This window comes from Dermacentor andersoni, chromosome 8 (genome assembly GCF_023375885.2).
Source record: "Dermacentor andersoni chromosome 8, qqDerAnde1_hic_scaffold, whole genome shotgun sequence".
Taxonomy (NCBI): domain Eukaryota; kingdom Metazoa; phylum Arthropoda; class Arachnida; order Ixodida; family Ixodidae; genus Dermacentor; species Dermacentor andersoni.
In genome coordinates this window covers 52,827,056-52,971,234 of record NC_092821.1, presented here as the reverse complement: position 1 = coordinate 52,971,234, position 144,179 = coordinate 52,827,056, and the positions used below count along the sequence as shown (strand labels likewise).

At 47.7% G+C, this 144,179-nt stretch overlaps 1 protein-coding gene, 1 long non-coding RNA gene and 1 pseudogene across 2 annotated transcripts; 1 reads left to right on the top strand and 2 right to left on the bottom strand.

Annotated features, from left to right (window-relative positions):
- Nucleotides 1-58,058: 58,058 nt before the first annotated feature.
- Nucleotides 58,059-73,494, bottom strand: LOC126526265 (nose resistant to fluoxetine protein 6-like). The gene is made up of 4 exons (XM_072284003.1): nt 73,320-73,494; nt 72,197-72,386; nt 63,985-64,127; nt 58,059-58,558 (listed from the first exon to the last, which is right to left on the bottom strand). Exons 1-4 carry the CDS (start codon nt 73,365-73,367, stop codon nt 58,343-58,345), a joined length of 597 nt encoding a protein of 198 aa, XP_072140104.1. The 5' UTR covers nt 73,368-73,494; the 3' UTR covers nt 58,059-58,342.
- A 6,934-nt stretch (nt 73,495-80,428) lies between these two features.
- Nucleotides 80,429-102,875, bottom strand: LOC140212860 (uncharacterized). The gene is made up of 3 exons (XR_011889821.1): nt 102,592-102,875; nt 88,350-88,432; nt 80,429-80,545 (listed from the first exon to the last, which is right to left on the bottom strand). It is a non-coding gene; the product is annotated as an uncharacterized lncRNA (long non-coding RNA).
- LOC126526527 (U2 spliceosomal RNA) lies at nt 100,268-100,407 on the top strand (annotated as a pseudogene).
- Nucleotides 102,876-144,179: the final 41,304 nt, after the last annotated feature.

Sequence of the window (144,179 nt, the reverse complement as noted above, 5' to 3'; positions counted from 1 at the left end):
TGTTCAGCGCTGAATGTGTGTTTGGTGTGCTGTGCTTGAAGCGAGTGGTGAAGCCGTGCAGCGGGGGTGGTGGAGAAGCAGTGTGGCTTAGGTGCTCCATTTGCGCGTTCACAGATATGTGCTCCCGTTTTGCTCTCACTTGCATCTGACGCGCGATTATGGTGAGCTCCTTGCCTAGTATGAAGTTTACGATACTAACACACAGCTTGTTCATGTTTTTCCATGCTAGATGCCATTTGCATGACGACCGAGTTGAAAACGAGGCATATGTCTGTGTTCTTTGCGTTTGTGTGTTGCACATTACTTTCTATTCTGCAACTTCTGGCATTCTTATTACGCAAGGAGTACGAACATTAATATATAATCATATTTCTGTGTGTCTGAAACTTTGAATTACACATCACTTACGACTGATAAGTGAGCTAGACGGCCTGTGTGAATCGGTTACCTTTTGTTGCAACGCTCTTCCGTGTGGTTGACTGATGCATGGTGCGCGTAATTTCTGTACTGTTGTAAAAACGATTAATGTTTATTCAATAAATACAAAGGTACTGCTTCTTCGCAACAGTACATTTTAGTTACGCGGTGAAGCCTGCAAGTGAATTGCGGTGAAGCATACCAAAAGTGGGAGGGGGCCGCTACCACTTAGCACATTATGTCCACTTAGGCGACTTGGTGCGCGGATTGTAACAGAAGGCGGTGGGTGCGGGAGTGCATAATAAATCTTATGTCCAGTGACAGTTGCCCCTTTTCACTTTTAGTACACTTCACCGCAGTACATGCTTAGGCTTCACCGCGAAACAATGATGTATTGCGAGAAAGCTTTTTAGAAAGCCCAGTTATGCAATGTTTCTCTTGTAGCTTGCTACACCACAGTACAGAGGTGGAAGTAAGCATCATTAAGTAAAGCATGCTAAGAGTGGAAAGGGCATATACGTTTACACTGCTAATTATTTTCAATTGTAATATAATTTCCAAGTGAATCTGTGCTTATGGTAAGCTTAAATGACAAATCTTTGTAGTAATATGTTTCACCACATTACAAATTCGTATTGCAGGGAAGCTTACTAAAGTACATTCGCCATTATGGAACGCGTTGTTCACCTTCAATGCACAAGCACGATGCTGATTCATGCCCACGCTTTTGCCTGAACTGCACATGTTCTTTGAGAATCGATTCGTTGTTCATAAGTGCACTGGTACTTTATGCTACAATGGAGGGCTGAACATGACATGGAAGTAAAATTTTTATTAAGGGGACAAGATGGTGCCAAGATGGTGGCAGTACATCTTCGTTTTCTTTCTTCCAGGCAAGGTTTATACTAGAAGCTTCCATTGCAGTGTTTCGAGCCTTTTTGAGCCAGCACGTAGTGTATATGAAAATCAGACACTGATTGGAAACATCACCTGTGCTCTCTGCAGTAAGCTGTGCACAGGAGAAGTTCATGCCTATCTATAGTAAAAAGATACAGCACCACCACACAAAATAAAAGGAGGGGTTGGGCTGCAATAATATTAAGTGTAAACTGGTGCTTTATCCTTTCCTTTGAGGTTTCAGTTTTTGTGCTTTTTATTATAGATCCTCCACAGTAACCACACGAGTGCCGAACGTGAGCTTGTTTGTTTCAGGTCTCATGGTTATTACTAACAAAACAGTGTGATAAACGAACAAGGGCTTGGAGGCATCCAGTCACCTTGCTTGCCTCATGGTGTCGCTCCTTGAGCACCGCGAGCCTCCAGGCCAACAAGGCCGGGACGTTTGTCGCAATCGCTTCTGAACTGCATTGCCACAAAACAAACAGTGCTTTCAATGAAAACTTATGGGCAGTAGAAGACTTGCACCCAGCAAAATCTAAGAAATATGCATTCAGGATGTGCAAAGTGGGCCTTTTGAAGCTGGCATCATTGCTAAAAGGGCTTTGCCTGTCTGCCCTCTTGATGGATACATAAAGATAATTTCTTTTTGAGAGGAATTATTTCAGAAGTCGTTACATGGCAACAGTGTTGCATGTTTAGCCGCAGAGCAGCTTTTGTTTGCCCACAGTCAATAATCTGTTCCTTCTCCAGTGCCCCTATGAAGTGCCTACTTTTTGGACGCAATGTGCTGTCGATGCATGCACACACCGTTAGGTTGTAAATACGTTTGTTACCGCTTGCCTCAAGCTGGTCCTTGCTGATGTCTCCCAAGAAGGCATTGATTGGGGAGTATGGCGATGCACACTTTGAAAACAGTGTTGTTACCAGTGCCACCAGATTAATGAAGCTGCTGTTTTTTTGTCCACTCCATCTTCGTCAGTTACAATGAGCAGTTATTTGTCCGAACAGAAGGCATATGTAGTTGGTCGTGCATAGCCTGCACACTAAGACTTGTTGGTGTGTTATGACAGAGACCTGCCTGACAACCTTAGCACAGTGTCTATATGCAAAAACCTTCTGATGTGCTGATGACTTCCTTCTCTTTATCACACTTTGCCTGACAAAGCTAGCAATTGGGTCAACCAGGTGTTCAGCAGGCTTCCCATTAGTTTTCCCAGCGTCTCGGTTACCAGGGTGCTGCTCATAGATGTATGTTTTCTTGAGCTTGTGCTGCATTTCAACCATGGCCACACCTGCTGAACCTATTGAATGCAATCAAAAAAGTGATATACATTATGTTACTGCAAACTCACGACATGTGCTACAAGCCCTTGAGGAACACACTCATTTATTTATGCCCTCATGATATTGTATGCGCATGATTAGTGCGATGATTAACATCTGCTGCTTTTTCAGTGTTATTCCTGTCCAGCTTGCTAAAGCTATCCTGAGTGTTTCAACAGTAAAAGACTGCTGCTGGACAAGAAGCGCATAAAGCAAGGGTCGCTATAACCACATATGTCACACAAAATGAAAAAGGCCACTGAGTGTGCAGGCGGTTTACTTCAATTTCAACAAGCTTGGTTCTCCCTTTGCAAGTGAGTAAAAACTCAACTTGCCGCGAAGACACGGCCTGTGGCAAACTATGTGCCAGATGCTGTGTACCCTGCAAAACTGAAGATGTGTACGAGATCCTGACACCCCACAGCGGCTTCTGCACTGGGCAAACAGGCTACTATAGAAACGAATGCCTTTACTAACATGCTAATAACGTCAGAACGGGCAGGAATTCGGCTATTCATTGGACTCAGCAGAAGTTGCAAGCCACTATTCCTCTAGATGTGCGTTATTCACAGGAATTGGAGCTGTAAAAATGCAGATAAAAACAATGACATTTGAAAGTGGTAGAGGTTAGCTATATTCAGCACAAGCGGTGCTACCTGCAGCGCTGGTACGTTATAACCACAATTCATAGCTGCACCTCCATGCAAAAGCACTATTCTTGAGTTATGAACTTCTATGTATTATATTTATAGTGGCCATATATTCCAAGCACATATCATCCACATTGTGTGCAATATGGTTAAAGGATGTCAACTATGATAGCCATTCCTAAAATGAAATGCAACAAAAAGACCAAATATAGGCAACGAACTGTGATTCAAAAAAAAAATAAAAACAACCAGTGCACAGAATAAGTGACAGACTTCCATTTATTGAAAAAAAAAGTCACATGTGTCACATGCCACCATCAGTGGGCAGCAAACTTTAAAGCTAGGGTGACAGAGGCAAGACACAGCAAAATGCTACAATCATACTCAGATGCAAAAAACGTCTTGGACACATATAAAAACATCACATTGTGCAGGATGCAAGGCCAATATTCCATCAAAGAACACTCTATGGCACCACATACTTGACATGGTGTAAAAGATGTTAAAATGCCCTCCCCATAAAAGGAACGAAAGTAAAAACACGGAAAACGCCTTAAAACGGAATGTGCAGTGTCTAAAACCAAGAAAAAACAACCCAAGAAAGGTTTCGCTAAGTCTTTCAATGATTAAAATTGTCAAACTGTCTCGTCACCTAATGAACCTGCAGAGCTGAAAAGGAAGGAAAGCCCAATAACAGGGCTGCTGAATATGTCACCAAATAAATTTACTTTGCTTGCCATGGATACCTCTGTATTAGTTGTCTGACTTTGCACAATAATTGTGTGTATGCTTTTCTTGTTTAGAATGGTTTAGCAGATAGGAAAGAAATGGCCATGAGAGCCACATGTGTATGCATAGTCGATGCGCAGACAGCCACTGCTTTCTTTTATTTTTTCTCTACTACTATTCACGAATATTTAGGCGCCTTAACAGAAGGATCTACATTTGGGCGAGTTGGTACTAGTTGAACATCTTGAAGTGGCAGCGCAAGATGACGAAGACAGAAGGCAGGAACACACAGGACAGCGCTGTACTGTGTGTTCCTGCCTTCGGTCTTGGTCATCTTGCGCTGCCCCTTCAAAAGACCTTAATAGCACTGCTAACACCCTACTGCAAAACATAAAGTTGGGTAAGCTGTCTCATAAAGAAAATTGCAGTTTGACTCATAATTCGAAACAGTGATGCAATAGCTGGGGAAATATACACAGTAAGCTTGCTTCATGCGGTGTTTGTTGAAGTGAACACTTGCCAATGCAAGTCAGTAATCTCCTTTAAAGAATTAAAATAAGTACGACTAATATTAATTTGTGGGAGCTGTGCCTCCCAGTGTCGAAGTGGAAAGACTCGACTTTTCTTCCTCCTCTTTCATATCCGGACTTGGCCACTGGTCTCCACCAAAACTACCCTTTAACTCCTTACTCTTGAATTCCTTTTGGTCTTCTCAAATCTATATTTGCGCTACCCATTGCTAGATCTAACGCTGTGCTTGAGGAAAACAAGACGCCAAAAGCCCCATCCAGTAAATCTGAGAAGCCAAGCACTAGAAGAAGATTAATGAAACAGATGTACCCAATCACCGTCATTACATGTAAGAAGAAAATTTATCATAGGACTGCCTTCACAAGTAGGAAGGTGATGTGTCAGAACTTGAAGGCGTGGACAACAGGTCTACATACAGTACGAAGACATTGAGCAGGTGTTAGCCAATCATGGCACCTGTTGGCTAGATCGCGCTTTCCATGATCAGTATTCACCATGACTGTACCTGCTGAAATGTAGAATTGTGGACTGCCAATCTTTTAAGTGTAAGTTCGAGCCCTCGAAGCACAATGAGAACTTTATGTGCAATATTCTAGCAAGAAAATCGGAAATTCCAGTGACAACACCAGTGAACATCAGAACAACCATGAGAGTCAGCCCATAGCAACTATTGCTGTAAAAAAGAAGGCTGACACAAGCACAAGAGTTCAGACAGGCACACTAAATGCCTTTATTTAACGAGTGCTCCACTACTCTGGTGCTGTAATTATGATCTGAACGGAGTTCAAGGAGCACTAATTTAGCCCAGAAAAAATATTACACTTAACAATTGTATCTAGTTGTATAAGTTTGCCTATGCAGCTTTATGTAACCCTGTACACACTTGCCTAAAGCACATGAGTAGCATCCTGAAAAAAAAAGAGCTTTTGATATTGGTTTGGAGAAAATTCATTTGCGGAAATGGTCCCAGCCTGGAACCCTCATTTTGTGAATGTGGTATATTTTCACCCCTACATCAAGTGCTATATCGGATAATGGTCGCTGGCTCTTGGGGCAGTTGCACTGACATTGTGGATGAAGGCTGGAGTTGCCCGTGCTAGGCAAATGTACTGCCCTTCTGGTTTAAATGGAGGTTGTGGTAGTCGGGATAGTTGGCGTCATTTGTTATTTTGACGTATGTGGTGTCTGCTTCGTCAAAGTGGCATCCTCTTGGCTGTACGTCTTTTCATGCCCAATATGGATGATGTGCATTGAGCTCACCTCGACTGAGTATTCTCTGCTGGGGAAAGCGACTTTGGAGATGTCAAAGCCAATTGAAGTTGCCGCGGCTGCAGTGCCTGGTTTTGAGACAGAGGCACAGCAATGTCAAAGTGGCTTCCTTTTAGTGCCGTGGCCTGCAGCACACCACCACAACATTCTGATGAAGAGGTGCGGTGCGGTATAGATGGCGAACAAAGATGGCTGTTTTATTTTGCCCAATTGGTGTCTTTCCTCACCATGCTCGATGCTCTATAGCCACTTGGAGTCAGCCTTTGTTTCCTTGTATGTCTGGTCTTGTGCATCTGTTTTCCTGGAGCAGCAGGACGATGGGCTGGCCCTTTCACCAAAACAGCTGACCTAATTCGGTCGCACTAACACTCAAGCTACTGCTTCTGCTGCATACAGCCTGGAGTACCGGCCACGAAGAATGATTGAGGGAGGCTATACTAATGGGGGTTGAGGCGGGAGAAGTGTTGGGGTTGTGGATTTCGCAGTCTTTCAGAATGACAGGAAGAGATTCTTGTGCGAAGATGACTATGATTATTGAATGAGGATTTGGAGGCTTGCCATGCTGGTTCATGTACACTGCCATCATCTGTTATTGCTGCTGGTATTGCTATTGAATGTGAATTATGTGCTGTTGACAAAAGCTTTAACTAATTCTCTGAAGTCTAATAGATTGGCAAAATTCATGCAATATTCCATGCACAGATCACACGTAAGCCGTTGTTCTCCACTCAGCTCTAGGCATCGTCCACTGCATTGCAAGTGTGCAAAATACATGGAAACCAAGATAGTATACACAATTGGCCTTGGATTAGAGTTACTGTATTATTACACTCCTGGCAGTAGGACACTTCCACTGAGGTCTACCATATATTGTATTAAAACCACAACTATGAATGGAAAGGGTACGTTCGATTCGCCCGCACCACATACTTGAGCCAGTTCATGAGGTGCTGCGCCTTGCCATTCGTTTCAGCGGTGCAGCAATGGCACCCGCAGAACCCCGACGCTTGTTTCGAAAGGCGCAGTAAGGGTGCAGGGCTGGGTCATGATTTTGCGGCACCCATTTCAATGTCGGTGCTGACTAGGTGCAGGCATACAGGTGCGAAGCAGTGGCGCAGCAGACGACGCAGCACATGAGCTCGAGCACTGTTTAAACCCCGCTTACGCACTTCTAATGTGTCTAAGCAAGTCTGGTGCGTATTTAGGCCCCAGAAGTCGATCATCCCTGCACTTCAGGACCTCTCAAACTTACACACTCCGTGCACATTAGTCTGACATACCATAACGTATGCACCGCGTCTGCACCTTTGCATTCGTTTCGAATGTTTCGCTGGGCATGCACCTCAGGAATCGAGCTGCACAATTTCTGAACTTCCCGTGAACCACCGTGAGCTGGTTCACAGTTGTGCAGGCGAATCGAACAGACCATTATCATGATCCATGCTCGCAAGAGCTAGAACCAGTGCAACATCAGCAACAGGTGCATGTTCAACCCACTTTATCTGGGACACTTGAGGCTTACCTGGGGGTGCAGCGATGGCGTAGAGGTAGAGCATCCGGATCGCTTACAAGAGGAGCGTGGTTCGAATCCTGGTGTCGCACATTTTCCACCGCATATAAAAACCGCGTGTTGATAAAAATTGGATAAACAGGCCTGAAGTTCGGCCTGATCCCGGTGACCAGAACCGGTAACGCACTCCCTCACCAGAGCAGGATTGGCCACCCTGGTGTAGTATTGGCCACAAACTCCTATATGAATACAACAATCGAACCCCGGCCCTCAGTCCCCAGAAGTTGCGAAGCAACTGACCATGGCGGCAGTTAGACCTGTGACGCAGCAGAGGGTGCTAAGAATCTCTGGATCCGGACAAGCCACATTGGAATCTGAGCCTGGCAACGTTTAACGCTAGAACGTTATCTAGTGAGGCGAGTCTAGCAGTGCCAATGGAGGAGTTAGCGGGCATTAAATGATATATAATAGGGCTCAGTGAGGTTAGGAGGAGAAATGAAGAATATACAGTGCTACCGGGGCTTATCGGAGAGACGAGAAGTAGGAGTCGAATTCCTGATTAATAAGGATATAAGTGGTAACATATAGGAATTCTATAGCATTAATCGTTGTGAAACTTAATAAGAGGTACAAATTGAAGGTCGTACAGGTCTGCGCCCCTATATCCAGTCATGATGACCAGGAAGTCGAAAGCTTCTATGAAGACGTGGAATCGGCGATGGGTAAACTAAAAAAAAAAATACACTGTACTAATGAGCGACTCCAATGCCAGGGTAGGCAAGAAGCAGGCTCGAGACGACGAGCAGGCGAGGCACAGTTCGTAATTTTTACGGCACATCTGGCATCTGCTCGGTGCCCTGTTGAGGTAAATTCATTTTGGCACTTCTTTCTACTTGAAGAGAATGAAAATCGACTTTGAATCTTTGCCCAGTCTGCTGACGGCTGTAATCGCGTGGCGATAATTGCGACCTAGGCGGTACAGAATTTCTTCGATAGAATATCCTAGCGGAACCCCGTGTATGACTCCCTTGCCGCAGTGCTCAGGAGTGACCACGTAGGCGAAAGTATCCACTTGTTCACTGTCGAACATGAGGTGTTTCACGCTGGCGTACTTCAGCTTCCTCTCTGCACTCGTAGTGATGACGACAATGGAGTGCTGCTTCATATTTCGAGTTATATCATCTTTCTCTTCGCGTAGGTTGATCCCCGCCGACATTTTGATGATGAAAGTTAGATATGCTGTTCCATATATGGTAAGCTTAAGTATATATAGGCCGCCACGTGGTCGGAGAACAATTTTCTCGGCGCCGTCTGCTGACGCTCGATCGAGTTGGCCACCATTTTTCTGCCTGCTTGCGTCTCCTGGGCTCGCTGTTTCGCAGTTTCCTGTCCGCTCTTCTCTAGAGGCACGTATCTTCCTCCTTCGCTCGCGTACCATTGTCCTGAAACCGAAAATTTCTGGGGTTCAGTTTCCCCAATAACCAGCTTCCACAATAACCTTGATTCACAGGCGACTCTCTACCTTTCTCCCTCCTTCTATCTCCTTCACTCCCATAACCGTGCCCCTGCTGGCGCTGAGCCATGCTCCCGCAAGGGTTGCAGAAGATAGTGCCCGCCTTTCCTCCTTTCCCTACAAGAACCACTTCTCTCACAGCTTTCGCGCGACTAGAAGCGGCAAACGATTCTCTGGTGGGGACGCCGCGGGCCCTGTCGGCCGCGGTAGGCTCAGCGCATTAGCTACGGGCTGCGTCGAACACACGAAGTCCAAAAATGGAGACAATAAAGTCCCACTTGCAGAGAAAACGGTATCCTCGTGGTCCTCTCGGGTTCTGTCGTCGATTGAGCACAAAGACTAGAAAAGCAAGATTGAAAGACTGCCGAAAAAGGTCAAAAGAAGGCCGAGAAGCCCATCAGAAGCGCGTCCGCTCGCTTGGGACTTTCTCTTACGCTGAGCGCTCTGTCGCCGCGGCAGATGCTTACAGGCCCGCAATGAGGGGCTTAACTTTGTTCCCGCAACTTCTCGCTCTCGCGCTTGATGCACAGCTACCCGGTTAGCCCTAGCGCAGCGGGCGAGCTTACTCGATCGGCCTTCCGGTGAGTGTTTGCTCCTGGGCACCGTGACTGTCGCGCTTTTCTGCATCTTGGTTGAATGAACCCATGCTTGTCGGCGATCTGACTGTGGGCCGCCGTTTCGGAGAGTCGACGAACCTGCCGTAGCGCCTTTGTGCATTGCGGAGTGAAGGAGCGTCGTGATCTTTCCTGAAAGTCGCTCGTCGCGTGTGCCCTGTGAGAAAAAAATCGAAAAGAAACGATGGAGTCGCTCTTCACAGCTCACTAGCTCCCTCTCTAATGCAACAATAAGTTTGACGCGCTTTTCTGGTGCATATTCGCATCATTGACTGTCGTAACCTACTATTCGGATTAACGCCGTTACTGTTGCAACTTTGTCAGCAGATTGCTGTCAGCAGGTGTTGCAGCAATGTTGTCAGGAGCGGTTTCAAATTTGTTAGCAGCTACGCATTCCATGTAACTATGTTCTTCAACTTTCGTGATGGCAATGGGCAATATTAGCCATAGTGGAAACTTTTCTCGGCTTTAAACGCGTTTATTTTATATTGTATTCCCGTGTAATAAAATACTCGTCTTGCCAGGTCACGATCTGTTTCTCATCACGGAGTTTCAATGCTGTAAACGTTTGGGAAGTAGCGTTAAAATTCACGCATGAGAGGGTATAGCAATGCGCCTTAGAATGCATCGCCGAAAACATATTCCTTAAACTCAAATAACATAAAGGTGCGAAGGCAAACAATGCTGCATCTCGGTGCTCTGCAGGCACATGTAGGCCTTCGTAAGAAAATATACGTGCATTAAAATGAGGTCATTGGAAAACTCTTGACTTTACGCAACGTGCATGCATTACTCACAAGTTGAATTGAAACGCATAGTCCCATGTCGAACGCTTACTCAGGTTTGAAATGGGAATCGATGCCACGGACTGGGGCTTATATGGTAGAGGGCGCTTAAATATTGCTTTCGACGTGTGTGAAACCAATGTCAGATGACAGTAGAATAGTCTCCAGAGCTTCGAAAAACAGCTTCAAAACATAACATGTTTTGTGATCATGACCCTAGCTAATATTCCAGCATAAGCGAGCGCGGTTGTTAAAAGTCCTAGCCCCCATTATTGGTCTCTTAAATGAACAATCTACTGGTTTGGTCATTATTTTTAACTGGCAATTCACCATTTGCATGATATTTCTCATTCCCCTTTTCCCTCATTCCACCCGTATTCACAGGCCCGAAAGAAGATGGCGCCCCCGACAAGCCCTGAAAATTCTGTTCTCCAAGAACCCCTATTCACGCACAGACCCCACGACGTACGCATTACTCGGGGCGTTGTGCAAAGTGGGATGTTCTGTGCTGGAACTAACAGAAAAAAAATTGAACAAGCTGTCGCTTCCAGTGAAACAATAATCTCTCGTTTTTGCAGAAAACCTAGCTTCGCCTCACATGACTTTGCTTTCACTTACGTGACTGTCACATGTCAGCGCTCGCGTGACTGTGCTCGACATCGGGATGCACGCGGGAGGTGATAAACTGAGCCCGATTCGAAGGTTGCGCACTGTAAATCGGAGCGAGTTAGCTGGGGCAGAGCGAGTAGATCTGGCCATAGAATGGGTCTCACTGAAAAAATAAAAAAAGCAGTATAGAAAGGAAGAAGATCCATAAATAAAGCGTCTCTAACCAGTTATGCTATATGCATTATTAGAGAACAAAATATCGGCAGTGAAAATCGTCCAATTTGAGCGCACATTGCAGTTACCAAAATTAAGGGGTTTTACGTGCCAAAACCATGATCTCTCAATGTGAGGCACGCTGTAGTGAGGGGACTCCGTCCTAATTTTCACCACGTCAGTATCTTTAACGTGTACCTATACAAGGTGTTGCATTTCGCCTGCATCGAAATGTGGACTCCTCGTCCGGTATCGTACCCACGACCTAGGGCTGAGCAGCGCAATGTAATAGCCACTAAGCTAGCGTGTCGGGAGGCGCACATTATTGGAAAATCTGCGCCGAAATGGGTGCCGAAAGGGCAATGATGAGCGTTCCACGAAGTCAGCTTCTGGACACATTTCCGATCAGTCGCCAATCCGATAGCCTCCGAGAAAAAAAATGCTTGTTAAATAAAGTCCGGGTTTCGCCCCAAAGCTAAGCATCCACTGCGATAGGAAATTAGTGGACGGCTACACAAAGTTAAGACAGTAGTTTTATCTGCCGTATAAACTCGGAAATTTTCTCGTTTACTTACTGAAATAACAAACGTGGTGTCAGCGCGCACAAGCGAACATGAACAGACACGATGAGCGCAGACACGTTCTCAAAACGCTGGTGCGAGCAACCGCGGCAGCAGCGGCGAGCGAAGTGACCTTCGTGCGGTCTATCGCTTCATTGCAAAAGCGGCGAGAACGCGGTGCGCGCAAAGGCACGAGCCGTCTGCGGATCACTTTCAATATACGGCGCGCGCGACCGCAGGCGGCCGTGCAAAGTACGCACTTGTCGCACCTGGCGGATTCCAAGGCGCCCCGCCCCCATTCGCTGCCGCGCTGACTCCACGCTTTCCTTACTTTCATGGCGGCCGAAATATGGCGAATAGTTGAATTTCTTTGTCTATGATATAGCCGCGATCGTCAGTTCCCCTTGCGCGCGGTCGCGAAATGCGCAGTTGCTGTGGGTAAGGCCCCTTAAGCTTCGTAAAGTAGTGCCACGCTTTGAAGAATGCCGTCTCCTCCTCGCGCGCTCTGGCCGAGGCCGACGCTGCGTCGCTATTGGCCTAATAGCATCACGTGGGCCCTCCCGCCGTGCACCAGCGCCATTTTTGCTCGAGAAGCGTCTACAGAGTGGCCAGGAGCGCATGTTGGCTACGTTGCTGCGCTCGAGCAGTGTTGGTGGCGCCACTGTCCAGGAGGGAGCGTAAAAGAGAGGAGAAACGAGGAGGAGTGAAGGGAGAGTGTCACTACTTTACGAAGTTTAAGGGGTTTTAGCTGTGGGAGCACAATGCCACGCCTCTCTCTCTCTCTCCCTCCCACTCAACCCCCCGCGGCATTTGGCGCGACCGATGACGGTGCGCTTGGTCTCCGCTTTGTTCCTTCGCGCGCGCCAGATTGAGCCACAACTGTCGGCTTCACTCGCGTGCTTTTCCTCGCACATAGACCACACGACGCGCGGCGGCGGTGCTGTCGCCCTTGGGTTGTATACAGCACACCACGGCGACGCCGAGGGAAAGCGCTGTTACAGCAGGTCTGTGGTCGTCCTTTGCGGCAGATGAGCAAAAGTTATATGTGTATATATGCCTTCTCATGTGCGTCGTATTGACGCCGCATGCAAAGGTTTGTTATTCAGCGTGCGTGTAGCGTGGCAACAGACCAGCGCATCCGGGTACTTTCGTAAGTATGCAAAAAGTGCCTGGAAGGTCGATTGGCCGCTGCGAACTTTATGTGCATATGAAACAAGCCGCACGCGCATGTCACCTTCATATGGAACGTTGATGTGGTGTTTTTACTTTCGGGTAGTTGCAACTGCTCAGCCTGCGCACCTAGTAAATTTTGCATGCGCTGTAGAGCGGTGCTTGGAGGCGCTAGGCGGCGAGCCTCTGCATGCTATTATGCGATGCGCACCCTGACTTGCATACATATTTTGCTCTGTCTTCTGGCAGTCGAAGTCTTGCTCCGTCGGGTACAAAAAACGGCCAAGCACCCGGTGGACATTGGTGGCGTGAGCGGAGTAGCTAGCTTGAAGGGCGTCGCTTCCTAAACAACAGAAATTTAGCGAATTGCATGAACTGTAACAGGTGGGTAATTAATGAAACCGGATGGAGCATAACATCGGATGGCAAGTGAATAATGTGAAGGAAGGAAATACCTTTTCCCTGCTATGTAAAGCGAGCATTATAAACCATATTGAAGGAATCTAGCTGTTTGACGAGATTGCTGGGTCGGCGTATTCCGAGTACGAGATAACAACGTTTGCTTCAGCTGGAGTAGCGACGCCAGCAACCGAATATAAAGCGCAGAAGAGAATCGACTGTGACGGATTGAAAGACACTCTGCGCACAAGTGTGATTAGACGATGAACCTAATGAGTTTTTGTAGGAAGCTCTTCTGCAACGTTCTCTTCATGCTCCTGTTTCCTATTGTGTCGCAAGCCGTTGCTCAGGTTCACTCAAATGTGATGAGCGTAATGGCGGCGTCAAAGGTAACGGGGGCGCGCACGGTCTTGATGCTCTCCAAGTCCGACACAGAACGCTTTTATCCTCGAGTGAATGAGTTGCCGACTGCTGTAAAATTTGTGCCGCTGACGCACCGCGCCATAGAATGCGAGTTTTATGCCCTCGACGAAGAACAAAATTGTGGTATGTCTGAGAAACAGATGTACGAGTTTTTGGCTTTTCCCAGGATAGCATATCTGCCCTTCTTCTCGAATATCCCTCCGTTGCACAAAAGAGTTGTCATAGATATATGGAAGTACCGACGCCTTGAGATCATTATTTCTTCCGAGGGGCACAATCGAACTCTGCGACATTTTTCTCCACAAGCGCTCTGCCGCGTGGTGAGTGTCACTTCTCGAGGCATCAACGCCCCTGCTGACCGTTACCGGAGATGTGGACAGCGTGTCGATGTCACAGCCTCCAGCCTTTTCGCTGGCGACGCAGCATCGCGTCATAAGTTTCCCAAAGGCCGGAAGTACAGAGCGGCCGTGCAACTTCGTGGTAGGGTAAAAGGAGACATTAATGCAAATCCCGAAGTCCTGGCGATGATGGATGCGTTAAGACTGCTGAACAACACCATCAACGTGACCCAAGTCACAGGCTTAGCGTCCCTTGAGGCCAAATCGATAGACTTTGTATTACTTCCGGAAAGTACACATTCTTTGAAGGAAGATATGCTCTTTACGGACGCCTACTATTCACCCCTAGGTTGTTGTTTTTACACCAGAAGACGAATCGACATTCGCATGGCTTTTCCCGTTTCGTCGAAGTCGTTTCTGGAATTTCTGATAGCTCTCGCTTTAATCGGCACATTGGTCGCACTGTGTGTGCGTATCCGTAGCGGCGTTCTGTTCCGTGGGCGAATGTTGTTAACGCTGCCGGGCTTTCTCTTGTTTATGGTTGGTACGTTCTTCGGTCGATGTCATACAATACCTGACGCACAGGCGCCCTCTTACCGTAGTCTGGCAGTAGTGTCGTGGATGTTCGGCATGATTTTTCTAGGCAATTACGTGCAGACCAGCATCACGGCAATCCGTGTGCTACACCGTTTCTCGGCTCCTATTAGGACGCTCGAGAAACTGCAGCCGCACATAAAGACTTGCGCAATGGCTCCGTGTTTCACTGATGTTTGCGCAGACATCTTCCTTTCAGTCTCAATACCCAGTCTTGAGCCATTCTTCCCATTTCTAAGAAAATCGATGTTGGAGTGCAAGGAAGTCATTTACACCCCTGGAGACATTTCGCCCTGTTACGGAAAAGCGCAGGCAGGTAGCCACGTGGTGTTGTCGACGTGCAGCGACCAAGAGGTATCTGCGGCATCACATTGGGGCCTGGTTCCCAGCGACGACGTCTTCCCATATCCTCAACTGTTCGCCATACATTGGCTACATCCCGCTAGGTGAGTGTACGTTTGCTCACTTTTGATCCTACTAGACCAATAATGTTGTCTCTCTCTCTCTGCCTATACAAATCTTGATAACCATCGTGCGGATGAAGTTGCACAGACGAGACTTCCATGATATGCGATAGCGCATTTAATAACATGCAGCATCTCTCGTATGTAACAACAAGCGGATTATCATTCGAGATCGTTGGACAATTAAAAAAAAACTTTGGGGATATCATGTGGCAAAACCAAGATGTGATCATGAGGCGCGCCTTATAGTGGATGACTGAATTAATTTGGACCATCTGGATTTCTTTAACGTTCAGCCAATGCATGGTAGACGCGCGGTACTGCATTTCGCCCCCGTCTAAATGCGGTCACCGCCGCCGAGATTTGTTTCCGCGATATCGTGCTTTTGCAGCGCAGCACCAAAGCCATTAAGCAACCGCAGCGGATGAATCATTTGACAATAGTGTGTCAGCAATGGGTATTAGGAACATCATCTGCATGTTTCATTTGTGACATCTGCGTGTTTGTTCGACATAATTTTTAACCTTACGTGTGAAGAGATCAGATATGTGTGAGCTGGGTGTAAAAGTGTTCTAGCGTACGTGGGAGAAGCGTGTCCTGAATTTCAGTGCGATATTGCCATTACGTCTATGTCGGTGTACAGCTCACTTTATATTGAGCCACACCCTTCACATTACACGTGCGATGCTGTACCATTAGGTCTACCTTGGAGCAAAGAGCTCCACAGAAGAAACCGCTAAAAGTGAGAGAAGTAACGCCCATGTGAATTCGCGTATAGTGACTTCTATATCGGCGCACGAATATCGCTTCAGTTGAACTACGTAATACGAAAAACGGATTTGGCATACGTTTAATTTCTTTTTATTCCGAGATTTCGCTTTTAATCCCCACCTCTGCGGCCTACTTCTGAGGGGCGCATTGTGCGAAATGGGAAAATGTTTATTTTTTACTGTCAAAGTTTGGTGCATGTTAAATAACACCAGGTCTTCACACACACACACACACACAAAAAATCCAGAGTGCCCCCTACAACATGTCTCATCATGAGATCGTGGTATTGGCGCGTAAACTCCAGCAATTTTTTAATGCAATGCGGCGCAACCAGTTCGCGCGCGCTATATGGATGAATGCATTGCGGACTACACCCACAAGAAATAGCAAATCACGCGGCTCTCTAGCGGATACAATTCATCCACTGTGCACGCATTCACAATATTGGTCTTAACTTTCATGATGCTGCTGACACTGTCGAGCAACGATACAGCGGAGAATTGATCAAAAGAAGAAACAAATGAAAACAGAAAAACACGAAGTAAGGTAACGTATTGTCGTGGAGACAAGCATATGTTGAAGTATTGATATAGGGTCGTCAATAACATCTACAACAAATACGAAGCTGAACGTAATCATACGTTCTAATTTGTGTGTGTGTAGTGACTTTTGAAGGAGAGTAAGAGAGAAGTGCAGTGCCGTAACTGTCTCTCAGAGGAGGACACCTCAACAGCACTGCACAGGGAAAGGGGAGTGGGGAGAAAAAGATCACGGAGAGAAGGAAAAGAAGACGGAAAAAAAATAACAAGACGGGAGAAGAAGCAATGCGGGGCTTACAGCCGCGCTCTCAGCTGCGTTCTAATTTGTCCCAAGCCTTCCTTGCTATCTGTAAGAGTTAGCATTGTACCATATAGAGACCGTGTGGTGACCAGATGGAATCAGATGCCGGTAAGCGGCGGGAGGTGAAGCGTAGGATCTTTTCACAGTTTCGAGAACGTTTTGCAATGTTTTACCTCCGCAATGCACGTCGCATGTAATGAATGATGTACGGGTGAGGTCTGCAAGTAAGTGCAGAAAGAGGCCTGATGGGTGTAAGACCAACTTGCCATGCCGGAAAAATCGTCGCAGCTGTTTGGAGGCTTAAGTTCATAAAGCAGCGTGTAATGAAACCATACGGGATTACTTTCTGTTTTTTTTCTCAACTGAAGTGGCGCATGATCCGCTGTCAAGTCGCGTAGCACTTCCGCGTACTGCGTCACTTGCTGTTTTCGAAGGCGTTCGTAATTGTGTTCCACCCACACGCGCAGATATCAGCATCGTCGTATACTCTTCGCCATAGCGGAACATGGCCTGGCTGTCCCTCACCGAAGACGCGTCTCCCCGGAGGTGATCGACCCGGACCCTGGAGCGGAGTCATTTCATCTGTACTTCGGTATCTACCTCGCTGGCTGCGTGATTTCATGCGCTGCTTTGGCAGTAGAGCTGCTCTGCGGGTTAAAACACCGACCGAGAGTGGGTGACATTACGCCACCCTGATTGCTAGCGGCAGTCTCGGGCCGATGTTGCTTGCAAAAGTAAGAAAACAGAAAGAAAGAAAAGAAAAGAAGACAGATAGGCAAAGAGACAAGAACGCACCGAAGGTGATTTACACGATATGGTCGAAGCTTGAGGCGCGAAAGCAGTGAATATCCATGAAGGGTGGGAAGCGGTGCATATGCGCTGGTAAAGAGAAAATGCAAACAATACGAGCTGTATTTCACAGCGAAGCTGTTAGCCCCTAGTTGGTTGAGATTTTTATGTCCGCGTGCGCGGTGCTCACAAAACAATGTGGGCCGATCGCGGACACACTAAAAGGAATCGCATAACGCACGATGGGCTGCTTCTTCCAAAGGCATCACATGACTGCATTAGGTGACATCATCACTTGACGAAGACGTCACCGCACGACATCGCGTTTGACGTGATGACGTCATCAGATTACTTCATCGGGCCATATCATCACGTGACGATGTCGTTATACTCGTATATTCGAATTCCAGTCCGAACCTATGAATTCTACGGCTCGTGTGTAAGTCGCACTTACGCACTTGAGCTTGAAGGAGGGCCTAGAAGAATGATTATGTATGGTACACATAGGCACACGTGCGTGCGCCCGTGATGTATGTAGCTTGCGGTGGCGGTGCTTGTCGTCTAACGTCAATCGTGCTTTTCTAAGGTGGGAAACAGCTTCGCTGTGCATCGACAATCACAGGGTGGAATAGCGGCAGATCATTTGTGGTTGGCCGCACACCTTTGTTTTTCCTAGGTCTTATATACGCTGCTTTACTACACAATGCAAAAAAAAGTAATTCAATAGGACGGCGGTAATAAACTGAGGAACGTTCCAGCGGAACCGGTACTTCGCACGTTGTTAAAGTGGAAGGACTGTAAAAAGCAGAAGTGGATTAGACATTAGGCAGAAATGGTTCAATGAGCGTCCATGTGCAGTGACCCCTAGCTGATAAGCGCACTAGACAGGCACTGATCCACATGTTACCTTAAATACAAACACCACGTTTGCAGATGCGTGTCCAGCACCATAACATTTTTAATAGTCAAGACTGACATCGTTCGTTTACTTATATCGCATGCGCGCACACGCCGGCTTGCCCATCAAAAGCCTGCAAGCGTTTTTGCCATGCGTGGCGGGCGATGCCCAATGTCTCCCCAGGCACCTAGAAATGTTTCCTTGCATGCAGGGTGTCGAGCGAATGCTGAATCTCTTCACGTTTTCTACGCTCAGTTGTTAGTGTAGGCGCATGGGGTCACTGGGAAACGTTTGCGTTGCGCAGAACCTGCTCAAATAAGGACTTTAACCATGTGCAGTTTTGTGTGTGGTATCACAGTGTATATTCAACACCGTCTCCCCGTTGCCGTAGAAGTTCTCCCGGTATTGATGTATCAACATTAAGTAATGAAACCATAAAGCTGAGTTCAGAGAGTGCAGATGGTGATTGGGATACCCCCGATGTTGCTCCATAGAAAATGTAGCTTTAACCCCAAAACCGTGTGTCACCTCACCGTAAACCATCGACCCGTGACAGTATACTTTACTTTGAGACCAGGCGTTTCCTGGTCAAAAGACATACGATATTAACCCGATTCCTAGAAGATGTCAGCGCGCTAGCGGGAAAGGCTTGCAGAACCAAGAGTCTTCACCGTAATATCGTTTTCGCACGACAGACTTGCGACCCCATTGAGATGGGCAACGGCCGAACGCGGACCAAATGTGGCTGTACGGATAAGGCAATCTGGTGACGAGTTCACGGGCTCTGTCTCTTTATGCGGATTGTCACCTGGTCCCACTATGACTTATTCCTAGTTGACTGCTTGTCTGCTTGAAATCAATGCCAATAGGGTCGCAGTTGAATTTTATCAAAGACAATTTTGGCAGAGTCACGCGAGATTCCTGATTTTATGGGCTTGCTAAACCCTTTCCGCCAGAAAACAGATGAAGATCCAGTAAATCACATCCTTTTGCGGGTTCTTGATCTCTTTAGTATTTCAGATTCTCACCAGTCTTCAGGAGCGGCGAAACGTATTTGGTGTCATTGTTGACCTCCAAGGCATGCTATCGCTCTTTACAATTTGGGGAAGGTACAAAGCTACGAGTGGGGGACCAATGGTACTGCGATTTTTGTGGTAGAGCAGAATGACAGATGAGTGAGAAATGGTCATTGCGGACGAGTACTTTGGCGTAGGTTCCTGTGTAATCTTTTGTGGATGTTTCTTCAGTTGTAGCGCGCACACACGCACACGCACGCACATGCACACACACAAACACACACACATAATGGAATTGCTTATGCATTGCCGACCCTATGCGCGGCGAGGCGTATGAAGTCACAATGAGTTTCCCGCTCCTTCGCCGTTGACATGTTTGTATAGCTGTACGCACATTTGAGCACATCCCCCTGTAAGGCCCCATACTAGGCTAACATCACTTTCTCAATTTAAAGCTTTCTGGTTTGTTTCCACATACGGAACAACTTCACCTGGTCACAGGGGCGATATAAAATCAGCATAAGGCTATGCCGGAGGTCCACAGAAAACTGGCAGCTTTGTGTTATGATGATAATTTGCATAAAGCAATTCAATGAAAGCGGGACTGCAATGGGTGGCTTCGGTGGAAAAAAGACTTCATCACTTTTGTACTTAGGATGATTGCATCTTTAGCTGTTGTACTTGCAATCTAATAACGCAAAAAAATAAAAATTGACAACACGTTTCAAGCGGCGACAACGGTACGTTACGGAGCGTCACTGAGGAACTTGTTATAACGCGCGCTGAAAGGCTTTCAACGCAATCACATCTCTAGTTGAGCTCCCCACGGAACGCAGCTTTGTCGCTAGCAGCTAAGGAAGGATTCAAGAAAGAAAAAAAAATTAAATTATGGGGTTTAACGTGCCAAAACCACTTTATGATTATGAGGCACGCCGTAGTGGAGGACTTTCCGGAAATTTCGACCACCTGGCGTTCTTTAACGTGCACCTAAATCTAAGTACACTGGTGTTTTCGAATATCGCCCCCATCGAAATGCGGCCGCCATGGCCGGGATTGGATTAAAGAAAGACAGTACGCTTCAAAAACCTCGAAGAAGACAGTAGCTGAGTGCAGGCAGAGAGCCCGGTGCTGTACATGGTGCGTTTTAGTGCTGAGACAGTCGCGCACTAGTGCAAGTAGGCATCACAGGATAGAAGAGTCGGCCATTCTTTCTAAATGCGTGGTATGTGTAGAGCTGGAATAGCTTATTTACTGAGAACAACTCTCATCATGTCATACATGTCGCATTTGTTGCGCTTCAAGCATGCTGTATTCGAAACGATGTCGATCGCACGTTTTTTCTTGATGTATATTTCGCATTGTCACTTTGACGAATGAAACACTTACCGTGTCTGGAGTGACGCCTCTAGTGGCAAGATTGAACAAGATTGTCGTTTCATTTACATTATCATGATGATTTATTGGGGTTTATAGCGCAAGGTCTGAATAAGTAAAGATGTGAAAGAATTTTGATCATATTCTCATGATTTTGTTGATAGGCTCTAAACACCAATCAGAATTCACCACTTCAGTATAGCGACTGTATTTTCGGGGCGTGATATGGTCGCCTGATTTAACAATTATCACCAGAATTTTGCACCTGTTCTTCTAGTTTGCTGTCATGTTTAACAAAATATATAATTCTAGTGCGCTGGTGTTGTCAACTTTCTGCACCTACACAAGTACACAACAGCACTTGCCATCACTCGTAGCACTGCTGTACAACGTCTGCCTCTACCGCCAAGCATTTCTATGAAATTTCTTTAGCGGGTTGTTTTACTACACTGCTAAATAACAACCAGCATTTCAGATAAGCGATTTCTTATTTGCAGCATTTTCATGAAGAATTTCCCTTGCTCGATATTCAAGCACTACCTTTAAGACGTTGCCCGTACTTGAGTGAAACATTTGGGTACCAACGTTTAAGGCTTTCAGCACTTACTCAAGAAATTCTTCTTGAATCCCGCACTTCTACCAAACACACTTATTTTTCTCATACTAACTGGGCATACACGGTAAGTGAAGCACATTTACATTGCTCTTTAGCACTTGCATGAGTAATTTATTTAAAAAAGACAATAATTATCCCACACTCTTTTTAACTGTGCCTACACATTCGTCATACAGTGTCCGAAGTTTTCTCAAAATATCAAGGTAAGTCATTAGGTTTACGAGGACAGAACGGGTGTCTCGAGTGATGCCTGTATATAGGGACAGAACAAGGGTCCCTGTAACGTAAAGCTATTCCACTATGTCTTTATTCCAATCTTCCGACGTCAAATTTGCGTTACCGACGGCGCAAGAATCGGGCGGTGACCCGCAGCGTTGCCTGAACAGCCCAATCAACCACTCTCCTAGTTTATAGCAGGTGACTTTTGTTTGCTTTCAAAATGAATAATATTGCCTAAATTGTGCGCTTTCTCGTTTGTAATTGGCTGCCAGGAGGCGAGAAGCACGCTCAAGTGCAGAGGGTTGCGATGGGGTGGAGCCAGCGCACTGAATATAGATAGCAGGATAAAGAGGATGGTGTCGGCGTCTGCGATTGGTCCGCTCTACCTTACTTGGCTTGAGGTGGCTGGCCGAAAATCGCGGCGGTGTGCAACGGAAAGTTAAGAATGCCGCTAAAACGGATCCTCAGACGTTGCACGATGGTGATACAAATATTGAGATATGCCAAAATATCTTCTATAGATAGACTAATCAGGAGACCACCCTAAGAGCTATCGGAATTACAAAAAAGAATAAAATATCAGTAAGAAAAATTTTCTTAATTTTCAAGCTTTTGGAGCTTTCATTTTGCAGCGGGTTTTCTCTCACGATTTTTTTTTTTGAGATCCAGATTGATGTCATTTAGGTGCAACATAAACCACGCGTAGCACAACTGCTGCGGGAGGTCTATGTGGTACTTATTAGAACAAAATATTTCTTATAGTATAGTGCTGTTTAGCTTATCTTTCAGCATAGTGGACACACCGCACAACTGCGCGACCACACCAATGTGCTCCGGAAAACACTTTTTCATGTCCTTCCCTTCGTCTTGCGATAATGGAGAGTTGGTAGACCTCTGGGCTCAACATGATGCATTAACTTATCGAGTGCTTCCCGCGTGGTAATCTTTCGTCAGCTTTGTAACTTCGCTGACTTGCGACACCTTTGTGATCATCTCTCAGTCGGTTGATGAGGCTTGTAGTCTCTGATGAGCATATATTCTGCTTTTGACCTCACTGCGGCAGTGTAGAACCTGTGAAGGTAGATGCATCAACAGGGCATCTTGTCAGGCTAGTTGGCAAATGTTTGCTAAGTTGCACCGTTGAGTCAAGGAACACTACACACAGGCACACAGGAGAAGCGCAGCGCCCTGTCTATGCTTGCGTGTCGTGTTCGACTGTAAAGCGAATTCCATTGGAAACAAAGGCCTGCCATATGACATCACGTTTATGGAAACATGACATGAAAAGCCCGTTCATTGTCAAACTTCTAGTGCACGTGAAAAAAACGGAACTGTTTTCCTAAAGTAGTACTTATAACACACACAGGTTAGTTCTGATTATACTTGGTTGCGGGATTCCAAATAAATATACGCCCCCAAAATGTAATGACCAAAGTTCCAAGTTTTAGTGTTGCTATATATTTTGTATGTGACATGTTAAGGAATACTAGTAATCCGTTTTTAGAGCTAGTTTTGCTGGTCGATGAAAGATTTGATTCATCTTGTTAAGGATTTGGTAATTGAGCGCTTAAGTTACCTTGGCTTGATTTTTCTGCAAAATACCCTTAAGATCAAAACTATCTTCCTATAGGTTAAAGCTGCTGGGCAATTGAGCATAGGAATTTACGCTATAAAGCGGCGAATCACGCTTCTGGAGAAGACGGCAGCACGCGGCAAGAACTGGCTTTGCCGTGTCGTGCATGCTGTAGCGCCAAGCAAGGCGCGACGTTTTACGAACGTGAATTCGCTCATTGTGAGCGAAAACTGTTTAGCCTATAATCGGGACCCTCGCGCACGGCAGACGACCAAGCGATAACGAGAAACTGACAAAGCACCCGGTTTCGCCGCGCACGCGGTGCAATTTTCGCTGTGTCACGTCGCTAGGAACCCGGCGCCGTAGCATGCGACAAGGAAAAGATAGCGTTGGCCGTCCTCATGATAGTTGCGTCGTCCCCTATCAAGCGGTTCTTGTAAGAAAATAATGAACTACAGAAGCACAAATTGATTGACCACCACTAATAGCTTGTTTTCCTTATCTTCAAAGATCGGGGACCGCTCTTCCACCCCTACAGTCGACCACGACAGTGTCGGGGTAGTCCATTCCTCTGAAGTGGGCCGAGCAGAGGCCGTAGCCCTTATACATCTGCTCCCATATCAGCCCCTCCAGGACTCCCCATAAAGCATAACTTCACCATATGTCACACCTGAAAAATGAAAAAAAAATACCCCGTGGTCATGATTAAAGAACACTTAAAAGCGAAATCAAAGTATGAGTACGAAGGAGCAACTAAAAAATTCTGCTCTTCTAAGCACAGGTTCAAGAGTGAAGCGAACTTACGTCGTCACACAGGTAACTCAAACTTCTTGTAATTCAAAACGCAAACGGTGACTGCTACGTAATGAATTTCTTTTTTTTTTTTACTTGTGCCATGTTCATGATCGACGCTTCAAAGTGGTAATGTAATAACAACAAACCTGTCACCGGAATGCACTCCAGCGTAACCAGTTTGTGCAGCAAGCGCTCAAATGCCTTCGGCAGATATCAATTCCAAGTTTTCTACCCATGGGAAAAATTAAGAACAACCGCTAACATATACCGAAGCGACATTTCCCTCTGCGTGTCAGCTAGCATCAATCGGCCAAGTAGCTTCAGTTTCTTAGAACACCGCAGAAAAATGCGCCGCGCCAAATAAAAGAAAGATACTCACTGGAAAACAAACGCGGAAGATCTCTCGTTTCGTTCTATAGCTGCTTCGATACGCACAGGGCTTGTTGCTTCATAACAACTGTAGAAAAAGTGTGCTTACCTATCGTCGGCTGGGAAACGGAAAACTTTCGCCCTCGTGTTAATCCTCGCGTTAATCCCCGAGTTTCCACATCACACAGCCGCGCCGCAAGCCTTGTATCCTCTCCTCAGTTTTTCCGAAATTGCCGGAGCATTCGCAGGCGCAGAAAGAAAGTTTTAAACTGCAGAACATATGAAAAAACGTGCACGTGCAGAGAAAGCGGCAGGAGCAGACGAGGAGATTGGCAGCCGAAGCGATAAGAGCGAAAGCGCTGCCCGTTGGCGCAACAAATGAAGCGACCAAATAAAGAAATAAATACGCCGAAAAAGAAAACAGTGAGAAGCACGCTTTATTTCTACGCATAACTGCGTCACTTCACTTTATTGTTCTGTAGGTTGAAAAGGTAGAGCCACATATGGAAAAGTTATTGAATTTTCCTTTGGCTACCAGTGTCATGGCGACGTTTTATTGCGAGTACCGAAACTAGCCTCACTGTCCACCCACTGCTGAAACCTTTGAAGCAAGAGCCGCGCCGGTTTCTTTCCCGGCGGTTTGCGGCAAGTCATTGTTCGAGCTTTGATAAACGATTTTATATAGGATTCATGGGCGCCGCCACCGTGGGCTGTTACACAGACAATTTCTATGTTTTATCAGACGCAAAGTGCCGCAACATGGTCGTGAAACGTTGAACGCATTTATACAACTATTTTCATGCTTGCGAGTCGACTGTGGTAGCGCGCACTTCGTCGTTAAAGACAAAAGACAGCAGCGTTAACAGCCCAAGATGGCACAACGTAACCCTTCAGTAAAATAGTCTACAGATCGCCTGACAAGTGTTAGCGAATCCCAGCGCGTCAGCCAATTGTAGTTCTTCAGGCTCGTGTTCTTTCTGGCGCAGCGTCAGCGCAATATTGTGCGCAGTCAATCTTCAACTGTTTCAAGGACTATCGGCTTGATGAGTGCGCAACCGATAAGAATGCAGCATCTATACGGAAGGTGGCGCGCCCTGGTCTTAAATGGGGGTGACAGAACAATTTTGTGGTCGTCTCGCCAATCCTGCTTTTCAGGTCTTACTGCTAGCTTCCCTTAAACTGTTTCACTTTGGTACTGGTTTATAGATAAACTACAGAACATGGTCTCAGTCTATCATAAGCTAAAGGCGCCAGCACGCTCTTTAGGGGTTTAATTACTGTCAGGGTCATTCTACGCCTACTATGCCAACCGTGACGCTCGAGCAATATCTCTTTCCCTCAAAAAATGACAGAAGAATTGTACACGTATATAACCATTACTTGCTCAGTATGTTCCTAAAACATTTTCAGCGGTAAATTTTCATTGCGCCCGTGAGGGCCACTTGAATTTTACGAAACGGTGGAGAACCAGGTGCGAAAAAAAAATTGCCAGGCATCGACCACTTCGCGCATATTCTCAAACTGCGTTTTTGCGTTGTCTGTGCATTGTGCTTTCATTATAAAACGGTTTCACAAAACCTCTTGTTTTTAAATCCTTAGCATCGAGGTTAAAAGGGGTCACGGAAGGAAACTTGGAATTACTTTTTTAAAACTGTCCCTAAAACTTACTATCTTCCAAAATGTTATTTTCGCCTCTGCGCTGAGCACGGGATCTAAAATAAAAGCCTGTGTTTGGCACAAATGCTACTTTGGCCTATGTTAGACGTCGGTAACATACTAAGGTGTTTCATGGAAAAATACGCAGCGAAGCGGATATAATCGAGAAGCATGGCAACTTACCTATGGGCGTCTTATCGACGTAATTTGCGTTCTCACCGAGAAAAATTGTTTTTGAATTCGATTCCCACCGTTGCGATATTTTGCTTTGCGCTTCGACTGCACCCCATACCGTGTTGGTGGTACAGGACGGCATATTGAACTCGGTTCTTTTATTTTCCGTACCGTATTCGTTGTATGTTGTACGGCGTGATCATTTTTACGTTTTACGTAATTTCTAAAAATCACGTGTGGCACATAGCATAATACTTGTTTTTGAGCTGTATTATTTAAAGAGGCGGACACTACTAGCACGAGAAATCGAAACAGATATTCAAGTGATTAAAAAAAAAATCACTGATTAACTTCTTAATTAGTTACTTTACAGCACGTGTTTCAATTTACAAGTCGTAGCCCGAGAGCCTGCAAGACGTATCCATTTGAAATTAATTGCCAGGATAACATCAGTTTCGCGATATTATTTCTCAAATGTGGGACGAAACACGTTCCAGTTACTTTTGTGCGTCAATGTATAAAGGATCGTTTTTTAAAAAAAGTAAGTGGAACAACAGTGCATTATTGCGGTGAGTTTGAGGGCACATATCTCAAGACTAGTGTCATTTTGTAAATTCATTCCGAGTGGATACGCCTTGCAAGCTCACCGGCTACAATTCGTAGATTGCAATTTGTGCTGCAGAGTACCTAATTAAGAAAGCTAATCAGTAAAACTTTGTTAATTACGTGAATATATGTTTCGATTTTTCGTGCACGTCCGCCTCTGCGTTTAATCCCACTCAATGAGTATAATTATGCTATCTGCAACAGCCTATCTTTCTTTAAGGATTCCGTAAAACTTAAAGAATTATCACCCCCCATATAAACGCGATAACAGGCACAGGTAAAGATATAATAATATAATTTGCTTGAGTACCACAATGTCTCCAATAATAAACACCTGTACTTGTTGGTCTCTTCAGGCTTGACATCATAAAAGTCTTGTGCTGCGTGTCCCAACCAGAAATTTGTCGACTACCGTCTACCTGGTCTCAAGTAGCTGATATAATAGAAGAGTGAAATAGGCTCAATGAAGCGGCTTATTAACAATATTCACCAAATGTATTCGCCCTTCTTTTCGCTGGTTTAACAGGGACTGAAGGTGTGTCCCGCTGGTGCTCTCCCAGCTAACGTTCATGAAAGCGATGACCACTTCACGCGTAGGTGGCCGCATATGTATGGTTCCAATAGCACGGAAGTGCGCAATGTCGGTCTGCCTTAAGTAGGCATACCTTCGATATTTAAATTCTTACCAACTTCTGGGTGATCACGGATTTTTATTCGTCTTCGCGCACACCGCCATCTGCACCAACCTCATTTGTATTTCCCGGTAATGTGCTATGAGGTGAAATTGAAGCGCAAACCAAAATATTGCAATGAATGATGAGACTCAAATTCAGTTGTTTTCTTCTCGGTAAAAACACAAATTACTTCGATTAGGATTTCCGTAGCTGAAGTAGTTATGCTTCTCAATTATATCCGCTTTTCTGCGTATTTTTTCGTGGACCACGTTAGCGCGTTACCGCCATCTAAACATGGGCCAAAATAGCATTTGTACCAAACCCGGGCCCTTATTTTAGATCCTGTGCGCAGCACAGAGGCAAAAGTAAAATTTTAGAAGGTTGTACGTTTTAGGTACAGTTTCCTGAAAAGGATTTGAGGCTTTCTTCGTTGATCGTTTTTTTGTGAAAAAATTCACGGAAACGCTATAATCTCTGCATTTTTACAATCAGCTGGAATCAGTTTTTTTCATGAAAAAAGGGGGATAATTGCAGGATAAGTATATACAGAAGGAGATCCCGTAGTTACCATTATTATTTTGGAGTTATTACCTCGGTGATAAGAGTTAACGAAGATAAAGGTATTTTCAGAAGCTGTTCTCTAATGAAAGAAAAATGTTCAGACAACGCAAAAGCGCAAGCGTATCCAGCTTTTATGAACACGTGGGTATAGTTCGCGTGAGTGCCATCACGGTGGCGTACTGACCTTGAACTTTCCAAACTTCCCGTGGTGATGTGTGATGACGTAAAAAAAATTAATAATTAAAAGCTATCCCTGCGCATTGAACTTCGCCACAATGCTTGTCCCACCGGCGTTATCAGTGTTCTTGATAAAGCGTAGCCGCTCGTCGCCTGGAAATGACTTATAATCCTTAAAGCGTTTAATCGCGACGAGCGATGATTGATTCTGGCCTTTGGATACGTTTCTTTCTTCTTTTTCCTTTTCTCTTTCTGATGCTACGGAGTAAACAAGCTAGGGTAACCGTCAGGTGCACTCCGTGGCAGCCTTTATTCAGTCGGCACACATTCTTAACGTCCGAACATCGCACGGCGTCTGCGAGAGACGCCGTCGTGGACGGCGTTAGATTTTGACTTATCGAATTCGTTAAGGTGCTCCCAATTATTTGTCTAGCGACTTTGCCATCCGCAATCATGGGCTACCGCAGCAGCTGCAAATCAAGATGTGCTTAGGTATTGTGAGATATACATGGATATGTTGGTTTTGCACCTTGAGTCAAAAGTCAGGACAGAAGAATTGAGCAAACTGTCTCTGTGTCGTCGTCCGTTAGCACGCCATGGCCGAAGCTGCTCGCAATATTACGTCAATTTTACTGTCCACCAGGCCAGGCACACCCTTGGGTATGACATATACAGTATTTGAATTTAGTTCCCAATGTAGTCTCCTGCCATGGTTATCCACGTGCGTGAAGGAAAACCGCTATTTAAAATTATTGTGCAGTAATATATGCGGGATTTGTCTGTTCTCCATCTTGTCTACCATGTTGCCGTTCCGCTTTTATAATATAGCCGCAATGTGTTCACATATTCTAGTGAATGGTGTGGGATGGACAACAGATATGCAAACGCGCGGAAGTGATCATTTTCCCATCCTTATAAATCACCCTAGCATGCACTATGATATCAGGTGTTACAGCAGACTACCAATTGGCAAGCTTTTCGGTACCACCTAACGGATAAAATTAATCAACATGGAACAGTGGAAAGATTTACAGAATTTTTTCAGGATAATATGAACATATGCACGGAGAAGGTCTCAATTACAAAGGATTATCCTGCAATTGACGGAGAGTATGAACACCTAAAAGCCATCAGACGCCGATCCGAAAGAGCGTACCGACGGAGCGGAAGTTTAGAAGCATACAGAAACGCCCAGAAAATACACATTGTAATGCGCAGTCGCATGAAAAATTTAGGCATACGGCGCTGGCGTGATTTGTGCCGCACGCTGTCCCCTCACACGTCTGTCCCACGAATTTTTCTAGTAATTCCTTCTTTAAGCGGACCTATAACAGAGAGCTTTCCATTTCGTGCTCTCGCTGTAGCTCGGGACACGTGTGTTGCAGATAAATAGTTGCAGATGCTTATTTCCAGACCTGCGTTTTCATCGTAGTGTGCAGAATTTGATCATTCAGTAGTGTTAGCTCAGCAAAAAATTACAGATTGCTGCTGGGCCCAACATCCTCAATTAGATCACACTTTCACATTAAGCGAGCTTCAATGTGCAATCGCATCATGTCGCCAAACGTCCGCTGCTGGGCCGGACGGCATTACGTACAATATGCTAAGAAACCTCGAACCGACAGGTACAAATGCTCTCTTAGACAACTGTACCTGACTGTTGGAAAGTCGCTCGAATCATACCAATTTGAAAGCAGGGTAAGACGCCCTTGTGCCTTGAATCCTTCCGCCCAGTTAGTTTGACAAGTTGCTTATGCAAGGTAATAGAAAAAATGATTGACGCGCGACTTCAATGGTGGTGTAACGAAACGGATGTGTTGTCCAACTACTTAGTAGGTTTTAGAAAACATAGATGCACAATGGATGCAATATTAGATATAGTAACCTGTGTGGAACACGAGCGTGCACGTGGAAGTATGCTGGAACATGGTCTCTCTGGCAGGTCCTTGCGATGGATTTCTGAATTTTTATCAAGTCGCAAAATCTTTGTTCACTCAAGTGAAGGAAAGAGTGCTGAACATGTTGTCAAACAGGAAGTACCACAGGGAAGCGTACTGAGCACCTTTCTTTTTAACTGCGTCATGGCTGATTGAACAAGAAGACTGCCATCACAGTTAAAGTTTTCACTATATGCAGATGATCTGTGTATTTGGACATCTGGGTCCAATGCGCAACTACTTCAGATGGCATTACAAGACGGCATAAATATCATTAACCAATTTTTGAGAGAGAGAGGAATGGTTGTATCACACGCAAAGAAAGCTGTATTTAATCACTCGGAAGCAGTTAAAAAATGCCCTCTTAATCTGGAAGGACACCCTCTAATGATTGTCACACAGCATCGATTTCTTGGCGTAGTACTTGATAGGCAGCTATCCTGGGCACCTCACATAAAAAAAAACTAGAAAACGAGGTCAATGCCATATTGACTGTACTTCGCAGACTTGCAGGCACATCATGGGGCGGATCAGTATCGTCCATGCTGACTGTTTACAATGCATTAATACGACAAAAAATTGCGTATTCCGCGCCCATCTTACACGGACGTTCCCACAGGTCAGAAGAGCGACTTCATAGACTTTTAGCTAGAGGACTACGCACATGTCTAGGAGTTCCACGAGCGACTTCTAGCTCTTTTGTAATAGCTGAGGCTCACCAATCACCATTTCAAGTTATGCGAACTACAGCAACATGCCGACATTATTTCCATATTCAAACGCAGCATAAAAGCCACCCATTGGCTCTAGACATAATGAAACGAGATAGAAGTTATGCTCATATAGAAATTCGAGAAAATCTTCACATATTGCCAAGAAGTGAATTTTGGAACTCAGATGTCGAATATCCTCCATGGCTGCTTACACTTCCAAAAATTGAATTGTCAGTAGACGGGATATTCAGAAAAATAGACATGTTCATTCAAGCTGCTCGACAACTAGCAGTTTACCAGATATATATGCGGTACTCAGGATACACACACATCTATACAGATGGCTCCAGTACAGCAACTTCTTCAACGTCATCATTCAATATACCCCACCTCAACAAACAAGAATCATTTAAATTATCTCGCGCGACTTCGTCCACAACGGCTGAAGTGTTCGCAATCCTATGCACGATAAAATATTTATTGTCAGTAAGCGATGCGCAGAAATGCGTAAATTTCAGCGATTCACAGGCGGCTCTGCAGCACAAAAGAGAAAAAATGCAGTGACAGTATGATATACGAAACACTTAAACACCTCCTAAAGGCAAGCGAAGCGAAACATGCAATAGCATTCCAGTGAGTACCAAGGCATTGCACCATTACTGCCAACACAGCGGCCGATGAACCAGCACGACAAGCACACCTTAAAGATGATGCAGTTCCGCTCCCAATTTCAAATAATGAATTACGCTGCATTATGAGGACAACGTCTTTCAAAATGTGTAGACACACTTGGTTTAAACAGAATTCTAAGAGTTCGGACTTATACCATATTGATCCGTTTATTGAATTCAAATTTTCATTGTCATTATACAGAACTATGAAAACCCTTATTCATCGAGTAAGGCTGGGCACTGCCTACACAAAGCATTTATTACACAGAATTGGCCGTGCGCAAACCCCCGAATGTGATTGTGGATTTGTAGACGAAAATATATATCACCTCCTTCTTGATTGTCCACATCACGACAGACCAAGATGCCGACTTAAATGAACCCTAATTAAATTAGATCACAGACCTTTCAGTTTAAGAAAACTTTTGGGCCCTTGGCGAACAACGTCCTTGCAGAAGAGCGCTTTAAAAGCACTAAAGACTTTTCTTGAGGACAGCGGCATTGTTGGACATTACTAACGCTTTTATTGCTCCTTTCATTTTAAATTCGCTGTATATATGCATGTGTTTGTGAATTATGCTATGTTTACTGTTCTGTTGTGACTATATGTGATAATGCATTTACAAGATCTATGTACCTCCTGCTGACTAGAGACTGTTTTATTAGGTGAAAGGAGTCGTTTGTATTTTTGGTACTTTTATCTACATTACTGTGGATACATTTACCTTGTATACTATATGTACCACGTGTTTCTTACGTAATAGTCTTCCTGTGAAAATGTTGCGTGACATGTCTTGGCGCTTGTGTGAAAAGATTATTTGATATGTAATCTTGAACCCTGCATGTTGTATGATGGAACCATTCAAGTGATAAGGAGCCGGCGCCTTAAATTGTGCGTCAACATCTCCTTATATCATATCAGTAAGAAAGCCACAATGTAGACTTGCAGGTATCGAACTCCATAAATGCTGCCCACATACTCAAAGACCTCGCGCCATACTCCTGACACTTGTATTCAAGAGTTGTACGACTGCCAAGGACATCCTTAACGAATATTACATAATACATTATGGGGTTTTACGCGCCAAAACCACAATGTCTTCATGAAGCACGCCGTAGTGGGGGATTCCGGAATAATTTGGACCACTTGGAGTTCTTTAACGTGCGCCTAACCCCAAGTACACGGGTGCTTTCGCATTTCACACCCGTCAAAATACGGCTGCCGCGGCGAAATACGGCTGACGCTTACAAACAGTCCTTCAGGCTGTGATAATAATCGGCTCTTGCTTCTTGAAGGTCAATCGCGCAAGGATGTCTGCCGAGCGCATTTGTAACGTTCACCATAAGCAAGGCCTACAGCAGGAACGGCCAGTGTTAGAGGGCCCCTAGCGAGTAGCCTTTCCGATAACCGCAACGATAGCTCTAAGACAGATGCGTACAATATATACACACCTAAGGGCAGACAATTAACAGCAAACAGTGTGCCAGAGCGAGAAGAATATGCCACGTATACGCGCGTAAGAATAAAAATAGATTGCTCTTCCCTTTGAGGAACGTGATCGATGCGGAGAGGAGGAGGCTTAAAAAAATTATGCTTGCTATGCATTGGCATTTCTACAGTGTATCCCAGGTAACGCTAGTCAAGCTGACAAAAAAAATTCTGTGGCTTAGCTAAGGTTAAGCCCAGGATGCGAAGCATACTAGAGTAGAAGTACTCCCAGATACACTCGCAACTTCATCCTTTACCTCGGACTCTGTGGAGGAACGCTGCTGTTTAGCCGCGTACTGTGCACGTCGCTTGGCAAGCCGAACTTCTCGTTCTTCGGCCGTTTCCGTGGCTCTTTGTAACTTGCGCTTTGCGGTCTGACGAGTGGCCCTTTCCTTTCCCGCCATCGCGCTATACAACTGGCCTTGACGAGAGCGCGCCGCTCTTTTATACAGCTGTTATGACGCCAGTGCCCTAGCGGGAGGAACGGGAGTTAGGCCGCAGCACCGGCTGTGCGACCGCAGGCGAGCGCAAGAGTTGAGCCCGGCTTGCAGCTGTTGTGACGTCAGTGCCCTAGCGGGAGGAGCGGGAGTTAGGCCGCAGTACCATCTGTGCGACCGCAGGCGAGCGCACGAGCTGAGACCCGGCTATGTAGCTACGCGGCCGCAAGCGAGCGCACGAGTCGAGCCTCCGCTTTTGCAGCTGTTAAGACGTCATATGGTAGCTACGCGGCCGCGCGCGGCGCAGCAAGGAAGAGCGTGGTTGTGCGGCTAGTATGCTTCGCATAAAAAGAAAAGAAAGATTCATGTAATGTACGCCTGCGGGATGACGGAACCTACAGTGTTCGGCTATGATTCATCGTACGCCATTTGGAGAAGGCTTGTGTGCTAACTACATGGCTAATTAGACAAGCTGATATTGCGCCCCGTAAGATGCCGTCCACTCAGTCATTTTCTGCCCCCACTATGGTCTGCGTACTTATTCTTCCCACGCTTTACTCGCAGCGGGCCAAGTAACAAATGTGCCGCGTGATGACGCGGCAGCGGCAGCCCAGAATGATTTGAAGGAAGCCATTTTGCTCATTGCCTCCTGACTCGGCGACCGCATAGCCATTGCGTAAGCGGCGATTCTCAAGCTTGAACACCCAGCTTGTGATCAGCGGAAGTCAGCACCAACACCTTGCAGGGCGGTTACCGTGACAGAATTTAAAAAGGGCCATTATGAGCAAATACACAGGGACACGTACGTAAGAAAACGGCGTTAGGCACGGACGGACGCTGGACGCTCAAGGTTGCCCCAACAGGCCCAGGCGCCTGCGCTAATGTACCGAGGCAGGCAATGCATGGAGCCTGGGCCTTGAAACTACTTTTGGGGTCACTGGTGCCGCGTTGCGGGAGCGCGTAATCACAAGGCATTTGGTTTTATTTCGAGCGCTGAGATTAAAGCGCGGGTCTAATGACCCTTTATCGATGGCACATATAAATATCCGAACAAATGTGCAAAACACATCGACAATAAGCATAATGAACCAGAAACAATATTGCGTAAACTTTTTCAGCAATAGAGGGGGAAACATCAGGTAGAAAACAGCATGTGGGCGTCACCCCAAGCCACCTATGGCTTTATTTGGAAATTGCACAGACAACTCTCGTCATGTGTGAAACATCAGTGTAGATTTCATTTGCCCTACACACCGTGTGTGACATAACTGCAGCGGGAGATATTGCGTCGGTCTGTCTTCCCTGACTAAAAGGAGGGGGTCCCGGCTAACTTTAGCCAGAGTTTGAAAAATATTCATATACTCAGTAGCTGGACAGAAAGAAAGGTAATGTTGTTTGCCGTCGCTTGGAAATACCTTTTCATTCCGCCTAGTTAGGTAATTCATCATCAGCCTATTTTATGTCCACTGCAGGAGAAAGGCCTCTCCCTGCGATCTCCAATTACCCCTGTCCTGCGCCAACCGATTCCAGCTAGCGCCTGCGAATTTCTTAGTTTCATCACCCCACTGTTACGTTTCGCCTACGACGCGCGGTATAGCCGGCGCGGATGCAACGGACGCCGGGGCTTCGTTCAAAGCGGCGGTCATTTTGGCCCGTTCAGCGCTGCCGCAACGCCTCCTGCCATGCGCGTCCAGGCATGTTTCAATGCTACGTGTCTTCGTGTGTGCGTGTGTGTGTGTGTGTGCATGTTGGTGCCCACGCTTGTCAAAGCGCGGCAGCCGGGGAGAGGAGCTCCCCAACTGTGAAGCGAGGAGGTCTGACCGGCGCCGGCCCGGCGGATGCGTCACCTTCTAGTCTCAACGTGTCCGCGCGGTGGTCACGTGCGCCTCATCCCGATCCGTTCCTTCTTGCCCTCGACTCCGAGAGTATAAAAGCAGCAGCCCACGGACGCCGAGAGAGGCTCCGATTTCTTCCGTCGAGTAACATGCTCTCCCGTCTCTCCACTTCGGTCGACCTGACCGGCCGCTCTTTTGCGATGCTATAATAAACAAGTTGTTCTGTTAGCAGTCGACTCATCCTTTGCCTGGACCTTCGGATGCTTCCAGTTGTGCCCCAGGCCGCCAGGCCAACGCTACCCTTGGGGCTTGCGACCCAGATGCAACAACTGGCTGCCAGCGGTCAGATCGCGACAACGGAGCCCAGCAGTGAAGATATGCGGTTGACTGTATGCTGAGCAGCAGAACGACCATCCGGGAGCAGTGCAACGAGCCCTGTGTGATGACTGGTTGCCTGCAGCGGAACGACTGCGCTGAATTCTTGGCTGCGAGGTTTGGTAAGTGCGGGACTTTCTTCTTCTGAGTTTTGCCAGGCTTTTGTTAGTGTCAGAAACAGAGCTGGTAATTGTGGTTGTCGTTGCGGCCGGGTTAGTTTGCGGCAAGACAATAGTACGCAGTAGAGATAGCAGCATTCAGAGCAGCCATGGATTGGAAGTCGTTGCGCAAACCGAAATTGCTGGAGCTTGCAAGAGAGTTGGGTCTGGATGTCTCAGACAAACTCAGAAAACCAGAACTGCTAAGGGCTATTCTTGAGTTAGAGGTTGAGGATGACGAGCTGTCGGAATGCCTTGAGACCATTGAGGAGAGGGAGACGGCAAAAAGACAGGAGCGCGAACGTAAACAGCAAAAAGAGATAGACGAGCGCGAACGCAAAGAAGAGCGCGACCGTCAACACGCTTTTGAAATGAAGCTTCTCGAGATAGAGATGGAACGCGCTCGTAATGGAAGTCAGGCACACGGTGCAGGAGAACGAGTATTGTTGAAAATGACTGACCTGATGCGGCCGTTTAAGCTTGGAGAGGACATGGGTTTGTTCCTGGTTAACTTTGAGCGAACGTGCGAGAAGCAGGGGTTCTCTCGGGAAACGTGGCCACAGCACTTGCTCGCTTTGTTACCCGGCGAGGCGGCCCACGTAGTCGCTCGCTTGAAGAGAGAGGAGGCAGAGGATTTCGACAAAGTGAAATCGAGTCTGCTAAAAAAGTACAGGCTGTCAGCGGAGGCGTTCCGTCGGAAGTTTCGGGAAAATGAGAAAGGCAGAAGTGAGTCATATACAGAGTTTGCCTACAGGCTTATGTCAAACATGCAGGAGTGGCTCAAAGAAGAGAAAGCGTTTGGTGACCACGAGAAAGTTCTGCAGTGTTTCGGGCTGGAACAGTTTTATAGTCGGTTACCTGAGAATGTGTGGTACTGGGTCTTGGATAGGCCAGACGTTAGTACGGTGGCTAAAGCCGCCGAGCTAGCCGAGGAGTTTGTGACGCGTCGGGCTCGCGGAGCTAAGGACGGTCAAAAGGGTGAATTTGGCTCCAAGTTTGAGTGGCCGAAGTTCACGCCCATGAGAGCAAAGGGGGACACACGTAGTGCGGATGCGAGTGAAAGCAGTCCGACCGAACGTAAGGAGACGGCGGTGGCCGAAGCCGAACGCAGAAAGCGGTTCGAGACGAGGCAAGCGCGCGTTTGTTATACGTGCCAGAAGCCGGGTCACTTTTCGGCGCAGTGTCCGGAAACAAAAACAAAAGTCGTCTTTTTGTCATTATGCAGCACTGACGAGAACATGAAGCTTCTCGAGCCTTACATGCGAGACCTCCTCGTGAACGGGAAAGAGTGCCGAGTGCTTCGTGATTCCGCAGCTACAATGGATGTAGTTCACCCCTCTTACGTAGAACCCGATATGTTCACGGGCGAGTGCGCATGGATCAAGCAAGCCGTGGAAGCTCATAGCGTGTGTCTGCCCGTAGCAAAAGTGCTTATTGAAGGACCTTTCGGAGCGCTTGAGACAGAGGCCGCAGTGTTATCTATGTTGGCCCCCCACTACCCGTACCTATTTTCGAACAGGTCCGATCACCTCCTGCGCGAGAAGGGGCTTTTGTTTGGTGAGGCTAGCGTTCAGGCCTTAACCAGATCGAAAGTTCGGCAGCTCGCTGCAAAGGCGGTAGTTGCGGGGCCGACGTTGTCGAACAATGAGAAAGGGTCAGAGGCGCAGCAAGCTGATATTCAGAGCACGTCCGAACTGAATAAAATTGAGCCTGTAGCGTTGAAGGCATCAGATACTGGAGAGGACATGCCCGACACGGGAAAGTTAGAAGAGCTATCTACAGATTTGCTCATCGCGCCTACGTCAGATGGACTTAATAGGTTGCTAAAAGTCAGCCGGTCGGCTTTGATAGCCGAGCAAAAGAAGGATGGCAGCCTAGAAAACATGCGCTACAATGTCAAGGAAGGTATCGCCAAGAAAAATGCTCGTTTTGTGGAAAGAAGAGGGGTCCTGTACCGGAAGTATCTAGACTGCAGGGGAGTGGAGTTCGATCAGCTGATCGTGCCTCAGTGCTACCGTCTGGATCTGTTGCGCTTGTCGCATGGAGGTTCGTGGTCCGGACACCTAGAAGTTAAGAAGACTAAGGATCGTCTCTTGCAAGAGTACTATTGGCCAGGGTGTTTTGGTGACGCAGACCACTTTGTGAGGACGTGTGACACCTGTCAGCGGGTGGGCACACCAGGGGACAGATCGAGGGTGCCGTTGAAGTTGGTACCTATCATTACGGAGCCTTTTAGACGGCTCGTTATTGATACGGTGGGACCTCTGGCGGTAACAGCCACGGGGTACAGACACATTTTGACTGTGATCTGCCCAGCGACAAAGTTCCCTGAAGCAGTGCCGCTTAAAGAACTCAGCTCAGTTGACATAGTCAATGCACTACTGTCCATATTTGCGCGAGTAGGCTTTCCTGCGGAAATCCAGTCAGATCAGGGCATAGTGTTTACTAGCGCTTTGACGACAGCCTTTCTCGAAAGGTGCGGGGTAAAGCTGTTACACAGCTCAGGGTACCACCCACACTCGAATTCCGTTGAGAAGCTCCACTCCGTCATGAAGCGCGTGTTGAGAGCATTGTGGTTTGAACAACAAACTGACTGGGAGCTGTGTCTGCCTGGGGTGATGTTTGCATTGAGGACCGCGCCACATGCGGCTACGGGGTTTTCGCCAGCTGAGCTAGTGTACGGTCGCTCGCTGCGGTCTCCGCTTCGCATGCTTCGAGACTCGTGGGAAGGCAGGGGCGACGACCCAGTCGAGGTAGAGTACGTGCTTAGGCTCCTCGAACGCTTAAGAAGGGCACAGGAGTTGTCAGGTGAAGCAATGGCAAAGGCCCAGCAGAGGGCCAAGGTTTATTATGATCGGACAGCCAGGGCCCGTCGTTTGAGGTGGGCGATGAGGTAATGATATTGCGCACATCGCTAAAAAACAAACTCCACGTGCAGTGGGAGGGCCCAGCACGGGTTGTTCAATAACTGTCGGACATTAACTACGTGGTGAGTCTGCCAGGAAAGCGGAAAGCACAGCAAGTTTACCACTGTAATCTGCTGAAACCCTATAGACAACGGGAAGCAGTGGTGTGCATGATGGTAAACGTTCCCGAAGAGCTTCCGGTCGAGCTTCTGGGACTAGGCTCAGTGACGAACAGGAAAGACACCGATCAAGTCATTAGTGACTTAATCAGTAAAGCACCGCTGTCGCCTGAGCAGAAAACCGAACTACACCAGCTCTTACAAGAGTTTCAAGGTCAGTTCTCTGAGAGGCCTGGTAGGACTTCTGTCCTTACTGATGAAATAGAACTTACCTCCCCAGAGCCAGTACGATCCAAGGCGTACCGGGTGCCACCCCGCCAGCGCGATATTATGGAGGCTGAGGTAAAGAAAATGCTACAGCTCGGTGTTATTGAGGCGGGTGAGAGTGATTATACCTCCCCTTTGATTTTAGTTGAGGTACCGGGCAAGGAACCTCGTCCTTGCGTCGACTACCGCAGGCTTAATTCCATCACTAAGGATCAAATTTATCCGATCCCAACATCGAGGAGCGCCTTGAGAAAATTAGTAGCGCTCAGTTTATTTCCACCCTACATCTTGTCAGGGGTTATTGGCAGGTTCCACTTACAGAAGAGGCTAGTAGGTGTGCGGCGTTCATTTCACCAATGGGAACATTCCGCCCTAAAGTGTTGAGTTTTGGTTTGAAGAACGCGCCATACTGCTTTTCAAGCCTCATGGACAAAGTGTTGCGGGGACAGGAAGAATTCGCTTTACCGTATTTAGACGACGTAGCGATATTCTCCGCATGCTGGTCTGAGCATATGGCACACTTGCGGGCAGTGCTAACCCGCCTGCGCGAAGCGGGCTTGACAGTCAAGGCTCCCAAGTGCCAGTTAGCACAGGCCGAGGTTGTCTACCTCGGTCACGTGATTGGTCGGGGTCGTCGCCGCCCCTCTGAAATAAAGGTGGCCGCTGTGCGAGACTTCCCGCAACCGCGCACGAAGACCGATATTCGGTCGTTCTTAGGTGTCGCCGGCTCCTATCAGAGGTACATCCCCAGGTACTCTGATACCGCGGCTCCCCTGACGGATGCTCTAAGAAAGACAGAGCCCCAAGCAGTCGTCTGGGACGAGACAAAGGAAAGAGCTTTTAGCGCCCTAAAGAGCGCCCTAACAAGCCAGCCTGTGCTACGATCGCCAGACTACACAAAAGGGTTCGTTGTTCAGTGCGATGCCAGTGATCGAGGCATGGGCGTTGTACTGTGCCAAAGGGAAAATGGAGAAGTGGAACACCCCGTCCTGTATGCTAGTCGTAAGCTGACCAGTCGTGAGCAGGCGTACAGCGCCACCGAGAAAGAGTGTGCGTGTCTCGTATGGGCCGTTTAGAAATTGTCATGCTACCTAGCCGGCTCGAGGTTTATCATTGAGACGGATCACTGCCGTCTCCAATGGCTGCAGACCATCTCTTCCAAAAATGGCCGCCTCCTGCGCTAGAGCCTCGCTTTGCAACTATATTCCTTTGAGGTGCGTTACAAAAAGGGGAGTCTCAACGGTAACGCCGATGGCTTAAGTCGAGTCCCCTAACGTAGGAATCAGCCTCAAAGTTATTTGTTACTGATGTTTTTCTTCCTGAGGCAGGATTTTTAACATATTGTTTTTGTTTAGTGTTTCAAAGTCATGACGTGCTTTCTAGTGCAATGTTCCAATTTGTGGACGCGTTCTGAGTGCTGCTAGACTACTGTAAGGAACTAGGCAGTAGTATAAAAGGGAAAAGAGCCTGGCATGGCTTAGTGAGGGTTGTGTCGTGCTTGCTGACTGAGCGGTTGAGTTTCGGCGTAGTTCTAACGCTTGCTGGGAACGAGAACGAAAAGGCAACTCTCCCGAAGTCACTTTGCAGTGTCCTGTGTGAACCTGAACGTGAGAACGAGGCCTTCTCTGTGCGCTGCGCTCTAGAAACGCCGAGGGACGACCGACTTCGGTTATGAGCATCATCGAGCGACATCCCTCCGGACAGCGGATGCAGTCCCCTGACCATCGGGATCTCCTTCTCCCGGCGGGGCGGTCTGTTACGTTTCGCCTACGACGCGCGGTATAGCCGGCGCGGATGCAACGGACGCCGGGGCTTCGTTCAAAGCGGCGGACATTTTGGCCCGTTCAGCGCTGCCGCAACGCCTCCTGCCATGCGCGTCCAGGCATGTTTCAATGCCACGTGTCCGTGTGTGCATGTTGGTGCCCACGCTTGTCAAAGCGCGGCAGCCGGGGAGAGGAGCTCCCCAACTGTGAAGCGAGGAGGTCTGACCGGCGCCGGCCCGGTGGATGCGTCACCTTCTAGTCTCAACGTGTCCGTGCGGCGCCGTCACGTGCGCCTCAACCCGATCCGTTCCTTCTTGCCCTCGACTCCGAGAGTATAAAAGCAGCAGCCCACGGACGCCGAGAGAGGCTCCGATTTCTTCCGTCGAGTAACGTGCTCTCCCGTCTCTCCACTTCGGTGGACCTGACCGGCCGCTCTTTTGCGATGCTATAATAAACAAGTTGTTCTGTTAGCAGTCGACTCATCCTCTGCCTGGACCTTCGGATGCTTCCAGTTGTGCCCCAGGCAGCCAGGCCAACGCTACCCTTGGGGCTTGCGACCCAGATGCAACACCACCTAGTCTTCTGCCGTCCTCGACTGCGCTTCCCTTCTCTTAGCACCCATTCTCTAACAATAATGGTCCACCGGTTATCTAACCCACGCATTACATGACCCGCCCAGCTCCATTTCTCATTGTCAATTAGAATATCGGCTATTCCTGCTTGCTCTCCGATCCACACACCTCTCTTCCTGTCCCTTAACGTCACGCCTAACATTCTTCGTTCCATCGTTCTTTGGGTGGTCCTGAACTTGTTTTCGAGCTTATTTGTCAGTCTCCAAGTTTCTGTGCAATGTGTCAGCACCTTTAGAATGCATTGATTCTACACCTAGTCTTAATTAATTAATCGAATTCTCAATTATTACAATTAGATGAAAAGTGTCAATGAGAAAATAGTAGGGCGACATGAAAAGCTCCCGAGACAGCTTACTGTTGCGCAATACGCACTACATAAAAAATTGGAGGATGCTTAAGCTTCGCCTTCAAGAGTGGAACGCGACAGCGTTCCCGTCGACCAGCCAAGGGGTGTAAGAAAATGCACTACGGCGCAGCGGTCACTTACGAGGCACCCCGCATCGGACTTTGCACCCACCAATCACGCGGTGAGCGTCGAGCAACGCAGCGTTCGGCGCGGCAACGAAACGTGCGCCTGAGCAAGCGGAACGAACCAAAGAACTCGGTGTCTCGGAGGGGGAAACGATGTACACCAGCCAAACGTCGTGATCGGCACGGGCAGAGAGATAGACAGATAGTGATCTAAAGAAAGGAAGGACGCTTGATTTTGCAACCCGTGAGGGAGCACGGCGAAGCGTCGTCAGGGGAGAGAGAGTCCGGGCCGCGACGCGCCTCGCACCGGTCCCCGTAGAGCCCCAATGCTAGGGTGCCTCGATGTCCTCCTCGCCCGCGGCGGGCGAGGAGGACATCAAGGCACCCTACCCAATGCGCGCGTGGCGCGCCACCTGTAGGGGCAGCGCCGTATATTGAGAGGAGGGGGTCTTCTGTGTTTGCCGCAAGATGCCTCTGCGTGTGCGGAAAGCACAGAAGAAATGTAGGGGAAACGCACTTCGCTACTCGCGACTTCTGTAAGTTACATGTTCATAATTACCGATATACACCGCAGTATAACTTTCTACGGCTCGTTTGTAAGGCAACACCGCATTCACTAGAGGCGCTTTTCTACCGCTTTGAAGCATCGAATTTTTCTGTGCACAGAGTGATCCTCCTGATTGGCTAAGTGCTTTGGACAAAGTGACTAGCCTACATCGTTCTTATCACACCACACTGATCCGGCATTGACTAGTTGTTTTTTATGGCCATGTAATATTCACATTGTACTTTCTTTTGCCAAGCCGGTAATAATAATAAAAAAAAACTTGTAGCTGCGTCTCTGTCTCACACTCCGGAGACCCTGGTTCGATTCCCACCCATCCCATCTTGCAAGTTGTTTTTCATTCATGAAGTGCCTCCCGGAATTTATCGCTCACTGCCAACGCCGCCGACACCGGCTTTTCTGCGACACGAGCTCCTTAACGCTTTCGCGTTAAAAGTGTTTTCCCGAGCTTGAAAGAAGCCAGCGAATACATGCAAAGTGCCTCGAGCGGCCAGTCTCGCGGCAATTTTGCATGAATTTGCGAGATCCTTTCACGCTTGGAAAAATACTTTCATATAGCACGTATTGAGCAACAGAAAGCTGTATCGGTAACTTTTCATGTCGCTCTACAATTTTCTCATTGACACTTTTCATTATGTTATGAGAAGGTGACAAATAATTATCGAGTTAGGGGGAATGAAAAAATAGTTTGAGTATCTACAAGTGATGACAAACAACATCACATTTTGTTCTGTCCAGCTACGTGACATTTGCATATTTTCAAACTGTGGCTAAAGTTAGCTGGAACACCCTGTATATGCTTTCAGAAGGGAGAGAAAACATAGCAGAGCCCTGGGCTTCTTGATATTATATATAGAGGCAATTGGTTGGCTGTTTAAACTATGACTCATGCTTGTCGTTTTATCAAGACTGTGCTTTTATTTCTTTTGCGTCTACCGTCTACCTTCATCGCATCGGACACTTACTATACTGCTGATAACATCACATGACGTGTATTTTTTTCTTTTCTTTCTGTCCACCTTCTTCTACGGCCTTTCTTCTCCTTCGTGCCGTTCCGTGCAGAGTAGCATGTAGGTGAAAATACGCTGGCTAAACAGTCTACATTTTCAATAAAAAACTTTCTCGCTCTCCAGTCACGTCCCCAACTTATTTTACATCGTTCTGTATTGTTGCTCTAAACAAACAAATGGTGTTTGCAGCCTGTCATTCAGTTTTCGCCGAAGACATTTAGCCAAAAACTTTCTACCCGGTGCCATAACTGATAAAAAAATTATATTTTTCTAGTATGTTGCCAGTAGGCAACATTCGTGAATAAGAGGATAATTACGCAGGACAAAGCGCGCTGAAAATAACTAAGTCGGACGTTTTAGGGCGCAATAACAACTTTCCCCCAGGAAGACATGCCCCTCATTAAACAGTTTAAAACTTGATTGAGTAATTTTCTCTAATCTGCCATATAATTAGTGTAAAAAATTATCCTGGTGGTGCGAGAGAACTCATAACCGAACACCTTGGGCCTACAGCCATATCAGTTTTTTTACGAGCGTGGCCAGCATAAGCTGTACAGGTACTGTAACATCCTGGGACCGCATTTTGAAGCGATCACTTTCGGCGATACTATCGCCTTGGCCAGTCCTTCGCCATCAGCGCTGGCTGATTGGCTGTTTTAGGAAAATCGGATGAACTGGTTAGCTGATTGTGCCCTAAGTCATGCGATTTTGGTCAACCAGCCAATCAGCGCGTGTCTGACGGCGATACTATTGCCGAGGCGATCGTATCGCTGAAGTGGATCGTTTCAGAATATGTCCCCTGTATAGGGACTACGCTGTTTTGGTATTTCAATGGAAAGCTATTCAAGCGTACGCCTCACATATTAACTCGTACTATCGTGTTTATATCGCACTCTTACGCACCCCCTAGGCGCCTGAATCACAGTACAGAGGCCATCATTGCTGGAGGTCCTGCAAAGCCCGTATGGTCCTAAGCTGGCCTGGGCAGGCCTGCGCGGCAGGAGCAGTGCACAGGCAAAATTTTCTAGTGTCTTGTTTATTTACGCACCTAGTGAAAATCGCTAAACCCTAGTTTTCGGCCTTTTTATGGACGTGGTATGCAACACTTATAGTTTTCTCACTGCCTTGGGTGACCCACTGCCGGTATTAGGAGTGAATGGCGGTCATACGTGTTATGTAGAATTTGTGTAAGTTAGTGAATATTTTCGACATCGGGAAAGGGCCTCTAGTGGTTGTCGCCTAAAACACAACTATGGGTCAGCTGGCGCCGCTCGACGGGTCCGACCGCGAGTGTCCTTTTACTCACGTTCAGCGTGTGAGCACGTGCGCTGTTACGATTCGTGTATCTGAGTTACGTGTTCTTGTGACCTGCTTCTTCAAAACGTGCACAAGTGCGCATTGGCTGAGCCCTGTTTAGAAAATGGCCGCTGCATGAACTTGGGTACTCGACTCAGTGAACGCGTCATGGAATCTCACTTTGGCTACAAGAATTGGGAATAGCGCAATCATTACATTTTTTGTAGGAAGCTATATTCAATTCTGTGAAACGCACCGCCCACCGGCACTCGCCCGGTTGCGAGACCGATCTTGCAAGAAGCCCATGCATGTGATTTCGTGAATTCCAGACGTTCTATGGAACTTGTGCCTACAAATTCTGACACCGCGAACATGCTGGATTTGGCAGTAAGCCTGATGGTGGCGGTCTTTCACAGCTGCATGTACCCGGGGAACGTACAGTGCTCAGCCATTGAAATGCGATACTGAGAGTGCCTGGCTGCTGCCTCTTATTTGCGCCACCGGTTGCGGTACACAGAGTTGATGCATTGTTGTATCACGTGAAAGCGAGAGCCTTTCTAATTCATCGTGACTGCATTTCGCTCTTCCAGGGTATCGCGTTTCAATCAAAGAACGCTTTAATTTGTTTTCTTTTTTTCGCTCTCAGAGCAGTACAATATCGTCAAGGGTTTACCTATGTTGGAACATTGACAGCGTCTATAGCTAGGTTGGCAGGTGAACGCGACGACTGGGTTGCAAAAGATATGTCGTTTGAGCGTGTTTATTCTGTCTGCAGGTATGTTAGCCGACGCCTTTGTTATTTAGCACCACGTATCTTCGGTGGTTACTGAGCTGGGCACAATAAGCGCAAGCATAAAGAGAGCTTCGGAACAGTTAGGTCAGCTTCATATTCTAAAAAGTATGTTTACAGCAAAAGCATATTAGCTCGGGAAAGAGAAATAACGCAGGACTAATCACCTATCTTTTGGTATCATTAGACTTTGCTCAGGCATATCAATTGAATTACGAAATATTATCACGCAACCACCGGATTCGCCTGCCGCATGACGCACACAAATCTTATAAAGTGGTTAATAAACCTGAACCAGTTTGCCCGCTTGCTCTTCACTTTCCATTTTTGTTTCTTGAACCGCCAGAACACCTGTGCCATTTTCAATAATAAGGAGACTTAATTAGGCTTGTCGCCAGTAACTTCCGTACGTTAAACGTGCCTATAAGAAGTGATACCCTATGATTATTTGCCATGGAAAGAAAAGAGCAAGCAAAAAACCCAGTACCTTTATGAAGTCCATGACAGTGAAACTTCCAGCCACTCACCGTACTGGCACTAGTTCTGTCGCATACGGCAAAGACATGGCATCACCCTCAGCGGTACTTATAATTGATCCAGAAGGCTCCACAAAGGAACCTCGTTCAAATTTAAACGTTCTACCGGACAGTGGTCCCACTACCACCATGGAACTGTCCTCGTCGTCCGCTTGTATGGCGGAACGTTCGGATTGGCCTCAAGCGTAGACCGCCGGACAGAGCTAGCTTGGTGTGAGCACACCTTCGCTGCAACCGTAGCCTTCACGTGCACCTTCTGTGTCAGGAGTTTCCCGCGGCCTCGTAGAAATCGCGATGGCTTCGTCGTTTTTCTCGCACGCCTCTTTGAATACGGCCACGCAGGATTGCTCTTCCGTGGAAGGCCCTCGGTAGCCGCCACGCGAACCGCACTTTCACAGGCTTTTCAATTGGCTGGTTCACAGTGCATTTCATTGTTGTCCTCATTCTCGCTACTGCTTTCGTTAGTCAGACAGTTGTCGTTAGCGTTCACTGCTGACTTCATTTGTGCGCCGGGCGAGTCTCCCACCCCGCCGGCAGTCTCTACCGCGTCAGCCTGGTCCGTCAGGCTGACGCGAATGTTGTCGCTGAACCCAATCAGGGTAGCGTAGATGCGCGCGCGCTGGGTTTCGTATTAGCTAAAATGATCGCAGCGGCCACAACGTGGCAAACTGCACTAACTCCATGCATGACCGGTGCCGTGACACCGCGAAGCAGAACGGAGGTCTACACGAGCGCATAACCTGCTGCTACTCGTAGCTGATGGGGGCCTTCCGAAGTCATAGGTCACGATATCAGCTGCATGCAAGAAGTTTGGTACTGCTCCCTCTGTGTATTTCATAGGGCCCAATGGCGCCAGGAAAGTTCCCACGTCCTCTTCGGGAGTCGTGTGAAGCGGCCCGCAGAGCTTCATTCTAAAGTCCTGGTTGCAGGGGTAAGCTGCAACGCAGCGGTGCTCTTTCACGCTGAAGGGATTCATTGACATCTCTTTGCTAACCTCGTACTTGAAGATAATAGACAGCACGAGGGGTTAAGGCCCACACATTGCAAGGTACTTCGCGAGTAATTGTTTCACGTCGTAAGCATGGAATTTAGAGCCGGTGAGTACACATTCACAGGACTTCTGAAATTCGCATGACATTTGCAGCAACATGATCCTTCGCGGAGCGATCAAAGCAAACTTCACAGATTACTCTAAAGCAACTCATAAGTTTTGCCACGACAAACTTTTGTTAAACTCGCTGCACTATTTTACTCTAAAGCATCTCATATGGTTTGCCACAACAAACTTTTGTTAAAACTCGCTGTACTATTAAACGACACACAATATTTGAATGAAAACTGCCTCTTAGTTTTGGCTTAGAATTCCGTTTATTACCGTCAATCGGTTTTTAGTTTTCATCAGCGCATGCTAGGTGGAAAGTTTTCATTTTTCCAGGGAGTGTCGGGAAGACCAACTTTCCGGACCCCACCCATGTACACCTGTATATGCGGGCTTCTTTCGCGCTCGGAAAAACACCTTTATGTAGCACTTATTGTGCAACAGAAAGCTGTATCGGGAGTTTTTCGTGTTGTTCTACAGTTTTCTCATTGCCACATTTCATCTAAATATAATGTTTCAGAAGCTACTTAATTAAGCCTAATTATGTACTTAATGAACTATGTCATGCTGCCTTGAACTGTAGGGGCACAGAGGCTCTGTCAGGCATTTTGCCTTTACCTCTGCCCCCACACGGAGAGAATCCGTGAAACAATAAACAATAATTAGGTGGAACGGAAAAAAAAAGAACTGAGTATCTCCAAGCGACGGCAAACAGCGTTACCTTGGCTCTGTCCAGCTACGTGGCATTTGCGTATTTTAACTCTTGGTGCTTGATAGTTGGGACAACCTGTATATTTACAGATAGCGTGTGTGTGCATAGTGTTCACATTGGACATTTTTTTTAAATTTTTAAGTGAGAGAATATGAATGAGGTATCCGCCGTTTGTACTTTAATGCACTTGTCCTCCTATAGTCAGAATTCACAGAACTACAGCGAAAACATGAGTTAACAGTCGCGCGCGTCCATGCCAACAGTGACGCAGAAAGCTTTTAGCCGCAGTAAAATGTTTTAGTGAAAAGCTAGAGGCAACTCAAAAGAAACCTGAAGTGAGGTGAGTAAAAGAGCACTCTGGTAATGACAACTTAAAAGATAGGGGGGTAGAGCTCGGCATTGCTGGGTGGGGCACAGTGCACCTCCCCCGGAAATCTACGGAAGGGGCTCGGGCCCCGGAGCTTCCCGCCCGTATCATCATCACCATCATCATCATGGCTGCGCTCACTGCAGGGCAAAGGCCTCTCCCCTACTTCTGAAACTACCCCGTTCATGTGCTAATTGTGGCCACGTTGTCCCTGCAAACTTCTTAATCTCATCCGCCCGCCTAACTTTCTGCCGCCCCCTGCTACGCTTCCCTTCTCTTGGAATCTAGTCCGCAACCCTTAATGACCATCGCTTATCTTCCCTCCTCATTACATGTCCTGCCCATGCCCCCCCTTCCTGTTTCTTGATTTAAACTAAGATGCCATTAACTCGCTTTTGTTCCCTCATCCAATCTGCTCTTTTCTTATCCCTTAACGTTACACCCACCATTATTCTTTCCATAGCTCATTGCGTCTTCCTCAATTTAAGTAGAACCCTTTTCGTAAGCCTCCAGGTTTCTGTCCCGTAGGTGAGTATCCGTAAGACACAGCTGTTATACACTTTTCTTTTGAGGGATAATGGCAAGCTGCTGTTCATGATCTGGGAATGCCTGTCAAACGCACCCAAGCCCATTCTTATTCTTCTGATTATTTCAGTCTCGTGATCCGGATCTGTGGCCACTACCTGCCAGCCCGTATAGTCGCCACCTATGGGTGCATGTGAATTGTGGTATTCCTCAAGGGTTGGTACTTGGGCCTCTCTTAGTCATTAGTTATATTGTGACACGCTGACGAAGAAGATGTTTTCATCTTTGTGAGAAGCAGACGACGCTCTGGATTTCGCGCGCTGTCTACCATCTTGTCAGCCGCTACAATTATTGTAAATATCCTGTAAATATACGTCTGATTGTTTTTAACCCCGTAACATTTTTGGTAGAGGTTGCGGGATCATTATCAAGACGGATCTACGCAGCGGGCGCTCCTTGGCTGCATCTACAATGCCAGCTCAAGGCGAGGATGCTTCGGGCCCGTCGGCACCCACGCCCACCGTCATTTTAGCACAACCCCCCGACCCAGGAAACTTTTCTGGCACCGACAACACTGATGTTGAAGACTGGCTTCAACTATACGAGCGGCTGAGCGCCAGCAACCACTGGGACCAGACAATTATGCTCAATAATTTGATATTTTACCTCGCGGGCACGGCACGCGTCTGGTTTCAGACCCACGAGGAGGAACTTATCAGCTGGGACATTTGTAAACAGAAGCTCAAAGATTTGTTTGGCAAGCCTGTTGGACGTCAGCGCGCCGCCCAAAAAGACCTTGCTTCGTGTGTCCAGACGTGCACTGAATCCTACCTCACGTACATCCAGGACGTGCTCGCTCTGTGTCGCAAAGTTGATCTGAAGATGTCCGAACCTGATAAAGTTGCACATGTCATTAAGGGCGTAGCAGATGATGCCTTCCATCTCCTTGTGTTAAAGAATGCTTCCACTGTGCAAGCCATTATTCCCGAATGCCGGCGGTTTGAAGAGGCCAAGAGTCGCCGCATTGCCCAGCCATATCCCCGCCTTCCCAACACGGCTGCTACGTCCACCTGCGAAGACCTCCGCAGTTCGCCCACGCCAAATCGCTCTGATGACATCCTACATGTCATCCGACGTGAAATAGAAGCCGCATCCCCTGTCACGACCCCAACCCATGGCCCCGACAATTACCAGGCGACCGTCTCGTTGATCCAGTCCGTCGCACGCCAAGAATTGGCCAACGTTGGCTTGTCCAACGTCTGCTGGCTACACTCCATTCAGCACTGTCATACGCACCCACAGCCTGAATGCCCCAACGCTGTATCGCAACCCGGCCGAATGGCGTACTCCCGACGACAGGCCTATATGCTTCACTTGTGGCCATGTCGGCCATATTTCACATCCCTGCTGGTCTGCGTGGATTTCGACCCCCTGGTCCTACCTCCCATCCCACCGCCCTCGTGCTGCTCCTCGGGATCCCCCCGCCGCAAACGCAGCCAGTAAATTCTGGTATGTTTGCAGGGGCAACATGGCAACAATTAGTACATGACCGGGGTAGTTGGAGAAGTATGGGAGAGGCCTTTGCCCTGCAGTGGGCATAACCAGGCTGATGATGATGATGATGATGATGATGATGATGAAATTCTGGCGACGCTTCTCTTCCTACCCGCTCTAGCCGCTCTCCTTCGCCACGTCGCCGCTTCTCCCGATCGCCCCCATCTCGTCGATCACCGTCTCCTAGCTCCTTCCGGCGCACCCTTCTGGAAAACTAACGGGTGCAGCACCTGGAGGTAATGCTGCCAAACCGACCCGACGCAAAAATCCTCTTCTGAGCTTGCCCACACACCGGAACCTCATTAAAGTGAACGTGGATGGTGTACCTGTTACGGCTCTGATTGACACTGGCGCGCACGTATCTGTGAAGAATGCTCAGTTGCGGAATCTTCTCAAGAAAGTCCTCACTCCTGCCCCGTAGCCTGTGGTCCAAGTCGCCGACGGCGGAACACTAGCCGTTATTGGCATGTGTCCGGCTCGCGTGAGTGTCGCCGGACATCATACTTCTGTTTTATTTTATGTGCTAGAGCACTGGCCCTCACGACCTCATCCTGGGCCTTCAGTTTCTGTCTACACATTCCGCTTTGATAGACTGCTCTGCTGGTGTTGTGCAACTCGCTCTACCTGCTGCTATTGACCCTCCCAATAGTGCTCCGATACGGCTATGTTCCACAGAGCATATTCGCCTCCCTCACCGTGCCGTGACCTACATATGCGTCTCCCCCGTTACACCTGTACCAGACGGTGACTACATCGTGTCCCCTAATCCGGATGTCTTGCTCTCGCATAACGTCGCTTTTCCTCACATTATGATTACCATTTCGGACAACACGTCCTGCCTTCCGCTTGCGAACTTTGGACTTAGTACACAAGTACTCCCGCGCGGAATATCCTTGGCGCAAATACCGCCAGCCAGAGACTACCACATTTCGGCTTTAACTTGTGGCAGCTCCTCATGTTCAACTCTTGCTTCGCCCCCTGTCCCTTGAGACTTGAATGCCCTAACAAAAATGATTGCTTCTGACCTTCCGCCCCAGCGTGCTCAAGAACTGCGTTGCCTCCTTGCCTCATACTGAGACATATTCGACCTGGAAGAGCGCCCTCTAGGACAAACATATGTCGTAAAACATCGAATAAACACCGGTGATGCGAGCCCGATCGATCGGCGACCCTACAGCGTCTCGCCTACTGAGCGAGATATCATCCAACGTGAAGTTGACAAGATGGTTTCTCGAGACACCATCAATCCTTCTTGCAGCCCATGGGCATCCCCTGTTGTACTAGTTAAAAAGAAGGACAACAGTTGGTGATTTGGCGTCGATTATCGACACCTCAACAAGGTAACAAAGAAAGACGTCTATCCGCTACCACGCATTGACGATGCCCTGGACTGCCTGCATGGAGCACAATATTTTTCGTCCATCGACCTTCGCTGCGGCTACTGGCAAATTGCCGTCGATGACATGGACCGCGAGAAGACAGCTTTTATTACTCCCGATGGCTTGTATCAGTTCAAAGTGATGCCTTTCGGTTTATGTAATGCCCCGGCCACATTTGAACGAATGATGGACGCCCTCCTACACGGTTTCAAGTGGTTCATCTGCCTGTGTTACCTGGACGACGTGATCGTTTTTTCTCCGACTTTTGCGAGACACCTCGAGCGCCTGTCGACGATCCTATCTGTTTTCCGTCAGGCGGGGCTACAACTAAATTCGTCCAAGTGTCACTTCGGTCGTCATGAAATTTCTGTGCTCGGGCATCTCGTCGATTGTTCTGGTGTACGCCCTGATGCCGATAAAATACGGGCAGTCAAAGACTTTCCCGTGCCAACATGTGCCAAGCATGTTCGCAGTTTCTTGGGCCTTTGCTCCTACTTCCATCGGTTTGTCCGAAATTTTGCGCACGTTGCGCGCCCTCTCAATCAGCTCCTCAAGAAAGACGCTGCATTCATTTGGGGCCCTGAGCAAGCTGGTGCTTTCACCGAGCTGATTGGGCTGCTTACGTGCCCGCCCATTCTCGCTCACTTTGATGCGTCAGCTCCAACAGAAGTCCGTACCGATGCCAGTGGCCACGGTATTGGAGCTATCTTGGCAAGGGCGAGAACGTGTTATTGCCTACGCCAGCCGCCTTCTTTCCTCTGCTGAGCGCAATTCTATCACCGAACGCGAGTGTCTGGCTCTCGTTTGGCCAGTGGGTAAATTCCGCCCCTGTTTGTACGACCGCCAGTTCACAGTCATCACTGATGACTGATCACCACGCTCTGTGGTGGCTTTCGTTCCTCAAAGATCCTTCAGGCCACCTTGGCCGCTGGGCTCTGCTCCTTCAAGAATACAACTATTCAGTTGTATACAAGACAGGCCGGTTACATCAAGATGCGGTCTGTTTGTCGCGCCATACTGTCGACCCTCCTGACGTTTCTGCGGCCGGCATACCGGTCACCATTCTCTCTCTGGCTGCTTTTCGCGATATTGGAGCCGCACGACGTCGGGACACCTCATTACAAGACCTTATTCAACGGCTCACTTCAACGACGCCCGATCTTTCCCTTCGCATGTTTGAACTCCAAGATGGCATATTGTACCGCTTTAACATGCGCCCGGACGGCCCTGCCCGACTCTTCGTTGTGCCTGAGCATCTGCGTCAGACTGTTCTCGCCCAGCTTCATGATGTACCGACTCCCGGTCACCTTGGCGTGTCATGGACTTTTGACCGCGTTCGTCTGCGCTTCTTTTGGCCTGGTCTATACCGTGACGTCTGCCGTTATGTCGCTGCGTGTGATTTGTGTCTCCTTCAACCACCTGGTCTCCTTCAACCACTTGACGTACCATCAGAACCATTCTTCCGTGTAGGTGTCGATCTTTTAGCTCCTTTTTCTGCGTCTGCTTCGGGAAAGAAGTGGATTGCTGTAGCAACAGACTACGCGACCTGATATGCAATCACACGGGCTCTTCCGACAAGCTGTGCAACCGATGTCGCCGACTACCTCCTAGAAAACGTCATCCTTCACCACAGTGCCCCTCGACAGCTCCTCACCGACCGATCGAGGCCGCTACTTCCTTTCTAAAGTTGTCAACGACATTCTACACTCGTGCGCACTAAACAAAAACTTGCTGCTGTTTACCATCCACAAACGAACGGTCTAACCGAGCACCTTAACCGCACCCTCAGTGACATGCTGTCCATGTATGTCTCCGCTGACTATCGCGACTGGGACATTGCGCGGCCATTCGTTACTTTCGCCTATAATTCGTCTCGCCATGATACCGTAGGCTTCTCTCCATCCTTCCTCTTGTTTGGGCGCGACCCTACGCTCCCTTCCGACGCAGTTCTGCCTGCTAGTCTGAATTCCACATCCGACTACGCCCGTGAAGCCATACTCAAAGCACAAGAAACACGCCATATTGCCCGACGTCGACCTGTGGAATCGCAGGACAATCAGCGGCGCTTATACGACACCCGCCATCGTGACGTACATTACATACCGGGCGCCCTGGCTCTCCTTTTGTCGCCGTCGCTACGCGTTGGCCCCTCGGAGAAGTTACTTTCACGCTACTCTGGCCCTTATTAGAGACTTTTAGCTCAGCGGGTTTACGTTTCGCTCCGCTCGCGGTCGCCACCGTTGCGCCAGCGGAGCGGCCCGCGAGAAAAGAGTTTTAGCCCGGCGAATCACTCACCCGCTCGAGCGGGGTAAAGAGCGGGGCGCTCTGCTGCCCCACCTAGTGGTCCGAATAGGAGTTACTGAGAAATGATTTTGAATTACGCTTGCTTTTATTATGCAAGAAATGTTGAATAAAGGTATATTACATGTTCTCAGTACATTATTTGTTAATAATGTACTGAGTACTAATGTACGGGTCAGCGCCGCAGTCGCCGTCGTCGATGCAGAACTGCCGGCGTCAGGCCGGCGTTCATGTTCGCGGCTGCCATCTTGCATTTCCCATACACGCCCGCGCGCGTTTACGCACGCTCGCGCGCTGCGTATACCCTCCGCTGGGGAGTGCTTTCCAGCGGGCGTAAACGCTGCTACGTAAAACCGCTGGCCGCCTCAGCGTGGTGCGCATGCGCAGTCGCGTCTCCGCTCGCCCGCTCCGCTCCGCTGGCCGTAAACCCGCTGGGCTAAAACTCTCTATTGTGTCTTGCGTCAAGTAACTGACGTCACGTACGAAATCGCCCCCCTTGAGCCAACCGTGGCTCAGCATCGCTCCGACGTGGTCCACGACGCGCGTCTTAAGTTGTATCACTCGCCCGCGTCCTAACCAGCACCGAGCCGGTGCTTCAGCCGCCGGGGATCACGTGACACGCTGGCGAAGAAGTTTTCATCTTGGTGAGAAGAAGGCGACGCTCTGGACTTCGCGCGCTGTCTACCATCTGGTCAGCTGCTACAATTATTGTTTATATCCTGTAAATATACATTTCTTGTTGTCTTGAAGGCGTTTTTCTATTATAAGAAAACGACTTCTCGAAATCTCGCTTCGCACTATTGGCCTAAATTTATCAGTGCCTGTGATCCTATCTTTTGGAGCTTCCATTATTGGGTTCAGTCACAGAAATGTTTGCTTGGCAATCCAAAATTATGTCATTGAAACCAATCGATTTCCATGTTAGACTGATTGTTCTCCCTCCCCACCATAGCTTTATTTTAGATCTTGTCTATTAATATTATTATTATTATTATTATTATGGCCGGTTCTCTCGTGATTATTTTTTCTCTCCAAACACAAAACGCCTACTTTTAAACTCTAATGTTCAAATTGTTAACTCCCTTATTATTATTTTTTGCACCTGATTTAACCACCCGATTCATGGCCAATCCAACACTGTGGGTATGTGCCACGGCCACACATGACAACAACAACAATACGTCTGACTGTTTTTAACCCCGTAGCAATAATAATAAAGTTGTAGAGACAATAGTAACACATCTGTTAAATTACTTATGCATGCTGGTGATTACGTCCTTTCCACCTGCGTCGCTATGCTGACGGCTAGTAGATACTAAATACGGTATCTTTCTTGCTTTCTGTTCTTGGAGCGAGACATGTCTGGTGGAACTGAATTTCAATAAAGCAGCAGTCATTAAGTTTGCTAACAAACACAAGCCTTCGCAATTCAGCTACGCGAACCAGATAAACGTCATGTCTCTGATTTGAAGCATCCCGGAGTCATGTTAATGTCTCATTTCAAATAGCGTAGACCTGTGGACACAAATTTCGCAATAGCACTAGTCGCCTTGGGTACCTAATACGCACTCTAAAGGATTCCGCCAGGAAATGTAAACTGCATAAATATAAAGGGGGATCATTTTTAACTTTTTCGGAATTTTTAGAGGTCGCCTGCTTCAGATAACATAATTACAGTCCTTAAGCTGGATTGTTCCGAGAGGTGGAGATTACTTTCTCGAGAAATGGAAACAAATACTCATTTAATAACTAAAAGTCACAAATGCTATTTAATTAATTACTTTACGGCCCATATTGCAATTTACGAATTATAGCCGGTGAGCTTGCAAGACATGTCCACTTGAAATTAATTTCCATAATAACGCCAGTTTGAAGATCTGGGGGAGTATTCTGTAAGAGTCCACCTAGTGGACTGTCCATTTCGGCCACTGCTGATTGGCTAGGGCCGCTCATCTCATCATCTCTCGCACAGCTGCATCGAATCAGCAGCGGCCGAAATGGACAGTCCACTAGGTGGACTCTTACAGAATACCTCCCCAGCTCCATGAAACTTGCCGTACAAATGCACTGTTGTTCCACTTACTTTTCAAGAAAGCGTTCTTTTACGCATTGAAGCAAAAAAGTAACTGGAACGACCATGTATTTCATCCGACACTTTGGGTGATAATATCTCGAAATTGGTGTCCTGGAAATTCAAGTGTATAGGTTTTCGATGCTCTCCACCTACAACTCATGAATTACAATATGTACCCTACAGTGATTAATGAAGAAATTAATTAGTGCATTCGTGTTAATTAGTTGAATATGTGTTCCCATTTTACCTGCTAGTAATGCCCGCCTCTCCGAATAATTCAGCTTGAAAACAAGATTTATGTTATCTGCAAAAGGCGATTTTTAAATATTCCGTAGAACTTAAAAATTATAATTTTGTATTTTGTCAGACCCATTCCTGGATGTGCCTCCATTGCAAGGATACCTCACTGCGAATGCGATGCCTAAAAAAGATACGCAGTTCCCGCGCATATGTTGCACGTATCTTCAACGCTTTCTTTGATGGTGAATAAAATGAGTTCACTTATTCTTTACTTTTATGCAGCTCAACGCTCCTCACTCAATGTGCATTCCTCTCCCATTTGGTTCAATTACTCTTTTCTTCACATTCGGTTGCAATTTGTTGCCGACTCTTTCACTTCTCTGCGGCCTACTTCTTCAATTTTATTTTGCTCGCTTCATCCCTTCATGCCTTTGTTCCACTTGTCAATTCGGGCGGCTATACAGTTGCACACGCCCACTTTGAGAGATTAGCCAATCTATTGACGTAATAGTTCTGTGGAAACCCGCAAGGTGGTGATAAGTAATTAATAAAGGCAGAATGAGACATCCACCTAATCGTAGTAATTGATGTAATTGATACAAAGGAAGCCCATACTGGTTGATCGAAAGAAAAGCCTCGCAGTTGAAAAAAAAATTCGTCCTGGTCCGGGACTCGAACCCCGGCCCACGTCCTTTCCGGAGCAGCCGATCTACCATCTGTGCTAACTAGGCAGCTACCAGAAAGGTAACCCGTGTGGGTTTCTTTTCTAGAAATCTCTACGATTGGCTGGATGTCTCATTTTCCCTTTATTAATTACCTTTCTCCACCTTGCGGGTGTCCACAAAACTATTACATCAAAGTCTTGCCTTAGCTTCGAGTTGTTGATAAGTTCGACTTCGCCCTACCATCTCTACCGGCCTCTGGTTCGCTGAAGCGGTATAGGGCGGCATCCCTGGAAATTCGGTAGCCCCGGGTTCGAGTCCCCGACAACGATGACTTTTTCTTCAACCGCGACGGTTTTGTTTCGAGGAACACGTATGGGTTTCCTTTGTAACAATTGCTACGATTGGGTGGATGTCTCATATTTTTCTTTATTAATTGGCGAAGAATATTTAGAGACCCAGTGGCATATTCCTAGTTACAAATACCCAGTGTTCAAAGTTGTCTATTCGGCAATTCTGTTCTCAGAGCCTTGCGCGACAACGAACATTAAATTTTGCCTTTGTGTTACTCGAAACACTTTAAGCTCTCGTTGTTAGTTTTCTTTTGCGCTTTTTTACTGGAGAATACCTTGATAACACACTGCGCAACCTTAAATTAGAAATGTTTTGCACTCAAGCGATCTTTTTCTTGGCTACTATGCCTTTGTTATAGTTTTCTTCCTTTTTGATTGCATACTTTCTATTTACACCCTGTTTTATGGTGGTTTCGTATGTTATGCATTTTAAGTAAGATTTCGTCTACTCACCCCTACTATGTCTTGCATAGAAGAGAACGATGCTCGACAATAACAATAAAAATACTGTGAACTTGTCTGTTGAACATACGTGTAACAACAGAGGTTTAATACTGGCGTAGGTATTCTTAAATGTGACTTGTTCCTTATTTCATCTTTACTATACGACCTCAGTACTTACTTTTTTCTCGAAGTCACACTGTGCAGTTTGCATCTAGATTAAAAAAACAACAACATGAAAATGAACCACAATGTTGAAGTGTTAGCTTCTTTGGGAGCGTTTATTGAAATTTTTACACGGAAATGAAATATCGACGGAACATTGTGCCCCGTCTTAGGTATCACCGATGTGATGTCGGTGTACGATGTATGTCAGCGGCTTGCTCATAAAGTGTAGCCAGCAGCAAAACATGTTAAGGTAATAGAGCAGCAAAAAGCGCTCCCATATATATGGGAGCGGGTTTCGCTGCTCTATTACCTTAACATGTAGTGCTCATACATATATATATATATATATATATATATATATATATATCTTGGATTAGATTAAAGCCGCGCCGAGAAGGGACGAGCTAAAGCGTCTTCCAGTTTTAGTACCGTATCGACACTGTCAGGCCGAGGTTCTTGCTTCGCGGAATTTCCTCGCTCTCTAAGTCCTTGAAAGGCCAGCTTGTCCAGCGCTGCTGTTGGCGCCTCGCATGCGAGGAATGCCATGTACGCCAGCAGGTAGCTCCAGATTAGCACCCCGAAGAAAAGGGTCACCTGATATATATAAATCGGAGAAATGCATTCGTTCCGCTGTTATCATATTGAAATAAAACTGTAATGTTAGCGGGTTCCACGTGAAGTGAACCCTGAGGTCTGTCGCAAGTGATAAGGAGAGATAACAATCAGGGAAATACAAACGGAGTATCTGGCTTGCTACGAAACCATGACGGAGGAGGAAAATGCTTCGTCCGTAGGTTTTCGAGTTTTATTAACAGCGCAAGGACACCAGAGGGGACAGAAGAGATAACAGAGCGATTACTCAGCGCTCTGTTCTGTGTTCAGTCCCATCTGGTGTCATTGAATTGTTATTCAAACTTTGAAGCACATCTTACCAACAAGTCTAATCATACACTCCCCTTAATTCGTCCGTACGGCATTCGAATTATGTCCCAATCTCCGTGCACCGTCTCAAAAAAAAAAAAAAAGAATAGGCCAGCCGCCGGACATCTAGTTTCGGATAACCTACCACGGACGTCTCAAAATATATTTCACATGGTCCGGTGTCGGGTATCCTGAAATATGCGCATCACGGATTTTCGGAATGTCCTAAGGACATTCGAGATGGACCTTTACTCTCATTTAAGTGAATATTTGTCCTTCGAGAGGTTTTTGTCTTTGACTTTCCTCGTAGCATGCAGAATTATGTTTTCTCGCATGTTCGAATTGCAATTCGAAGCTATCAAGTCTGCAGCTCGTGTGTGCATCGTACTTTGCCAATTTTCTGACGCAATTTCCTTCGAAAAGTGCAGTTAGTTCAACGAAGCACTTGCACGTGGCGGAAGGTCCAGAAGAACATAGAGTATACCGCACTTCCGCTCGCGTGCGTGCGCGCGAGCATAACGTGCGCCCATGACGTGTGTGTTCTTAATGCGTGGGGTCTCTGCCCGTGGCATATGTCACACAGCGTGTGCTGCGAAAGCAATATACATTATGGCAAAGACTGCGCAAAATTCCCTGGCATATGTCGGTAAACTGTACGCAGCATTTCCATGCCCTGGCACTGGATGTGTATAGGATACCCATAGGACGCCACTGTTGTCAGTGCAAGCGCAATTGTGAATTATGAATAGGCTACTTTGCGTAACGAGAGCATGAATCATCACGTAGGCAGCGCAAACGGCGCCCTTTGCCTATCTACATTCGAAATCAGAGGGGCTAAAGGGTAAATTTTTTCGATGAATATATCGTCAATGGATGGCTCTCATCACTGGATACATGGCCTGAAAGCTAGCTATTAAGAAACAAAAAAAAACATTAATGTTTAGACAGCGGCAGCTACTGCCTCATGTAATTATTGCCTAACTGAAAGAGTGAATAGTGAAAGATCCCGCTAAGTAAAAGCCCCCCTCCCTCCCCTGCCGGCCTATAAAAGGTTGTGTCCCCGCCCCCACACACGCACCGTCGTTATCATCATCATCAGCAGCAGCAGCAGCCTATTCTATGTCTACTGCATGACGAAGACCTCTCCCTGCGATCGCCAGTTACACCTGTCCTACGCCAGCCGATTCCAACTAGCACCCGCAAATTTCTTAATTTCATCATCCCACGTAGTCTTCTGCCGTCCTCGACTGCGCTTCCCTTCTCTTGGTACACATTCTGTCACCCTAATTGTCCACCGGTTATCTAACCTGCGCGTTACACGACTTGCCCAGCTCCAGTTTTTTCTCCTAATGTCAATTATAATATCCACTATACACCTTTGCTCTCTGATCCAAACCACTCTCTTTCGGTATCTTAATGTTGCGCCTAACATTCTTCGTTCCAGCATTCTTTGTTCCGTCATTAAGTTGTGTTCGAGAATTTCGGTCAGTCTCCAAGTTTCTACCCCGTATGTGAGCACCGGTAGAATGCACTGATTTTACACCTTCCTTTTTAATGATATTGGTAAGCTTCCAGTCAGGATCTGACAAAGTCTGCCGTATGCGCTCCACCCCCTTTTTTATTCTTCTGTAAATTTCCTTCTCATGATCACGGTCCTTTGTGAGTAATTGACCGAGGTAATTGTACTCCTTCACAGACTCTAGAGGCTGACTGGCGATGCAGAAATCTTGTTCCCTTGCCCGGCTATCGATCACTATATTTATCTTCTGCATGCTAATCTTCAATCCCTCTCTCACATTCTCTCTGTTAAGGTCCTCAATAATTTGTTGTAACTCGTCCCCAGTGTTGCTGAACAGGACAATGTCATCTGCACATTGTCATCTGCACTCCTAAGGCTTCCCGGATTGATAGCTCGAATACTTGTTTCAAGCACGCAGTGAATAGAATCGGAGAGATTGTGCCTCCTTGTCTGACCCCTTTCTTTATAGGCACCTTCATACTTTTCTCGTGAAAATTTAAGGTAGCTGTGGAATCTCTGTAGATATTTTCCAAGATATTTACGTAAGCGTCCTGTTCTTCTTGATTAAGTAATGCCTCTACGACTGCTGGTATCTGTACCGAATCAAATGCCTTTTTGTAATTCATGAAAGCCATATAGAGAGGCTGATTGTACTCTGCGGATTTCTCGATTACCTGATTGATCGCATGGTTGTGATCTATTGTAGAGTATCCCTTCCTCAAACCAGTCTCTTCCCTTAGTTGAGTGAAGTTCAGTGTTGCCCTTATTCTATTAGAAATCGTCTTGGTGAATATTTTATAAAACACTGGAAGTACGCTAATGGGCCTATAATTTTTCAAATCTTAAACTTTTCCCTTTTTGTGGATTAGTATATGTCGGCATTCTTCCAGTTCTCTGGGACCCTTAACTGAAGTCGTGAGACAGTTCGTATAAAGGACCGCCAGTTTTTCCAGCATTATATCTCATCCACCTTCCTTTGATTAAATCGACTGTTATTCTATCTTCTATGGCCGCTTTTCCCCGTTTCATGTCTTACAAGGCCCTTCTAACTTCATCGCTAGTTAGAGAAGGAGCCTCTGTAACCTGTTCATTACTGCTTTGAATGGAGGTATTGTGGCTGCTCTGGGTGCTGTACAGGTCAGTATAGAATTCTTCCGCTGCTTTTACTATACCTTCGAGGTTGCTGATGACACCACCCTGCTTACCTTTCAGTGCATACATCGTGCTTTGTCCTATGCCAAGTTAGCTTCTCACTGCTTTCACGCTGCGTCCATTTTTACTGCTTCATCTGTATTTATCATGTTATAATTTCGAATGTACCGTGCTTCCTCCTTATTGATCAGTTTCTACAGTTCCACGAATTTTATCCGAGCTCTTGAGTTGGACACTTCCATTCTTTATCGTTTCTTTATTAGGTCCTTTGTTACTTGGGAGAGCTTGCCTACTGTTTGCCTGGGTGCCTTGCCTCCCACTTCAACTGCTGCCCCTGAAGCCATCCTAGTTAAGGTTTAATTCATTACCTCTATGTCATCTTGATCTCTCTGTTCTAAGGCTGCATATTTGTTTGCAAGTACCAGCCTGAATTCGCCTGCTTTCACCCTTACTGCGTCTAGGTTGGCCTGTTTCTTCTTGACCAATTTTACACGTTCTGCAACAGGATAGACAGTTGGGCGAGCTGGTACGGTAACATGGTCTTGGCTTGTAGCGCGAAGTGAACACGGACACAGAAAGGAGCAGACAGGACGAGCGCTAACTCTCAACTAAATTTTTATTGCAATAACCTATATATATGTTCTTCGTTTTAATAAAAATTTTGTTGAGAGTTAGCGCTCGTCCTGTCTGCTCCTTTCTGTGTCCATGTTCACTTCGCGCTACAAGCCAAGACCATTGTACACTTTCTCTCTTAAAATTGAGGTGACTCCTTGACCTCACTAACCTATGATCACTGCCTAACAGTTCTACATCCCCTACCTAACAGTTCTACATCTTGCACTAAGCTGGGAACGGAAGAAACTATGAAATATATTTCATTTCCACGACTTACTACATACAATAGTCAGCAATGTGCATTCGCTCGCGTTGTCTTAGAATGCATCGGCATATTTTTGAACTCTGGCTAAAGTTACCTAGGACGGCTTTATGTATGTATGTATGTATGTATGTATGTGTGTGTGTGTGTGTGTGTGTGTGTGTATGTATGTATGTATGTATGTATGTATGTATGTATGTATGTATGTATGTATGTATGTATGTATTGTGACGAAGAAGAGTAGACTGCCTGCGCCCCAGCATCATCGCTACCGGTATGAGCTCATGGTTGCTGTCCTTGGCCGAACGCTTGTGACTACTACCCATTCGCCTGCGTATGTTGCTAATAAATCTCTTAGCAAGTGGTCGACGTGCTGGGTTTCGACCACCCTGGAACTTCGGAGTCGCACTCTACCCCCCATCATGCCCGACGACGCATGCACTCCTCCAACTCCTCCAACGGCGCCGGCCACCTTTGTCTGTGCCGGTGCCTTGCGTCAGCGAGATCCCCCTAACTTCTCCGGCACAGATGACAAAGACGTTGAAGATTGGATCTCCTCTCGTGAGCGAGTGAGTGCCCATAACCAGTGGGACGATGTTACCAAGTTGAGAAGCGTCGCAGTCTATATTACGGACGTTGCGAAACTATGTTTTCTAAACCATGAAGTCAACCTCACTTCGTGGTTGGTCTTCAAGACCAGCTTTACCCAAGTGTTCGGTCAGCCAGCAGTACGAAAGCTTCGTGTAGAACAACGTTTGCGCACACGATCCCAAGAGGCCGGACAGAACTTCACGAGCTACATTGAGGACATTGTCGACCTTTGCAAACGGGTGACTGCGTCGACGTCAGAGGAGGAGAATATCAAACATATAATGAAGGGTATTGAGGACGACGCGTTTCAAATGTTATTATCGAAGAGTCCTCACACTATCGCGGAAGTGATAGAATTGTGTCAGAGTTACGACAAGTTGTGCAGGCAACGGCTTCACACCCGACGTCCCACTCCTTCCGCCGACTCTTTGTCAAGCCTTGGAGCCGACGACAACCATGCTGCTCTGTTTATAAAAATTCAGGAATTCGTTCGCGCAGAGGTCGCCCGCCAACTATCTTTCATAACTTCTGTCCCGGAACCACCACCCGCTTTGCCTCCTACGATCCGCGACTTCATTCAAGAGCAAGTATCTCAAGCGGTTCCTCCAGACGCTGAGCAGACGCCAGTCACTGCACCTCTCACTTACACTGAAGCAGTTTCCCGACCTCGTCCACAAACGCTCTTGCCGCCCTCTATGTATCGACCGCCGACATTTTGCTGAAATCTATGCCGCTTCACGACCGACACCATTTGCCGCCTATGCCGCTGCCCGACCGACATATTATCCAACTCCTCAACCCCACGACTCATGCCTTAGCCCCACCAGTGGCGCAGGCAGGCTAGTCTTCTTCGTTAGAACATATATATATATATATATATATATATAGTGATCACACGCTTACTATACATAGCGATCACACTCTTATCTTAAAAACTTCTTACACGGTGGTAGGCCTTACCTGATTAAAGTGAGAAAAGTGTATACGCTCCCTAGACGCATGTAGCATTGCCATGATGAAGGGGTAGTGTATTAGGTACACGTTAAACGACAGCTTGCTTAGTGGCGCGAAGACCCTCGAAGACAGAAATCGACCGACGAATCCTGCGAGAAGAATGGGGAAAACATACCTTTCAAAAATAATACAGAAGCATAACATGGTTGCGAGCACGTTCTTTTAATTAAATGATGCATGATCAGGCCAGTTAGCCAAAATGTTCTTTTTATGCAACAGGAATAAAGGGAACCGAGGGGTGGATCTTTAGTTATAGTTTCAACCACGTGAAGAAACAGATAATGAAGCCAGAGAAAGGATGTGGAAGTTATTGTTATGTCTTTATTTGAAATGTAGGAACATTAAGGTAAACGGAAATTAAACTAGACGAAAAGACAACCTGCCGCAGGTGGGAACCAAAAGCACGTCTTCCGCATTACGCGTGGTGCGCTTTACGTGTAAGTTAACGCGGCGCTTGCTTTTGTTCGTTTGTTTTGGTATTTGTGCATTTGTACAGAATTGTCTCTGGGTATGTTAGGCAACCGCTACTCGAGCCCATGCAGCCTTTAAACCGCAGCCTTTATTCATCCTTTAAACTGCAGTCGTCCTTCAATACGTGACATGTCCAAGCAGCACTGGTATGCAATCTCATGGGTTCAGGTTGGCCAAGGTCGACACGCTCGTTAATCAATGAACGAGAATTAAGAATAAGAGGAACTTGCGCATAATTTCGCGTACTATGCACGGGAGGACTGCCGCAATTGGGGATGGCTCCTGCCTGCGGCAAGTTGTCTTCTAGCGCACTTCCATTTGCGTTTTCTGCGTTATTTCCACACTTCCATGAATTACAATAGCTAATTTCCCGTACGCTTTCTCTGGATTTTGTTTGCTTTATATGGCTGAAATTAATCAAAAATTGAGCCCATCCGTTCCCCTGCTTTTCTCGCTGATACGTCGACACGAGCTGCCTTGATGCCATGAGGTAGCGGTTAATTGGCCAGTTAGAAATTAAACAAACTTCTTGGGTTTAACATGCCAAAATCACGATCTGATTATGCGGCCCGCCATAGTGGAGGACTCTGGGTTTATCTTGCGCAACCGGGGTTCTTTAAAGTGCTTCTAATGCAGGGTACACAGGCGTTATTGCATTTTGATCGAAATGTGGCCGCCACAACTCGGATTTCATCCCGCGACACCGAGCTATAGCAGCGCAACACCGTAGCCACTAAGCAACCGCTGCGAGCAGCGGACAGTTGGCTGCTCCCAGGTTCACGCATCACTGGATGTCTGTGGCTTAAAGGACGCTCAATATCCGCCGCCATGGGCCTAAGTAACGCTGGGTAACCCTCCCAGGGCTAACATTGCACAATTACCCAATACCCATTAAAGTGGATAGAGAGACGGCAGCCGGAACAGCTCAATGGTAAAGCAGCGCACTGGTATAATACTTAACACCTGGGTTGAGTTCGCACCTGCAAGCGGCAAGTTGCCTTTTGCATATTAAGGCTCCCACCTGTGGCAAGTTGTCTTTTCGCGCACTCATATGCACTTTCCGTGTTGTTTCTACACTTGCATAAATTACAATAGCTAATTTCCCGTATCTTTTCTCTGGCCTTTGTTTGCTTCATATGGCTCGTGTGTCGAAAAATTTGATGTCCGGCGTTACAGCGCCAACACATTCATGGCACCAAATTTTATAGGGAGTCGAACCCACGACCTTTGGTATTAATTAGGTCAAATTAGGCCATCGATTTCTGTATAAGAAAACGCGAAGCCGAAGCGAAGAATAAACGCCAGCATGACCTGTGATGTTGAGGCAAAGTTAATTAAGGCACAGTTAATTAGGATATAGTTAATTAAGGCACTTGAACGCACGGGCTTTGGTGGGAGTCGGACCCACCTGGAGATATGGGCGGACCGGCCATATCTCCACGTTGGATTCCAACATAAATCGTGAAGGTCGAGAGTTGAACCCACTACATTCGGTGTTAATTAAGGCGAAGCAAATTAAGACACATTTAACTTAAATATATACAATTAAGACACTGGGACCCACGACCTTTGGTGGGAGTCGAACCCACAACCTTTGGTTTTAATTAAGGCACTCGAGGCCAAAACACAACATGGAGATACGGGCAAACCGGCCATATCTCCAAGTTGGATGCCAAGTGACATTGTGAAGGTCGAGAGTTCAACTCACTACATTGGGTGTTAATTAAAGCACAGTTAATTCAAATGAAGTTCATTACGGCACTCGAACCCGCGACCTTTGGTGGAAGAAAACAAGTAATAGGAAGTAACAACGCATCCGAATACAAATGTCCAGTAATGAATGTCTCGTTAGCGTGCAGGCTTTCGCCGTCATTCTCTTTAGCCTATGCTAAAGTTACTGTCAACCTATTTATACGTTGCAATCAAGCATAACAGCAAATTTTCCGTATATATTTTTTTTCATTGTCTCTTCGCTTCATATAGTTGTTTTGTTATATGCTACTCGTCACTTTGAAGTATTCATGCTGTATATGAGATACCTTGCCCACTTTGCCGAAGCAAAGGGCATAGTTAGGTACGCATTGCAAATGATGAGCTATGTCGTATAGGTACATACAAACAAAGAAAAAAAAACGATAGAGCTAGGAATGTGACAAGGAACTACATTAAACGTTACTTTCAGAATACGCTGCACTTCTGACCGCATGGCGACAATTCGAACAAGCACATATGCTTCGACCATACGCTCACGTGCGTAATAGTTGACCCGTTCTTCGAAGCCGACGCGCCGATGCCGAAGTGCCACTGCAGAGCACAAACTGAGGCTGGCGCGAACCGAGCCACTCGGCTGTCAGCCTCATCTGGCGCACTGCAACGGCTGCCGTTCTTCGAGCCTGGAAATCCCCCAATGAGATTTTGTCTCAGACCTCCTTCAAACAACCACGATTACATAAGCGTTGCTGTAATTCCTCCAGGCAACAGGACAGCGCGACCACCTTTGACACAGCGTTGAGAATTGCGCTACGTCGGCGACTGCAGACTACGTCGGCTACAGACTACGACTACGTCGGCGACTGATCCATTTCCCCGCGTGAACTCCCTCCCTTTAATTTATCCTTTGCTTTCTCTCTTTCTCTCCCCATTAAGGCTTTCCTTGCAGCGTCTAACTGTCTTGCTTCATTGTCTGAAAGAATACAATCGCCATAAGTACAGAAGAGATTGCATTCACCTACTTTGTCGTGAAAAGTTTCAATACTGCGAAAAATTCTGAGGTTTAAAGTTTAATAGGGACGTTATGGTAGATAGCTCTGAAATAATTTTGGCCACTGCGGTTCTTTTACGTCCCCCAAATGCACAGTACACGTGTGTTTTTTTTTGCATACTGTCCCCATAGGAATACGCGGCTGCTGTTGCTGGGATCAAACCCGCGACCTCGTGTTCTGCAGCGCAACAACGTAGCCACTCGGCTACGGTGGCGGGTTCGACACTGTAACCATCGTTATGTAAAATTCTTGAGGAGATGCCAGTACTTAGTGTTACGCTGGAGTCACAAATACTATACATTTTCATCGCTGGATTTGTCAGTAGTGCGGCTGAGTGGTGAAGACACTCGTTTTCAAAGTACTGGCGCAGTTGAGTTGGTTCGCGTCACGCGGGTGGGTACGAACTACTTCATCGTTTATTCGCCAAGTTTTCACATATTCCCCAAAAATTTCAAGTTTCAACTGAATTTCTTAAGGATGGCTACACCTGATGGATTGTCCTCGGAAAGAACATAGAAGGGGCAAGAAAATACAAATTTGTTGCATACACCTTAGATCGCACATTTCTTAACGCATATAATTAACAATTGTCTTTCATATGCGGTATTTCCTCGTAAAATGCAATCCGCAAAAGTTACAGCATACTACAAAAAAGGTGATAGGAATGGTCTTACAAACTACCGTCCAATCTCTACTCTACCTGTCTTTTCAAAAGGTCTTAAAAATAATTTTAACGCGTTTAATTTCATTTACTGATCGCTAAAACATGCTAACTGTCCCGCAGTACAGCTTCGGGAAAGATAAATCTGCAGAGCTGGCATTGCTCATGCAATAATAAATAATACTTTAAATGTTTGAAAGTGAGAGCTTGGTCCTTGGTATCTTTCTGGATTTCACAAAAGCATTCGATGATATTAATCAGAATATACTTGTGAAAAAAATTGGAGCACTATGGCATTCGAGGGAAAGCTCTGTCACTCATTCCATCGTACCTACAGAATCGGTCGCAGTTTGTCACGATTAATGATCACTCTTCTTTATTCAAACCAGTTAATTTAGGTGTTGCATAGGGAAGCATCTTGGATCCTTTTCTTTTTGTTCTTTACATGAACGATATTGTTAACATTGATCATACCGCCAAGCACATATTATACGATAACGATACTAGCCTATCTTTTATCGGCTTGGATGCCGCATGGCTATCTGTTCGCGCAAATGAAACACTTCATCGCATTCACTTGTGGGCTACAACTAATGAATTAAAGCTAAACATTAGTAAAACCAAAGCAGTTTTTTTTCATCCACTAAACAAGTTCTGCGAAATCCCACGACTGCTGCTAAACGATTTCGAAATAGAAGTAGTAGAAAGTTTTAAACGCTTGGCGTGATTTTCTCCAATAATTTGTCCTGGGATGCTCACATCAATTACCTAGCGAAATAACTGTCCAACGTAATTGGTCTCATGCGTCGACATTGCTTTACGTTCCCTCTTTCTATTAACAATATCTTGTACAATGCTCTATTTTCTTCTACGCTAAACTATATTGCGCTAGTTTGGGTAACAACAACTAAAGAAAATATGAAGAAACTTCTTCACTTAAGAAGCGTGCAATACGCCTTGTTTTTAAAGCTCCTTACCTGAGGCACACACAGGACATGTTTAACAAGCTTAAGATTGTAAACGTACAGTCTATGTCCAATTTCAGACTACTACGACAACATGAACTGGAAACAAACAAGAAAATTTACTTTCTGAAATAACTGGCGCGGTTGCAAAAAAGTTCCCCGCTATCCCGAAACATGGAAAGTTGATAGATGCCGCATGACCTACGGTAAGCAAATGTTAAAGTACACATTACCGACCTTGTTAAATGAGTTGGCCAAAAATGGCACGCATATAGAATGGATCTCTTTGAATCAGCTACGCAACATATATGTATAACTCTCCATTGTTATATATTTTGTTGAAACAGTACTTATGCTTTATGCTTTCTGTACTTTTTTTTCTAGTTTCTGATCCAGTGAATTTCCCACGATGTTTTTGTATATTCATGGATTTTTCTTTATCCACATGTTTGCCTGTTGTTTGCATTGTTTCTGTATTTTCTGTAGTTTTTACATTTTCTGCAAATTGATTTTCCCGTTTACTTTTTGTATGGAATTTATGCATGGATTTGTATGGATTGATGGCATTTACACCGCCAGAGATTGATCGGGGGGTGTATCGAGCGTCTTCACGGCCGTGCTAGTCCATCGCAACGCCACGGCGATTCAGCATACCATAGATAGCAGCAGAGAGGACTCCGTCCTGCTAGAGGTTCTGCCCAAAAGAAAGGACGATAAGAGTCTCTTTGTTCTTAATGTATATTGTTCTCCGAAAGATAAAGGGGTGGGCTTGCCAGACCTCTTGATAAAGACGCAACGGCTAGCGGCTAGGGCTCAACTCATCGTGGTTGGAGATTTCAACGCGCCTCATCCGGAGTGGGGCTACATCCGAGCCACTCCAAAGGGAAATAGGCTTTGGCGGGTAGCTCAGGACCTGCAATGGGCAATCTTGAACGACCCGCTAGATCATACGAGGATAGGCAACAGCGTTAGCATAGACACCTCTCCGGACCTCACATTTGTTATAGGTATTAGGGATGCAAAGTGGGTAAACACGGGACAGCCACTGGGCAGTGATCACTATATCCTTTCCACGGTATTAATGCTGCTAAGCACAAAGACAGGGTAAAAGGAACTAGAGTGACGGATTGCAACAGATTTCGGAAAATCAGCAAAGACACAGTGAGCGGGGAAATCGAGGACTTAGGAGCCTGGGTTGAGGCGCTCAAGCAGGACGTGAAGGGTACCACAGAAGAGGTTCCGACGGTGGAGGAGGGTTTTACGGTGGACTCTAGACTGTTACACATGTGGGAAGCGCATGCGAGTCTCCTTCGGAGGTGGAAGAAACAAAAGCATAATGGGGTCCTCCGTAGGAAGGTGGCCAAGCTAGAACGAGAAATCGAAACCTACACGTTGGACTTGCAGTGCAAACAACGGGGGCAGATTTGTGACAGGATGAATGGGCAATTCGGATGCAAAAAAAAACATGGCAGTTGTTGAGGCACCTTTTAGATCCGCCGGCAACCAAATCGGCGCAGAAGGGTCAAATGGCTAGGTTAGTTCATCAGTATCAAGGCACGGCTGGGGAGTTCATTCAAGAACTCCGAAGTCGTTACATAAACGGCGAGTCGGGCGGTTGCTTGCCGGATTACTCGGGAGAGGAAAACCTCGAATTAGATGCGGGCTTTACGGTGGCGGAGGTGGAGTTTGCAATGGGGCAGCTTCGTACTACGTCGGCAGCGGGTCCGGACGGGGTTACTAATAAAATGCTGAGGAACCTGGATTTCAAGTCAGTGGTGGCGCTCACGGACTTGATGAACAAATATTGGGCGGCCGGGGAGATCCCGGCAGAGTGGAAGCATGCTAGAATTACATTTATTCCTAAACCAGGGAAGAAGATCTGTATTGAGAATCTTCGACCCATCTCGCTGACGTCCTGCTTGGCCAAATTGATGGAGCATGTGGTCCTCAACAGGCTTCAGGGTTATGTGGAGGACAAGGAGTTCATACCTAAAACGATGATTGGCTTCAGGGCTAATTTATCAACGCAGGACGTCATGATACAGCTCAAAAAGGACGTGGTTGATCCTGGGTACGGCACGGGCACCAAGGCTATCTTGGGGCTCGACCTCACAAAGGCCTTTGACAATGTCACCCATGAGGCAATATTAAGGAACCTATCGGACATAGGACCGGGGGGTAGAACCTTCCGATACATCAGATCATTTCTGGAGGATAGGACTGCGGAGATTGTAGTCGGAGAATTGAAATCGGATCATTTCCTGTTGGGGGCCAGGGGGACACCACAAGGGTCGGTTTTATCGCCGTTCTTGTTTAATCTCGCCTTGATCAAGATACCGCCCAGGCTGGCAAGGATATCGGGACTTAAACATACATTTCATGCGGATGACATTACTCTATGGGTAACAAGGGGAAGCGACGCACAATTGGAGGAAACTTTACAACAGGCAGTGGATATTGTGGAGGAGCTAGCGGGGGAGGCAGGACTCTCGTGCTCTCAGCCCAAGTCCGAGCTTTTTGTGCTTAGGCATAAACCAAGAGGGATACATGCGAGGCACTATGTGCCGCCACCACCGCTGAAGGTGAAAGAGGGGGGTGCACCGGTCGCTGAGGTCCAAACGATCAGGATCCTGGGTCTGTATCTGCAGACTAACAGGAAGAATAGGGAGGCCTTGGAAATGCTCAAAAATACGGTCAATGCTACCGTGAGACTTATCAGGAGAATCGCCAGTCGTAAGCAAGGCGTCAAGGAAAAGGACTTGTGTAAGCTGGTACAGGCGTTTGTGCTCAGTAGAATAGTGTATGCGACGCCTTATATGAAGATGGACGCGACGGAGAAAGGCAAGGTGGAGGCTATGATTAGACAGGCGTATAAGGCTGTCTATATATGTATAAGGCGTATATATATTATGCGTGATCCTTCTCTCGAGCAGTGGGAGGCCGTGTTGGCCAGCTCAGACCCGGTCGTCCAGACCAGGGCCGTGGAGTGGGCCACCCAGGTCGCCGTCAGCCATGAGCTGATGGTCATCTAGCACGGAATCGTCCGCACATGCGTTCTGACGAAAATAAAGTTTTTCCATCCATCCATGCCACTGTATGCCATGCTATGGAGCACAGACCCAGTCAAGCCTTTTCAGGCTTTTTTTCCATGCTGCAAACATCTGGCAGGTGTCGAATAAAGCTGAATTGAATTGAATATATGGTACGCAAACCCATGGGGACAGGGAAAATGACGTTTCATAAATCTAGTAGTGGGTGTAAAATGCTTATGGAGTTAGAACAGCTAGAAAAGCACTCACCGCCTCGTCCCGTTGCGCAAGCTAACGTGAACCAGGTGAGGAACAGCGACCAAAGGACTCGCTCAAAGAAAGCTGCCACCAGCTTTGCGGCTCCCGAGGGGGGATCACGACGCCTGTACCAGGGAACCTTCATGAAGATGGCGCAGAGCGCGCTGGTGACGGCCACGCACCAGCATGCGAGCTGCATCGTCTGGTCGAGTAAAAGTAACGTTTTTATTAATACAACAAACATTTATCCCTATCTTAAGGGGCAAGCACAAAATTAAATATTAAGATACAAAAATTCACCGACGATTACGATGCTCCCTAATGCGCAATTTGAGCGCAGCTCTATACGTGCTTTCATTTCGCGATACATTAGCTGGCCCGGACAATCTATCTCGTGCGGGACATTGCAAACGGAGCGAAGTGTGGCGCGACTGCCTCGCAGACCGCGAGAGGCAGCGCGTGGGCGCGATTCACAGCAGCCGCCGCGGACAGACTTTCACTCATGCCGCGCTTTGGTATCCTGGGCGCTCGCTCGCATGCCATCAGGGAACAGACAACGGCGAACTACTCTGGCCATCTCGTAGCAACCATAGAGTAGCGGCCGCCACCGCACAGCCCAGCCCGTCTTGAGCGGCACTACGCTTCTCGCGCCTTTCGCCAAACCCTCCTCCTCTTTCCGCGTCACGCTCTCTTTGATATCGGCGTCTTTCATCCCCGCTGCTCTCCACGTTCGCTCTTTCGTCCTTCGCTGTGCTCGTTCGCCCGTTTACACCCAGGGCCGACTCCGACGCGAAACACAGAAACGGGCGCTTCGTTAGGTTAACGAATGGGCACCTCGTTACAGACATCACGCATGGTTAAATAAGTGCTGCAGCTGTGAAATACCGCTCATTGAGCCTGCTGCGCAACGTGCGCGCGTGAATGTCGAAAGGCTGCTGTCACTACACGATAACGTTCGCAGCGGATGTGTCTACGTGAGGAAAACTCGTTAAGTATCAATGTTGCGATTTAAAAAAAAAGAAGAATACAGTTGTGCTTCACTGAGCCATAGCATCCAACTTCCTTTTCTTTCCAACTTTTCCAACTTTTCTTTCAATTTTCGGAAAGCAGGTCCTAGTTATAAACGCTGACTTACCTTAGAAATTTTACGGTTGCTGAAGTCATCCAAGACAAGTAACGTCATGCAACCGCTGAAGAAGCATACGGCATGGTAGAAAGGTCGCACGTAGTGTAAGTTCGTCGTTGTCAGTTGTATACTGTAAAAAAAGCTTTTGACGTATTAAAAATATATGCTTAAATCAATCCTCTTAGAAAATGGCACGAGGGTAAGTCACCTTAGGACCACCTGGTGTTTTATCTGAAGATCTTTTTGATGTCGGACCACATATAAATTAAATTGTTGCGGCTTATCATGCAATACATGCATTTTTGTGTAAACACTTCATGACGACGGAACAGCGCTATATACCATAATTGGTTTGGTTGCGACTTTTAGGTTTTAAAGAAACACGTTACTACAAGAGCAATGAAGCAGGAAAAGAAAGGAACGAAGGAAATAGAGACATTTTCTTCGTCTTCGTTCTTCTAATAGCACGTCTAACCCAGCATGTATTGCCAACTAGAAACAACATTGGCTCTTCGCCGACTAACCATTGCTTTGTAAATAAAAATGAGACGAAGCATAGCGCTACTGTGAGAAATAACCCGTTTGATGCAATAGTGTGTGTTTTTGTGTGCATTTTATGAGTATATGTGCACAATGTTCCAGTTGAGAAAATGATTTACTGAGAATATAAATTTTGAAGTGTATTTGCGCTGCCATTTTGGCAGCGTGACTCGGATGTGCACAGGGCTCAAGAAAGCACATGTTGCACGAGTAAAAAAAAACCTACGTAATCGATTCCACTAAATATACGCGTGTATTAGGAATGTGTCGCCGAACAACGCAATAAATGACTGCACTTAAGTTAGACCTCTTAGTTTTGCATGGCTTGCAGGAATCCCACATGGTGGAATTGAACAATATGCTTAAAGTTGACACATGCGCGTACGTTGCCGCAATGAAGTGTTTAAAAGCAAAACCTGGTATGCGCTTAACATAATATAGAAACACGATGCAGGTTTCTGCTTAACCGACTAGTTCGTGTTCAGGCTCTATAAGGTTCCATTTCCTCCTAACTCTCCCATTCATGAGAATGCCTCGAAATTGCGGGTTTACGCTGAACTTGCGTTTATAACCAAAGTTCCAGCGTATCAAGATGGGGATTGATACGCTTCCACGATGCCAAAAAAAAGAGAAAAATAAACCGTTGCTGCGAGCGACTAGCCTCCCTATTAGCCAAGTTAGTAGAACAACTGCCTTGCAACGGCGGGTTCGCGGAATCGGACTCTGCCTACGCGGCAGCTGCGTTCCGCGCAACGCCTGCTGTCGACGCCACCCGATTTCGCCGCCTACCTCGATACAGCTCACACGTCGACATGGGATATCAAGTCGCAGACACCTCATATCAAGTCGCAGACACCTCCATCAGCCCTGCCGAGCTTGAAGCTGACTCACACTGGGTCCGTGCCATGAAAGCACACCGTGCAGCCGCGGCCCTCGAGCCCATCGGCTCGCCACCGCCTGCCTCGCCACCACCCAAGACTCCCTGCACTAACACTCTCCGTCGTCACGCTCCCCTACCTCGCCTCCCAGCGGAGGACTTCAAGATCGTCTTAAGACAGGGAGGAGGGCTTGACCTCCGCACAACCACTAACGGAGCCCTGCTCCAAATCCTTTGCACTCATGCCACCATCGACTACGCCACCGCACGCACCACCAACCGTGTACGGATAAATCCGTCCAACAACTCCCTTACTGTCAGCACCCCATCTGAGCCGCGCGCTCGCCTCTACCTCTGGGTCTCGGAACTCCGTCTGTCTGGGTGCCATGTCTTACCCCCTGCGTGCCTACATGGCCGCACCCGACAACGCCCTCCGCGGCATCATACACAACGCAGTGGACTCCCAAACCCAGGACGAGATCTCAAAGACCTCCAATCAGCGAACGTGAACACCCCCTACGCCATCGCTGACGCACGCCAGATGGGGCGCTACCAATGCATCCTCATCACCTACGTCGGCGCTTGTACCCTACCCTCCACCATTGTCTTCAACTGTGGGGTCTACCGCTGCCACCCGTTCCGCCCGAGAGCCGAGGCCTGCACGAACTGCTGGGCTCCTGGCCACCGAGCGGATGTCTGCACCAAGCCCAAGTCCGCCCTCTGTCAACGCTGCGGCCAGGCCCACAAGCCACTCGAGCCCCCCACCTGCGTCCCCTGCTGCATCCTGTGCAAGAGAGGCCACGTCACGGACTCGCACCCGTGCGGGCTCCGGTTCGACCGGAACGGCCCGTCATCGCCCCCGGCCACCTCCAAGCACCAGCCTCCCCCACCAGCGCCACCCACCGTGCCCATCCTGAAGACCTCCCGGCCTTCCCGCCCCCACCGCCACTCTGTCTCCCGTTGTGCCCAATCTACCAGCCGCCACCGCTCCGTCTCCTTCCCGCCTCTGCCTAGGTCCGAGGCGTCCACCGCCCCGGCCACCACCACCACATCACCGGTAAGCTGGAAACCGCAGCCTCACACGTCGGACCCCCAAACCGCGGCCCTCGAGGCCACTATCGCTGCCCAGCAGCTCCAAATTCAGGCGCCGTCGCGCCAGCTGCAGGCCGCGCTAGTGCGTCTGTCCTCCCCCGCTCCTCCTCCTACTTCCCCAGTTCCCGCACCTCCACAGCCGCCGGCGCTAGCTGTGGAGCCGATGAATACGGCATCCTCGGCTGCATCATCACGCGCCTCCTCTCCCAACCGCAGCCCGCCGCTCAAACGCCGATCACCTACCTCCGACCCCGTCGCACCCGAGCGTGACGTGATTCGCCAAACAACCTCCTTCTTTGAGGCGTTTGAGCAGCGCGTCATGGCCCGCTTTGCTCGACTTGAGGAGCGCGTCGCCAGTATCGACACCCGTGTGGCCGCCATTGAGTCACACCTTACCGCCCTAGACACCAGGGTCGCGGCCTTAGAGACACGCCACAGCGCGACTGAGGCCACCGTCGCACACCTGTCGCTCCCTGCCCCACTCACCCCGGCACCTACCCCAACTCTGTCGGGGGACTCCGCCATCCATCATGGCCAGACACCCCACGCGCCTTAATTTCTGGCAGTGGAACTGTCAGGGGTTCCGCAGGAAGCGGAACACCCTGCAGCTCCACCTTCAGAACATCCCTCCCGACACTCTCCCCTCCGTCCTAGCACTCCAGGAACCCCTAACTCCCGTGAAACTGCGCGACTACACCTCCTTCCACCCTTCTTCTGGGGTCCACCAAAACGTTACCACACTGGTGCAGCGCAAGCTTGCTGCCGTGCAGCACCAGTTGGACGTTTCGGACTGTGCCCATCTCCTCCCTGAAATCCTTGCTCGCCGTCGCACTGAGACAAGCCTCTTTGTTCTCAATGTGTACAGTCCTCCCAAAGCCCCTTCAGCTCCTCTCCTCCTCGTCCTCCGCAGAGCGCTCTCCTGCGCTGGCCGCAACGCCCTGGTCGTTCATGGCGACTTCAATGCCCCACATACCACCTGGGGATACCCCCAGAACACTCGTAAAGACCACTCACTCTGGACTTTCATCCACAACGAGTGCCTTTCGGTCCTTAATGACTTCGCTTGGCCCACCAGGATAGGATCTAGTGTTCAATGAGACACAAATCCGCACCTTACCCTCGCCAAAAATGTCGCCAATCTTGCCTGGACTAATATAGGGGTCTTCCTCGGTAGCGATCACTGCGTCCTCTGCACAACTTTCCCACTCCGCTCCTTTGCTCGCGCCTCTACTCGTCTGACCCAGATAGTCGAGTGGGACCGCTTTCGCTCCACTCGTATCTCTACTTCCTCCTCTGCTCCTATCACCGATCTCTCTGCCTGGACCGAGACCCTTTTGGCGGACGTCTACGCTGCCACATCCACACTCTCTACAGCACCACACTCCACTACGGCAGACAGCCGTCTGCTGCACCTTTGGGAGGCCTATCACGCTGTCCACCGCCGGTGGCAGTCTCAGAAATATAATCGCCGCCTGCGCCTTCGTTTGGCCCCACTCGCGTTGGACATGGAGAAGCATTGCGCCTCTCTCCTTAGACAACAGTGGGGCCAGACCTGCGACCGCATGGCAGGCAACCTGGGCCTCCGCGACACGTGGTCGCTTCTCAGGGTGCTGCTAGACCGTACACACAGTAAAGCTTCCCAGCGCAAGGATATCTCCCATCTCCTTCATTCCTCCCCACTCACCGATACTGACTTCCTGGCGGCACTCCGGGACCACTACCTCTGCACCGACCTACGTACTCCGCTTCCCACCTACTCCGGCTCCCCAAACCCTGATCTTGAGGCGGACGTCTCCGTGGGCGAGGATCGTGCGGCGCTACTCACACTCCGCACCACCTCGGCCCCGGGGGCGGACCGCATCACTAACAAGGCACTCCGCAACCTAGATACCCCCTCGCTGGAAGCCCTTACTGATCTCCTCAATACACATTGGCAGGCTGGCACTCTTCAATCCTCCTGGTCCCATGAACGTGTCTCATTCATCCCCAAACCCGGCAAACCTATTGCCCTCGAACACCTCCGCCTCATCTGTCTCACTTTCTGTCTCGGCAAGCTGTTCGAGCATGTCATTCTGGCCCGCCTCCAGACCTATCTGGATGATCATGACTTATATCCGGACTCCATGTTAGGTTTTCGTCCCCAGCTGTCCACACAGGATGTCATGCTCCAACTTTCCGAGGATGTCCTACAACCCCTCCCACCACAAACGCACTCGAGCTATCCTGGCGTTGGACCTTACTAAAGCATTCGACAATGTACACCACACCACCATCCTGGAGGCTCTCTCCTCCCTCTATGTCGGACCCCGTGTCCATGTTTACGTCACCGCGTTCCTCGCCCACCGCACAGCCGAAATCTCATACGGCCCATTTTCTTCTCCTTCCTTCTCCCTTGGCAACAAGGGTACCCCCCAAGGCTTTGTCTTATCCCCTCTTCTGTTCAACATCACCCTCTTCCCGCTGGCACGTGCTCCACGCGCTATCCCAGCTCTGTCTCATGCTTTCGACGCCGATGACATCACCCTCTGGGTGACCATCGGCAATCTTGGCGACATGGAGACCACTCTACAGGCAGGTGTGGACGCGGTAGCAATTCACGCCCGGGCCATTGGGTTGAGCTGCTCCCCGACCAAATCGGAGCTTTTGCTCCTTCGGCCTGGGCGGATGGCCCACCTGTCGCCTTCCCCACTAACCATCTACCTTGACGGCACAACCATTCCTCTCGCCTCTGTCCTCCGCATCCTCGGGCTCTTTTTTCAGTCCAATGGCAAGCACACCACCCTCATCACTCGACTCACAAACACTCTACACCACACTGTCCGCCTCATACGCCGCATTGCAAACCTCCACCACGGCATGCGCGAACACGACCTCGGCCGCCTGGTCCAGGCCTTTGTTCTCAGCCGCTTCATTTATTTTCTTCCGTATCTCTACCCTTCACGTACCGAGGAAGACAAAGTCAACAGCCTCATTCGCCAGGCCCTTTCGCCAGGAAAGGGAAGTCAGCCCTTTCCCTTCCCACATCTACGTCGACGGCTCGGTTACTGTCGATGGGCGTCCACAACGCCCTTACGGAGCTCCTCCGTCTCACCCGCACCCGCCCGGGTGGCGCACTTCTCTCTACCCTTAATCTCTCCCCTCTTATTCCTCTTCCCACACCACTGCCCATCCCTTCCCATGTCTCCCCCCTGCTAACCGTTAATCCCCTCCCTAAATATATGCATCCAGAGCACCACGCCTCCCGTAGAGCAGCGCAATGTCCACGCTCTGGCGTCAGTACGAAGGGAAGGCCACCGTGGCTTACGTAGATGCTGCCCCGTACCGCCGCCACCCAGAACATGCCTTTGCCGTCACTGACAATTCTCTCCGACCCATTCTTACTGCCTCACTCTACACTTCTACCTCTGGCGAGGCCGAGGAGGCATCTATTGCCCTTGCCACCACGCAAACCTCCACGAAGTACATCTTCAGCGACTTCAAACCTGCGGTCTACAACTACGCGGTTGGACGGGTGGCACACCCGGCCATCGGAATCTTAGGTTCCGATACCGTTCCCTCTCGTCCCATCCAAATCATCTGGGTGCCCGCTCCCGCGGCCCATCCTGGTAACGAGGCGGCCAATTCAATCGCTCGAGATTCGACTGACCCAGCAAGCCCGCCCCCGCTGGAAATGGATACGCGCGACGCGCTCCTCACGTACCGCGATATCAGGCTGCACTATCGCCTCTCTCGTCTCACCTTCCCCCCTCCGCACCAATCCCTTTCCCAGCCCCACCAACACTTATGGCGCCACCTTCAGGCCCATACCTATCTCACTACCGCACGTCTTGGCCTCGTCCACCCCGGGACGCACTCGCCGGCTTGCCGCTTATGTGACGGCTCCCGCGCCGATTACGCCCACGTCCTATTCTCCTGCCCGGCACACTTGCCCCCCGCGTCTTGGCGCCTAACCAATCCCTAGCAGTGGGAGGCTGCTTTGTCCAGCACCGAGCCGGATATCCAACTCCGGCTGGTGAACTGGGCGGAGCACGTCGCGACTAGGCATGGCCTGGACGCCACAACCGGCAGCCTGAAGGTCGCCCACAACGCTGCTTTTTAATTGGTTTTTACTTTCTGCCTTCTCACCAATAAATGTTTTTCACCACCACCACGGCGGGTTCGCTGTCGGCTAAAAATTAGTTGTTATTGAACTGTGAAAATTTCTTCTCTGGAAAACGTAAGCGCTTTTGCTGTAGATTCGGGCCATCTTCCAGTTAATGCCAACTTTTGTTTTATGAATTTGAATACACTCAACGGGTTTATGTTTCAATAAAATATGTAGGAGTGTCCCGTTATACAAAATTAATTCACTTAACCGGCGTTTCCATTCCTAGTTTGGCCGTATACAACGCTTAAGTCCGATTCGCTAGACTGAGGGATTAAATCACATATGCACCACTCACTTATCAGACAATACTCAGAATTTAGCTGATATTCTATACACCAGGTCATATATAGCAGATACAAATCCTATATAGTAGATGTTTGTATATTCTCTACCTTGTTGTAATTATGCCTGAAACTGAGTAAACGTACCGATCCTGAGATCTGATTTGAGGCTCACCTTCTTGTGTAAGCAGGATAAGTCATGAAGGGTAGAACATTTGGATTAGTTGCTGTCCACGTTGCGATGGCGCAACCCAAAAGAGAAAGCACGGTGAACGTTGCAAGCGCCAACGTTTTCCGCCTGTGGAGTAATGACGAGCAAGTCGTTGGAAAGACCGCACGCTTCTGATTACCGCGTGACATGGCAATGCATCTTCTCAATTGAGTGTTAAAGGGGATAAGCTTAACTACAAGCGAATCGTGTCCATGTTTATTTCGGCAGGTTAAACATTGCACTGCAGCCTTGCTGCTCCTTGATTTCGAACACTAGCGACTCGAGTGCCGGAATTTATTGTAAACCAAACGCTTTTTTCACACACGCTTTTGAGCAGCTCTTTTGCAGAGTTCCAAAGACTTATGCCTAGTCATCAAAGCTAAATGAGGCAGAAAAAAGCGCCAATCAGTGGCAATGAGTGGCGGTTAGCCAATCCGTGCATGACTACACCATCTGAAGCTATTAGGTATTCCTTCTGGCATTCAAATATGCACACGCTTGGTCACGCTACATATGGTGGGGATAAGCATTCAGAGAACCGATACATGACCTGCCCGCGCAATTTCAAAGGCAACGGGAGAGCATACCATGACACTGCTCTTGTATAAGTGCATTAAATAGGGCACATTAATCGCAGATGAAGCACGCTTCCATATAAAAACAGGCGAAGCGGTGATATCCGTACAATCTTGTTCGGTAGCGTACATGAAAATGAGAAAGCATTAACGCGAAATTGCGTGACACCGCAGAAAATTATTTTCAGCATGCAGAATATCATACAGCTGACTTAAAGTGCTCACAAGCAACACATGCCCCATTCTTCTGACAAATAAGCATACATGCATGACGCAGTCAATGCAGAACAGACAATTCTCAATTTTAATTGAAATCGATACCTTTCAAATTTTACTGTGCATTAACAGACAAGAGCGTAATACCAATGCAGTTTCTCATAAACATTTAGTGCGCGGTGCTTTGTGAAGCGAAAAACATTGTGAAAAAAATTTGTCGCTTTCTGGTTGGTCGACACCTGAACAATTCATACCAGCGTCAACTGGGACTATAAAATGCACAAAGAAAAGGACGCGCACTGCGCTTTGTATTCTCTGCATTATTTGTCGAAGCCAAGCCTATGGGTACAACATAACACGTGTACACATGTGACGAGCATACCCGCCAAATTAAAAAGAAAATCCGCTTGCTACAAGTGATAAAAGTACGCCATAATTCAGCTCATGCCTCATGAATTTAGAAGGAATGCTTCAAATAGTTCTGGTGCCATCGCATCTTTGCTTCGGCCTAGTACAATAATTTGACTACTCCGAAAAAAATGCCGCTTTTTCAAAACAATACATAGCACGAAAGCAGCGTATAATTAACACCACGGAAAAACTACGTGAAAGAAAAATTCAAACTACTTTCACGCACTGAAGTTAACCCGCTAAATAGCTAGAAGACGACAGCAAGTGAAAACAGCCTATTAATATCAGCATTTCCTCGCACAAAATATATATGATTGTAGTAAAGGAAATGACTTATGAAATTGGAATCACAACTGACAGTTATCAGAGCTTTATCATGACGAACCTCTCATCGCTTTTATTTACTCTCGCAAGGTTAAAGGAAACAGGCGTTTTTCAGTATAGGTTCATGTTCACCACCTGCGTTAAAGGTCTACGGGCGACGGGATGCCGTTAAGCTTTAACACCGTGAAGCAATGCTGTCACTAAGGTTTGGGATGGCTGTGAAGTAGAGAAAGACAAGTGTTAGTTCGAAGAAATTGTGAGTGTCATGAGTGCTAATACTCATCCATCGCAACGTACAAAGACAATTCCAGTTAGTTTCGCTGCAGTTGGAATTAATTTCAGGGTCAAAAGTTTGAACGTTACTTAGCTCGTGACTCCTGCGCTTCCGTGCCTGTGCGGCCAGGGTTGTCTACCACTGCCGGTTATCGGACACTATAACAACGGAGAAGGAAATTCTACTTTATATGTGTTTCCATCACGATCGGTCTTCCAGAGTACCGTCACAAAAGAATTGATGTCGCTTGCAGAGCACCCTTTACACTTCCTGCACAGATTTACGGCGGCAATGGCTCGGCATGGGCTAGCATCGACTTTTGCTTTGCCATACCAATATCCCGCTGCGGGCGATGTAGGCACCATATCTCCTCTTCATTGGCAGATTTCACGAGCCGCGGTGACGAAGATTCACGTGTTTCCTGGGTAGACTACTCAGGCAACACTACATTGTCAGTACATTTGGATGATATGAAAGACAAAACCGTGCGTGATAGTGCGCCATAAATAATAGTGCTCTCATGCCGTGGACCTGCCGCTTTAGTAGTCACGAGATATGCACCTGTTCATCTACTCAGTTCAACGAAATTCCTTCTATGCATTACAAGAAATAAATATTGATACGTGCCAAAACTTGTGCTGTTTGCCCTATCTTGTTTCAAAACGAAGCGGAGAGCAGGTTCTGACTCATCGTCCTCATGTACAAGACTGTCATCTATACAAGTGCAAGCCACGTCCACTGATGTCAGCACAGATTCAACATGGCACTGACTTTGTAGTGACAGATGGCCATGTAGTGGACAGTACTCTGAGATCCCCTTGGTGGAAGAACAAGAGACTGGACTAGCGCCATGAGGCATATAGGCTCGACGATGGTAGCCACGACATCAACGCAGTCACCTCATAAATAAATGGCAATTCTTTGTGAGCCTTCTGTTCCTACAGGTTGGTGACCTCGGACGTGATACCACATCACAACTGTATACGTCTACCAAGTTTCTTTTAGACGCCATGGAACCGGCCGCCGAACTACGACGTCTCGAACGAAACGGAACGTCTTCCGTCGCCACACTCAAACTTCCCGATTTCTGGCCCTCAGACTGTGAACTCTGGTTCGTCCACATCGAGGCGCAGTTTCGACGTCACCGAGTTACATCTCAGGCGGTCAAGTACGACAACATTGTGAGTGTGCTTAACCCGACCACTGCAACTTTGGTCCGCGACATTTTGCTAGCCCCTACGCCCAATGATCAGTACGATATCCTAAAGCGGGAATTATTACGACGCACCACCGACTCTGAGTCGGGACGGATTCAACAGCTCCTCTCATCGGAGCCACTTGTTGACAGAAAACAGACTGAGCTGCTTCGCCGCATGACACAACTCTTGGGAACCAGTCCATCGTCAGCAGACTCGAAAGTCCTTAGGGAGCTCTTCTTCCAGCGACTGCCGAATTAGCTACGGATGATTTTATGTGCTTCAGCTACTACACCTGTCCAGTCCTTAGCCATGATGGCAGACCAGATTATGGATTCTTTCCATCCTGTGATATCCGCTGTTGACCGTTGTAATGCACCCGTGGCGACACGACCCCAGTTACAGCAGCACTTTGACAAACCAGACAGTTCAGGCACGCACCATGCTGTGCAAGTAGAACAACTTACTAACCACTTGGCTGCCTTACGCTTTCGTGCGAATAACCATCAGCAGTGGCATCGCTTGCATGGCCAAAACGGGTCACGGCCTCCGCCTCCCTTTATTTGTTGGTATCACGCCAGATAGGGGATTCATGCACATCAGTGCCGTCCACCTTGCAAATTTCCGGGAAACCGTCGGGCCAGTCACTGATGGCGGCTATTGCTACTGGCTCTATATCAAGCCGTCTCTTCTACGTCACCGACGGCGTCACGAAAGTTCGCTAACTTGTAGACACTGGTGCGGAAATTTGCGTCATTCCCCCTAATTTTCCAGACCGCAGAAGACATCGCCACGAGACGTCTTTTCTCACTGCCGTCAACGGGTCCAACATAAAAATGAATGGCCATAAAGTTGCCACTCTTGACCTTGGTCTGCGACGCCCTTTTCGATGGCTACTCACCGTCGTCGACGTCCGCGGGCCTATCATCGGCACTGACTTTCTGTGAAAGTTTAATCACTGCCGCCTTCTTCACCACTGCCGCCTTCTTGCCTCCTCAAAAAACCTGTCCGTACAAGGTATCACCACGTTTGCGCCACCTTTGCGTCTCGTACAAGCACACACCCAGATTCCGAAACACCGGTCCACTATCCTGCTGGAATTTCCAGAACTGTTCGAACCACCCTCGCCAGATCGTCCAATAGTGCACAACGTCATGCACCGCATTGTGACTAAAGGACCACCAGTATGCGCTCGACCTCGCCGCTTAGCACCAGACCGTCTGTAAATTTCAAAGCAAGAATTCGAACACATGCTCGAGCTTGGCTTCGTTCGTCCTTCGGCTAGCCCTTGGTCACACATGATGTTACACATGATGCCCAAGAAGATGAGTGCTTGGCGGCCGTGTTACGATACGCCATAGGTACCCATGCATACCCCACATCCACAATTTCGCCGCATCGCTTCATGGTTGCTTCATATATAGCAGGGTGGGTCTAGTAAAAGCCTACCACCATATTCCTGTCGAGCCTTCTGACATTCCTAAAACTGCAATCATTACCCCTCTTGGCATGTTCGAATTGATGCGCATGCCATTCGGCCACTGTAATGCCGCTCAAACATTTCTGCGGTATCGTCGATCAAGTACTCCGTGGCCTGACTTCTTGCTTCGTCTATTTAGACGACATTCTTGTATTCATTCTATCTGCTGTGGAACAGAAATCTAACCTGCGTAAGGTAATTGAATACCTCCGTCGATATGGCCTGGTTGTAATCATTTCGAAGAGTGAGTTTGGCGTGGCTTCTCTGGATTTCCCGGGCCATCGAGTAGATGAGCATGGCATCCAACTCGTCCCATTCCGTGTCCAAGCCATTAAATATTTTACCCGTCCTTCTACCACTAAGCAACTACGGGGATTTCTGGGCGTCATCAATTACTAGTTGTGCTTCAATGTTGCAGCCTCTGGGCATTCTACTCTCTGGCACAACACAAGCCAGCACGCCTATACCATGGACTAAAGCCGCTGAATCTGCTTTTATCTCTGCCTAGAACGCCCTTACTACCACTAGTCTACCGGCACACCTGCAACCACTCCAATGCCCCTTATGGTAATCGCCTCTGACATAGTTGTCGGCGCCGTGTTTCAACAGCTGGTTGGCAAGACATGGAAGCCTATATCTTTCTTTTCAAGGAAGCTGACACCACAAAAGACCCACTACAGCACTTTCGGTCGCGAATTGCTAACCTCGCAGTCTGTTACTTCCATCACAACCTCGAAGGGTGTCAGTTCTTTATTCTCACCAACCACAAACCACTCATTTATGCTACTAGATCCAACACTTCCTTGCTTATTCCCCACGATATTCGCCAGCTTGCATATATCTCCGTATTCACTACTGATATTCGGCATATCAGTGGTGCCGATGATCCCGTTGCTGACGCTCTGTCACGGATTCATATAGATGAAAGCCAAGTAAATCGCTCCGGCGTTGACTTCATCCACCTCGCTACCGCTCACGCTCAACGTACAGACCGGGAACTTCAAACACTCCAGACTGCCAACGATTAGCTGCGCTTCGAATGTATCTTACTGCCTGGATGCAACGTCACAGTGATATGCGACATGTGTACGGGTCGTCCTCGACCATACCTTACACAACAATTTTGGCAGCAAGTTTTTGACGCACTACACTCCTTATCGCACCCTGGAGTACGCGCCACACAACGTCTCCTCACTTCCCGCTATCTGTGGCCGCGTATGAACACCGACATCCATTGCTGGGCTCGGGCATGCCTACACTGCCAGCGCGCCAAAGTCAGTCGGCACACTATGACCGCTCCTGGTAGTTTTCCACCATCAAACGTTCGTTTCGGCCACGTTCACATCGATATCGTTGGTCCACTACCACCGTCGTCGACCCAATGAAACATACTCATTTGTATCGACCATTTCACACGCTGGTCTGAAGCAATGTCACTCTCTCACATTACTGCAGAGTCTGTAGCTCAGGCCATCTTAAATACCTAGATTTCTCGTTACGGCGTACCACACACCATAACGCCAACAGAGGAAGACAGTTTGACTCGTGCCTTTTTCAAGCGCTCTCCCGTATTCTGGGTGTAACGCCCATACGAACGACAGCTTATCACCTAAGTTCCAATGGCAGAATACTTCCGCCGTGAACTGAAAGCAGCACTTCGTGCCCATGACTACATGATTCCATGGACAGAGCACCTGCCTTTGGGTCTAGTAGGTCTTTGCAAAGCTCTGAAAGCAGATGCACAGTGTTCCTCAGCAGAGCTTGTTTTCGGTACGACACTTCGCATACACGGTGAGTTAGTCGCCTCGGAACTGTCATCTGCTGACTTACAATCTTAGGCCTACCGCCTTCGCATTACAATGGCCACTGTTATAGCACCGCCGCTTCGTAACGACCGCAGAAATGTTTACATGAGCCCATGTTTACTTCATAACAGTCACGTATTTATCCGTCGTGACGCTACTCGCGCTCCTTTACAAGCTCTTGACGACTGTCCCTCCAATGTCCTCAAGCATGACGCCAAGTTTTTCACAATTCTTGTCAGCAGACGCGAAGAAACAATTTCGATCGACTCCTTGAAGTAAGCTCATCTAGACTCTGGCAGTGCTATCTCCACAAATTAAACTCTCAACGGCAGTGCCTTTCTCGCTAGGGGGCGGGGTGGGGTGGTGGGGGGTGCTATGTATTTGACAGTACTCATAGAGCCCCTCGGTGGAAGAAGAGATTAGACTAACGCCATCGAAGTAGGATATCCAATCCAATCCAACCGCCATCAGGCATATAGGCTCGACGATAGTAGCCGCGGAATCAACACAGTCACCTGATAAATAAATCTATTCTTTCTTGGCTTTCTGTTCCTGCAGGCAAAATAGCCAGAACGCCGTTGTTCCATGAAACTCAAGGTTTATCTATCATAATTCCATTTTGCTGAACCAAAATTAGAAAAATATTAAGCCGCTGATACTGATCACTGAACAAATACAATATACATAATTAGCAATTCGTTCTAAAACACTCAGGCAACACTTCAGCCCGGTATCAATCACTGAAGAAGGCAAACAGTGCCCAATTTGTAGCACTCAAGTAAGCGGATTCTTGTGTTGTAAGCGGATCAGTGGATTTTTGTCAGATGCTTGGCTTCAGAATGCATTTTCCCATTTTTAGTAAACATAAAACTTGGCTGTGCATCTAATTAGACGTGTCATGTTTGACACCCTGCGTGCAAAGCATTTATATCTCACTTGTAGAACATAAATCGAATCCAGAGTAAGGTATTTCATTTTGTCTTGGGGCTTAATAAACTAACTTGTACAGATCTCGTGAAAGCATCACATTAAATATATGTACTGCTACAATCTCTAGAATCCTCTACGACGCTACAAGAGTCGAACGCTGAACAGGCAAACCGGCACATCAAACACTTTGTGTCCACCTCCATCGCTCATCTATACAGCGTCTTGTGCAGTTGTTCGTGTTTATCTTTATTGCAGTGCGGTATTTTTCTTTCCTTCTTTGGACAATTTCTATTGCTTTTAACCTGAACAACAGTTTGGCAATCTTTAGCCGCTGATCACCTTGCGAACTCTATCCATAAACACCTTCTTAATGGGAAGATGTCATTATGAATGCATGCTTTCCGGCAGCAGTTTAGGGCAGCCTGTCACTTTGGAACGAAAGTCAGGTTGTACTCTATCGCAGAATATAAGGCAAAAAAACAACTTCCTTAATATAGGGCCCGCATATCTTATCAAAACAAAATTTATACCCGTCTCCAAACTGAACATTGAACACCACATTTATTTTAACAGAGTGCTAAGCATAAACTTTCCATAGAGAGATATAACCTTAACGTTGTAACTCCTGATACGCTGCGGCTCACTATGATTTGCTGGCCTGTCGTGATATGCCAACTCACTTTTTCAGTACGAGCAGTATGAGAAGAGAGAGAACGAAAAGCTGGAAGTCTGTAGACAAGTACCAGAGGTGAACAAGAAGGGTCTGAAATAAAAAGAAAGAAACGCAGATATATGCACCGTTTTAAAGCATTCCAGCATAGAGCATTGCAAATCGTTTCATTTTTTGAAGCATGCAAGCAAAGACGAACAAAGATCTATGGGGACCCTCTATCCGCGTTCTCATGGTGTGTTTAAGTATAATTGCGGGAAACTTGCAAAAATTGAAAAAGCACAACAGTCCGAATTCTCATAGGAAAAAAAAAAACAAGTCAGCGCCCTTCCACTCTGTGAAGAAGGATGACCAGCGAATCTGTGTATGTGGGCCCCTTAATGGCGAACTGCCCCTCCGCCTCGAGTCGGCCCGGCATTTCACTATCTTCGGGTTCGGCCCGCGTATGGGGAGTGCTTAACGCCTGCGTCACCTGCGCCGCGGCTTGGCCCGGCATTGCACTGTCTTCGGGATTGGTCCACGTATGGGGAGGGCTTAACGCCTGCTTCACCTCCGCCGCCGGTCGGCCCGGTATTGCACCACTGTCTTCGGCATCGGCCCACGTATGGGGAGTTTTTCGCTTACAACGACACGAATATTGCCTTGTACGGTAGAGGTATAAAGATTCGCTGTAAAAGATTTGGCAGGCTGTATCAGGGATACAACCGCAGTGGGGCGCGTGAAGCGTCTGGTTAGTTAGTTAAATGGGGTTTAATGGCGCAAAAGCAGCTAAGGCTATGCTGCGCCAAACACGAGGTGTTTTAAAATCCAGTTTATGAAGGAAAAAGCTGTGTTAGTAGTCTATATATTATGTAAAAATCCAGTGCCGTCTAGAAATTTGCGGACGTCACATAATGGGACTAGCGGATCATCACCTAAAATTAGAGCAGGGTGTAAAGGTATGTGTAGTTCATATAATTTTTGCAAAAGTGTTCGCCTGTGTGTTTCAGTCTGCGTACATGTGAGTAATATGTGCATAACTGTTTGTGGCTGTTGACATTTCTCGCATGTTGGTGTGTCTTGTTTCGTAAGTAATTGTGTGTGAGGTGTGTGTGCCCAATGTGTAGTCGGCATAAAACTGCTTCGATGAACCGCTCCTGATGATAGCATGACTTCCACTCGCCAACTATGGATTTCGTGAGATGGGTTTTGTGCCATTTTACCGTGAAGGCTTTTCTAATTGCACGGGTGCTATCATTATATGGGAGTGTTGTGTTTGTAATTTCTTTGTGCGCTGCCGTCAATGCATATCTATCAGCTGCTTCGTTACCCGGTATCCCAACATGGCTTGGGACCCAGCAGAAAGGAATTGACCTCCCGTATTTGTTAAAAGCCACCATGTTTGAAATGTCGCCAATCAGGGGTTCACACTCAGATTTCAGATGTAGAGCCTTCAGTGTGCTTAAAGAATCTGTGCATATGAGTGCATTTTTGTGTTTATCAGCGATAATCTTTTTAACAACAACCGATATAGCGAAAACTTTGGCCGTGAAAACAGAGGCATGTTGTGGCAATCGAATACTTTTTTCCCAATTTTCCGTTACGTCCCCCACACCCACGTGTTCTTTCGTTTTAGAGCCATCAGTGTAATATTGTCTGTTATTTTGATATTTGTACTGAAGAGCACGGAATTTTTGTATAATGTGTTCGCGGGGGGTGTCATTCTTCTTTAAGTGTGTTTAATGTGTTCTTCTTTAAATGTGTGTAAATGTCTTCGTTAAATTTGTTTATTACCAATGCGGAAACTAGATTCACCGATCTAGGAACCATAGCATGTGACATAAGTGACCACTGCCCAATCTTCATGATTTTCTTCCCCCCCAATGTTCACAAGAATAGTCGAAAGGACGCAATCACAGTCCAGTATATATCAGACGATGCTTTACTTTTATTTAAGCGTGACACCATTGCTCAGGATTGGTCTTTTATATTCGGAATAAAAAACGTGAATGGTGCATATTCTAAGTTCATTCAAATTTTTTCTGCGAATATACGCGATACATTTTCCTTTTACAAGTTTCAAACCATCAAAAAGAATAAGAAAACCTTGGGTCACTCCTGCCCACAGGAGAGGTATCAATAAGAAAAATCGATTATTTCAACCTTCTTACGTACAAGAGTACCGTCTGATTTGAAAGATTTTAAAACTTTCAGAAATAAACTGAATGCCGAGCTACAGTCGGCAAAATTACGATATTATCAGCGGTTGTTTTGTGACATAAAGAATCAGCAACCTGACGCCGCTTGGAAAGTGCTAAACAGGGTGCTCGGTCGCGAAAGTAAAACGGAAACGCCCTCAAAGTTAACGCACAATAACCGTGAAATAGTCGGCCAGGCACTTGTTGATCATCTCAACCAAGCATTTATAGACCACGCACTTCCAGATATAACCTACAGGTTATCAGACCGTCAAGCAATTGCCCTGCTGAAAGCTTTGCTCTGCATGATATAAGTGAAGCTGAAGTTTATCGAACATTTCTAGGTCTAAAGAACAGCAAGGCCTTAGATATAGACAACCTACAAATAACGCCCATAAAATATGTTATCGAATGCATTACACCTGCGCTCGCTCACATATTAAATCTCGCTACCCAATCAGGTCAAATTCCTGACGCACTGAAACGATCCAAGGTAACAGTCATTTACAAGGGAGGCAATAAAGATGAGACAAAAAATTACAGGCCAATATCTGTGATACCAATTTTTTCTAAAGGCTTAGAAAAAATTTTGTTTTCTCGACTGACTAACTTCTTTGACAAAATAAATCTTCCCGACGCGCAGTTTGGTTTTAGAAAAGGACGCTCTACCGAAACAGCTTTATTAATTCTTAAAGAAAGTGTGCTACAAAACATTGAAAATAAACACATAACTCTCGGTCTTTTCGTAGATTACAATAGGGCATTCGATTCACTTAACCATAACATACTTATATTAAAACTCTCGGACTACGGGGTTCGCGGTAAGCAGCTCGAATTATTCCGTTCGTACTTAGCCAACAGGACTCAGTCTGTGTACATTGGTAATTACCATTCATCTCCCCTCGATATAAGATGTGGTCTACCTCAAGGCAGTATTTTAGGTCCTCTTTTGTTTAACGTATACATAAACGATATTGTCCGTATTGACACAAGCTCAAAATTTATCATATATGCCGATGATAGCACTATCCTACTCTGCGGAACTGATGAAGCCGATCTAGCGTCAAGATGGAATCAGGTCCTTGAGAAGCTCTTATTCTGGTCAAATTCTAACTGCCTCAAGATTAACCCAGCTAAAACCAAAGTACTTTTCTTCCGTGCAAGAAATAAAGTAATCAATTTAGAACAGGATATATACTGCGGCGGGCACAGGATCGAACTCGTCAGTGAATATAAAATTCTCGGAGTAACATTTAGCTCTAATCTCACATGGGATTCGCATGTTGACAACTTATGCAAAAAACTTTAAATGACTACAGCAGCTCTATCGCGTTGCCGTGCAATTCTCCCAGTGGAAGCCAAAAAACAAATTTATTCTGCATTGTTCGCTTCTCATATTAATTACTGTAGTCTCATATGGTTGACCAGTACACAAAGGAATATTACGAAGATTTGTTTATTACAAAAGAAAGTTGTTCGCAATATCGCAAATATCGATTATTTAGCTTCCACAGAATATTATTTTAGGTTGTACAACATTATGAACATACAACATATGTATGAATTTCGTGTTTTGCGTTCATTCTATGTGTCTTCACCCACTTTTAAAAACTTTATTAGTACAATAGCAGTACTTCAGCAAAATACCAATGATCGTACACGTTCTCTTGACTTTTGGATAATTGCGTTTCCGCACTTTTTACAAACTGCAGTCTTTGAAATATAATCTTCCGTTAATCCTAAATAAATACAAAATATAGTAAAGCCCACACTAACATTACTTCAACAGCTCTTTTCTTAAGAAAAATATCATACCTACCACTATTGTCGTGAAGCTACGTACATTCATATTCTTTTTTTTTCTTTAACAGAAGCGAAATACTCCTGTGTCTGCTTCTATTTCACATTGATGTGTTTTTGGAATGTGATATCTTTTCCTGATGTATTATGTGTTTCTGTGTATGCATATGTCAATTCATATATGTACATGTATGTGTGCATATATATATGTATATGTGTGTATGTATATATATATATATATATATATATATATATATATATATATATATATATATATATATATATATATATATATGTATGTATATGTTAGTTTCCCTCTTTCTTTCATTATATTTGACTTTTATATATATATATATATATATATATATATATATATATATATATATATATATATATCTGGTCTTATATAAGCATTATATCTGGTATTATGTATTCTTATTCTGATGAACTGTTATTTTCTGTACGCTTTTGTTTAACGGTTCGACATTCACGTCAAGGTCAAGCCCTGCCTTGAATATGGTGTCCGGGCCTCTGTCAAGCTGCACACCGCAGCTTTTAGCCCTGTCAACCACAAAACTTGTTTTGGAAAATAAAGAATTTGAATTTGAATGTCCAGTCACACAACGGGTCAAAGTCGTGCCATGGGGGCAAACGCTTTGGCTTTCTGGCAACCTGGAGCACTTCGCGAGGAATGTCGTAATCCCGGACATATTCCTCATATCGCAGGACAAGCGGCTTAATCATGTTCGGTTTATTTGTATAGTGTAGGCGTGAGTTGCATTGTGTGAGGATGTTGTAGCATATGTGTTGCGGTGATGACTGAATCCTGAGTATATAAGAGAATGTGAGTAATGCTCTGCGCTGCTGTAATGAGGGTTCATTACACTCAACGTATAAACTTTGAATAGGTGACGTTCTGAAGGCACCACTGGCCAGTCGCAGTCCAAGGTTATGTACTGGATCAAGTCGTGGGATGTAGGATTTTCTGGCTGAGCCGTAAACAATGGAGCCGCAGTCTAAAAGGCTACGAACAAGAGACCGGTAAATACGTAAAAGATACGTAAAAGTGCTTATGAGATAACACTTCGAGGATATTCAATGCTTTATTCGCCTTAATCTTTAGTGTTTTAATGTGGGGAAGGAAGTTTAGTTTTTTGTCAAAGATTACTCCCAAGAATTTATATTCTTGTTTTACCTGCAGCGCAACATCATTCAATTTTAAATCCGGGTCTAAGTACAACCCTCGTTCTTGCGAAAATAGCACTGCAACAGTTTTCTGAGTAGAGAAGCGGAAGCCATTTTTCTCAGCCCACTCCATTAGTTTATTGTTATCTGGAGCTGCCTTTCACATGTTGGTAAGTTTGAGGCGCGGCACGCTATTTGCAAGTCATCGACGTATATGGAGTGCATAACAGAGGTGGGAATGACTTTGTTGATAGAGTTCATTTTTACAATAACGAGTATTGTGCTAAGTACGCAACCCTGTGGCACGCCGTTTTCCTGGATAAAGGTGCGCGAGAGCGCAGTGCCCAGACGGATTTGGAATGTTCTGTTGGACATAAAATCTGCGATACAGTTTAGCATTTTGCCACGGATTCCTAGCGCGGCGAGGTCACGTAAGATTCCAAACCTCCACGTGGTGTCATACGCTTTTTCTAAAACGAAGAACAATGCCAGGCAGTGCTGTTTGTGTACAAATGCCTCACGTATTTCGTGTTCAAGTCGGACGAGGTGGTCTGTCGCTGAACACCCTGTTTTATAGCCGCAATGATGAGAATCAATGGAGTTCCGTATATGAAGCGTGAAAGTTAATCTGGCATTTACGATACCTTCACATGTTTTCGCCAAACAACTTGTCAGGGCAATGGGTCGAAAGCTGCTTGGGGATGTGGGGGATTTACCTAGCTTTAAAAATGGCACAACTATTGCGTTTTTCCGACTTTTTGGCATGCTTCCGGATTCAAATATTTTGTTAAAAAATTTAAGGCGGACATCTACGGATGCTTGGGACAGGTGTGCGAGCATAGAATAATGGATCCGGTGAGGACCTACTGCAGTTTTCTTGCCAGTACAGAGAACCCCGTTAAGCTCTTGTAACGTAAATGGAGCGTTGTATTCGTCCCTTGACATACAAGTAGTTGGTTGTTTCTCTTTTTCTGCCGACAGTTTGTATTTTAAGAACCTGTTTGTATAATTAGCCGAGCTAGAGACGTTACAGAAATGTTCCCCAAGTATATTCGCTTGTTCTTGTAATGTTGTCTGAGTGCCTGAAGGTGTAAGTATGGGTATCGCGTATGATGAGTAGTCCCCCTTAAACTTCCTTACCTGGTCCCACATCCTTTTTGATGTGACGGTGCTATTAATTGTAGATACATATTTTTGCCAAGACAATTTTTCCGCCTGTCTCCGAATAAATCGGGCTTTCGCTTTGGCTTGTTTGAAATTGAGAAAATTGTTTTGTGTTGGGTATCTGCGTAAAATTCCCCAGGCCTTGTTCTGCTGCTTTTTTGCTACGGTGCATTCACGTGTCCAACAAGGATTCAGGTTTTTCCGAACCACGCCAGAAGATTGCGGAATGGCCTTTTCAGCTGCAGAAATTATGCAATTGGTAAACTTTTCACTATTTCCTCAATGCTTAGGTCTGTTAAATTAAGTTCCTCCAGCCTGGCACTTTCCGTAAAAACAGCCCAGTCGGCCATTTGTAACTTCCAGTGGCGTGGTTTGTGGGATATAATGGGTAGTGTTGATGTAAGGTGGATTAAAGCAGGTAAATGATCACTGCCATATGGATTCTCCAGTACGACCCATTTAAAATCGCTAAAGATATCCGGAGAGCAAAATGCTAAATCAATGCAGCTAAAATTACGTGAGCTCGTTGAGAAATGACTTGGCGCACCTGAATTTAGAAGACAGATGTTATTAGTCAAAATAAAATCTTCGATAAGTTGTCCTCTTTCGTCATTCTTATCGCTACCCCAAAGAGTACAGTGAGCATTAAAATCTCCAACTAAAACAAAAGGCTCCGGCAGCTGGTCAATTAAATCTTCCAAATCTCGAGTTGTGAAATGGGTATGGGGAGGGATGTATAACGAACAGATGGTGACAGTCTTAAAAGTTAAAATGGTGACAGCTACTGCCTCAAACGCAGTATTTAGTGAAACGTTCCGTGTAGGGATGCCGCCTTGAACGACAATAGCGACACCTCCTGATAGACGGCTGGAGTGCTCGCGGTCCTTTCTTATGATTGTAAAGCCCTTAAGAAAATTTGTATGCTTTGGTCCTAGGTTCGTTTCTTGAAGGCAGAATGCCACTGGTGATAACTTATTTATAATGTCTTTGATGTCACCTAGATTGGGAATTAGGCCTCTGCAATTCCAATGAATGATGAAAGCCATGTCATCGGGATTGGAAAAAAAGCTTGTGTGTGTGAGCTTACGAGTTGTAGGTGACATGTATTTAAAAGCTGATTACTCTTATGAAAGGCGGTAACCGTTCAGGTTACCTTTCCTTTTCTCAGCGAAGACAAAATATGCCTATCCTTCTGTAAGCGCTCCAAGGAACGCGGGTCTTCTGGCGTCAATGACGCAGGGGTTTTCGGATCGACCTCCATCGCCTTTTCCGAGGCGCTGGACGATCGAGAGCCAGGCGCCGAGACGCGCGTCTCGGGCCGTGGAGTGCGGTTAAACTTGGGGCCCTGCGGCACTGTGGTCTGCTGGGCCGTCTTCGTTGCTGATGGAGCAGCACTGGCTGCAGCCACCAAGGGGGCGGTTGGGGTCTCTACAGGGGTACCGGACGTGGACCCTGTAGACTCCTGAGGCCGGTGTGACGCTGCCCTCTGCCGCGTCACACTGGCATAGCTTGTTTGAGTTAAGTGACCTAGCCTTTTCCTCGCTTCATAGAATATCTTCTCCTTTACAGTTATTGCGATTATTTCTTTTTCTCTTTTCCAGCAAGGGTAGCTCCGCGAGTAAGCAGGATGATCGCCCTTGCAATTGACACATTGTGCGGGAGCATTGCAGTTGTCAGATGGATGGTCGTTGGCACTACACTTCGCGCATGTTTCCTTTCCTCTGCATGATTGAGATGCATGCCCGAACCTCTGGAACCTGAAACACCGCCTTGGGTTGGGTATGTACGGTCTGACGTTGATTTTCAGATATCCTGCGTCGAGTGAATTATGGACAGTGCTACTACCAAATGTCAAAATCACATCTTTCGTCGGGATTTGTTGGTCATTTCGTCGTAGTGTTATTCTCTGAACCTTAATTACGTTTTGCTCCTGAAATCCATCGAGTAGCTCTTCATCGCTTAGGTTCAAGAAGTCTTCTTCAGATGTAACTCCCTTGCTAGTGTTGAGTGAGCGGTGTGGAGGGATTGTTACTTTGATGTCACCGATATTGGTGAGTTCGGCGAGCTTTTCTAGTTGACTTTTCTTGGTCAGTTCAAGGAGGAAGTCTCCGCTAGCCATCTTTGAGGCCTTGTAACCCAATCCAATTGTGTTTGCTAGGCATTTTGATACTGTGAATGGTGACAGTTTTCTAACGGTGGTGTTGCCTTCACTATGAAGAACATGGTATTTCGGAAATGTGTCTTCGCTTGGTTTTAAAAAGAACTGGAATGTTGCTTCGGTGCGACCTCTTTTCAGAGGCCGATCTGAAAGTCGCGGGAACGCTTCTGCCATTGGATGGTTTCAAAATTCGAAGGCGGTCGTAGCCACCCACCACGGAGCCCAACAAGGGGACGCTACAGGTTCCAAGAAACCTGCAAACGCCAGCTATACAGCGCCACTATAACCTAATGTATATACCCAAGGTTGAATATATCACACACGGTTAACCCTTGCCGCCAGGAAATACGGACGTAATAAGAAGTGAAGAGAAGGCAGGAAAGATGGGAAAGTGGGAGAGAAAGACGAAGATTGCAGAGGAGGACAGGAAAAGGCGACTGCCGATTTCCTCCAGGTGGGTCAGTCTGGAGGTGCCGTCTGTGTGAAGCAGAGGTCAAAGAGGTGTGTTGCCTCCGCCGGGGGGCCTTAAAGGTCCAGACACCCAGCATCGGCTCAACCTCCAGGATCCCCCTTTCCCCAAACACGGTTAAGCCGCGCACGGCTACACGCGGGAGGGTCCAACCCTCGTGTGCTCGGGTACGTAGTGTCGCAACACACCAAACGCCTGCTGACGCAGACGCCCCTGCGGGGAAACGTCTGGTGCGTCTGGTTCTGGTTCCCCCTCTGGTTAACCAGAGGGGAAGATGCGGATTGCTACCCTGCGCTGGGGACAGAGGGGAGCAAGTTAAAGAAAGGGAGCACAGATACGCAATCACAGTCGGTCACTATTACCGCATGCTATCACCGCACAGCACAGTAGCACTTGCATCTCTATAAAGATCAGTTCAGGCTACAGCCGCTTGTCCAAGTCTGATGTCCTTAAGAACTGCAACAGTGCCCTCGTCGCTTTCCGCTGCGATAGTTTGCGATGTTGGAATTCTGAACAGATTTCCACTAGCTGTTTAAGGTCTTTGATCAAAACGTTCAATCGCAATTGACAGTGATCGTCACTGTAAATTGCAGCGAGGACAGTCACAGAAAACGGGTTGAAGAGCATCCTCGCTATAATAGTTATCGCACGAGGTGTCGTTGTTCCTTCCAATTCGTGAAGCAAAAGACTTCGTAAAAGCCACTCCTAGCAATATTCCACAAAACAGAGTAGCCTTGCGTCGGCGGGTCCAGCTGGTATCCAGACGGAGTCGCCTTGAAAAATTCGAGTGTTCCACATGGAGCGCGTGATATTCCCGTGTAAGCATACGAAGCTTTCCAGCGGCATCTGCCTTTAATAATGGCATCGACTCCTCTTTGCCGCCTTGAAAAGTCGACAGAGCAGAGTTATCAGTGTGTTCGTTACCTGTGACGCCGCAGTGACTTGGATGCTACTGAAATGTCACGTGGTGTCCTTTTTCAGCCAAGGTATGGATTAGTTCTCTAATCTCGAATACCAGTTGTTTGTGTAGTCCATGCCGCAGTGATGATAGCAAAGACTGCAGTGTTATAGGGTACAGAAATGACGTAACCAAATGCACAAGTTACATTTCTGGATGCATTAGAAGGCCTAGATGCCTAACTTAAGTCACAGCTAGTGAGAGTCTTACGGTCTAACTTTGTAATTGTGTTCGCTCCCTAAGTAACTGGGCCCGTTTGTTTTGCACATGCAGTTTCGGTCCTAAGGTAAAAGAAATTGCTGGACGCCTAAGCTTCGCCTTTAAGAGTGGAACGCGATAGCATTCAAAGATCCCTGACTGCTTGTCCGCTTCCCCGCAATCGCAGCTTTGTTGCGATGGATGGATGGATGGATGGATGGACGGACGGACGGACGGACGGACGGACGGACGGACGGACGGATGGATGGATGGATGGATGGATGGACGGACGGGATGAGCGTCCCCTTTGGAGCGGGTCCGTGGGTTGCGCTATCAAGCTCTTATTATATTCCTTAATGTCCTACCTGTGTTAAAGAAAAAGACAAAAATAAAAGGAAAAAAGATTCACGAAGAATCCCCATCACCGAACTTTATGAACCACTATTTTTGAACCACATTGTTTTTTTGCACGCCTCCATTGTTTGTCATTTCCCTAATTTTATTCCCCGAATCTTCCAATCGCCTCTTACTAATCCCTACTGCGGGCATGTTTACTTTCCCTCTGCTCTCGTTGAACCCAACGGCTTCGAGGAGGCCAGAGATGACTAAATTGACCACTGGGCAGATATTTTCACATTCTAATAAAACATGCTCCGTTGTTTCCCTAGCTTTACATCAAGCAAGTACATGCTTGGTCTTCTTTGTTGTATCTCGCTGTATAAACAATATTGCTATAACATGTTTTCTTTACAAGCGGTTTTAGCGAACGACGCCTTCTGACCGACTTTAAAGGCGTTTCACGTCAAAACAAAGAAAAATAAAGGCACAGCCATTGTCAACGTCTGCACAAAGACCGGCATGTGTTGAAAAACAGCTTGGGTATGGGGACGAAGTAGTCCTAGCTGCACTGTTTAACGGACCGACGCCTTACCAATAAACAGAATAAAAGAAGCAGGTTGTGCGTACTAAAATACGAAAGGAAACTTATAGTGTTCTGTACAAGTTATATGTAAAGTACTGTGAACTTGTGGTCCTAGTAGTTACATCAGTGGGATGGCACGCTGTACTAATAAATACTTGGCAGAGAATAAGAATCACTTAAATAAGAAAAGTTTTAGTCAAGTTATGTATTCTAGCATGTGCGGGTGTAAGACCTCTTTCAAAAGCCGCTGCCATATTAGGTAGCCACCGCGATCAGGACGCATGAGAAATTAAAAAAAAATTTAGTGCCATTCCACTCTGTGAAGGTGGATGACAAGCGAAGCTGTGTATCTAGGCCCATTAATGGCTAACTGTTACTGCCATGCGTGAAACGTCGTATGCACATAAATGGAACGCGAGGCGTAACTGGTCGCTCATCCACGATGTTGAGCCTCGGAAAATGATGAGGCACCGTGGGGTATACGCATCCATGTATTGCTGCAAAATGTGGCGCGACACCTTTTGCTAACAAATCCCGGCACGTGGAACAGACACGCACCTCGCCCCACTCCGAGGGCGCACACCGCTTCACCGTAGCCAAGGCGACCGTGCGTTGGTTGACCTCCCGCAGTGCAGTAATGGTTGTGAGGACACTCGAAAACCACAAGCGGTCACAAACAATACAGACCACACAAAATTGGTTCCCAAAAAACTCCCTCTCAAACCTGGCCGTTGCTTCGGTGAAACGTTCGAAATTTGCGGGATCGGGACGTTTCTTTCCTCCTCGCGCTCCTGGCTAGCAAGACGCTTACGGGACCGCCACCACTGGAGAGTGGAAGGAAAGGAGATACGCAAGCTCTTGGAACGCCGACAAAGAGAGGGCGGTGCGAACGTAGGCATTGCCGACGGAGTTCAAGGTGTAGTGTCTGTTCTTATCAGCCTAATAGCTGATACGGATTGTATTTGGAGCTAAGATATTAAACTTATCTTTGCAAGTCGACCCGGAATTGCAATATCTTCGGGATCGGCCCATGTATGGCGAGAAATTCTCGATCTATTTGGCTCTTGCTCACGGAAACATTTTTCATCAGAACGTAGCCATATACAGCTTCGCTGTGAAACAAACGAAAAAAATAAAACATACCATATGAGAAAATTCGCTGCCCATTGCCTAAGCGAAGGTTCAGCGGTGTTGCACGACAGATATTTTTGTTACGACACACGACATAAGTGAACGTGAACAAGGCACAACGATCGAGGCCATCTAGGAGCATGACAAACTAGACGGAAAAGTGGTCTACCTCTTTCACCTAGTTTTTATCGTGTATAGGGTGAACTGGCTATCTGCGCAATTATGAGTACGCGCTACGCTACCACAGGTCAAGCGGTACTTTCCAGAATACGGAATCACGCGCAAAGTTCAGACGCACACGCGAAGACACGCACACACCAACTGCAATGTACGCTGTCATTTGGAATCACAACCTAAATTCCCACGATGCACAGTCTTATCCAAAATGACGCCAGCGCCTTAGGCGCTCTCTGTAGGGGAGGGTTCTCCCGGCGAGAAGGCTTTTGCGTTTTTACAGCGAACTTGTATATGGCTAGCCGATTTGTCCGTCCGTCTGTCTTCTGTACGCCGAAAACTCCTCCGGCGCAACCCCATGCGCATGCGTAAAAAAAATAAAGAGAGAGGTGCGCGATTAGCTGCGCCAGTAATGACGTCGTTGCTCTCCGTCGCAGGCGAGCGCGCGCGCAGCAGTTTCTCTCTAGCTCCGAAATGGATAGGCCACGCGGCATACGTGCTCCTGAGGAGCAGGCAGCTTTCGATCAGCAACGCCGCGAGGATAACCGGGAACGAGTTAGTCTACACTGTGCCGATGCTGCAGTTAGGGCACAAGAACAGGCTCGTACAGCCGAGCGTAAGCAGCAAGTGCGAACCAAGGATCCGGCAGCCTATTAAGCGGTCGTTTAATGAACTGTCGGGATTAACTCAGTGATAAACGCGGCCTCACGTTTTAGCTTCGCTGGTTAACCATCTGTACGGAGTGCTTGGGCGGTGATTTTTTTCTGAAACGTTTTTGCAGACTTCCGTGCACGTCACGTCGAGCTACATCTTTTAAGCCGATGGCGTTGGACGCGTGACTGCTTAGAATATACTGTCTGAAATTAATACTTATGGAAGTTAAACATACTTGGAGAGCTTATAAAGAAGGCCTCACGTGTACACGTGAAAAAATTTCAAGAAGAAATGTTGATGCGTGGCTGCTTACAGTGATTGGTGGTAAACTGATACTTTGAAATAGCAAAAATACATTAAGAGGTTCTTGATAAACGTAGACGGCCTCCCACATACGTGATAACATGTTTAAGCAGAAATGTTGGGGCGTTTGGTCACAGCCAAAATTCTAAAACCAAATTCACAACTCGGAGGAGCATTTTAAAAGATCATCAAACCATTTGCATTATTTTACGGTGCCTTCAGTGCAGCTACAACTTTGACATTTCTCTAGCGCATTCCACCAAGCGCCGCGTTTTGTTTATGTATATATTCTTCTCGATACACTTTGTAGCTTGCAAATGCCACAGCGTTTGCGCCAGAAGAGCTCTAGTCGGCACAACTAGGATAACTTTGAAAGGTGCCCCCGGTGCAAACGCAACTACAACATTTCTTGAACATATTGATACTTTAATACACATTTTATTTTTAGCAAGTTCTCTCCCAAAACGCAGGATGTATTTCTGAAGCGGCATGCTGCCCGATACATCACGTACAGAGGAACTAACAATATGTGATGTAATTTTCTACAACGGGCTTAATTACGCTACACACTTCAAACACTGATCGCACATCACCCTCGGTATTCTTAAGAACTGCCCCAATTTTCAGTGTGGTACTCTACTAATTCCTTCAGTGAATCACCTCTTGGAGCGGGAATTCTCCATCGCCACCGATAGTCGCAGAACGCCGTGTAACGCAGCGAAAGCGTACCCCGCTCCGGCGATTTTAACAAGAAATTCAAGGCTGGATGGAGGCGACACGCAATGACGCAGCCGTTTACGCTGTCCGGCGCTGATGCTTGTGATTGTGCGGAGGTTGAGCCAGATTAGGAAAAGCTCTTTCCTGCGATCAAACGTCGCACGTGTCCGCTTCCCAACGCGACAGCTGTCCAATGGCCGCTTTTAGCGCCACGTGAGAGCAACATTACCTGCGTCGCTCACCCGTTCGGTCACTTGGAAGAAATTTCTAATCTGCAGGAGCAGGGCCCACCAGGTATCAGCAATCTCCTTGTCAAGCGTCCGGAAAAATCCTTTGGCATCAGGCCCAGTCACAAAGCGGGGAAGCACGTAGGTGCACATGATGACAAAGAAGAGCGGCACACAAATCCTGCAGCAAATAAAAAGAAATACAGGTAACTACATGTCTCGTGTTCAGGAAGATCAGCCAGGAAGCATATACTTTAATTATTTAACTCATAAAAGTCCTGTGCGCTGTTGTATGTCATTGGCGACTCTTAAATACCACCGTAGTTTTTTATGTGTTGTGGTGTTCCCTCTAACAGGGACGCAAAACGACGAAAAAATTTAATCCGGACATTTGTTCTGACCGAAAGGGTGGCAGCCCAATGATTTTTGTTCCTTCCATTCGCATTTAATTTGTACACATATTTTGTGCTTTCAAAATCTGCGCGAATTCATTGCAAATAATATATTTTCAGGCAATCTTTTTGTAATAATGCTGTATACGTTCTATAGGCGACGATAAAATTCAACGGTCACCGTCATGCGCTATCGCCTAGAGATTTATTATCGGCTACGGCTAACCCCACGTTCTCCTCTTCTCTCAAACGAGCATTTCGGCCTCGCACAGATTACCAGTTTTGTGGAACTGCGGATGTTTTACATATTTGTGCGCAGTCGAACATAAAAATTAACGCTGACCAATATTAAAAAAAGAAATGCGCAGAAAACGTCGAGAATAGTGTCTGTGTAAGTGAATAGCCCGAAGGAACGAACGAACGAATAAAGCCACAGTGCGAACGAGAGGGCGAGAGAGAGAGGACGAGCGAAAGCGTGAAAGAGCAAGCGCGCGAGAAAACGAGTGTGAGAGCGAGAGCGAGAGTAAAAAAGAGCGAACAAACGAACGTTTTTGCTTACACAGCCTGACTAACCACCATCAGCCACCAACCACAAAAACGGCCGTAAGATTCAAAGAACGGAGGGAAAGCGCAATAAAACACGATGACAAGAGAAGGAAACGAAGACACAGCGCTACTAACAACTGAATACTTATTGCACATGGTTACCACATATATACCATCGCACAACAGGATAATATCGCAACACATATTTCTTTCCGGCACAATCATCTACTACAGGCCGCTACCGCGATAGAAACATTTCTTTTTTTGACAGCGACCACAGATGGGCAACTTACAGATTTGTCATTTCTAATAATTTCAAATGCCCCTATGATCTCCCTAGCGACTTGATCTGGGTTCCGAGATATCACTTTTCATTTGTCGAACAAGGGTTTACAGCCACAACGCGAGCAGTGCGCGGCTAGATGACTAGTCTGTACCAGATTATTAACATCGTTTGAATGTTCCCGTAAGCGATCATTGAGGCACCTTCCCGTCTGATGGATGTATTCCTTCCCACAGTCTCAAGGAATACGGTGCGCCACTCCTTCCATGCACGAAAAAAAAAAAACACTTCTCGGTGTTTTTTATTGGAGTCACGGCGCCTCTTTGCAGTATTGTTAACTTTCGCGCCATTTTTAACCATGCGCCAAGTGTAACCATGTACAATGAAAATTGAGTTGTTAGTAGAGCTGCGTCTTTGTTTCCTTCTCTTGTCCTCGTGTTTCTTGTGCTTTGCCTCAAGTGATGCAGTACGAACTATCCCACCAGTCTGCTCTCTTGTATCAAAGAACGCTATTCGCTTAGAAAAAAAAAATGGCTCGCTATCCCGGCATTCCGAAAGTAGATGTCGAGCGAGGCTGGTGAAAACCTCCACTACTACTGCTGTAGGGAGTATGCAATGCTTTATTGCCTTACAGTAATGCTTGTAATGGTAATTTAGAGTAACCGTAGTAATGGGAGTAATGGAAATTTTGGCAGCACGCCGCCGCTGGTCGTACTGACGTTTCTTCTCCCCCTTGCCGCTCCTCGTATTCAGGCTGCTCCTCGGGAATCCTGACTATGTGTTGTCTACCTGTAGCATTGCTGCGACAACAAAGAAATAAACTGCTAGGCTGGTTCTTTTATATATGAAAGGCTAGTGACGTCACTCCCGACATCGCAAGCTACGATCACGGCGGCAGCTTGCCTCACAGCAGTCTTTACCGAGAAACGTGTTATGGGAGCGTTATACGTGCTTCGCGTTGTTAGCAGGAGCGCCTTATTATCAATGATGTGGTGTGGAATCTTGTTTCGTGCTTGTTGTTTATTGAAATGAATGCAGTGCTGTATGTTGTATGTGTGATACCAAAAATTCTACGCACTTTTCACTTCAATCGCTGAAGGATTTTTTTCTAATTACTGAATGCATCTTTCTTTTTCGTGAGGACGCGGCACAAAAATTCACTGTCAGCTAAAGGCTAACAGCTTGGCTGCAAAAGGAGTTGTTTCAGACGAATGTGGGGTTGCGCCGAAAACTCCTCTCTATCCCAGTAAAGTAGAACCCAGTATGCCGTGGAATCGGTCGTTTCCGTGAATGCAGAGCGAACCTACGCCAAGCCGTTAGCGCGTAGCACTCAATGGCGTCAAACCGAGAACACGGAAAACAGAAAGTTGAATGCGTACGAACTGGTGCAAACCAAAACACACACGGTTGGCAAGGCGCATAACTCCATGATTTCGCACCATTCGGTGGCGCCACCCCTATTTTTGAAGATCAAATATGGCGAAGAGAGCACTTGGCCATAGCGATAAATGTCGCTACACAGAAGCTACAACTGAGGTAGGGTAACCGCACAGCGAAATTTTGTGATGCATGGTTTCCAATACTCTTTCTCAAGTTGTCAGTTGAGCTGCAGGTTACTCTGTCTATTTTTTACCTTTGTCCCTGTTACTTACGAGGGACTCGGATTATCGGAGGGAAATTTGGAGAATAAATATTGGTTAGAGCGGCGTACGGCGAGCACTGAAAAGTCATGACTGAAAACTTACCGCTATCGTGCATATGAAATGCACACAATCACTGCATTTCTGTCGACAGTTATATATGATGCGGAAACTTGGAGGCTAACAAACGAGCTTGAGAAAAAGCTTAGCATCGCACAACGTGCGATGGAACGAGGAATAATAGGCGTAACGTTAAGGGACAGTAAGAGAGGTGTGAATATTGAAGGCGAGCGGAGCTGACCGATATTGCAGCTGAGATTAAGAGGAATAAATTCAGTTGGCCACGCCGCGCAACGTGTAGCACAGGTCACCGATGGTCTATTAGAGAGAAAGTCGAAAATGAGAAGAAAGGCAGGGAGCTTATCCAGATAAGAAAATCTGGTTTGCTACTTTGTACGAAGGAAGGGCGAGGTAGCAAGATAAGAAAGTTGAAAGAGTGAGTGAAAGAGACAGAGGGAACAGACGCACGATCACAGCCGGTCACCATATATCTGCGCAGACTGTCACAGCATATGATCACTAGCGGCACAATGGACATCAATTAAGGCTAGGGCCCTTTGTACTGATCTGTTATCAGCATTGCCAGTGCTTCTGTACCGTTGTCAGACTAAACGCCCCACGCCACAGCCGCGTGACATCAGGGAAGAGTTTTGCGCCGATGCTCTCTTGCATGCGTAATCATGCGAACGGCAATCAAAATTTGGAGTGGGATATCTCGGAGCACGGACACGCTAGAAGAATTCTTCCGGCTGATTCTGTGTAAAAACAAGGCTAACATTTCAATGCAAAGATACCCAGTTACTGCAGTCAATAAAAAGTTTATTATTCAGTTTTAGTTAGGCTGCAGACCGCGCTAATTATCATCTTACTTTGTGTCCCCCTGCCCACATAACTTATTTGCACAAGTGGTCTTCGCGTGCCTCCAAGTGCCTAACTTTAAGAAAGCCATAAAATTTAATTTTGAACACCTTGTACATCGCCAGAGCAAAAGTACTTGCCTGATGAGCCTTCGAATCAGTGCGATTAGAAAGACGAGGGGTCCACTCCTCTTTTGCTTTGTGATAGCAAGGCACAGCAAAAATCCACTGCAACGCAGATACAGAACTTGCTTGCACCCATAGTCATGTGCAATAATGATGATGGCAATCAGTCGCTATGTTCGGCTTTAATATGAATTATAAAACAAATTCTTACGTTTTTGATAATATATCACTACTGAAAAATTACTGTCTGCTTACTGTTAACCGGAATAAAGAGCACCCCATCCAACACTCCTCACAACCGGTTAACTGCAAATGGAAAAACACGCAATAACTAAACAGTCGCGATTTTAGAGTAACTGTAGGCGTGTTCCTATACTAGTATATTTTACGGTTACAAATAACAAATATTTTTTACTTCCGCAAACTAGGTTGCTTTGTTCTCGTTCCGTCGTTACCAAATTGCAAATACTTTATGAAAATGCTGCTAAAATCTTAAAGCCTTGATCGCACTCGTTTATTTTTCGATAATATTGTTGTTGTTTTACTTTAGTAGAGACGTGGAGTAGAAATGTTAAAGCTCGTTTCTTTCAGTGAGATATGGTTCACTTGCCTGAGAAAGAAGAAAGTGTCAACGCTGTCGAATGCCGACGTCACTATGTGTACTCCCCATTGATCGGTAGCGATCAGAATGTTTAGCAGGCGTCCTGGAAGTAAGAAAAGCATAAAAAAAAAACAGAGGTTACCTAAGCACTTCTTATGAGTTGTGAATGCGAAAGCATTAGTGTCCAATTGAACGCTGCCGAGTGGTCCTTCGAGTTATACAGGGTCACCAAACTATCGGGTACCAAGATTTAAAAATATGCAAATGTCTCGTAGCTGAACAGAACCAATGTAATGTTATTTGCCATCACTTAGAGAAACCCATATTATTTTTTAATTCCACCTAATTGCGTAATTCGTCTTGACTGATTAGACAACTTCTCAAATATTATACTTGGATGAAAAGTGTCAATCAGAAAATTTTAGAGCAACATGAAAAATTCCCGCTACAGCTTTCTGTTGCTCAGTACATGCTACATAAAAGTGCTTTTTTTCGAGCGTAAAAGGAGCGCGCGTAGGTACGCAAGACTGGCCACTCGGGGCTACTTGCATGTATTCGCAAAGTGTATTCGCAAAACTTGCGTCTATTTAGCTCAATGGACCATTTGATGATTTCGCATCAATAACCAAACAAAAAAAAATCTGGACGTCAGAAGAGTTCGCTTGTGCAGCCTCTTCAGCACAACATATTCTTTAGGAAGAGGGGGCTTAGAAAAAGGCTACATTAACCAATCAAATATTCGTAGGCAGCTCTAGCAAGGGTTCAGCCATGTTATGGCCAAATTTTGCCTATCTTACTAAATGTGGTCCGACATCGTCGGTGAAGCGAATCATAAACTTTTTCCTAATTGGAGTAGAGCACACAAAATAATTCTTGTTTGGCACTCCGAACAGCTTTAGCTAGCCCAACTACCCCGATTTCAGCAGTATGGGGACGGTTTCTGCAGCTTGATCTTTAGCTGCCCACCTACAATTCGCCGGTAGTAAATTGGAGGGTGAGCGATCGTCTACACGGAAAAGTCGAAGAAAGCACAGCAATCGAGCAACTTTTTCACTCAGGCCAGCAATAGCAATGATGCAAGGGACAATGGTGGTGAAAGAGCAAGGGAGGAAACCAGTAAAACATGGGAAAAGAGAAAGGAGATAGGGTCTTCTGCAGCTAGTGCAGATACTGGTCTCGCTCAAGAAGGATGCTTGATAATCTACGACGCAAGTGGAATCCATCAGCATTGTTCTCTCTCGCAAGCACAAGCCCACATCAGTGCTGCTTAGCTTCGGAGATCTGATGATAACAGGTGAAGCCCTCAGCAGCACGTTAGCGGAGAAGTTTACTCAGTGGATGACAGATTCTGCGTTTGATAGAATGTTGTGCAATTTGATAGAATATTGTGCAATTTGATAGAATGTTGTGCAAGTGCTTTACGGGTTCTGCAAGGAATCTTCAAGGTGCCGTCGCCTTTATTAAGTGCTCCTTAAAGCTCTAAAAGAAAACCATAAATGAGCCTTCTAATCGTCTTTCTAATCGCAGTGATTCGAAGGCTCATCAGGGAAGTACTTTTGCTCTGGCGATGTACAAGGTGTTCAAAATTAAGTTTTGTGGTTTTCTTTTAGAGCTTTAAGGAGCACTTTAAGAAAGGCGACGGCACCTTGAAGATTCCTTGCAGAACCCGTAAAGCACTTGCACAACATTCTATCAAATTGCACAATATTCTATCAAATTGCACAACATTCTATGAAACGCAGAATCTGTCATCCACTGAGTAAACTTCTCCGCTAACGTGCTGCTGAGGGCTTCGCCTGTTATCATCAGATCTCTGAAGCTAAGCAGCACTGATGCGGGCTTGTCCTTGCAAGAGAGAACAATGCTGATGGCTTCCTCTTGCGTCGTAGATTATCAAGTATCCTTCTTGAGCGAGACGAGTAACTGCACTAGCTGCAGAAGACCCTATCTCCTTTCTCTTTTCCCATGTTTTACTGGTTTCTTCCCTTGCCCTCCCTTGCCCTCAGCAGCACATTAGCGGAGAAGTTTACACAGTTGATGACAGATTCTGCGTTTGATTGAATGTTGTGCAATTTGATAGAATGTTGTGCAAGCGCTTTACGGGTTCTGCAAGGAACCTTCAGGGTGCCGTCGCCTTTATTAAAGCGCTCCTTAAAGCTCTAAATTTTATTTTAGACGGGTTGCTGTGAGCGAACAGCTCAACATTTCTACTTACAACGTTTCACATGCACATGGGAAACCATGCGCACTTATACCCTATCACTGAAGATATTTGGATTGAAAAGTGTTAATTTGGAGGGGGGGGGGACATTCGTAGTTTAATCTCGTTTGCTGCTAGCACGACACCTGTGATTTGCGCCACGTTAGGGGGAGCAGAGAAGGCTGTACCCCTCTTCTCTCTTTTTCGGGAAAACGCTCAGGTACTAAAACTCACCGGGCGTCGTTATTTCTTGGTGTCTCCATCTCTGCTTACCTCAAAATTTGGTTGTGATCCTGCAAGGTCGCACATGTCTACCGGTTTCTTTACGCCGGGACACTTTACAGGGCACCACGAGAAAAATGAGCTAATACAACAAAAACAGGAATAAAGCAATACAGATGCCGAATAAGACGAAGGGATTACTAAAAACTTGATGTTTTGGCCCACGCACGGTAATTCCACATTCTTAAAGAGCCACTGTCAACATCCTAGCCGTTCCCTGCGCGTTTCCAATGTCCTTAGGCACATACAGCTCATTTTTTTTCTGAAAGCGAATGGGTAAAGAAATGCGAAGAGGTAGAATCATTGAAGTAGTTCTCTGCCAACTAGTCGGACCAGCTGCAAAATGTGACATGTGTCAAGCGTCATATACGAGTGGAACTTGACGTGCTCCCCAACCTGAACCCGCCACTCTTTCTTTTTTACTATGGATCATTACTTCCATCAAGGTGTCAGTGCTTTTACCAGTTCGGCAGAATAGACACAATCGTTATCAGTACAAGAAAAGGTGGACTTATTCACAGGCTGCCTTTGTGCGATGCGAACTGCTCCGAGGGGCGCCGTCGAGCCATTGTAGCGAAAGCTTGTCTCATATGCCCAATATTGTGTCGTCACTTTCGTCATACCCAACTACAGCACAGTTATTGGTAAATTTCTAGCAAGTCTACTGGGTCGCAGCCGCCGTGCAACGTTGTTTTCTGTGGCAGCTGAGGCGATAATCGCATAGGATTCACAGCATGTCAAGGGGGCTGATAACTTGATTGACTGATTCTTTATTGGTTTATCACATATACATGTGATGGGAGGCGAAGGGAAAAGCCATTCAAGGATGGCTTGAGGGAGTCCTTCATTTTGTGCTACCTGGGTGCTACCTTCTGATGGCAAAACAAGGGCCCTATAACGTAAAACTATTCCAGCTGCTTTAGAGCTCGCCACTAGTTCTTTGCGAAGCGTTGTTATCAGGGCCTTCGTGGTTCGCGTACTTGGGGTAATGGAATGCTCGCGCAAGCGTCTTTTTTCTTTTTTTTAAGGCGAAAGCCTTAAGTGGCTCGTTGCGTGATGGCCTTGGAAAAATGCAGCGTCTAGTCGAGTGGTACAAAAGCACCACGTGACATTCCCGAGCGAGAGGCGGGTGGAGAGGGGAGCAAGTGGCGCGCGCCTAAAGGAAAACGGGTGTTGCGTCGCTGACATCACGCGGCCGCGGCGGCGTTTGTGGAGAAAGTCGACTGCGAAATGCGAGCTGCGGCGATGGAGGACGCTCGCCCGGGTCCTAACGGATTGCGCGGTAGACCTCGCAAGTACGCTAAGGGGCGAGGATACTCGCCAAGCGAGAAACGAGGTGCGACGTCTGAAGCGGTGGGAGCAAGGCGTTCGACCGCGAGTGCTGCTTTCTCCTGCTGAGAGGATACAGAGTAATTGTGTTCGGCTTGTGTTGCACGTTTGTAATACCTACTGGCGACAAGCATGCTGCAGGTTTAGGTAGCGCATTGTGTGCTCGCATGTCCTTGAGGAGGTCGACCAAAAGCGCCACACGTGTACTTCACACTGCGGCTCGTTGTGTCTTGCACGAAATGTGACCCCTCCGATCCTATAACTTAATGCATTACCAAGTGTGCAGCAGCCTTTCGCCTTCACGTGTTGCAGGTGTTTAGAATGCTGCCGAATTTTTTGTCTTGAAAAGTGAACAAATTGGACCTATACGTTCATTCAATTTTTTCTTGCGACTTCTAGCCGTCTTTTGTCGCTTATTGTTCTTCATATAGTGTCTGCGGGTGCAATAATTTCGAAGTACCCAGGCATTACTAAAATTAATTTTACAAACTAAACAGAAATACGTGCACAAGAGCATTCAAGGGGTAAATCTACCGTAAAGCTTAGCCATATTGCGAAAGACTGGTTATATCTAGCCGTGAGCCATGTTCTGTGCTGTGCAGAAAATTAGGCATAATCATCTCGTAACTATATTCACTAATTTTACCTCCAATTATAAAGTCGTTGCTTGGAAATTTCATAGCCACTGCCGCAGTGTTGCACAGCACCGCTTTTTTGAAATAGTTGTTCAAAAGCTCCCAATAATGCGACGTAGCTTAGAAGCTTGAGAAAAATGCTTGAGAAAGACGCCACAGCGAGCAGTGTGATGAAAAAGATGGGCGTTACATTAAATGGACACGAATACAGCAATGTGCATTAGAGAGAAGACGGCAGTGTCTGGTATTTTGGTTGCCATTGCACGGAACTGACGGAGTCTGGAAGTATGGCAAGGCAGATAGCCGATGGAGAATTAAGAATACACAACGGATGCCAAGAGAAGGGATACGTGTCGTGGACACCAGAGAGAAAATTAGGAAATTTGCGAAGGTGACGCCATCGTCAAGGATAAACTAGCGCAAAAAACAGGACAGCACCTTATCCTATCATCTTGTTTTTCCGTTTTGTCTCTTCATGCTGTGGTCTTAAGTCAATGCATTTTTTAAAAGAAATCCAAATGAACCAACTAGCGCCATTTATTGTTCTATGGACAATAATTTTAAGAGAGGGAAAAGAGACAACACGACTGCTCTTATTGAGGGACATGTAAGCCGAGGGAACATAAAACAGAGCCTACAGTCTAATAAACAAACTTCCTAACTGTTGAAGTGCAGGCTGGTCTTACTCTCCTTTGTGTTGTTTGCGCTTTTTTATGCTTGACAACGCTACACCAATAGGCCTGCGCTTCTGGACTTCTGAAGATGGTGTCGACTAGAACTAGACAGGGGTAATTGGAGATCGCTGGAACAGGCTTTCATCTTGCAGTAAACATAAATACGCTGATGATTATATATACGACGTAGCACAATTGCGCTGATGCTTCTTAAGGCGGGGTTAGTCTGAGAGTCGTAGCCGGCACTTTGCTCATTCCTGAGTATCTCTTTCCATGTCAAATATGTCACCATGAGTCAGTCAGTCGAGTCTGACAGGAATGTGAAGACTATGCGCAACACCTTTCCTGCCCATTGTCTGCGGTCCTTCCCGGTTGACAAACTGTTCTACACGTTTATGAGGAAACGTCCTTCTTATCCAGCAGCAACGAAGCCACCTCTATTTCGGAGAAAAATTCGTGCAGGACCATATGAAGGGCTCTATATGGCGCACCTCATTGCAATCAGTGCAAGACAGAAACACCACCGTTGAGTTTTAGCTTCCGTTCAGGAGTGTAGGCTGATACTGCTCTTGTTTCTTATAAGAAGATGGCTTCCGTGCGGCTAAGTCATTTTACAACACAGGATTGATTCAGTGGTTTCGAAAGCGAGCGAAAGTGGCAAAGAATTGTCTCTTTGTGGAAGTAGCGATTCACCGGAGCTCTCACTGAAAGCTCTTCGTTGGCGAGAGGATGGGCTTTTTTGTTGCCAGCGGCACCAGCGTGCGACGTAAACTCTCAAAAGATATCTTACTCCATTTATTATGGATTTCTTTATGCGAAGCCAGTGACTGAAGACAACTTCTTTCGACGCACGGCACGAGATAAATGCTGAATTGCTTTGCGTCCGACGGTATTACAGCTTTTTGTGCTGGTGCGTTCTTCAGTTTGTGGAGAACAGCAGCCATAGCGGCACTTCCTGCAATAATGGAAGAGACTAAGTGGTTCAGACAGCAAGACCAAGTATTACAGAGAGATGGGATTGAATGTGCAGAGGCGCAGCTATCAGAATCCACACTGACCGATCCGTTTATGTCTACATATAAGTGGGTGGGATAATTGGTGTACAAGTACTCGACCACCAGGTAGCGGGCCTCAGATGAATATGTCAACTACTTGGACTACAACCAAGGAATGTTAAGGAACGTTAAGGTCGCAAATGGTGTCCTGCAGCATCCAAGACAGATCAGATTGTTGCCCTCGTTTTGGATGCTTGAGATCGAGGTCTCCTAGAGTATTCAGTGCAGCTTAGAAGTTTTCTGAGAAAAGCTTTCCTGGGAAAAGAATCACCCAGCCGGAGAAGCTCGGTCAAAAGCATAATGGAGGCGAGGAGACGTAAAGATAGTGACGGCCTCGTATTTGACTTTCTTGCTGAGGCTGCCTGCGGAGCGCTCACGGACAAAAAGGGACCTTTCTTATATATCATTTCTGGGCATTCATGTTACGTCTTTGATTAACACTTCAGTGGCAGTTGGTAAATTATCCAGCTGCTCACTGGAGTGCTGTGTAGTTTAAGCATCGGTCTTAGGTGGTTGTCGCTGCGCATGCCAGCACTTATGCGGCGTACGTCAAGCCACTGCGGTGATATTTCTGGTGCATACTCCCGGAAGGAATAGTCCGAATAGTTGGGCGATGGTCGACTGATGTCTGAAGATGCTGTAACTGTTCGTACATCAATTCTGGCTTGCTCCTCAAATGTTGTCAATTTAGGCCCAACTGGCAGGGTAACAGACTCCGCAGAAGTCTTCACTGACCACAAGAAAGCACGCCCGTCAGTGGCTTGAACAACAGATCGAGGGACAAACACATTCTATTTAATCGTGTTGTTATTATCTTGCTCGGCAAGAGCGTGGCATGATCCCATCCGGACACCTGAAGAACTCAAGGCAAGAAACATGGCTGTCCGACCAGGCAAAAACACATCTTGAGACAGCGAAAACACGTAGGCTTGATTGGTGTGGACCAAGTATGACGATTGGCAACGTGCTCCGTAGTAAAATCTATTCAGCCCCACAGTCGTGTAGCGCTGCATTCACGTAGGAACTCTATGCCTAAAATAACATCATGAGTTGCGTGGACCGATACAGAGAACTCGGATCTAAAACTCTGTCCTCCGATCGCAACCAAAACCAAACAAGCACCAACAGGGCGCAACATTTCACCTCTAACTCCACGAAAAGTTTCTTTGCGATTCCACGCGAACATAACTTTCTGTCCTAAGCGTTCTTTGAAGTGAAGGCTCATAAAAAAAATAGAGGCACCCGTATCGACAAGAGCAGTAGTATTCACACCGTATATACACACACACGCATACACACACGCACACACGCACACACACACACACACACACACCCTGTTCTTCAGCATAATAACACATGGAGCAATTGGCGAGTCTGACCGTCCCGCGACTCCACCGCTATAGGCTGCATCAACTAGTTTCTTAGCTGCGACGGGGAAGGCGACCCGCATCGCGCGATCGGTACGACCACTGTTGCCGCATAAGATGGACTCCAAATGGCTCGGGCGCGTTTTTGTGCACACGAGCTGGGTACGCCAAAAAAACGTGGCGCTCGCTGTGGGCGGCGGCGACAAAAGCGCGCAAAATGCCCTCGGGAACTGCAGGCGTAGCAGTCAGGTAGGTCGCGGTTGAAACTAAATGGCCCAGGTACGCTTGGTGGCGGGAACGATTCCGCAGGAGGATGTCGTGGCATCGGGTTTTCCGCAGGAACACGTCGTGGAGTTGGCTAGTACTCCGCAGTGTCACGACAGACTGGCGAGGACTGGCCGCGACTGAGATTCGCCGGGAGAGACCGAAAGCTCGTGTTATTTAAATGCGGTTCTTCAGACGGCGGTAGGCGCTCGATGCGATGTTTTTCAAACGAAGATGGTGGTTCGGGAATGCAGTCGTCAAACGGGCACTGATAACCAGCGTCTACTCTCTGAAGTCGGGCTAGCTCATATTTAACCACTAGGCGCACGATTGAGGCGATGTCATCGCAGGTAGCGACGTCCACACTTGCAACTGTGGTGACGTTGTCCAAGCGCCCGAACTTCGCTAATATACTACGGGTCTTCACTGCTTTGAACGCGCGACATTGCTGCCTAAATTCGGAAGAAGTGTTCTGGTTTTCTTTCGTTATTAAAAAATTGCAAAAGTCTTCAGCGATGCATTTTAACAGATATCCTACTTTGTCTTCATCCGACATATTCGCGTTTACAATTCCGCATATATGTGTATAGAGTCAATACTTTTTCAATATACGTTGCACACGTTTCACCAGACCGGGCTCTGCGCGAAAGCGTGTGCTCCGCTTTCTTCTTTTTGGAATTTCGAGTCGCCAAATCGGGCTTTCAATTCCTGGACAAGAGTTTCCCAAGTTGTCAGCGCGCGTTCATGATTGTCAAACCAAAGTAGAGCGGTATACCGGCGAAAAAAAAAAATGCAAAGTTCACAAGCTGCGCTGACGTGCTCCACCCGTTATGCCTCTTATGTCTCAGCCAGTCTCAGCCAAGTTGTCAGCGCGCGTTCATGATTGTCAAACCAAAGTAGAACGGTATACAGGCGAGAAAAAAATGCAAAGTTCACAAGCTGCGCTGACGTGCTCCACCCGTTATGCCTCTTATGTCTCAGCCAGTCATCCACGTATTCATCTGTTTTACTTGAGTATTCGTGGTTCCGGCGCCCAGTAGCTAGGTTGCCTTGGTATCTGACTGACTTGAACGATGCCTTTTTCAATAGTGTTCGTTTACCGGCCAGCTTGGACGTCGGCCATGCTTGTTGGCTCCGGTGGTAGTCGAGCCAGGCGTCTGCTTCTTCGAAGACCTTGTAGGACTGGGTTATCCAGGGCGTACTTCCACTTGAAGTGCTGGGTTATCCAGCACTTCCACCACTTGTTGCAGATGTAGAATGAATTTATTTAAAGTGAAAAAGGATAGAGAAGGCATGGGGCGGTTCGAAAGAGCCGATAACCCCCAAAAACCTCGCTCCGCTTCTTGTTCCTCTTCCGCACTCCTCCGGTGCTGCGTTACAATATATGTATGTAGTACGCAGTAGTAGTATTTATAAATGTCCACGAGAATAGCAAGGATCGAAATCACATCATCTCTGTGAAGTTCAATGTGACTTACGAGATTTATTACACTACACTGTTCACCGCACAGTCGTGGTCAAAAATCAGTCATGCGTACTAGAAGTTTCCTTTTATGCTCTACAAACCAATTCGACCTGTTGGGGATTGATTTTTCTATTGCTTATGCTACGCGAGATGTTAGAAAAACTCAGCGATACGAGGCTAAATTATTAACACCTTTCCTAGGTTACAGGACGGGAATCAGTCACTTTTCAGAGCCCTGGAACGTCATCTGTGCTCCATACGTCGTTTAGGAAGGCAAGGAGCTCTTGTTTATGTGGCTTTGGCAAGTTCGTGAACATCTGTCTGATTGCGGATGACGTCAGGGCCCACTGCAAGATGTCTTCGTAAGCTGCTTAACGTAAAGTCCAGCTCCCAAAATATGAAAGGCGCGTTTATCGGAGAGTAAGAATGCCATGCGCCCTGCGAGCTAAGTGACATGTGGCCTGTGGTCTCCATTGAACGGATGAGTAGCCATCTGCAAGATATTCCGCTAAGGCCGCAAGAGTATTACTTAACTTCAAAACGAGGGCCTCGAAGGTTCTTCTTGTGCGAGGCTTCTCAGCAAGCGTGCCAATGTTTGCTCCCACTATATTGTAACCGGGATAAAAATTATCAAACTGGCGCATAATACCCCTCTCTGTTTCCTTCTCAACCTTTTAGGTCGCCATGCGCATTGCGGCATTGGTGCGATTGAACATCGTTTTCAGTGCCGTACCCCCCCTTTCTCAACAACACATGCTCCGCTCATCTGCGGGCAGCACAGAGGTTCCTTAATTTTAAGTCAGGAGCACGGAAATAATCAAGCAGTTTCGTTCATTTGGTGGCCGCTATCTTGCTGCGCAACATGTCTGCCCGGTGTACTCGTCAATATCTCGATAAATACGTCACCGTGCGACAGAGTACCTTCGTTTAACATTTTGATATTCAGCAACATTAGTAAATATGTGGAAGTGGTCATTGTCCATTCGATGACATCTAACCGTGACATCTACTGAAGAAACCACCGTGACATCTACTGAATATATCAGGAGGTCAACGACGCTGGTGGAACTTGTGGGGACCGAAGAAGTTTTTTTTTTTCAATTCGCCAAACACAGTTTCTCTGCATCCGTTGTACATGCTGCAGTACATGCTACGCCCGAGTGCCATAGCCACAGTGAAAATTGTCACAAGTTTGTAAGTTTAAGGTATTGAAACTTTTATTTGCGCTTTTGTCGTCGATCTGCATAGTTTGAGAAACTAGCCCGGTACCAGCCTTCCTTGCTCCATCCGCAGCCATTGCCTTACACGGGCTGCGCAACCTAGAGTGCTCCGTTGAATTATTTGCCGTCGACGTAAGCATCGCTCTTGACATATGCTTAAGGGTTGTCAGGCACGTGACCTAATCATAAATTGAAGTTTAGCCTCGAGAATTTCACACATTTAGGATGCACTAACGAGTTAACCGATTTGACGCGTCCTAGAGTTGACGCACGAGCGAGAGGAGCATATATGCTGGCGTATGCTGTGTGAAGCTACTCCAATTCAAGGCAGCTGCAAGTGCGTGTCGTTTGCGGCGACACTGCTAAAAAAATTGAGATTTCTCTGTGACGGAATGGTGGCGTCATCTGTGACTACGTGGCGTGTTTCGCTCGGTTTTGCCGTAGTGGTGATAGGTGCCACCACCATTCAGTAGCAGTGACATTGCGAGCTGCCTTTGTCCTCTCATCCTTCGACATCGACACTCACTCTCAATAAGAGTGCGAAGATTATGCCCGAACCTTGCTTCCGAGGTGAGATAAAGCGCAGGGAAAGTCTACAACACCTTCTCGTGAAGGGACAAAGGGGTTAACAGTGGCCAAACGTTGGGCCTTAATTGAACAGGCAAAATCAGGCCAGGAACCGCCATGACAAGCTATGACGTAGTTTTCGTTGCATCCGGAAGTCCACGGGAAAGCTCGACAAAAACCCCTTCTGCGGTAAAACGGCTGCAGAAAAGTATACGAACAGCTTTTAATGTTTCAACTCCTCGACATGTTCTTGCGCTTGCCACTATGCGTCACCAGAACGCCAAATTTGGACGATTATGCGAGCTTTGGGAAGTATCACAACAAAGAAAGAGAGACGACGCGACAAAGAGCAACCGAGGGCCGCTCCGAATGAGCACAATATTGAGTCGGGAGGGAACAAACGCGAGTTAATGATATCTTAGTTGAAATCAAGAAAAAGAAATGGGCATGGGCAGGACACGTGATGAGGAGGGAAGATAACCGATGGTCATTAAGAGTTACGGAATGGATTCCAAGGGAAGGAAAGCGTAGCAGAGGGCGGCAGAAAGTTAGGTGGGCTTATGAGACTAAGAAGTTTGCAGGGACAACATGGCCACAATTAGTACATGACCGGGGTAGTTGGAGAAGTATGGGAGAGGCCTTTGCCCTGCAGTGGGCATAACCAGGCTGATGATGATGATGAGTCGGGAGAGTAGCGCTTGCAAGCGGCGCCACTCATGGTGCACTTTTGTTTTTTTTTTGTGTTCACGCTAATCGAATTATACTGTCAAAGAGTCACTAAATGTTTCAATGTGACTGTTATTTTTTTTTCATTTCCTTTTATGTGTGTGATTATTGACCCGTTATGTGTGGTGAATCCCCCTCGTGCATAAGAGCCATGCTTCGAGGACTTAACAGTGATACAAAACATCCGTAATCATAAGACACGTGAAGTTTAGCTACACTACCGCCACCAAAATAACAGAAAATATTGTGAGCAAAACGTTTTTTGGAGCAATTATTTATGTAACATCTTCTTCCCGTCTATTTATTAGGACTGATGATTTTTTCAGAGCAGGAATAGTGATCTAGAGAGCAAGCCACAAGTTTACTCAGAAAGACTGCGCTTACAAAGACAGATAGAAAACATAACGGGCTCACCCCAAGTATTTGATAGTGCCTGGTAGCAATGACCAAGAACAATGTGTCCCACGCAGATGGAACGTATGCCGTGCAAGAAGCTCAGGGAGTATTGGTCTGGGTTGGTCCTATCGGCCACATGGAACAATGCACGCGTGTTGGTCGCAGCCGAGAATGCAACGACGAGCCTTAGTAGGATACCTGAAAGAATGTTTTGACTTAGTTCGATTTGTGTTTCCAGAAATCACCATACTATCTTCAGCACTTTTAATTTTTCCATGTTCACCTTTATATAGTTAGCAGGGACCGCGAAGCTTGCAAACGGCGCCAGTGAAGACGAAGGATAAACAATGAAGCATGAAGACGATTACAAGCCGCCTTGTTATCGTCTTGATGCTTCTTTCCTTGCCATGACAAACCAAGCAGACCAACAATTCGTTTTGACCAGGGACTGCCAGCATACCGCACTTATGTTTGTATGCGTGGGTGCAAATGTAAAAGCGCGTGCGCGTGTAGTAGTGCATGTGTGCATGTACCTATGTGCGCATGCGTGTGCACATAGGCACACAGTTCTTCGCGATATTGTTAGAGAACGTGACTTGATCTGGGCCATGACATAAGTTTAGCTGGCCGCACGAGGTCAGTAGCCCACAATAAGTTTGAATAGCTACCTCTATTGTTACTATGATTTTCTCAACATGCAAACTGTTTCAATAGCGCGACATTTTGTCATTAGCAACGTGTACCCCTTAAATCGAAAACAAAACAATTCAGATTAGGGTGCATTTACTACGACAGTTTTTCTCATTGCAGAATTTGAGTAATGCCCACACAGCAACAATGACGTCAAAGAATTACACTGCAGCGGTTACACCGAATTCCGGACATCGTATATTGATTCCAAAGGGCGGCTTCCATCATATATGTACTCACCGCCTTTCTGCGCAGCTTTCGGCTTCGAACCCATGTAAAGGTCGACAGCAGTGGCCCCGGCTATTACAGTGACTAGAACCGTCAGGAATGCTCTGCAAAGACAGACACGATCCTTATAATTCCTTGAGTGCAGTGTTCTAGGCCTTTGTGTATACACAAATGTAAGAAAGGAAGGGGAATATCGTACGCAATGTGGAAATGTATATTATGCGAAGCATTACTTTACGCTGTAACAGAACGTTGTACGTTTTGCGGGCGCTCCATCCATTTAACTTAGCGCTTGCCGAGGCGTTTGCAGGATGGGGAAGAGGACCCTATTCACAGGACGCAGAAAACATTTAAAGCCGAAGTACTCGATATCTTTCCCATAGAAATGACTCCTGCCACTACGAAACCTCACGCTGGGCATATACCATTTGTCGCACGTAACTACAAAAAAAAAAATACTCTGTTTTACTCCAAGCGACGACAACCAACATTGCCTTGGTTCTGTTCAGCTGCGTAGCACTTGCACATTTTTAAATTTTGTCACAAGTTACGTGGGACATATAATATATAGGTTTCGGACGGATCGCAACGTCCAACGCGAACAACGACACATCGCACACACTGGGCCCGTCACGAAACTTGTTCTGTGGGAAGTGTTCAGCAAAAGGCCTATCTACACCGGAATTGCGGAGCTGAGCCCTCTATTCTGTTCGCGCTCCATTCCAGAGAATGTACAGCCGCGTTATTCAACTCCTTTTAACTTCTACAAATGGTGATGGGTGAACCATTCCTACACCTGAAGTGGTTGAACTTAATCATTCCGTTGTAACTCCAGTAAAATTAAACACTTTCCCTACAACTAATTGATGTGCTTGCGTGCCTAGTAACTAACACATATCTTGAGTCTGAACATTACTACAAATAATATTACAGGCAATTTTTTTGCATGCACATTATTATTCTGTCAGTTTAAAAACAACATAAAAGCGAAACGCATGGATATAGTTTCCAGGATAACATTTCCTTTTGTCTCACATTTTCTAGCACACAAACATGCTCCGTTTCTTACGGCACGCCTGTCTGACCTCCTTTCATCGCGTTTTATGGATATCCAACAGCGTGCACAAATCATTGCGCGGGTTCCGAACCATTGTGAGCTCGCGCAGGGCGCAGCCGTTTGCTAAGTCGTTGTTTAGTCTCCACCTTTGTGTCGTAGGTCAAGCATGCTCTTGGTAAATCGAATCATTCTTGACAACTGGAAAAGTTGCTCTCTTCAAAGATATTTAAACTTCGTAACAAATAGACGCTTTCGGGCCTTCAAATATGTAGAATGCGTAATACCGAGCTGTTTGTAATTACTGTGGCAGCGATAGTCAGCCGTATTTTGGTTGTTTGTTGCCGGACACGGTATCGAAAGCTTGGCTAGTGAAGGCGCTGCTATCGCAAAATCATAGTTAAACACACTCACATATAAAAAACACTGCGCCAGAGAACAGTATAAATAAAAAAGTGAGATAATCAAAAGCTTGCGCAATCGCTTAGAGTGAACGGTACACTTACATGCACTCTACGATTATACAAAAAACTTGATATAAATTTGCAAATCTATACAAATTTTGCGTAATGCCGAGTAAGCGCAAGACCTGTGACAAGCACGCGTGGTCTCCAGTCACGGTAAAATAGGTCAGTCCAAAGCGAAACGCATAAAAAGTCACTAACGCGGAAAAGGTTTAATGATAATAAATTGAGATGAAGATGGAGCACACACACAAAAAAATTATGGGGTTTTACGTGCCAAAACCACTTTCTGATTATGAGGCACGCCGTAGTGGAGGACTCCGGAAATTTCGACCACCTGGGGTTCTTTAACGTGCACCTAAATCTAAGTACACGGGTGTTTTCGCATTTCGCCGCCATCGAAATGCGGCCGCCGAGGCCGGGATTCGATCCCGCTACCTCGTGCTCAGTAGCCTAACACCATAGCCACTGAGCAACCACGGCGGGTGGAGCACGCCAAAGTACATAAATGGTTGATGGTACAACAAAAACATCACGGCGTTATCGTAAGGCAAATTACGTCACTCAACAGGAACTATTCACAAGGAACAAATGTGAACACAGTCCCCAAGAAAATTGCGCGAGGTTTTCACAGCTGCTCTCTGTTTATAGGGACAGGATCAATGGCTGAGTAATTTTTATAGCTAACAAGACGTCTATAAAGGCGTTAGATTGATCGCGAAGTGTCTCACGATGATGGTAAAATTGAAGACATTTGATAAGGTTATGTTCTACGGAAGCTTCCGGGGTGCAGCACCATGCGTGGTCAAAAGAGGGTATTTTATATATACGACATAAAAAACGGGGTGTGCACGCCATATCGAAACCTAGGTGATGCATAGTAGACACTGAATAAGCCAGAAAATTGAGAAATATAATACGTTGTCCAATGTTAATTAACAGATATGCCCGTTTTGTAGTCTCGCCTAAAATCAACATTTAGCACTGCAGGACTACGTCTCTATTCCATTCCCACTACCATTCCGGGTGTTTCAAAATGTGGAACGATTCCGGAATCATTCCAGCTCCGGAGTCGCCATTCGGCGGCTTTGATCGGTCTGTAATAGCGGTAAGTTGCTGAGTCCGGCATTTCTCTTCCGGTGCAGCTGCGGCCCACCGACTTTCCGGTATCTTCTTCCAACGAACGCTCACGTTCTTCATTCCATACTCATCGCTGTCGTCCTTCCGCCTGCCGACTCTTTGCTACGTGCATTTGCTCTCAACGCAGTTAATGTGCCGCTGTGGTACTCATCGCAGCCACTAGTTGATTGGCAGTTTGACACTCTCGCTCGGCACAGGTTCCTGGTTCTTCATCAAAATTGCGTCAGTACGTGCACCTATTCCTCTCCAGACATAAGGCGCCACCTGCTGGCGCACCGCTTCTAAAATGATAGATACTTACCGAGAGACAAATGGAACACTTGAGGCGAAGAATGCTTAGAGATAATCCAGAACCAAATAAGGAGACTTGCAAATATCAACTAACATGTTAGAGGCGTACTCGCACTACAGGCGCACAGTGGCAGCACTGCTCGCTGAATATCGCCATAAAATGCACTACCCACTTCTGTAGTAAACCGCCTCTGTGCAATGACGATGCAACTTCGTTCCTTTCTCCTTTTTCAAGGTGTCATCACGGCACTATCAGTACGCGAATACAGAATGCGCTACGTCGACATAAAGTGACCAATCAACGAAGTCGAAGCGCGAAAGGCAAAGGGTACTGCAACACCGTAACCATAGCACCAGTAATAAGCCTATGGCGTCGATTCCAACAAAAACGAAGTTCTTATTTCGATTGACTGTTGAAAAATTGAATCGAGACACGTACAGGTTGCCAACGTAACGATAACAACAGCAAGATTTAGGATATTCGGTTTAAAATGGTCAATTTTGTCGTTATTAGAATGTAACCCCAGGGAGTTCAAGCAACGAAACTCACGAAAAAAAAAAAAAAAACACGCCTTATAATCGAGCAGATACAGTAGCTCTTCTGAACCCATGGGCCCTTGCACGAAAGCTTTGTGGATTCCGAAAGTTTAGAAGCTGTGGTCGGTGTTAGCGCTGTGTCGCGTTTCTCCGCCGCCTTGGCTGAGGCCTGCAGGGCGCGTTTATCGAGTGAGCTGCGCTTATCGAGAGGCGCGGTTTCACCTTCACGCTTTAAAGAGTGTCGATTACACCGATTCCCAGAGTGCTTAGGCGCTTCAGGATTGAAAAAGATATCTAACTCAGCCATAATGTAAATCATGTGTACGTAAATAAAGAAACTGAATTTGGGCGTAAGTGCCGAAACCACGTCCTGCGGCACTCCTAAATTGGGTACTATGGATGGTGCCCAGTTGCAGTTCTTTAATGGGCATCTGAATCTAAGTACACGAGTGCACAGCTGCCACGGTCGGTATCGAACCCGTGTCCTCGAGTACAGCGGCGCAACGCTATAGCCACTAAACTGCCCTGGTGGATCGGTTCGTACGTAGCTGACCCATGTTACTATGGCCTAGAAAATGTTTGATCAACTTACACAATTCCTATTTGCCTTGTACTCCATGGTTTTGGTTCTGCAGTGACGCAGTTTTCCACTCGAATCTCCACTGAAGAAGGCTTCACTGAGAAAAGGACGAAAGACGGCGAATGTTTGAACGACACATTTATTAAACTAGCACTTGTTGATGATAATTTCATTTCATTTCATTTTATTTGGGCCCATTTACAAGCAAATGGAGGGGGCCAAGGTAAAAGCTGCTTATTGGCAGCTTGAGTGGTCCCTGGCCCCCTTTACATATTGGCAGACCAGTGGCAAAGAACACTTTCAGAAATGAAAAAATAAAGAACAGTGGCTTACATCAATTAGAGTGATTACGTTTCTTTCACTGTTAATACATGTGGTTTTACTGAACCATGGTGATTGAAATCGTAGTTTTCGCCAGACAGATGAACTCCGATGGTGTCAAGGCATGGATGTCAATGCCGGCTTGTAGATAAGAATTTAGTAGCCGTGGCAGGGTATTTGAGACCATTTGGTGGCCGCAATTTGTTATCGAAAAGGGTATGAGCCATTTCTTATCGCTGCGCCTCTCATATGTGGGTGTATTCTCTTTTAAGTTGCTATATTTCTTATTAAGTTGCTTCTTTTTTTACCTGAAAGTAGTAAGTGTAGGAAGGTTATGATTATGCGGAAGCACCGTCGTATTTAGCGAAGAATGCTCTTGCCCGGTTTTGGTATCGCAGCACAAGAAGGTCAATTTTTGCCGATAAATATATTAACCACTAGCACTTTTAAAATCGCGTAAATTGTTTTCCATCTTACGGTGCACAATGGCAATATTGCCGTAGCAACGTGGGCGCAAAGACTAATGATAAAAATTATTTAGCCATCTTTAGTTAATCAGCGAACGGACTGCTACGTCAACTCTGCTATTTAGCGTCCTTTACGCGGAAAGGGCAACTAATGACGAAGTGTCCATGCATCGGGTAAGTATTTTAAGAATATGTGTTTCCACAATTGAGATCACGCACACACATACTGCACACATTTGGGTCGGGGTCCGACCTTCATCAAGACTGACCTAGAGTGACGTAGAGTGACTTTTGATGGAGGCCGGACCCTGGCCAGTACGTCGAAATTAAATAATGTTTAGTTTTTTCTATACATATATATATGTGTGTAATTATATATATATATATTTACACACGAGGTGTTTAATGCAGAACCAGATGAATCTGGTGGCAGCCGTGGTTCATGACAGCTCGTGACATTTCCCCGCTGGCAGACGAAGCCCGTCGGGCGAGTCAGTCATCTCGTGGGTTGTAACACCTCAGACGCGCGACGTGTGTCACTTCAGCCTTGGCCGAGCGTCGTCCACTGCTCGTGAGACGCGCAATGCGATAGCTCACTTTGCTGAGGCGCTCCAGAGTAACGTAGGGGCCGACGTAGTGGGTCAGAAACTTCTGGCAGAAGCTACGCTTCCGCAACGCCGTCCAGAGCTACACAAGACCTCCAGGATCGAAGTAAACGTGGCGGTGACGCCCGTGATAGCGTATCTTGGACCGGTCCTGCAATGCCAGGGTGCGTAGCCTAGCGAGGCGTCGTGCTTCTTCTGCTCGACAGAGGACCTCATCAATTGATTCGTTGTCTTTAGCGAAGTAGGGAAGTATGCTGTCGAGGGCGTAGCGCGGCGGACGAGCATAAAGAAGGAAAAATGGTGGTAACCAATGGTCTCGTGTTTCGCGGTATTGAAGGCATAGGTAATGACATAGGTATAGGTAATAGGACAGCAAGATACTGTCCCAATTCTTGGGTGCTGAATCGACGTACATGGACAGCATGTTGGCAAGCGTTCTGTTTGTGCGCTCAACCAGACCATTAGTTTGTGGATGGTAGGGCGTAGAATGGCGGAAGCTACATGGACACAGACGAAGGGTTTCTTCAACCACGTCCGCGGTAAACTGTCGCCCACGATCGCTGATTACTACGCGAGGAGGTCCATGTCGGAGTATAACGTGAGCCAGCAAAAAGATAGAGACTTCTGTAGCTGTGGACGATGGTAATGCGGCGGTCTCACAATAGCGGGTAAGGTGGTCTAAGCAAACGATAACTTAAGAATTGCCCTTGGAGTATCGCGGGAAAGGGCCCAAAAGATCTATGCCAACTTGCTCAAAGGGGACGCTAGAAGGGGGAACTGGTTGAAGCAGGCCGTGTGACGCTTGTGGCGGACGCTTGTAGCGCTGGCATTGAGAGCAGCTCGCGACGTACCGTTCGATATCCTTCCGCATCTTAGGCCAGTAAAAACGTTCTTCAGCCTGGTTGAACGTACGTGTGGAATCAAGATGACCGGAAGTTGGGTCATCGTGCATGGCGTATAATACTTGGTGGTGAAAGTTTTTGGGGACATCTAAAGGGTAGCGTGCACCGGTGGTCGAGTAGCTCTTCTTATACAGCGCGCCACCATCACGTAGGCGAAGGCGACTGCCTGCATGTGACTCCTGTGCTGCCGCGAAGAGCGGTTGTAAGCTCTCGTCCTTGTGCTGCTCGGATATGACGGTACCCATATCCGGAAATTCCGGGGACACAAAAGCGATGTATTCATCGAAGTTGTCCGCATCACATTCAGTTGTGTCAAGTAGCATCTGAGAAAGACAATCAGCGTCAGCATGTCACCGGCCACTTTTGTAGCAAATAGCGAAATCGTATTCTTGTAGACGGTGACGTGAATCGCGGCCGGGGGGATGGTGATCGGAAGGCTCGGAAGGCTGGTGGTGGCGTCAGAGTACGGTCGGATGCAGGAGAACGGTAGCGGTTCCGGGTTCTGTTTCTTCAAAGTAGGTCTCCTGGGCGGTGAATCGGTCCTCTCGAAAGTGGCATCCTGAAGTGGAGTCTCCTAGCCACTGAGTGCACAGTGTACGACCGCTAGACCGCATAGTCGGCGCTGACGATCCGTAGTTCAATGCTCGGCGTCGGCTACGGTACCTATCTATATGGCCAGGCATGCCACAACAGTAACATACTGGCAAAGGGTGAACTTCAGAATGCGGATTGAAGTATTCTGCCGAAGACATCGGTTGAGGGTAACGAGGCTCTTCCCCTTGAAACTCGTAGGTAGCGGCAAGTCTTCGTGGACGAAAGTTGCGTGGGCGTGGATCAAAACGTTGAGGGGGCGAATCATTGCGTGGTGGTTCGATCGTAATGTAATGCGGTTCGTCTCTGGAGCCGTTAAGATCCGCGACGTTCACCGAGTGGTTCCAAGTAGCCGAAGGGGGTTCCCAAAGAGTGTCTCGGAAAACGGAGGAGCTGCAACGTGGCGCCGCATAACGTGCCTGTCCGTCATGCCACTGGAGCTCCTCGCGGACTATCTGGCGGATGGCGGACGAATTGTCTGGGTGCGGAGGACTCGTGTCAGTACTTGCTACGGTCTTCTCTTGGCCAGCCATCCAAACTTTGGTGTAATTCGGCGAGTTTTCAGCGCCTCGAACGTACGGCAGTGCCGTATCAGTTCTGATACTGTGTTCAAGTCCTCTTTACCAATGAGGAAGTTGTACACGTCTTCCGCTATTCCTCTTACGACGTGCCCCACTTCATCTTCCTCTGTCATTTGAAGGTTGATGGTTCGGCACGGCTTCAAAATTTCTTCCATATAGATAGTGCAAGTCTCGCCGGATACCTGAGCTCTCTGGGATAATGTGAATTCCGCAGGTTTCTTCTTTGCCTCCTAGTCACCGAAACACTTCTTGATCTCCTGAACGAAGCGTGTCCATGTAGTTATCATGTCCGCGTGGTTGTCATACCATATCAACGCTGTGCCGGCCAAGAAGAAAACAACGTTCCTAAGCTGACTGGCAGCGTTCCAGTTATTGTATTGGCTTACCCTTTCGTAATGGGTTAGCCACTCATCCACATCTTCCTCTGCCTTCGCCGAGAAAGTGCGTGGCTCTCGGTAGTGCTGGATAGGAGCTGGGCTCGCCAAGGCACTGTTGGTCCGGGTATATTGCTCTGTGGCCATGATTGAGCGCGACGGCGAAAGTCCGCCGAGGTGATGGCTTCGGCGTACTTCTTGTGCTGATGGCTCTGTTGTAGGTCGTGAGAGTTAGCCCGCACAGCACCACCAAATGTTACACGCGAGGTGTTTAATTCAGAACCAGGTGAATGTGGCTGATAGGCGCGGTTTTTGACGAGCGGTCCCGCGGCAGCTTGGCTAACGTCGTTCTCTTGTGTCTCCCATCTGGTTGTCGGCGCGGCCGCCGTGGTTCATGACAGCTCGTGACAATATATATATATATATATATATATATATATATTGAAGATACCTGACAGGCCCTATGGGGGCATTGTGTAAGGGGGTTACACAGTAAAAGCAAATATATATATATATATATATATATATATATATATATATATATATATAGTAGGCAAAGAGGGATTCTTCAGGCTACCTTTCAAACGTAAAGAACTTGAGTGGTGCTACAAGGTAAACAGAACAAGTATTTAATTTCGACAGTTTCGATCGGTGGACCGATCTTCATCAGGGTTCACAAAAAAAAAAAAAAAAAAAAAAACCCTGATGAAGATCGGTCCACCGATCGAAACTGTCGAAATTAAATACTTGTTCTGTTTACCTTGTAGCACCACTCAAGTTCTATATATATATATATATATATATATACACATATATATATAAATATATATATATATATATATATATATTTGCGTATACCCTGCTGTAGTATACATGCTGAATGAGAATCCAGGCGTTTGCACTTTACGAAACGTAAGCTGGCATACGAAACGTGCAGGGTATACGCGAAAGAAAAAAATATATATAAACGTTTATTTCTCCTCCTCCTCCTATGATTATCTATATCACAAGAGGAGGAGGAGGAGAAATAAACGTTTATTTTCGAAACAGTATCCCAGGGTATGTCCCGGTTCTTCTCTAGGCGGGAGGTCTCCTCTTTGCAGGAATCCCGTGGCCTTCGCTGCCACCTTGGCCCTGGCGACAACGCGTCGTTCTTATTCCGGATCTTCGGAGACGAGCTTGGCCTCCCATATTTCGATGAGGTCTCAACAAGGGGAAATTACGTGTACCTAATTGAAATTAATAAATGTTAAATTAATGCTGCAACCGTGCTTCTTCGCTCCAGCATTTTGACAACGAGTTTCCGCGGTCGTCGAGTGAAATGTGTTCATGTTTGCTGGTGCCCGCCTGACACCATGCTCGTTAATTTAGTTAGTATGCCTATGTTTAGAGGTTCATGCGGCCAATAAAACTACTAGCCTTGCTTCGTGTATCTGTCTACTAAATTGCTATCGCAATCGTTGATTTGCCTTTTGGGCGAAGCTGCGACTGTTCTCATCCACTTTCTCCGTTAATATATCATTTCTTTCATTAAATTGATAAGTACATAACTCCTCATATATACATATATATATATATATATATATATATATATATATATATATATATATATATATATATATATGTCAGTGCGGACGTCTGTACACGAGATGTCAACGTAGCGGTTAAGAAATTTGATAGGCCCAGACATCAGTGAAGAAACATCAGATTTTTCTCTTTGTGCTTGCTTTGTCAGCCTTCTGTACCTTTCCTTGCTGCATCCTTCTCCTTTTGATTGACTCTCTTTGACCTTTCTGTTGGTAGTAGTTTAATTTAGTGAAAGCTTCGACGTTGAAAATACCGAGAACGGGAAGCTTCTCTTCAGAGCCGTCATGGTCCGCCAATTGATCACACGGCTCCCTGGTTATCGAAAGGTAGCGACAACTTTAATGACGGCCACAATCTTGCTCAGATTATATCCCATTTCACTTTGAATGCGCATTACATGGCGCGCAAACAAGTGTTAGTTACAGCACGTATTTGATTTTTCCTCCAGTACATGTTCTTTGTTCTCCATCAAGAAAAAATTACCTTGTGGTCGGGAACCAAAGTGGCCATATGAACGAGGCATCACAGAAGACGTTGGTGTTGGAATGTGAACCGTGTTTGAAATGTATTTAGCGGCTGCGGGAGGCTCATTATTGTGAGAGCAACTATATGGACACTCCGGGCGCATTTTGTCGCCGCCGTCGCTGTGATGTTCCGCATAAAGTTAAAGGGCGATAACACCGTCGTCGCGAGGGGAGTGAGCGAAGAAGCTATAACTCTCTGATCAGAGAGTTGTAGCTCAGTGGTTTTAAGGGACAGCGGGCCCAGCGGACAAGCGGAGACGCCACTGCGCATGTGCGGTACGCTGAGGAGGCCAGGGCCGTTTGCGGAGCGGGCCGCTCGCTCGCTCGTTGGTATCCCTCTCCAGCGGAGCGCGCCAGCGTTCTTGAGAAGCAAACATGGCGACTGCCCACACGAACACCGGCGAGTTGTTGACGTCGTCTTCAAACGCGACGCTAGCTCGCCTGCAGATGAAAAAGCTTCGGAGGTGTTTCACGACTGAAGAAGACCTCTGCATCCTGCGAGAGGTTTCAGCAACGAGGCCGCTTCGCGACGATTTAATGTTGATGACCGCGATCGACAACCCGAAGCGAGCGTAGTGGTCTTTTCACCATAACTCCAACTCCGTTCGACAGGTGGCACAGCAAAGCGCTCCGCTCGTCCGAGCGAGAGTTCGCTGATCTAAAACTCTTCCTCTCGTGCGGCGCTCCGGTTTCGTCTCCGCTGGGCACACTGGCCCGTGAACACGCTCAGCTATATCCCTCTATTATTGCACTGAAAACTTGTACCTAAAAGAAACAATTTAGGCATTCGAGAAAAGGATATGGTTAGACTTACATGTGTCCACTAGCGCTTGTAAGTCACTCTGTGTGCAGTCATCGAGAAAGCATAGCCCCATGCGAAGAAGTGGCAGTTCTATTTCCGTAAAGAACCCTATGTATTCATACGCCTGAAAGAGAATTGAAAAAAACAAGTTGACTCGCCATTCAGGCCCTACAATATGTATGTCCAGCGAAGCTGTTGCAAAACCACCCCTACAACTGCTGAGGGGATATGGAATGCTTTATTGATGGCTCGAATGCTTGTTTTTAGCTTGTTTTTTATTAAAACGTATGCAGTTCTGCGTGTTCTATGGGCGATTTCAATGAATGTATGCACTATTCGCTTCACTTTGCTGAGTACTTCGCCTCTGCATTACGAGGAGGATGAGCCAATGAATTTTTGCTTGCTTAGGGGGTATAAATAATTGCTGATGATTATAATTTCTGGTCACGGACAGACACGATACATGCGGGCCACCAAGAGGCTAACAGCTTCTCTGAAAAAAAGCATTTCAAGAATAAATTGACCTTTACATTCCGTTCGCTCGATAATAGAGCACAGAAATTACGGGCCCTCGACTACCGGCTACGTTTAGATGATAACACATTGTTAGGGACCTCTCGAGTACTCTAGAAGAACATTGAGAGAACTGCTGTGATACCACATAAACTGGAAACTGCCTGAAAAGACTCCGAGGCTGCCCCAAAATCTGAACATTCAAGCAGCTTGCACGCAACAACAGACACATGCTGTCCGCACCGCATCAATTTTCTAGGAAAACACAGGATGCAACGATGGTTCGCGAGGCCTCTGCGAGGTTGCCTTACTTAGTGCCATCCTATCATCCCATATCACATAGTACAATTCTATAATTTTGAATCGAAGCATTCAGTTTAGTTGAATAAAGGAGAATCCCCTGATAGACCAGGATACTAAGAAAACATCTGAGTGCCCTTCCACTCTGTGAAGAAAGATGACCAGCGAAGGTGTGTATGTGGGCCCCTTAATGGCGAACTGCACCTCCGCCGCGTGTTGGCCCGGCATTGCACAATTTTGGGGATCGGCCCACGTATGGGGAGTGCTTAACGCTTGTGCTTCACCTCCACCGCGGGTCGGACCGGTGTTTCACTATCTTCGGGATCGGCACTCGTTTGGGGAGTGCTTAACGCCTGCTTCACCTCCACCGCGGGTTGACCCGGCATTGCACTATCTTCGGGATCGGCCCACGTTTGAGGAGTGCTTAACGTCTGCTTCACCTCCACCCCGGGTTGGCCCGGCATTGCACTATATTGGGGATCGGCCCGCGTATGGGGAGTGCTTAACGCCTGCTTCACCTCCACCGCGGTTCGGGCCGGTATTGCAGTATCTTGGTATCGGCCCACATATGGGGAGTTATTTTTTTGCTTACCACAACGACACGAAAATTCCCTTGGACGCTAGAGGTATACAGCTTCGCTTTAATATGAAAGGATGTCTGTTGTAAGGAAAGGGTCCTTTCACATTGTCCCCCTTGGACTGCATGCGCAATGGCCAGTGTTGCGAGTGATGTCTCGCGTTGCAAATGCAGCACTGCCCCCTTATTTTGTCACCAACTGGGGCCTGAATTGACAATTCAGACATTCCTCTGTGGCGCTTTCCCACGACGGAATGTTACTGCACTGAAAATTGACCTCACAGCTCGTCGGAATACGAGCGAATAGCCAATATATTGCTTTCGTTGTATTTTTTTCAGAATGATTGCTCTATTCGAACGCATTTGACTTCGCATACCGCTGTACGCACACGTAAAGCCCTCAGCACGCTTAACACGAACGCTCCGCAGCGTGGCCGAGACAGGCTTGGACTGACGCCAGCGCCGCGAAGTGTTGTGCTCTGTTATCTCGGCATGTTTGCGGCGGCTTACGATAGCCGGAGCGCAGCTCGATTTGACTGGTTGTCTTGCCTTTCGCTTGTGCCTGACTGGTGGTGACATGTTCGTTCCGCCACGTTTCGCTCGTGGCTGCGGTCTCACGCGCGTCCAGAGAACACGTTGCGGTTTTCTTATATCGGCAAAGCGAAATGGCGTGCGACAGCTCGCGCGCCTTTCGGGTTTCGCCTCAAAGCCGGCGCTTTAAGGAAATGATAAATAGGAAAACGAGAGGAAATGCAGGTTTGTGGCGTTTGTAAAGGGTAAATAAATCTGCAAATCTGGTGACATAGTTGTTCATGTTCTTGATTTCTTATATTCTCTGACAGCGCGCATCAGAGTGCTCTCGTGGAGTGCTCTCGCAGGTGCCATACGCACCAAAATTGTGACGCAACCGTTCGTCGTACAACGTTCTGGATGTTGTCATACACGCGTGTCTGTGTGTGTGCGTAGTGCTTAAAATTTAAAAAAGACTGACCGCCTGAAAAAGCAGGCGGTCAGTCAAGCAGGGGTCATGCCCTGTGGGAATGGATGTTATGCGAAGCAGTGCGTGGGGAGCCTATCAAGTTAACCAAACGACCAGGAGAGCACCAAGACGTAGGTGGCTAGATGGATATATATAGATAATGTCAAAGTGACAAATGTTCCCGAAGAAATGCATCGCATTTAAAAATTAAATTATGGGGTTTTACGTGCCAAAACCACTTTCTGATTATGAGGCACGCCGTAGTGGAGGACTCCGGAAATTTCGACCACCTGGGGTTCTTTAACGTGCACCTAAATCTAAGTACACGGGTGTTTTCGCATTTCGCCCCCATCGAAATGCGGCCGCCGTGGCCGGGATTCGATCCCGCGACCTCGTGCTCAGCAGCCTAACACCATAGCCACTGAGCAACCACGGCGCGTTGCATCGCTTTTAATAAACTCAATTCGCAAACCGTAACCAAACCTCTATGTCTTCCCTAAAGGACATATGTTTTCGCATTCCCATACGTAAGGAGTCTTGAGTGTCTCTGCGGAATCTTTTTCCATAGGAACATACAGACATTTAAAATATTACCTGCAGTTTGCATTTTGTTAAACTAGCGAGAGAGCTATATAGGAAACGCGCGTTGCCAAGTGTCAAGCATGACACTGTGAATAAGATCGGGAACCCGCTGTGTAAGTCACCAAGATGCGACGGGGGCGTCTGGTTATGTTGTGTGCACCTTTCGATACATTGAATCTATGGCCAGAGTCTTTCTAGTGGCCTACAAAGCCAGTTTCTTATCCGACAAGATGCCACTTGGCGCTTTTCGCCAATAACTTGACATTAAATGTTTAGTTTGAATCACATCCACGCGTCTTTCTTGCTCAGCACACGCGCTGCTCTTACGCGCCGACCGTGGATCTTCAGTGCATCGAGGACTAAACAGGAAGCCAGACACTAACCTGTGAGAGCACTCCGATGCGCGCTGTCAGAGAATATAAGAAATCAAGAACATGAACAACTACGCCAGTGGCTTTGCAGATTTATTTATTGTCCAACCTTTACAAACGCCACAAACCTGCATTTGCTCTCCTTTTTATATTTATCATTTCTTTAAAACGCCCGCTTTGAGCCCCAACACGAAAGGTGCGCGAGCTGTCGCCCGCCACTTCGCTTTGCCGATATAAGCGAACCGCAACGTGTTTTCTCGGCGCGATGAGACCGCAGCCACGAGCGAAACATGACGGAACGGACATGTCAAGTGAGCGCACCGTCCTCGCCGGTCAGGCACAAGCGAAGGACAAGACGAGCAGTCAAATCGAGCTGCGCTCCAGCTATCGTAAGCCGCTGCAAACATGCCGAGGTAACAGAGCACAACACTTCGCGGCGCTGGCGTCAGTACAAGCTGGTGCAGGCCACGCTGCAGACGACAGTTGTGACGTTGTCTTGAATACCTTTTTAGGTCATAAAGGAGTTACAGGCCGCATCCGTCTTCGTCTTAGCGGAACTGATGCTTCCTTTGAAACATTTTTTTTTGTCGAAGACGACGTCCCTCTGACTTCGAGTGGATCAGTCGCTGAACAGCTGGGTTTACTCCGCAGAATTTCCTCAGGGGAGCAACGAGAGCTCTACGAAGCCGCGGAACCTTATGAAGATGTTGTCGATGGTTTGGGAAGGCTGAAAGGTATCGTCTACCATATGAAGCTTGAGCCAGGTTCCCAGGGTGTGACTAGGCCGGCAAGAATTCCACTAGAACCTAAAGAAAAGGAACTAGATCGCATGGAAGCCGAGCACATAGTTCAGGAAGTGACGGAGCCAGAAGCCTGGGCCAGGTACATGATCGTGGTGAGGAAGAATGAGAAAGTACGCATCTGTCTCGACCCCACGGAATTGAACAAAGCGCTACTAAGGGAATACTACACTATGCCAACCTTAGAAGATGTTGCACCCTCTAGCGGGAGCCCAGTACTTCTCAACGCTAGATGCTGCTTCGGGCTTCTGGCAGAAAGCTCGACGAAGAAAGCTCTAAAATTTGCGCAATGAGTGTGGGACAGGACAAATGATCCTCGTGAGGGGCAGGACAAAGGAAGAACTGGACATTCACCTTGTTAACGTGCTAGAGCGATGCCAGGAACAGAACTTCAATTTAAACCGCAAGAAATGTCGTTGTTTTCAGAAATTTGTCAAATACCTCGGACATGTTTTGACGTGAGATGTGCTACGCCTGGATCCGGAGCGCCTAGCAGACATTCTTAAAGTTCGAGCGCCAAGCAACAAGAAAGAGCTGCGAACTTTCCTAGGCATGGTCACCTTTGTGTCCCGTTTCATTCCACATCTCGGAAATCACAACTACGCTCCTGGAACTTTTGAAAAATGACGCAGCGTGGGTTTGGGAAGACCAACATCAGACTAGTTTCAAAGCTGTTCGTGAGGCACTGGCAAAAATTCGTTTTCGCGTGCTACTAGAAGCACAAGCCTATCAAGCTATTGGTAGACGCCAGTCAAAACGGAATCGGCACTGTGATCATTCAAAACGGTCACCCACTAGCATACTCATCGCGCTCTCTCTCCAAAACGCAACAGAGGTATGCGCAGATAGAAAAAGAAATGCTAGCGCTCGTTCATGGTTCCGAAAAATTTCAGGTCTACTTGTTTGGGCAACCAGACGTCACAGTGGAGTCTGATCACAAACCAGTAGAGATGATTTTTAAGAAACCATTGTCTCAGTGCCCACTTCGCCTTCAGTGCGTGTGCCTCAACCTGCAACAATATCGCCCCACAGTGATATAGCCGCAGGGAAACATCCATATTGACGACGCGCTATCCCGTATTCCGAGTTCTACAGTTTTGAGTGAACACGGAGAACACTTTCACGCCAATGCAACATTAATCTTCCAATTTCAGACAAGCACCTGAATCAAGTTTTGCAAGAAGCTTAGAAATACCCGACGATGCAGCAACTTCGCTAATATGCAAGCACAAGTTGGCCCGATAGCAAGTATGACGTCATTACGGAGATGCGCAGCTACTGGGACTTCTGCGATGAACCACACAGGGAACATGGCATGGTTAAACTTTTGGCTCGGTAGACTTTTGCGCCATGTTACTCGAGTGGCGGAACTCTCCGCGTGGCCAGTGCTTAAAGTTTCATTCGCAGCGGCTCATGCGGCGGCTGACCAGGACGCTTCTACCGGTTCCGGCCACCCACGTACAGCCTCAGACGGTGCACCAAAGGGCGTTCAACGGCGGCTTCTGAACATCTGCCGCCAGCAACGCACCTTCTACAACAGAGGTTCCAAGCTTTTACCAGAGCTACCACTGGGTGCCAGGGTCACGGTGTATAATGTACCCACAAGAACCTGGTCGCCCGCTACAGTCCTCCAGAAAGTCGACAGCCCGCGCTCGTACGCGCTCGAAAGCGATGATGGACGTCAATTCCAGTGCACACGAGAACACATCGCACACACCCATCGTGCAAGGTTCGGTAGCACGTGGCCCTTCAGCTGCCGTGACGGCTCCACCAGTACACTCGAATGAGCAACCAGTGCGAAGAAGCCAATGGGAGCGTCATCCACCAGAAAGATACCCAGAGCCACAATTATGTTGTCGTTTGCAAACTAGCTCAAAAAAGAAGCGAGATGTGACGTAGGGATGACGTTCTGCACGGTCATGCACACGCGCAACCATAGCGTTGTACGCTCCCTTGCACTGCGGCTGCATAATCTTGAGCTTACTGGAATAAAGCGTTTCTCCACACTCTCCTCGTGCGTGTTACAATCATGTTTTCGTAACACCAGGAATGATCTTGAAGACGCGAGGTTGTCGTTCCATGATTTCACCATGCAGCGCCGTGCTTTCGCAAATGCTTACTGCGCCTATCCCACGGGAGAGTTTACTTCTAACGCGACAGCGTTAAGGAGCTCGTGTCGCAGAAAAGCCGGTGTCGCCGGCGTCGGTGTCGGAGTCGGCGGCGTTGACCGTGAGCGATAAATCCCGGGAGGCCTTTCATGAATAAAAAACTACTTGCAAGGTGGGCTGGGTGGGAATCGAAACAGGGTCTCCGGAGTGTCAGACGGAGTCGCTACTGCTTAGCCACGAGTCCGATGCTTCAGAGCGGCACAGAAGCGCCTCTAGTGAATGCGGTGTTGCCTTAGAAACGTGCCGTAGAGAGTTATACTGCGGTGTATATCGATAATTATGAGCACGTAACTTACAGAAGTCGCAGTTACACGAGTAGCGAAGTACGCTTCCGCTACATTTCTTCTGCGCTCTGCGCACACGCAGAGCCATCTTGCGGCAAACACAGAAGACTGCCTCCTCGCAATGTGCGGCGCTGCCGCGACATGTGGCGCGCCACTCGCCCGCTTCTCCCCTTCGGGCCGTGCGGGGACCGGTGCGAGGATGCCCCACTACCCTTGCGTTTAATAAGTTTTCTCGCTCTCTCGCCTTCCAACTTCCCTCTTTGCTCGAACCCTCGTGTTTTGGCGACGTGGCTCCTCTTTCCGCTCACAGCGCGATTCCTAGGTGCAGCGTTCGTTGCGGGACGCCGACGTGATCGTTGCGCCGTAGCACGTCTGGTGGGAAAGCGTCCCCTGCGATGCCCTCAACCCCTGAAGCAAGCGGCACGCGGTCCTCCGCCGCCTCCACCCTCCAAGTCGACCACTGACTTCCCGCCCCTCACCCCGGCTGCGCCCAAACCAGTCTCTAAGCCCACCCAGTCGACGTGGTCCCGCGACCCCCCCGGCGCTTCCTCGGCGTCCTCCTCGCCGCAGGTCGTCGCACTGCAGCAGGAAAACGCCTTCCTACGACAGCAGCTCACTGCAGAAACCGCTCAACTTGCGGCACAGAAGACCGAAATTGAATCCTTCCAAGCCCAACTGCGAGCTCTTCAGGAGAAGCTCGAGGCAGCCATCACGCTCCCATCCTGTATGTCCTCCTCAATCGCCTCCTCATCTGACATGGATGTTCAGACTTCCGAAGGATGCACTAGCAAACGTCGCAGACCCAACACCCCCCTTGCATCTCTCCACTTTTCCGAAGAGGTCCAGGCAGCTATCAAGACCGCCCTGGTGGACCTCGAAAAACGGCTGGATAGCCGTTTGAACTCGATGTACCAGCTTCTCACGGCACAACAAGAAGCCCTCAATGCCATGCGCACGGACCTCACTGACTATCCCGCCGCCACGTCCTTCCAATCTCTCCAAGAGACGGTCGATAGCCTTCAAACTTCGTTGCTTGCAACCATCCGAGCCAAGCCACCCCTTCACGTGCGCACCACCTCATCCTCTGCCGCCTGACTCTCGCAAGCACCAGCCGAGGCAATACCTTTTTCTTCCGCTACTAATCATGGCTGACCGCTCTGTCGTCACCGTTTGGCAGTGGAACTGCCGTGGTTTTCGCCCCAAGCGTAACCCACTCCTTCTACACCTTCAACAACTGGACCCCTCGGTCTCTCCTGACGTCATCGTGCTACAGGAGACTCACGCCACCATTACCCTCTCGGGTTACGTCGCCCACGACCAAGTAGCTCATCACCTTCTGCCCCATCCCGTCACGGCCATCCTCACTCGACGGTCGCTCACGGTCAATCGAGCAGATCAGCCCTTCCCTACGGTCCACCATGTCTTTGTCGAGGTCCTACCTCAGCGACGTGAAGACCCCTCTCTTTTTATTCTCTATGTTTACACCCCCCCCCCCCGCCACACGTCACCAAAGACTTGTTGCTCGTGGCTCTGCTCCGTGCCGCTGCAGCGAGAGTAGCCAAATCCCCCCTCCTCGTTCTCGGCGACTTCAACGTCAGGCATCCGGACTCGGGTTACTCCAAGGCCAATGGCCCCGGCACGAGGCTGTGGCAGCTCGCACACGACCTCCACCTCTCCCTGCTCACCGACCCCACGCAACCCACGCGCATCGGCAACAGCGTGTGTAGCGACACCACTCCGGACCTCAGCTTTTGCCGTTACGTGCACGACGCGCGCTGGTCCAATACACATCAGTCCCTGGGCAGCGACCAGTACGTCCTCGCCATCCAAGCCCGTACCTCCCCGTGCAAGACGCGCCCACACACAACCCGCTATACGAATTGGGATGCGTTCCGAGCCCGCCGGCTGCACTCTGCCGCCCCCGAGATTGAGGACCTTTCGATGTGGACCGACCACCTACTGGCGGACCTCGACGGGGTCACCGCCTTGATCACCACCACGGAGGACCATCCGGCAATTGACTTCCACCTCGCCCACCTGTTAGCCGCTCGCATGGGCCTCACCAACCGTTGGCATAAGCAACGTCACAACCGTCGCCTGCGCCGCCGCGTCGCATACCTCGATCGCGAGATCGAGCATCACACCACTGTGCTCACCCGCCAACAGTGGGAGCAGCTTTGCTCAGGTCAGTTGGGCTGCAAGCAATCTTGGCATCTCCTCCGCCACCTCCTCGACCCTGCTTCCACCAAGTCAGTCGCTCGGCAACAATTAAAACGCGCTGTCCGGGCCTACCCCGGCGACACACCGTCGCTGATAGCAGACCTGGCCGCCAAATACCTCCAGCTGTCACCCCCTGGCACCTCTTCTCCGCATCTCGCGTCCTACTCCAGGGCGCCCAACCCCGAACTAGACGCCGATATCACGGAAGCTGAAATCTACGCGGCGCTACACGAGCTCCGCACCACCTCCACCCCCGGTCCAGATCGCATTCCCAACAAACTTCTCCGAAATCTTGATGCCCCTTTGGTCGTTGCCCTCACTTCGTTCCTGAATGAGTGCTGGCGCTCCGGCAACCTCCCCCAGTCGTGGAAACACGCTCGCATGGCTTTAATCCCGAAGCCGGGCAAGAAACTCACAATCGAGAACCTCCGGCCCATCTCACTCCGTGCGTCGGCAAGCTCATGGAGCACATCGTTCTAGCTCGCTTGCAAACGTACAAGGACGCTCACCACCTCCTTCCCCACACCACGATTGGTTTCCGCCCCCACCTCTCCACACAAGACGTCCTCTTGCAACTCCACCACGACCTTCCCGATCCGCCCACCTTCTCGGACACTAAGGCTCTCCTTAGCCTCGACCTTCACAAGGCGTTCGACAACGTCTCCCATTTGGCTATTCTTACCGAACTCGCCACCATAAACCCCGGCTCTCGCATCTACCACTACATTCACTCCTTTCTCACAGCCCGCACGGCCGAAATCATCGAGGAAGATCTCTCGTCTCCCACGAATGCGCTTGGACCTCATGGTACCCCTCAGGGCGCCGTCTTGTCGCCTTTCCTTTTCAATCTCGCCCTTCGCTCACTTCCCGAGAAGCTCGACCGTATCCCCGATCTCAAACACACCCTGTACGCGGACGACGTAACTCTTTGGGTCACGTCTGGCTCCGACGGGCACATTGAGCAGACGTTGCAACGCGCAACTGACGTCGTCCCAAGTCACGTGCACGCTGCCGGTCTCGTTTGCTCGGCGGCCAAATCGGCCCTCCTCCTCACGCGGCCCCCCGACTGGCGTCGTCACAAGACGCGTCATCCCACCATCACGTTTCACGCCAATTCCACTCCCGTTCCCGTCGTCTCGCATCTCAAGGTGCTCGGACTGATAGTACAGTCAAACCGCCATAATGCTCACACCATCGACCAGCTCTCACTTTCGGTTCAGCAAACCGCGTGCATGCTCGCTCGTGTCCGAGCGCGGCGCATGGGCATGCGCGAACACGATCTCCTACGCCTAGTCGACGCTTTCGTCGTTTCCCGTCTCATGTACGGCCTTTCTTATACTCGTCCTCTCAAATCGGAACGCGACAAGGTCGACGTCCTCATCCGCCATGCATACAAGACTGCTCTCTGCCTTCCCCCCAACGCGTCCACGGCGCGTCTCCTCCGCCTGGGAGTCCACAACACGCTCGACGAACTGATCGAAGCTCACCGCACCGCTCAGGTGCAACGCCTTCATCGTTCGCCGACCGGTCGCTACATCCTCTCTTCCATCGGTCATGACACCTCTCCTCACCCTCCAGACCTGGTCTCACTACCGCATGCTCTGCGGGCAGCCTTTTCCATCAAGCCGCTACACAAGAATATGCTCGCGGGACACCACGACGCCCGTCGCCAAGCCCGTGCGGCCATGCTTCACGCCAAGTACGCCGACCACCCGGCCATCGCCTACGTGGATGCGGCCCGATACGCCTCGCCCGAGGACGCCTTCGCAGTCGTCTCCGTCTCGCCTCCTCGGCACCCTCGGGGCCGAAAATCACGGCCGCCACCGTTCCAACGCCCTACGTCGTCGAGGCTGAGGAGGCGGCCATCGGTTTAGCCGCAACCTCGACCGACGCCAGCGTCATACTCTCCGACTCCATGCACGCCATCTCCAATTTCGTCGGATGCAACCCACGCCCGGCGTTCTTCAGGCGTGCCTCGCATGGGCTCCGCGATTTCTGCTCCTGGTTCTGGCATCTCGCCCGGGATATTCTCCAGTTTCTGCTACCGAGCACCCGGAGGTGTAAGGACCTTCCTGACACCTCATCTGCCCGGACCCGCCAACCAACGTTTCACCATGACCTCATCTTTGACCAGCCACGGGGCCGCCGAGCTAAGCCCAACGCTCGGCGCAACGCCACCTCGCCCGCAGCGCGCAGCTGCACCTAGCGTCGCACCGGCGTCCGCTGCGCCGGCACTCGCTCCCCTCGTCTCGAAGCCGCCGATATGAAAAGTATAGTCGACGGTACACTCATCTCCCAACAAGAATTTGATGACGACCCTCACTGGTCCCGAATGCTCCAAGCCCACAGTGCGGCCCATCCAAAGGAAGCCGTTTCAGCCACGAACGCCCACCTCAAGTCCGCCACGGCACCCCCGCCATCGCTGAAGACTCACCGCCTACGCCGCCACGTCCCGCTGCCTCGACTCCCAGCGGAAGACTACAAGATCGTCTTCCGCCCTGGAGGTGGCCTCGACCTCCGCACAACCACCAATGGGGCCCTCCTTGCCTCACTCTGTTCTAGCGCCAGCGTTGAGTACGGCGACGCCCGTGTCGAGGACCGCGTACGCATAAACCCGTACAACAACTCTTTCACCGTCAGTACACCCTCGGAGCAACGCACCCGACAGTATGTGCGAACCTCTGAGTTGCATCTCGCCGCCCAGCTGTACCCACTGCGCGCTTATGTGGCCGCACCTGACAACGCCCTCCGAGGCATAGTCTACAACGCCGTGGACAATCAAAACCAAGAGGAGATTATCGAGGACCTGCAGGCTATGAATCCCAGCAGCACTTACGCCATCGCCGACGCAAGGCAGATGGGTCGCACCCGGTCCATCCTGATCACCTTCGTCGGCACGAAAGAACTCCGTCGCACCGTGGTGTTCAACTGCGGCCTGTTCATCTGTCACCCCTTCCGCCCCAAGGCTGAAGCTTGTTTCAATTGTTGGAGCCATGGTCACCGCTCCGACGTATGTACCAAGTCTAGGTCCGGACGCCGCCCACGCTGCGGAGCTGTGCACGCGGCTCGGGACCCCCCTGACTGCACTCCTAAATGCATCTTGTGCAGCGGCACACATGTCACGGGGTCCCGCCCGTGTAAGCTCCGCTTCGAACGGGGGGGTCCCTCCCCACTCGCATCTAGTCCCAAGTCAACGCCATCCAACTCGGCGCAGTCAACACCATCCGCCAAAGACAACCGCTCATCGCGTCCCCGTCAACGATCCAGCTCCCGATCAAGCCGGGACCGCAGCCCCCGCCACCGCTCCGTCTCATTTCCACCGCTACCGGGGCAAGACAACACATCGACTGCTTCCCAGGTGAGCTGGCGATCGCGGCCTCCCACACACGACCCCGAAAAAGAAAAGCTCAAAGCTCTAATCGCAGCCCAGAGCAACGAGATTCCCTTCAAGAAACCTTCTCCCCAGTAAAACTACGGGACTACACAGCTTTCCACCCTGCTTCCCCTTCACCTCCGAACGTTGCCACGCTAGTTCATCGCGCCTACATGGCAATCGAGCATCCGCTCGACGTTCCGGAGTGCACTCACCTCTTCTTGGAACTCCTTCCCCGGCGGCGGCAAGATGCCAGCCTCTTTGTCCTTAATGTATACAGCCCTCCCCGCACACCTGCAGCTCCCCTCCTTCTCCGCAACGCCATCTCACGCGCGAGCCGGAACGCGCTCCTAATTCTTGGGGATTTCAACGCTCATCACGTAAGTTGGGGCTACCCCAAGAACTGCAGGAAGGGCCTGGCACTATGGACCTTCTTGCAGAACGAACAGTTGACCGTCCTTAACGATTTCTCGGAACCCACCCGCATTGGCTCCAGCGTACAACGCAACACTAATCCGGACCTTTCCATCTGCAAAAATATCCCGGACGCGGTGTGGACGAACACCTGGGTCTCTCTCGGTAGCGACCACAATATCCTGTCCGTCTCTTTCTCCTTTCCCACCCTATCTTCCTCCCGCAAGCGTCTGGTGCAGGTGGTGGACTGGGATCGCTTCCGCCAGTCGCGGCAACAAGCCTCCACCTCCATCTCAGACCTTTCTCAGTGGACCACTAACTTGCTTCAGGATGTTTCCTCTGCCACCTCCACCGTCCCCACCCCTCCTCACTCCTACACGGCTGATAGTCGCCTCCTGCACCTCTGGGAGGCGTATCACTCCCTGCACCGCCGCTGGCTTTCCCAGAAACACAACCGCTCGCTGTGCCTCCGCCTTGCTCGCCTGGCCATGGACATGGAGGAGCACTGCTCCTCTCTCACCAGACAGCAGTGGGGCCAGACCTGCGAGCGCATGGCCGGTAGCCTCGGACTGAGGGATTAGTGGCTTCTCCTACGTGTC

What these genes read in the sequence shown, in the direction of transcription:
- LOC126526265 (XM_072284003.1), bottom strand. Translation starts at nt 73,367, where the DNA reads ATGACGTTACTTGTCTTGGATGACTTCAGCAACCGTAAAATTTCTAAG. An exon ending in GCAACCGTAAAATTTCTAAG is followed by an intron (nt 72,387 to 73,319) that starts GTAAGTCAGCGT and finishes TTACTCGACCAG; the next exon opens with ACGATGCAGCTCGCATGCTG. An exon ending in TTGCGCAACGGGACGAGGCG is followed by an intron (nt 64,128 to 72,196) that starts GTGAGTGCTTTT and finishes TTCTTCTCGCAG; the next exon opens with GATTCGTCGGTCGATTTCTG.